The sequence below is a fragment of the Pygocentrus nattereri genome, chromosome 28 (assembly GCF_015220715.1).
Source record: "Pygocentrus nattereri isolate fPygNat1 chromosome 28, fPygNat1.pri, whole genome shotgun sequence".
NCBI classification, from domain to species: domain Eukaryota; kingdom Metazoa; phylum Chordata; class Actinopteri; order Characiformes; family Serrasalmidae; genus Pygocentrus; species Pygocentrus nattereri.
In genome coordinates, this window is record NC_051238.1 from 6,271,821 (window position 1) to 6,404,121 (window position 132,301).

Genomic DNA, 132,301 nt, shown 5'->3' on the forward strand with positions numbered 1-132,301 from the left:
ACTGTAAAACTACACACACTGCAGATTCATACTGGATTAAAATCACTCCACAATTATTACCGTCAGACTGTAAAACTACACACACTGCAGATTCATACTGGATTAAAATCACTCCACAATTATTACAGTCAGACTGTAAAACTACAAACGCTGCAGATTCATACTGGATTAAAATCACTCCACAATTATTACCGTCAGACTGTAAAACTACACACACTGCAGATTCATACTGGATTAAAATCACTCCACAATTATTACAGTCAGACTGTAAAACTACACACACTGCAGATTCATACTGGATTAAAATCACTCCACAATTATTACCGTCAGACTGTAAAACTACACACACTGCAGATTCATACTGGATTAAAATCACTCCACAATTATTACAGTCAGACTGTAAAACTACACACGCTGCAGATTCATACTGGATTAAAATCACTCCACAATTATTACCGTCAGACTGTAAAACTACACACGCTGCAGATTCATACTGGATTAAAATCACTCCACAATTATTACAGTCAGACTGTAAAACTACACACACTGCAGATTCATACTGGATTAAAATCACTCCACAATTATTACAGTCAGACTGTAAAACTACACACACTGCAGATTCATACTAGATTAAAATCACTCCACAATTATTACAGTCAGACTGTAAAACTACAAACGCTGCAGATTCATACTGGATTAAAATCACTCCACAATTATTACCGTCAGACTGTAAAACTACAAACGCTGCAGATTCATACTGGATTAAAATCACTCCACAATTATTACCGTCAGACTGTAAAACTACACACGCTGCAGATTCATACTGGATTAAAATCACTCCACAATTATTACCGTCAGACTGTAAAACTACACACGCTGCAGATTCATACTGGATTAAAATCACTCCACAATTATTACCGTCAGACTGTAAAACTACAAACGCTGCAGATTCATACTGGATTAAAATCACTCCACAATTATTACCGTCAGACTGTAAAACTACACACGCTGCAGATTCATACTGGATTAAAATCACTCCACAATTATTACCGTCAGACTGTAAAACTACACACGCTGCAGATTCATACTGGATTAAAATCACTCCACAATTATTACCGTCAGACTGTAAAACTACAAACGCTGCAGATTCATACTGGATTAAAATCACTCCACAATTATTACCGTCAGACTGTAAAACTACAAACGCTGCAGATTCATACTGGATTAAAATCACTCCACAATTATTACCGTCAGACTGTAAAACTACACACGCTGCAGATTCATACTGGATTAAAATCACTCCACAATTATTACCGTCAGACTGTAAAACTACACACGCTGCAGATTCATACTGGATTAAAATCACTCCACAATTATTACCGTCAGACTGTAAAACTACACACACTGCAGATTCATACTGGATTAAAATCACTCCACAATTATTACCGTCAGACTGTAAAACTACACACACTGCAGATTCATACTGGATTAAAATCACTCCACAATTATTACAGTCAGACTGTAAAACTACACACACTGCAGATTCATACTGGATTAAAATCACTCCACAATTATTACCATCAGACCGTAAAACTACATACACTGCAGATTCATACTGGATTAAAATCACTCCACAATTATTACAGTCAGACTGTAAAACTACACACGCTGCAGATTCATACTGGATTAAAATCACTATGTTTTACAGCAATAAACACAACATCAAATTGGCAACAGTTACCAAAGTGAATAATAATTAACAAAGGTCTTATTAAATTTAATCCTGTGTGACTGATTAGGGCTATAGAAGACTTCTCTGTTTTATGGGTCAGATGAGTCACCAGAAGACCTTATCTGGCTCCCAGGCTGTAGGTTGCACAGTCCTGGTTTAAAAACCTAACTAAAGTTTATCATGAACCTTTATGGTCCTTCTACAAATTCTGATAAACCTCAACTTTGCACTGCCCTTTCACATATAATTCCAAACTCCACCATTCATAGTTCTTTATCAAGTACACACTGAGCATGCACACGTGCTCAAAGACACACCTGCTGTAGGACACTGCGCTCTCTTAGTGCCATTAGCCTGCGATGGAGGTCCACTAACTCCTCTGTGTAGGCCTGAAACAACCAGACAGAAAGAAAGAAACAAAGAGAGATATTTAAGTGGAAAAAGGAAATATGAGACAGACAGAAAGAGAAAGGTAGATTAAAATGACCAAGAATGACCAGGAATGAAACGGTAAACTGAACAGGGTTTACATCAACATTAATGTGAGTCGACCAGATAAAATGTCTAACAGCATTTTTACTGTTCATCTACATTCACACAGGCACAAACGGGAAGTTAAGTGTCAGACGTCTAAAGTGAGGCGTGCGGCAGCCTTGTGGGCAAACCACTGCCTTTTCACGTATGTGACTCACTGCACCATTTGCAGTAGGGCTGCACAATGTAGACAAAACATACTGCCTATATGCTGATTATACTGCTATACACCGTCATAGAGACTCAAAGCAAAACAACTGAACAGTAAATTAGGATTTCTGAAAAGCAAATTAGTCTTTATTTTTTAAACATTTAAGAACTAATTCATCAATATCTTCCCAACTTTTTACTTAAGTGTGTTCTTAAGATAAGTTCTAAGAAAAAGTCTGTCAGACTCATGATGTGTTCTTAAGCACAGAATTTTTGGCACCTTTGTGCTAGAGTGTCATAAAAACTGCGTAAATGGGTTTTAAAAAGAAATTTCTTCTTAAGAACGGCTGGTGTACCAGGCCCTACAAGAAGTCTGTACTCTACGCCCAACCAAAGGACAACGAAGAGCCAGCATATTATGTTTTGGATGCATGTTCTAATCAAAAGAGGGACACAGCGCTGTGCAACAAGTACACCACATGGGAGGCATTGCAAATTTAACCCATTTGGTTTCAGCTAACTCAGTGTTTTTGAGCTCAAGGTCAAAAGTTATGAATAACCCACAACATGACTCGGCCAGTACATTAAAGACACTGTCAATATCAGTGTAAATTTCAAGCTACATGTGAACCACTTTTTAAATTAACACAGTAAAGGCAGTTATTCAACATATCGCTGCTGTCGGAACAAAACCTCATATCTAAATTTTTTCCGGTTTTTGACATAATTTGAAAATCCCTGTTGTCCTTTACACTAGCCAGGTTTACATGCAGCATAATAATCCATTAATAATCCAACTAATAGCTGAATCGGAACAGAATACGTCCATGTAAACACCTCCATCGGAATAGTCTAGTCCGATTGAGGTTATTCGGAAAACAATTTATATCCGATTGAACAAGTGTGTAACCCTGTAAATAATCTGTTATATAGAAGAATAATATCTGTGTAAACGCATGCATTTGATTTCCATTCGGAAAGTTTAAATCCGTCCTGCATGTGCGGCCTGTCATTGTCTGCAGAGGAGACGAGGTTTATACTCTGACCGTAAAAAGACGGCGGTGGGACGGACGTCCAAGCTTATGTTTCTCAGAGCACGACGTCTTCCTCTCACCGCTTCCTTTATAAGTACATGTAAAGGAGCCTTTTCTGAGCCTGACATATTAATAGCAATTCAAAACACAAGCACGCAGTCTGAAAACTCATCTCACTCGGATTGGACCTCACCTGATGTTTGCTGGTATGGTAACGTTTACTCTAAGTGGTTCTCCACACATGCGCATCATTTTGGATTGGATTACTTGTAATGTGTATGTAAACGAAGATTTTCCATCAGATTATTGCGTAGAGTGAGAATAAACACCTCAGCCTGAACCTGTAATCAGAATGTATTCAATTGGATTGGTAAAAATCTTTGCACGTAAACAGTCATTGTGTGTAAATTTCATGATGAATAGACCAAAAGAATACAGCCCAAAATGAATTGAACTGACTTACATTGAAAGTAAAGTATGTCTTTTGCTTCTTGTGTAAAGTTATCACTTTGGAGATATAAAGTTTTATTCCGACAGCAGCGATACTCAATGCATGAAAAAGGCACAAAAATTCTAAATATTCAGATGGGATTTTTTTCTTATCAGAACTACAAACATATACAGGGTGACTCAAAAGTCACAGGACAGGTTTTATTTCTTTCTTCTTTTTTTTTTTAAATCGACTTTTATCTCTCGGGTCATCTCAAATTGTGTGCTGCGAAAATCTGCAACAAACACCACCTTGAGCATCGCATCGTGGAGGCTTGTGACAGCATGAAAAATAAAATAAAATAAAACGGTGTCCTGTGACTTTTGACTAACCCTGTATACACATACTGTGTCACTTCTCTGGGGCAAAATATTTATCAAAAGATATATATAGTGGAAGAATATATATAATCAACCATATCAAAAATGGCACGGTGGCGTGGTGGGTAGCGCTGTCGCCTCACAGCAAGAAGGGCCTGGGTTCAATTCCCCTGCCAGGTGACTGGGGTCTCCTCTCTGTGTGGAGTTTGCATGTTCTCCCCGTGTCTGCGTGGGTTTCCTCCGGGTTCTCCGGTTTCCTCCCACAGTCCAAAGACATGCAGTCAGGCCAATTGGACATGCTAAATGCCCCTGGGTGTGAGTGTGTGTGTGAGAATGTGTATGTATGTCTGTCTCTCTGTCTGCCCTGAGATGGCCTGGCGACCTGTCCAGGGTGTATACTGCCTTCCGAAAACTGAAAACTACAAACCTGGAGATACGAGGTTTTTTTCTGACAGCTGTGAAATTGTGTGTTTGTGTTTGTGTGTGTGTGTGTATATATATATATATATATATATATATATATATATATATATATATAAATATAACACATTTACGGCATTTGGCAGACACTCTTATCCAGAGCGACTTGCAATTTGATCATTTTTATACAGGAGGCAGAGGTAGTGTCAGAAGTCTTGTCCAAGGACTCTTATTGGTATAGGGCAGTATGCTTGCCCAGGCAGGGATTGAAACCCAGTCTACAGCACAAAAGGCAGAGGTGTCTCCAAGGGGGGCACATAAGATTTTCACTCCCCTTTGCACCTGTGTAAATGTGATGTGACAAATTTGATTTGTGTCTCATACACCTGATACATCTAGTGTGCTTTAGAGCCGGCAGTGTATTTTAAATAACTGTACAAACTCAAAACACTGTGCATCGTTTTGGCAAAAAAAATGTTTGCTTTGAAAATGTTTTTGTTTGAGGTATTTATTTGTCCTTCTTTCAAAGTAATGCCTTAAAAACACTGAATAATGACAAATTCAAATATCAACTTTGACAGAGCAGAGCACCTTTGCTTTTTTGATTTTTGTTTTCCTGATCATGTGAACGTCGTGACTTGAAGCACCCAAATTTCCACATAAACTCACAGGTAAAGCTGTGGTTGGTCAGCATACTCACAGCAAACAATACAAAGAAATGTGTTAGAGCTTCATTTTAACACTGCAGCCTTGTGCAATATCACAACTGTAAAGGCCAATACTGAGACAATGATTAGCAAACATATTGCGCAGCCCTACCATAAAGCATGCTTGAGAGTCCACACAGCGTTCTGTGTTATTGGGGAGGGGCTTACAAAACGTTAACAAGTTCAAGTTGAGCAGGGTGTGAGGTGCCAAATGAAAAAAAAAGTTGATTTACCCTTCCTACCTTGTCGTAAACCTTCTTCAGGGCCTTCTCCTGCCTCAGGCAAGGATCTGGGCTTTTTCTGCCCGGCACCTGAGACAGAGAGGAACAGAAAGGTTAATTCTGAATTAATTCACTCTTGTATTTCCAGCACTTCCACTCCTGCAACATGTGTGCAGTTGTCACAGTTTGTCTTCAGATTACAGTGATCTAACCAGTAGCAGCCAGTTGTGCCACATTCCTCTGACTCACGATCTCATTACACCAACTCGTTTACAGTGACTCAGGAATGTAATCCAGTAAGGCCTCCAGCCACCTGTCAATCATTTCTCAACTTGACATACTAACAAGGAGAAAAAAGCACTTCAAATCTCTGAAAATGCTATGAAGCCTCTCTGACTCTGGGACTCTACTGTAATTAGCTGAAGGTCATACTGGTTAAAGGGGACGTGCAACATTTACTAACACTGTGATTAATCAATAAGTGTAAAACACTCAAACGACTGTGTGTCCTGAATTTCAAGATGTTTACAGACACAGATAAAAAAAAAAAGATACACACATAGATGATCCAATAGATATACACAGACACACAGAGAGACAGACCAATAATAGATACATAGATAGATATGCAAAGAGACAGAAAGAATAGACAGAGACAGAGATACAGATGGTTAGAGAGACAGACAGGTATGCACAGCCTGACAGAGAGACACACAAATTGATAGATAGACAGACAGAGACACAGATACATAACTGCAAAGAGACAGAAAGAAAGGCAGACAGACAGAGACACAGACAGACAGAGACACAGACAGACAGAGAAGACAAGACACAGACAGACAGACAGACAGACAGACAGACAGACAGACAGACAGACAGACAGACAGACAGACAGATTACAGGCTGCTAGACAGACAGGTAGATCTTCCTAGTCTAAACTGGTCTACTTAGTCTACGTCTTTTCAGGCTTACACCTAATCTGGGTATGGGAAACTGGCCCTTAGTGTTTAAGGGGTTAAACTGGGCACTGATTGTTCACTGATTGAATCCTGGGCTCACCTTGTTATTGGAGGTCGTGTGTTTCTGGGGCGGGGGTGGGGGGTCTCGGCTGGGCCGGTGTGGGCCATCGCTGCTGTCACTCTCACTGTCTAAACTCAGCCTAGGGAGGAAAAAGGTAAAGAATACAGAGCAAAGGTGAGACCCATACCCCTGAGCAGGAGACAGCACTGTTAAGGTAGTGAGACTGTATGGACTATAGATTTATATCTGATGGAGACTGCAGCAAAGGAAGGAGTCGCCTAGCTGGGCAAATATTTACATATTTACAAGCAAATAGTTTTTTTTTTTCCCTCTCCACTTGTGCTGAGAGAACAAATAAAGAACAACAAAAATAGAAAGAAGTAAAGAGGAGAGAGAAACTGGCAAAACAGGAAAAAGAAAGAGGGGAGATCGAAGGAGAGGCAGAAAGAGAAAGAAAGAAACTAACACACAGAGAAAGAGATGAGAGAGAGAGAGAGAGAGAGAGAGAGAGAGAGAGAGAGACAAAGACTAGCACATACTGCAAATACAGAGAAATGAAATGAAGAGAAACAGGAAGGGCCAGGGACCTGGAGTCGCGATTGGGTGGGTTGTTTTTGACTGGGGTCTCCTCGTCTGAGCTGCTGTCATCTTCATCAGACTCCTCAGACTGCAGGTCCTCCACCATAGAGCGCAGCGGCCCTGCAGGGACACGAAGATGGTCAAGATTACTTGACTGCACTGAATTACTCGATTAATGTTATTCTCTATGACCCATGCGTCAAACACAAGGCGCCACATCAGGTCCGCACTTTTCAGCCCGCAAAAGTATTTACATTTTCTATTATTACTAGCTTGTTTAACAAAGTGCTGCACTACAGTTCCCAGCATGCACTGCAACATGATGTGTACTGACTCTCCTACCCCAACAGCAGCAACCATCATAAACACTTAATGTTGGCTCAGCAGCTCAGAAACTGAGCCCAATTCTTAATGAGCAGTAAAGAAAGGATGCCAGGTGTCTAGTTCGGGTAGGTTTAAAAGACTGAGCTCCTGGGGACATTTACATTTTTAATATTTCAAGGGTCCTTCAAGGTCAACTACAAATGTCTGTATTTCACTGTTGAATTTGTTGCATGTTCTGAATTAACACTGGCCAGTTCGGGTTACAGCACAACATTAATTAAAAATGAAATAGACATTTTTTTCTTTCTGAATTTTTTTCTCTGGCTCACAGATTTGATGATACTTTTAATATGGCCCTTTTACTGGTGGAGTTTGACACCCCTGCTCTACAACAAGTAGAAGGATGAACAAACCTTTTAACAAAATAGGACCCACAAAGCACAACCACTAGAACTTCTAAGCAAATTCAGGAAAACGTTCTTCACTTGAACACGGGGGCACGCCCCCCTCCCACCCATTTCACTCTGCACCCAGGTGCAAACTTTATCACCGACAGCAGCATCCAGATTTGATAAATTTTAACAAACACAAAAATAATCCACATTAAGCAGGACAGCTACAAACTAAATGCGACTTACATTCCACAAGCAGCAGTAAATTCTGGCCATGCATGTTCTTTGTAAACAACACTGTTAAATCAATCAATCTGTGGAGGGTCTGTAACGGAGCAGACAGGGTCCTACCTTGACCTTGTTTCTGTTGCGGCGCAAAATCAGAGTCTGAACTGGACTCTGAACTGGAGCTGGAGTTTGAGGGACTAGAGGGGGCAGACTGCTGTAGACAGAGAGAGAAAAGAAAAGAGAAATGAAAGAGAAGTGATTCAGTGATGCTGTGCCCATTGTAGGTCAGTACTGAAGAGTATATACAGTCTACACAAAAACATTCACACAATCTCTATGCAAACAAACACTTTAAAAAGCAAAGCATCAGGAGAGCAACACTTCAATTCCAGTTCTGTAGGAAACCATTTCATGCATCTTGAAACACTAACTCAGCAAGTAAACAGAAACTGTGCTCTAAAAATGCATTTTAAGCTTGTTCCTTGTAGAGGATGTTATCTTCATTTAGAAAACCACTGAAAGCTGTAATTCAACTGTGGATTTTTTAAACTTTTGCACGTACTTGAAAAATGTAAGTTATTGGCATCAGCCTATAATTCACCTATTGGTGCGTCCCTAACTATAATCTAATCATAACATCCCAAAACATCCCAGATCGAGCATTTAAAGCTCATCCAACACAGTTGGTTGAGCTTCTAACCTCAGACTTGGATGAAACCTCATCATCTGAATTGGACTCGTCGGATTCCGGTGGTTTCTTAGGCTCTTTGACCTCTTGGGCATCCGGCTTGCCCTTTACCCAGCGTCCCTTGTCTTTGGAGCTCTTTTTCTCTCCGTACCCCGATGGTGCGGTGGAGGAGGAGACACGGGGGGAGGTGCTGGGGAAACTCCCACCACTAGAACTCTTTTGGCCTTCTGTTCCACCTTTTTTGGGCTTTTTGACACTGGGTTTGGGCGAGTCTGCATTGGAGGGCCGCTTGCTGGCTGATTTGCTGTCTGAAGAAGCCCCGCCCCCTCCTCCGGCTCCGGCTCCTGGCCCGCCTCCTTTAGGAGACATACCTTCCATTTTGGACTCCTTCAGTGTTAGCTTCGGCTCTTTGAAAGCAGCTTTGGGTGGAGCTTTGCTCTCCTCTTTCACTTTGATCTCCGGCTTCTTAGACGAGGACGATGAGGCAAATGACAAAGACTCTCGGCTGCTCTTGCTGCTGCCACCACCGTCTCTATCTCCGTCTCCTTTGGATGAGGCTTTGCTCTCGGAGTCTTTTCGGGGCCGCTCCCGATGCTCCTTGGCGGGTTTGTGAGGTTTTGGAGCTTTAGTGCTTCCACTGTTATCTTTAGTGAGCTCCTGCACAGTAAGAGAGAAAAAGAGAGAGAGAACGCAAGACAGAGAGAGAGAGAGAGAGAGAGAGAGAGAGAGAGAGAGAGAGAGAGAGAGAGAGAGCAAGAGCGAGAGAGAGCGAGCGAGCATTAACGGCTTTAATTCCATCCTTCACTGGTCAACGAATCCCGCAACGCACACTGCATTTATATTAGTGTCTTCAAAAACCAAGAAGAGCCAAACATCTTGCTTTAATTCGTTAGACGTATGAACTGCAATACAAGCACCTAACAAGGAATGGAAAACCTTCAAACTTCAAAAACAAAGCTAGTCTACTGATCTGAAGGAATGATGGATTAGTTCTGCAGTGGAAAGGGTCGAACAGTGGGGTTTGAGCACTAGCTGGTACTCAGAAAAGTAATTCTGGACTAAATTAGAAAAATAATTGATGTGGAGAGACACCAGCACAAATTTCTACAGTATACACAAGGACCTGTACCACTTAAAAGTTTGGAATTAAATTAATAATTATTATTCAATAAAAGCCTAAATCGCATATTATATTATACATTACATTATACTATAGATATGAAGTATACTCTACTATATATATATATATATATATATATATATATATATATATAATTATTATTACTATTTATCATTATTATCCAATGGGCCAGAGAACGAACAAGAAAAACTGCCTCCAATTACTATCTGATTACTTCTAGACTGTATAGTAAGCTTAAAAGACTTTTTTTTCCAGAGTTTAGCCAAAAAATAAAGACAGAAACCTCATATCTTAACAAATGCCACACCTGTGGGAGTGAGATATTTCACTTTCACATTAAGTCCACATGATGTAATGACATTTAGAGAAGATAAAGGCCGACAGATAAGAGATATGCAAAGAGCATGAACAGTTCTTTAAAGCTGGTTTTGCAGACCTTTGGGGCCTGAGAGCCTTTACTCTTTTTAGGGTCAGAGAAAGCAGACAGGGGGATGGTTGGAAGCATGGGGTAATCTGGGCTCGGCCTGGACACAACCTCTGCCCCCTCTGGCACCACAATGATCTGTTAACAGAAAGAAAGAAAGAATAAAATGTTAGAGAACAAAGAAGGGCATTTTAACCACTTCCGCAATTCAAATAGCATTTTTATAGTTTATGACTTTCCCAACTTATAAGTCTGCACCTTTTGTTCATAAGGTATGTCGTATATATACATACACACACACCCCAAAACGTGAATTCTGAAATTACATCAAATATGGTTATGCACACATTCAAGATGACGAGCTTGCCGATGCAGCGTGATGCAGTTTTGACAGCCCTCTGTCAACTCTAACCTTAACCATGGTCTTGACCTTAACAGTTCAGAAACAGCAGACTAACTGGGCACTGACATATTTAAAGAGGGCTAAATCTGCTGTCCCTCTTCATCATCACAGCTCTCAGAGGACGTAGTGCCAAACACATGACTTCCATTCTCACTACGCTATTGCTTTTTTTTTTTTTTTAATCTGTTTCTATCACAGTTTTCAGGGTGGAGCGTGAGCTAAACATAAACTGAAGAAGTGAATTTTACATACCAAACGTCCTGGCTGATAAACTACGTTTGATTTTTGAGCTTACTAAGCTTTCTACTCATGAACACACAAGATGCTGAGTTTACAGAAAGTCAGCTCAATACTCACAAACGTACCCCCCCCCAACAGTCTTTCACTCACCCCGCCAGCTTTGACCAGTTTGCGGCGAAAGTCTCGGGTCGGGTTGTTGAAGGTGAGTTTCTCACAGCGCAGGTGATTGACAGGAGGGTTTCCCTCCAGGTTCAGGAAAAGGTCATAGTTGAAGAGAACCTTCTTTGGCTCCTCCTGTATTGATTTATATTATGAGTTATACTGCAACTAAATTGAGCACCAAGTTCATTCTGGTATTCAACAAACTGACGACACTCGTACCCATAAGAAGTGCTGGACAATACATTATCCATACCTAGACTGATAAAGATCCCCCCGCCCCATGTTTAGTAATATCATTAGCAAAGTACTTGAGTGATCCGGGACAAAATTCCCATAAAACAGCTCTGTGTTTATTGGCAAGCAGTTTGTTTTTGAAATGCATAAAAATGGAATAAATAGTGGACTTCCCTTCCAGAACAAGCTTTCCGCCTGGTAAATATCAGTGGTTAAGGTTCCCTTTTGGTGTAATTTCAAGAGAAATATAATGGAACAAAACAGTCCAATCAAAACAAGCTATATCAGATTTGTAAATAATTTTATCCTAATTAATATTAACTTATTAACTTTACTGAAGCCTGGGTCAAAAACCTCCACTACAGCTAAAGTATTAACTTAACATTTTTTATTTTTGAATGAATGTTATGAATGCCAACAGAATAACTTTATTAAAAGTAATTAAAATGTATTAATGCTAACTTACTAAACTTATTAATGCAAATTTATTAGATTCATGAATATATGGCCTCATTAACATAATGCACAAGTTCAATAACATTATTAGTGCTAACTTATTAACAGGGTGACGTTTTAATATTATTAATGCATAATTAATTAATAATTATTACTGCAATAATGTTACTAATGCTTTACTTAAATGTATTAATGCTAATTTATTAGATTATTATTAGAACAGTAACTCTTTATACTAACTTAAATACCATCTGATACTGTGACACAGTGACATATTTGGAAAATATCAAAATATGGAGATTTATCAATATCGCTCAGCCATACATACAAAAGAATAAAAGGTTAAGATATTCTAGTTAAGACATTCAAAGATGAGGTAGGGAAAAGTAACGTCTGGAAGGAAGGAATGAAGGAAGGCAGGGATGAATGAATGAAGTCTATAGGCTGTCAAAAGCAGGTTGGGACACAGAAACTTTCTTTTCAAATGTAAGGTAACTGATATCGTCACATGGCAGATAAGGTCTGCTTGGGAAACAGCGCGGCATGTACCAACTGGCCAGAGGGCTTGTTTTAGACCACCCAATGTAGTTTATCAGCCAGTGTTATCTGTCTCCACAGACATGTGCCCTCCAGCTATGCAGAAAGAATGGATGTCTGTGTATTACTTCTATATAAGCCCTCTACATTCAGATCACTGGGTGGACTCATTTCAGTACGAGAGAAACAGAAAAAGACTGAGGCCCCTAGAAGAAACACAGAAAAATGCAGAATCAGATCATGCACTCTCACCTTGTTTTTAAAGTAGACCTCTATGGGCATTAGAAATCCTGCATAGCCCGACTCCTCAACCTTATACGGTGGCTCCTTACACACTACAATCCACAACAAAACAAAATTTTTAAAAATCAAATAATCATTAAATCTGTCAAGTAAGTCATTTTATTCCATTATTTTATTTCATTATTCATTATTAGTCATTAGCACAGTCAAGGCTTGTAGATAACGATCAAGCCCTACTCCCAAAAAACAACTACAATGTCGAACTGATCTGGTGACGATGTAACGATGCACTTATTTTGAAGTCAGAAATGATTTTGGATTCTGTCACAATTCGGTTTGAAGTCACAATTCGGTTCAAGTTAAATGAGATTAGATTTGAACTCCGTCTCAGAAGTTTTATTTGTAGTTTGAGGACAGGGCAACACTGCACAGCACTGACATATCCATGCCAGGGCAGATGTCATATGCCGTCATGAGTCGACACCGCAGAGTATGTTGAGTAATATAACACTGTTATGTCACGATTATGAACTGTCATGACAGAGGTTTGAGATCGCGGTGGATGACAGTGATGTTGGATGAGAAGGCCTGGCTCGCAGTCTCCGCTCTAATTCATCCCAAAGGTGTTCTATGGGATTGAGGTCTGCACTCTGAGGTCTGCAGACCAGTCAAGTTCTCAAGTTCTTCAGTTCTTCCACACCAAACTCACTCATCCATGTCTTTATGGACCTTGCTTTGGCTGTACCCAAACTGTTCCCACATAGTTGGGAGCATGAAATTGTTCAAATCTTTTGGTCTGCTGAAGCATTAAAAAGCCCCACACCATAATCCCCCCTCCACCAAACTTTACACTCGGCACAGTGCAGTCAGACAAGTACCGTCTCCTGGCAACTTCACACCACTGCATACCACGCTTTGCATAGTGCTTGGAGATGTAAGGCTTGGATGCAGCTGTTCGGCCATGGAAACTCATTCCATGAAGCTCTCTACGCTGTTCTTGAGCTGATCTGAAGGCCACATGAAGTTTGGAGGTCTGTAGTGATTGACTCTGCAGAAAGTCGGTGACCTCTGCTCACTATGCCCCTCAGCATCCGCTGACCCCGCTCTGTCATTTTATTTGGCCTACCATTTTGTTCCTGAGTTGCTGTCGTTCCCAATCACTTCCACTTTGTTATAATCCCACTGACAGTTGACTGGAATATTTAGTAGTGAGGAGATTTCACGACTGGACTTGTTGCACAGGTGGCGTCCGATCACGGTACCACGCTGGAATTCACTGAGCTCCTGAGAGCGACCCATTCTTTCACTAATGTCTGTAGAAGCAGTCTGCAGGCCTAGGGGCTCGGCTTTATACACCTGTGGCCATGGAAGTGACTGGAACACCTGAATTCAATGACTTGGATGGTTGAGTGAAAACCTTTAGCAATATAGTGTATTTAGTGAATCTAGTATGAGAGCTAATCCGTACTAGATCGTTTGGTTGATTTATTTAGTGTTATGTACAGTAGGGTATCGAATCATATCGATAGCAGCAGATATGTACATGAAAAATACCACTGGCCCACAGTTCCTATTACGCTTCTTCTACATTGTGTTTACAGTGCACACAGCCACATTCCAAATCATCTTCAAGATGGATCACAGTTTTGACTGGTTCAGAGTAGAAGCGCACCTCTCTTGGGCTTGGGGAAGCTGTCGTGCAGGCGGAAGATCACTTTATCCACAAAGTGCTGGATGTCGCTGTTCTCCGGCCCGCGCACGAACACCATCCAGTCGTGAGTGAAGCCCTCAGACGTGACCTTCTTCCGCAGCTGAGCACGGTGGCCCAGCTCCAACTTCACCTGCACCGTGCACTGAGGAGAGAGAGAAAAAAAGAAAATGAATGCTCAAACAGAGAAGTACATACTCAAGTACTCAGCAAACTGTCCAAGATGCCAGAAAGATAGACAAAAACGTTTAGGCCATCAATTCAGCTGAGCCAAATTTCTTTTCACTGAACTAAAATGTCAAAGTTTTATTCCATGGATGATGCTACTTTGCTATTGTCCAAAATGTGAGTGTCTATACATGAGCACTGGGTTCAAGCTCAAGGCAGGGAAGAAATTGTTGGGTTACTAATTCTACAGACTCACTAATCTAATTATGTTCATCCTGTTGTCACAGCTGTCAACGATGTATCACAATAACAATAAAAATACCATTTATTGTGAAGCCCCTAACACAGAGGTCAGCAACCCAAATGTAAAGAAGAGCCGTTTTGTCCTTTCAATAAAAATCTAACCACCTTGAGAGCCACAATGTTTTATGTCCATTTTACCATCTTGGCTATAAACAGGTCTCAGTATGTGCCGATGTACTAGCACAGGCTAACAAATATAAACAAAAATGCAGACTTCCTTTGCTCTGCTTTAAGCTTCAGCTCAGCTATAGCCACTTTTCTCACATCTCTAGCAGGAAACTTTTCCCCAAAAGAAGAACAGTTTCTCGTAAAACGTCTCTCAACTTTTGACTTTTTATGAGGCTAAAGTCGTTTCTCATTTGCCAGCTTCTTGTTCAAACTTTCCCGTTCCACCTTAAACGGTGCCTGAGGTGACAGAACGGAATTGCTTCATGACTTTTTAGTGTCTGACAGTTTCTCATTGCAGATTAAACGCATCAGGAAATGAGCTGGAGTGATTATAAAAGCAAGTCCATTCATCTCCAAATGAGCAATATTCTTCTTAAATCTTTCTCTTTGCTTTTCTTTAGCTACTAGCTGGGCAAGACTGTTGTCTGCGTTGCTACGCGACCAACAGTCTGCACACAGCTCTTCAGGGTCAAATGTTGGTGAATTAGCAGTTATATATTAACTGCAGCTTTTAAAATAATTTATTGTTAAACAGTGTTGAACAATCAGCAGAGCTTTAGTTTACTGCAAAGGAAGATCATTTTATTTTTTCCTAAAAAAAAAAAACCTAACTCTGCTGTGGAGCCGCAACAGGACACCAGAAGAGTCGCATGTTGCCAACCCCTGTCCTAACATATAGATAAAAGCCCATCCCCATAGCAGCAGTGGGCAATCTGGCAAACACATGTTTGCAACACACAATGTCCCACCTCTACCTGATACAGCACAAAAACACCTGTCTCGCTTAAAAGGCACATCAAAGGCACTTTCTTGCTGTAAAATCTGATAATTGCCATTGTTTTCTAAGGTCAATTTAATCATAATTTTTTCCCCATATCCTTCAGCCATAAGACTGGGCAGCACAACCAGCAGGAAAACTAAAGCCACAATTAAATGGGGAAACCGCTGAAAAGAGGCCAGAGGAGTGGAGGCAGGGAGAGGTCAGAAACGCTTGAGAGAAACCTCTCCACAGCTAGCAGTCTGGGCTCTGGCTCCTTTAGACCTGCTTTACTCCATGCAGACAGAGAGAGAGGAGATTGAACAAGAGGATTAATGGAGAGACAGAGCAACATAGAGCAAGAGAGAGGCCAATCCTCTCACTGGCGTCAGACCTAACCGTTCTGTCTCTGTAATGGCCTTAAAGCCCCAGACACTCACTGCCTCACACACATGCACAGTGCCACACTAGACAAGCCTACTCAATCCCATATACTACAGTACATTCATGTTCAGAGCATCCAGGATGAATACTATGGTACACCAGTAGATCAGTAGGGCTGAGCAATATGACTAACATAAAAAATAAAGATGTCTCAACATGCTCCTCTGTTTTCTACTGTGGATATCCTCAGTACTTAAGCACCCATATGCTATATTTTTCTAAGGTCGCCTCATAACATTTAAGTGGTTTAATGAACCAAAACCAATCACAATTCATATTTACGCATCTGTTTTCCAACCTCATAGAATTAAACTGGCTGTTTTTGTTATTGTGCACTTAAGATTGATATATACACAGGCTCTATTCTGATTGGCTGACCTGTATTGTGCCTCATTTAAACGGCACCCAGAACTGAAACACATAGTTTTAGTGTGAATGCTGCAGGCTGAATAGGTGGATGTATGTAATTCGTTCAAAATAGGCCGTTTTAGCAGCTTAGTTTCTGTATATGGACTGTATGGACTGGAAAGTGAAGTGCATGTTTTAAAACTTGAACAGTGTTTACACGCTACATCAAATTTCTTTATTTTAAAATAAGCAAGGGAAGTAGAATTTTCGATGATATGAGACCTTCAAAGAACACTAAACCACTGCATGTTTCAGTATAAAGAGAGCATAATTAGTGCTGTTTAACTGCAGTGTGTGAAACATTTTAAACACAACACTTCTAGGCGTTTTTGGCTGTTCCAACTTATTAAACCTTAGCAAAATGACACTGTTTATCACGAAGAAGTCTTAAAATATTGTGATTTTTTCCCCCAAATTGTCTCCCCAGTTTAGACGTATCCAATTACACCCACTAGTTAGGACTCCCCCGAGCACAATATTACCAGCGCTATCAGGGCGAAGACTAAGACAGGCTTCCTCTGAGACCTGTGAAGTGCCGCTGCATCATTTCCACATCATCGGATACCTGAACACGCTGAGAGGAAAGTGGCAACTGCCAGTGCTGGGGGAGGGGGATGGGGGACCACTGTACCCACCCAGACAGAGTGAAAGCTGTAGCATCACCAAGGATCCAACTCTCAATCTCCTGATGATAGGCCAACACGTAGACACCTGCACCACTCAAGAGCCCACTGGTCACACCACCCAGCCGTATCTGACAAAGTGATCTGACTGCAATCGATTCAACACTTCAGATCAAATACCATTTACACAGGATTTTGTTTGGAGAACATGAGACGTTGCTGCCACTTACATGCAATAAAATGCACTGTTACTGAGACATAAGATGCCGTGGTAATGGATGATATGCAGCGTTTAGAGAAGAATTTTCCTGTCAGAAAGGAGATGAAAGCGGCTATAATGTTAGCTAAAGCTTAAAGTAAACAAGTACACTCACCGGCCACTGAACTAACCTGTTCAGTTGCTTGTTAACACAAATAGCTAATCAGCCAATCACACGGCCACAACTCACTGCATTTAGGCATGTAGAGGTGGTCAAGACGACTTGCTGAAGTGCAGACTGAGCATCAGAACAGGGAAGAAAGGGGATTTAAGGGACTTTGAACGTGGCGTGGTTGTTGGTGCCAGACGGGCTGGTCTGAGTATTTCAGAAACTGCTGATCTACTGGGATTTTCACACACAACCATCTCTAGGGTTTACAGAGAACGGTCCGAAAAAGAGGAGATATCCAGTGAGCGGTCAGTTGTGTGGATGAAAATGCCTTGTTGATGTGAGAGGTCAGAGGAGAATGGGTAGACTGGTTCCAGATGATAGAAAGGCAGCAGGAACTCAAATAACCAACCAAAATCTCTGAGGAACGTTTCCAACACCTTGTTGAAAGTCTGACATGAAGATTTAAGGCAGTTCTGAAGGCAAAAGGGGGTCCAACCTTTTACTAGCAAGGTGTACCTAATAAAGTGGCCAGTGAGCGTATATCTGAGTTTTCGTTCATATTTTTAGTCTATATAAGGTGGTTTAATATTTGTTGAAAAGACAAATGGGCTTTTCTGAACATTTGTGTATGTTGCCGACTCCTGACCGAACCTGGCTTTAATGCAGAGGGTGCCGGTCGGATTTCTCGCTCATCCAGCTGTTTTTGTTATGCGTCACAGACTGTCCGGGCGCTGCACTTCTGCACTTGAAGTTCCACCTCTTGCGTTACGTCAACATTGTTATAAATAAAAATTTAGAAAATAAATTTTTGACATTAGTGAACTGATTCAAATCAATAAATCATGATGCATCTAAGAATCGACCCCCCCCTCAATATATAGGGTTGGTGTTGTCTGCATCCAATTTAATCATTATTAATTAATTTAATTATACACAACTAACTTCAACTTACTGCATGCTGTGCATCAACGAGAATAAAATGTCAAGCAGCACAAACCAGCTTAATGCAAGTTTGTTTTACACCAGCTAGTATGGCAGTAAAGCAGGTTTCTGCAATGGTTTTGTTTTCACGTTTATCGTAAGTGACATTGTTGTATACAAGCCCAGACATTTCAGTGTGGGTGCCACACCCACATTACTCCGATACACAGAGACCCCAGGTTTTGATCCCTGATAGTAGTTTCTATGAAAGACAGTAAATGAGGGAAGAGAAACGAGCGCGGGTCGTGTTGCTGATTCATTTCAATACAGCGTTATGAATGTTCTCTGTTTGATGCAGTACTGAAAGTGACGTGTCAACCACCAGTCAACACGCTACCATCACGGTGACGCAGTAATAACTGCAGGCCTAGGAAACGAGCCATATTATGGAGATTTTAAGCTTTAATGCACTTTTCTGGTCAGTTTCTAATTCGTTTCTGAATAGCGCCAAAGTTAATCATGACCCTGGAGAGAGGTGCCAGGTGTAACGTACAAACAACATCACCTAAAATAGCAACAAAACAGATCAATAGGATCCCATCACGTCCTCACGGCACCTGAACACACCTGCAGTGCTTACACAGAGATTACAAGACAGATCAAAAGTCTGCTGTGAAAAGGACAAGATTAAAAAGGAAGAGATCAAAACACATACCAAAGCCACCTGACCCCTTAAAACACCGTCACATCAGGCTAGACAAGGCAGACTTACACAAAAATGGCAAAAACAGAGCGAGAGGCCAGCCTGCATGACTCTAACTCACTTTACAGACCAGCAGGATTCAGTTCAATCCTACAGACAAATTTACCTTTATGCTCTGTGGAACTGCAGAACAGAAATCTCGCTCAATATTGATGACCCGGAACGTTATTTCAGTGTTTGATTCCAATCTTATATCAAATTACAGCATCAGTTCATAGACTACACGAATCAGAAACTGGCTGGCCAGCCTGGAATTCCTGTGTTTGCCACTTTCCAGTCAATCTCTGTCCCTCAGCTACACCCAGCAAAGAGACTGATGATGCATTCAGCTTCCTTATGTTGCTTCAACTCAAAGAAACAGACTGCTTCGTGAAATTGTAGCTGAAGAAAGTTATTAGGCTATTTATGCAGCCTTTAGCTATATGAGTACTAGGACTGGCACAAATGACTAATTTCTTGGTCGAAAAAAATCTATCGATTATTGAAACTAATAATCCGTTATTCGGATTTTAAATCGTGGTCCAAATAACTCTTATGTGGCCATCAGCTTTAAAATTTAGCTTGAGTCTGTTTCATGTATTTGCTAACTAACTATAAAGACAACAAGATGAGAAATTCACTGTTTATGAACTTTCCTGCTAATAGAAAAGATAAAGCAACATCTTTTTCCTGTCAAAATTTTAAACCAACCATGTGCAATAAAACATAAAACTAAATCAGTTTTCCCTTAACGTCTTCAACTCCTTCAGACCACCTGTGGGTCCAAAACGCACTCCGTCATGTTCTTCATAACGTTCATATTTCATCAGCTCCATTCAGAAGCTGGGCGTCGTGTGAGGCTGCAGCTCTTCTCTCCAGTCTAACAGACAGTGACGTCATTTTAAACCCTTAAAATAAAAGAAGCTGAACTTTGTTTTTCTAGTGATAGTCGACCCGTTTTTCCCCAAATCTGGGCTCTAAACTATAAACAGACGGCGTCTCTTCAGTGATCTGCTCTGGAAACATCACTTTTAGAAAATAACACAAAGAGCATCTGAGATTTTTGGCTCTCAGCAGTAAACTGTGAGCATGTAGTGATATGTGGAGATCATAAAACACACGTTCTGTTAATCTGAGGAGATATAATTTTAAATAAATTAATAAAATAAAAATGTCCATTTATTTCATGCAGTTACTGAATAATTTGCCTCAGGATCTGGTCGTGTGAATTCAGATGGTCAAACCAAAATATACCCATGAGCATAAAAGGTTAACCAAGTAAATAAAAAAAAAAATTCGATCTAAATTTAAACAGTGCATTCTGCTGTCTGTTTACACTCTGTTGCAATTAAATTCTACAATCATAAATCTTTATTAAAACGGAGGAAAGTCAGCATCTCTCCGTGCTCTTGTGAGAGTCTCACTCTCCTCTGAGAGCAGATGCTCCCCGCAGCAGAGAATGAAGCGCTCCGATGGAGAGGAGGGCACGTGGTGAACGTTTGTGGCAAACTTGTTCTTTATGACCAGTTAAGTTTGAACGATTCTGTATGAACATTTTGTTTCAGCGGTAACCGCCTGTCCAGCTGCCCTGTGGGTCCGTGTAGAACTACCTCCTGAAACTGTGAACCTTCACAAACATTCGCAGAAAACAGGAAACTGTGTACAAGCGTTTCCATGTCTTGGTGATTATCGTATTTATTGCTAAGAAATAAGGAGGAGCCTCATTAGTTAATGTCCCTATTCTTTACGTTAAGAAACTCTTATTTTAATTACGCAGGTGATGTCATTAGGACGCATCGTATACATTTTCATAGCTGTGCCGACGACACCCAGCTATACATTTCTACTCCTTCTGAAGATCAAGATCCTGTAGACAGACTAAGCAGCTGTGTGTCAGATATTACTCAGTAGAGGTCACAAAAATTTCTACAATCATGGAAAAACTTAAATATTGAACATTTGTACAGAAAAATAACTTGAGATACCAAACCTGAAGTACAAAACCTGGGTGTGACCTTAAGACTCTGAGCTGTTTAATCGTGCATGCAAACAGTCACTAAAGTAGCTTTTATCATTTGAGAAATATCACTAAACTTCGGCCTTTTCTCCCTCAGAGCAACGCAGAGAAACTTGTTCACGCATTTGTTACAGGCAGAGTTGACCACTGTAATGATCTTCTTACTGGACTTCCCAAGAAAACTACACATCCCTTACAACTCGTACGAAACGCAGCAGCGTCCTGACAAAAACAAATCAGATCACTCTTGTTTTAAATGAACTGCACTGGCTGCCTGTATCATTCAGAACTGATTTTAAAGGTTTGCTGCCAGTTTTTAAAGCTCAGAATGACCTTAAAGCACCACTTACATCACAGAGTGCCTGTCTAAGTTGCATCATGTGACCTTAGATTTGCAGATACTGGCCTTCTACAAAAACCCTCTGAAAAATACAGAGAGTGCTGGAGCCTATCCCAGCGGTCACCAGGCGGAAGGCAGGATACACCCTGGACAGGAAGGAGGAAACCCACGCAGACACGGGGAGAACATGCAAACTCCACACAGAGAGGAGACCCCGGTCACCCGGTCGGGGAATCGCACCCAGGTCCTCCTCGCTGCGAGGCGACAGCGCTACCCACCACGCGATCATCGAAAAGTGCTATTTAAATAAAAATTATTATTAATTACTATTATTATTATTATCATTATTTCAATACTGCACTTATATTTACTACCATTACGGTGTCCAACTCCCCAACTCCCCTTCAGGCTTGACCTGACAGCTCGGTGTTGATTTCTGTCCCTTGGTTAAAGAGGTGGGTCCTTTTGAGGAATCGTCATGTTTATCTGGTTCTACGATAAACCGTTTTGTGTTAACGGTGATCAGTAAAGCCTCCAACTCTGAATGTGGTCAGGAATCCACAACATTGTTCTCTGTTGGGGTCTAAAGAGTTAAGCTCGATTTGTTGTTGTAAGGGCACCCATGACTCAATCATTCTGACGAGTCACCTTCCCCAAAGCGTGACTAACAAACACCGCCTAGCCAGAAAACATCAACATATGATACAGTTCCTAAACATTCCAAATGCCAGCTGCACGCATGATGACCCCGAAACAAGATAACGGCGGTATTTTACTGACAGCGCGATTAGAGAAGTGGACCTTTTAAACACAATGGTATGACATTCTGCATTTTCCAGGAGGTCAGTGTGGGTACTTTGGCGATCTGGAACAGCCACAAAAGAGATAAAAATCAGTATCAGGCCGTGATTGAGAGAACAGTAAAGCAGTACTAGACGATATGGAGACAAAATTATTTCACAGTACACAGAAATAAAAGTACTAAACTGTCACTGGGGTGGTTCCCTCAAGCCTACATCTCAGTACCTTTAGTCAGGGAGCATAACTGTATTATAATCCACTGAAACTGTCTCGTGTCGTCTCCTGGCTGATTTTATTGTCCTATTTTAAAACACTGGGTTATGAAAAAAGGTACAAATATGTACTTTTTATGTGGAAAAAATGATTTAAGGTTCACAACTGGACCATAAAATCACTGTTGTACCTTTGAGGTTCCTTCACATTGTTTGTACCTTGATGAGTGAAAAATGTACCCGCACAGAACCTTCATTTCCAACAGCGTATAATTCAACAGGTTCTGGATTAACAGTAACTTATTACTCTGGAACATCGCTTTATTTTCTAATATTAAGCATATTTAACAACCAGAGTAAATCTGAAATATCTTTTGTTGTGCAAAACAGAAAAAACACATTACAGACACACTTAAAATAGATGGTTCTTCAAGGGTTCTTCAGTAAAGAAAATGGATCTGTATAGATACACGAACTGATGATTAAAGGGTTCTTTGCATCATGAAAGAGTTCTTAAAGGATCTTTAATTCAGTAAAGAAATGGTTCTATACAGATCCATGAAGACTCAATGAACCCTTTGCATGATTAACGGGTTCTTTGCATCATGAAAGGGTTCATCAGATTGATGAAGAGTGTGCTGTAGATGCTTCTGATGCCATGTAGAACTCTTCTTAAAAAGGGTTCTACATGGCAACAAAAATGGGTTTTCTTTTATTATAAGCTTGACATTGTAACAATAGAAAAATCCTTTTTGGTGCTATATAGAACCTTTTTCAAAAAGGTTTGATATAGAACCACACACAACATTCTCCATAAATCTGAAGAACCCATTCACGATGCAAAGAACCTGTTAATCATGCAAAGGGTTCTTCGGGTGTTCACGGTTCTTCTATTACTATAAGCTTCACATTGTAACAAATAAGAGAACCCTATTTTGTGCTACATAGAACACTTCAGTATAGAACCATATACAACATTCTCAATCAATCTGAAGGACCCTTTCACGATGCAAAGAACCTGTTAATCATGCAAAAGGTTCTTTGAGTCTTCATGGTTCTATATAGAACCATTTTCTTTACTAAAGAACCCTTAAAGAACCACCTCTTTTAAGAGTGTAGATAAAGTATGTCTATATTTCTTTCACTGGCAAAAATGGTGTTAAATGATATTTCATTTACCAATTTTTGCAAGACTGAAGTCGGCGTCTTATGTGGCAGAAAGTAACTGCTGAACTATTTAAGGTGGAACAGGAAAAGAAATTAAGATTATTTGAAATGATAATTATATTTCTCTGGTCACTGGTGTCATACATGATTCCCACACACTCTGACCGTCAGACACGGCTGGAATTGGGAAAACACTGCAGTCATTCGTGCTTCAGCATCAGCTGTTCCGGGGCTTTTTCAGAGAACGCCTACAGCGTCTGATGCAGCTGAGTCAGGCGGCTTTTCAGGGGCGGTACGAGAAGAAACAGAAGTGAAGCAATCACTTTGGCGGCTGCTCAGCTAAGACCAACCTCAAAAAAACTAGCCGAAGCACTACGTCACTATGTCCGTTACCTCGAAAACAATGTGCACTACTTTGGATGCAACGGACTAGACAGTGAGAGGCGGTGGAGGGGCCGCTGCGCTTGCATTTTCATTTTAAACGTAAGACTTAGTCACTCAGCAAAACTGGTAAATGTATGTGTGCTTTCAAAGTCCTTTAAGAAAAGTCCACTTGACAGCCTTTCGCCCCTCAGCAATGCTTAATATTCCAAAAGCATGTTTCATTTTCAAATCACTGAGAAAATCCGCGCCTCACAGCGAGGAGGGCCCGGGTTCGATTCCCCGGCCGGGTGACCGGGGGCCTCTCTGTGTGGAGTTTGCATGTTCTCCCCGTGTCTGCGTGGGTTTCCTCCGGGTTCTCCGGTTTCCTCCCACAGGCTAAAGACATGCAGTCAGGCCAACTGGTCATGCTAAATTGCTCCTAGGGGTGTGTGTGTGTGTGTGTGTGTGTCTGCCCTGCGATGGACTGGTGACCTGTCCAGGGTGTATCCTGCCTTCCACCCAATGACAGCTGGGATAGGCTCCAGCACCCCCCGCGACCCAAAAGGATAAGCAGCCTAGAAAAGTTGTGTGTGTGTGTGTGTGTGTGTGTGTGTGTGTGTGTGTGTGTGTGTGTGTGTGTGAGATAAAATCTGACAAAATAAACACAAACAGTCTTCAGTGTTTCGTTCAATAATGCACTAAACAGCTTGTTCTGGCTGCTGTGCATCCCGTCACAGTCCAAAAAAATATTTCTCCTTCTTTGATCATTTTTCTTTTTCTGCTTCATTTGAACGGCAGATTTTCTTTACGTTGTGTGAAAATTTCATGATAACTCAATATTTTATCTGGACAGCGATAATATATATGACGAGAAGGAGCTGCTCCGACTTGCAGCTTTACCAGCGAGCCAATTGGCTCATCTTATTGTAGGGCAGGACTCTCTCCATAAACAGACGCCACATTGAGCACTACAAGCGCCATACACAAGCGCTCACGTTCATGTTCTCACCAGTGGACTGTCTCTTCCTTTATAACATCTTTGGTGGTTTGCCTTGTTTGTAAATTGCAAAATAACAGTCATGATAAAACTCACACCTGATCAAGCAATTCAACCAGATGAACCTCCATACTGGCCACTACTACACCAAAGGGAGAAAAAAGGGAATGCGTGTGATCTGATCCTGTAACAACCGACCCTGAAACGGCACTTATTCACACTATGTGCTATGATATTGTGATCATTACACGTCTCCTCTGTGATAAAACGACAGATTATTGGATTATTGAGGCGCAAGTTTTGGGCTATAACTATGCACCTTGATGTTTACGTCACACATGGTCACATGATGATGCTCCATTCACTTGAAAAGGTGATACTGTACACATTAAAAATGCTCTGATGACACTGTGTAGCTCTGCACTCTTAAAAAAGATGGTTCTTCAAGGGTTCTTTAGTAAAGACAATGGCTCTGCATAGACCCATGAACACTCAAAGAACCAACTGCATAACGGTTCTTTGCATGGTGAAATGGTTCTCCAGGTTGATGGAGAATGTGCTGTATATGGTTCTATATAGAAGCTGTTTGAAAAAGGATCTTCTACAGTTACAAGCCTGACATCCTAACAATAGCACAACACTTTTGGGAGCAATCCATCCATCCATCCATTTTCTAAGCTGCTTCTCCCTCAGGGTCGCGGGGGGGTGCTGGAGCCTATCCCAGCAGTCTTCAGGCGGAAGGCAGGATACACCCTGGACAGGTCGCCAGTCCATTGCAGGGCAGACAGACACAGACAGTCACTCACACCCAGGGGCAATTTAGCACGTCCAATTGGCCTGACTGCATGTCATTAGCCTGTGGGAGGAAACCGGAGAACCCGGAAGAAACCCACGCAGACACGGGGAGAACATGCAAACTCTACACAGAGAGGCCCCCGGTCACCTGGCAGGGGAATCAAACCCAGGCCCTCCTCGCTGTGAGGCGACAGCCACTGTGCTGCCTTTTGGGAGCAATATAGAACCATATAGAACACTGTCAATCTAAAGAACCATTTCACCATGTAAATGGTTCCTTGAGGGTTCATGGTTCTATATAGAACCATTAACTTTACTTAAGAGCCCTTGAAGAATAATCTTTTTTAACAGTGTGTGTGAATATGAAGTGCTTTACACATACATGATGCATCATAATTGATTACGTTCTACCACAAGGATCAAGTAAATAGATCAGAGAGTTTCATGACTGGGAATGTGTTTGATGTGGATACGTGCACTACAAGACTAAATATGACGAATAGAAGCAGTTTAAAAAAAAAAAAACACACTATCCAACACAATGCAACGTCTGCCTGTAAAATCCACCAAAATCACAGATCTGCGATCTCTCCGGACGGAACTACGTTTTTCAGACGAATGCTAAGTTTGGTGACAAACAGCAGGTAATTCTCTCAGAGAAGGAGGGAGAAAAACACTGACATGGCTGATCCAGATGGAAATAAAATCACAGAGAAGCACCTGCAAAAGAGGAAATTACCCCAAGACCCCATGGAAATCTAATCCTGTCCAAGTAGGGCTACTTTCACATTACTGACCTAAGCGATTTTAAAAAACAGCTCATTTTAACGCTTAGCAGTTTTTCAAGAACAGATATCAATATCGGACGATGTTCAAAGGGAAACTTTGAATTTTTAAAAAAATTCTGCATAATTAAAAAATTAGGATGTAAACGAAGTCACTCAGAGTGATTTGGTGTGAAATGTTCCACTCTAGAGAAACTTAGAGTCACAGGTGATAGGAACCAGGCGTCTGAAGTGTTTAATGATGTCTGAGACATTGTTTTATGACCGTTTTGTGATGCAATTTTGGCCTAAAACTGATTTTAATCCATTCATGGTGGAGGGGTACACGCAGGGCACTGTCAAGCAAAGCAGACCCCAAAGAAACCCTATTTTTATGATTATTTTACCATCATCAACATTACATGTAAAATGTCAGAAGACATGTGGTGGTTCTGGAAACTCTCAGTCAGAGCCGTTCACAGTGGTGGTGATAGGAACCAGACGTCCACCTCTAAAAGCTCCTCACAGAAGGAGGGAAAACACTCCAAAAAGACGACATCTTTTCCAGATGTATTACTATATTACACACGTTCACTCTGAAGACGCTGTAGGTTCACCGGTAAATGTGTGTTGGAGACATTGTGACCCCTGGTTCCCATCATCATCACTGTAAAGGAATCAGGGCCTGCAGATAAAGTTTCTCAGCTATGAACCATTTAACATCAGTCCACTCAGGACGCCTTTGTTTACATCTAAGGAACTGAATTGTTTAGAATTTTTAAAAAATTGGTGGGATTGCCCTTTACGGTTTCAATATCGATATCGGGAGGAAAAGGGTGATATCGCGCCACCTCTGCACGCAGCGGTTCCACACAGAAGCGGATAAGAGGCATTCGCCCTGATTACTCGGCTCTGATGCGTTTCTGACTTCGGTCTCTTGTTATTCGTGTTGCAAAAAAATAAAAAAAATAATAAGCCATTTAATTGCCTTGTATGGAGACGGATTCCTGCTTAGGACCCCCACCCCTCTCCCCCCCTCCCCTCTCCGCTCGCAGACCTGCGCGTGCAACCCCTCAAATCGGCGCCTTTACAACCGCTCGTGCACGCCTGGTCAACAAACCCTGCACGGCTTGGCGTTTGTCCGTTACGCCGTTTGTCCGTTACGGCGGCCGAAACATAAACACCACACGAACACAACGACGAGGCTGAAGTTGGCTTCCCACTCGAATGTTCCCGTTCCACCTTAAATGGTGCAGAATGTAACTGCTGCACCATTTAAGGTGGAACGGGAAAATTCGAACAAGAAGCTGCCGAATAAGCTGACTTCAGCTTCGTAACATAACGTGAACATATAAAGGCTACGGCTGCTACCGTGCTGCGAAATGTCCGCGGCTCTGTCCGTTTAGGAGGCTGGACCAGAGCGGGTTAAATAAATAAACAAAAACAAAACTAATCCCCGCTCCTTTGTGTAACGTTAATGTGCGGAGCGTTAGCATTAGCATGAGCGTTAGCTCTCCGGAATGCCGACGTGGTTACACTGAGCCGCAGAGCCGCGGCCTGCTCGGAGGTGACTAGACGGGGAGAAAATGTGACTGGGTCGGTGGTACCTGGTCCTCCATGCTGCTCGGGTCCCCGGCGGCGCTCCGTCCGTTTACCGGCGAGTTTGTTTCGGACCTGCCCCGCCGCTCATTGTGTGGCAGTTTCGGCCGAGAAGCGGAAACCCGGCGCCGCCCCTCCCCTTCCAGAGCGGCTGGCACGAAACCGAGACGGACAGCGCGCTCGGCCAATCAGAGAGCGGCGAGAGGGAAACCCGTCTGCGGCTTGACCAATCGCATTGGCGCAGAGGTGGAGAGGCGGGACTTCCCACGGTTGGCGACTGCTGTGGGATCAGAGACACAGGCCTGTTCTGTAGTTCTGTAACTTTTGCTGTATTCGTATCGCTGCATGTTCACATCGTGTAATGTCTGATGTGCAGTGATACTGAATAGGTCTTATGAGTAAGGAAATAAGAATGATGTTTCATGACAGGACTTTGCATTTGATTTTTGATGTTATAACGATATACAGATTGTCAAAATGTTTGACATGTTATCTGCCTTGAAATTGAATTATTTAACTAAAGATAATATACGTTTTTTTATTACAGTTTCATTCAATTCTTTTCGGAACACGTGCTTTCAGTTTTTAAGAAAATCTGTAGGGATAGTTTTCCACACCTATGAAGTTTAGTCTTAGGAGTTGGTTGCATTTTTGCAAATTTTAGTGCACTCTTTCTATATTTGCTGAGTTTATTATATTGCATACATTTTATTATATTATATACATTTTATGCTTATTTTTTATCCAACATTTAAAATTCTGAAAACAAACAGTAGCTGTGCATTGTTTCTTCTCTGTATGTGTTAGCATTATCTTCCTGATTAAGTGGGGGGGGGGGGCGTATATGGGGAAACAAGTATTCAGGCTCTTTTGTTTTTGTTATTTAACATACACCAGGTGCATATTTCCACCTCAGATTTGCATATAGAAGCCATGTAGCATATAGCATTAGTGTGTAATTCATTATAATGGTTTAACTGTAGTGGTTAAAACAGGTTTGTTCTAAAGAGAAAAATGAAGCGTGTTGTTCAGTGTTAGCTGTAGGCTGCTATTGTTATTAAAATGCGTGTTGTTAGATGGGTGTAAAATTAGTGGAGCCACAGTCGGCTTTAGGCTGTAACAGATGGAGAACTGGACCCAAACTCTGACCCCTGGCACCGAAATCAAAGCTGTCTGAATGCACACAATGCATAGAGTCTCACAGGCGAGAAATCCGCTTAGGCCCTCGGCCTGCTCCCTGCAGACTGCCAGGACTGTAGCAGCAGGTTCAAGGAGGACGTCTCTGAGGTTTGTGTCACTGCTGGAGTCTGTGTGAACGGTGTTTATGTGTGTGCATTCTCCATGTGAAATATGGCGTGTGATTAGCAGACCTCCTCGGAGTGACAGGAGGAGAGGGAGGGTTGTTTTGGCGCTCTTTCTCTCTCTCTCTCTCTCTCTCTCTCTCTCTCTCTCTCTCTCTCTCTCTCTCTCCCACACACACACACCTCATGCTGGTTTGATTCCCACTGCTGTGTTTAATAACTGTCTTATTCCCAGCATGCCTGTCACATGTCTGGCATTAAGTTATACAACTGCCTATACTGATTAAGGACGTAACAATTTCTGTATCACAGATACATCCTCACTTTCTCTCACTATCTTTCCTTGAAAAAACTGCCAGTGATGAAAACCATAAGTCCAGAAAGGCCATGAGGTAGTTATAATGGATTGTTATTTTGAGATGACAAGTAAATGCTCCTGTTACACTTCACACGCATATGAACTTGAGTGACATCCCATTCTTAATCCACAGGGTTTAATATGATGTCGGCTCACCCTTTGCAGCTATAACAGCTTCAGCTCTTCTGGGAAGGCTTTCCACAAGGGTTAGGAGTGTGTTTATGGGAATTTCTGACCGTTCTTCCAGAAGCACATTTGTGAGGTCAGACGCTGATGTTGGACGAGAAGGCCTGGCTCACAGTCTCCACTCTAATTCATCCCAAAGGTGTTCTGTCAGGTTGAGGTCAGGACTCTGTGCAGGCCAGTCAAGTTCTTCCACAACAAACTGGCTCATCCGTGTCTTTATGGACCTGCTTTGTGCACTGGTGCGCAGTCATGTTGGAGCAGGAAGGGTGTAAATGTTAATGTCGGTTACAAAACTCAAATAAAACATGGACGCAATTACAAGATTTAAATGTCTTGGTTTATTCTAGAATGGATCCAAGGACAATGTGCACAGCCATTAGCTTAATGCTAACATACTACTAGAATCCCATAGGGGTGCTAACATACTGTAAGTGAAAACAGAGTGAACCTAACCATTTCCCCGCCTTCAGGTGCATGGTGATGTCACTAAAAATCAGAAGACATTTAGAGGCGGGGCAAAAGTCACTACATTTTGGTGGAAGACTGCAGTTCTTATCTTTTAAATGATCTGTCTTGATGAATAATGCTCTATATGATCAGAGGCGAAAAAAAAGAGCAAGTAAACAATGTCAGAGTATCAGCCTTATTCATTAAGACCAGTTTGTACCTCATATCTAATAGATGAAATAGGAATGCGGGGAAGATAAGAATTAAAATAAAAATTGAAAAGCTAGTTTAAAATAATAATGTGATCACATTAGGCAGAAACTTGCCTAAGCATGCAAATAAATATCCAGCTGCTGTTCCACAGATCCACACTGGGTGGTGCTGTTAGATCAAAACGGTTAGACAGTATATTGTCTAATATTACTTTAAAGTTGAATTGTAACAATTTTTCAAAATTTCTGTAAAAATGAATAGGTAAGATGTAAACAGGGTCATTCGGAGTGGTTTGGAATGAAATGCTTTGTTCCGGAGAATCTTTCAGAGATCTGTTCACAGTGATGGTGATAGGAACCAGACGTCTGAAGAGTTTAATGCCCCTGAACGCTTCCTCACAGAAAGTTATTACAGGAAATGGATAAATATGGTGCAGAGATATGTTGCCTGATGCCATATATATTGTTTTCTCATGGTTTGGAGATGAAGGTTTGGTCTAAATTGCATTTTTAAAGCTCGTCTAAGACAGCTAGGTTGCACGTAGGACAATGTGCCCTGTTGAAAAGGGACTATTAGGACTATATTACTATATAAAAATTAGGATTAAAGCCGTTTTGCTTTCTAATGGGAATCAAATCAATGATTTCCAGCAAAGGCCCCTAGTTTGCTGTAGAACACCTTTAGATCCCATTAGGAAACATAAAATGCCACCTGTTAAACCATTATAATCCTTTACACTGTGATATCAACCCCTTAAAAAAGCCGAAACACATTACAAAACTGTTAGGAACCAACATAAACGTTTAATGGTTTCTATGTGTGTTTTCAGCGGGCTAAGGCAAAATAGCTACACACTATTTTAACATCATCAACATTGCAAATAACATCACATGAAAAAGTGTAAAATGGTTAAATTTGGGACAGTAGACAGAATGGCTAGATATCATGACCCCAGTTCCAGTCATCACTGTAAAGAATCTCCCTTTAACTTTACGGCATTTGACAAACACTTTTATCCAGAGCGACTTACAATTGGATTATTTTACACAGGGAGGCCAAGGTGGTGTTAGGAGTCTTGCCTAAGGAGTCTTATTGGTATAGTGTGGGATGCTTGCCCACAAAAATGACAAAAATGGAAATGCGAGCTTATGTTGGCAAACCCTGGAATTAAAACCCTCCAGCTCCAAAAGTGAGGCTGAAACTAATTAGATGGCTCAGCTCCCTCAAAGTGGTTTGATGTGAATTGCACTGTTGCTGAGAAACTTGCTAAACCAGAATTGTTCACAGTGGTAGTGATAGGAACCAGACATATAAAGACGCCTCTAAAAGCTTCCTCGCAGGAAGTGGTTGCATGAAGCAATTATGAATGCACTGCCTGATGCCTGAGACATTGTTTCACGATAGTCTCGACACAACCTTTTCTTTTGACTTTCTTTCAGAATTAGCACTATTTTAGCATCAATGTTACACCTAAAACTCTGTAGGTTCACTGGTTCTTTCGGGTGCTAAATAAAATGAGTGGGCAGCGCTGTCGCCTCACAGCAAGAAGGACCTGGGTTCGATTCCCCAGCCGGGCAACCAGGGTCCTCTCTGTGTGCATGTTTGCATGTTCTCCACGTGTCTGTGTAGGTTTTCTCCAGGTTCTCTGGTTTCCTCCCACAGTCCAAAGACATGCAGCCAGGCCGATTGGATGTGCTAAATTGCCCCTAGGTTTGCCCTGACTGACTGTCTGTCTGCCCTGCGTTGGACTGGTGACCTGTCCAGGGTGTATCCTGCCTTTAGTCTGATGACAACTGGGATGGGATGCTCCAGCTACCCTACCACCACCCCTGGCGATGCTGAGGGAGAATCAGTTTAGAAAATGTGTGTGTATAAATAAAAGGACTACATTTGTGTTTTAGACATTGTGATCCCTGGTTTCTATCACCATGACCGACTTCGAGCCTCATTCTCCAGTATCTTCCCGTTTTTTGTTAAATTTGTTCTTGAGTAAAGTCCTAAGAAAAAGTTTACGTCAGAGCCGTGACGCGTTCTTAAAACGGAGAATTGTTCGCACCTTTGTGCCCTTGAGAGTGTGTAGATTCCCTTTTTAGAGGCTAGAGAACAAATCCCATGTAAGGATACATTGGTGAATGTGAGAATCTTCATAAAAACTGCATAAGACTGCATAAGTTTTAAGAAGAAAGTTCTTCTTCAGAACGGTTGGTAAATGAAGGCCTTTGTCTGCATCTTAAACACAGAATTAGGCAGAAATGTTGAAAAATGTGCAAGTCTCCTTTAATTTTGTCTGTTAAAATACAGAATGGTATTACATGTACATTCAAAAGTGGAATAACAGTGCAAATCCTTATTAGCACACACATGGTCAGACTATACAGGTCACCCATTCACTGTAATGAGTGTTATAGACATACAGACACACACAATCTTTCTATCTAGTGCTAAAACTGATATTAGTGAGTATATTGTAAACATCAAGTGTTTCAGGATTGAGTAGCATCAATATCAAACAGATGCAGCAAAAAAAAAAAAACAAAAATAAAACATCAGAGTCATTCAGGGGTCTGTCTCACGAGGCAGGGTTTCTTGCTTAGCCAGCTAACTATAACCTTAGTCTGACTTAGTCTGCCTAGCAGCAGTGAAACACTTTTTCTGGGATACATCACAACTTATACTGCATGACTAACCTGCATTTCAAGATCATTTCAGATCGTAAACATCTCATGGACCAACCAGAGTCAACTTCTGACTAGTCAGGGCCCAACATGATAAACCATTATCACCCCAATAAGCATCAATACAGTGGCCATGGAAACAGCATTTTTTTTACATGTTTAAATAGTTATTTAAATAGCTGTGATGGACTGGCGACCTGTCCAGGGTGTATCCTGCCTTCTGCCCAATGACCGCTGGGATATGCTCCAGCACCCCCCGCGACCCTGAGGGAGAAGCAGCTTAGAAAATGGATGGATGGATGAATGAATGAATGGTTTTCTTTTTTCATCTTTGACATAAGCCACTCAATCCCTCCTCATGTTTCCCCGCCACTGGCTGTTCGCCATAAACGTCATGCTTTCATGTTCATTCGCATGAGGATTCATCACAGCTTGAGTATCCTAAATAAACCTGGCTTAAGAGAAAAAGTTGTGTAAAAGTAATGAATTAACTGCAGTTACATTTGTCAGTATTCATAAAGCTTAAACTTACCAGGAACCCCATCTAAGTTCCAATTGCATTGAGAGACAGGACCCTTGAACTAGGGGCCATTGCACGAAGCAGAATTTCAGAGTAAGCCAGATGACTTAAGCCCAACATCGTGCCTGCACGATAGGAGAAGTGGCAAGGACCATTCCTATTGGGTGATCCTCACTTTAGATTTAAAGGGCCCATGTTTCACACATATTTTAGGTTTTATTTTATTTGAAGTCCACTTGTGTGGCTTTATGTACCAAGAGTCATAACGTATTTTAACACCACCATTTTCCAGCCTCACTTCAAGCCCCTTAGAAGAACCAGCCTGTTTTTGTTACTGTGCCTTTAGGACTGATGTATGTAAATAAGCTCTGTTCCATTTGGCTGCCTTGCATTGTGCCTCTTATGAAAAAAAAGCACTGCTTATATTTCATAATGGACTGTTTTTGCAATGGACTTGGAATTTTATCAGTGTTACATATTACCTGATATTACTTCACACTCCTTTATTTGAAAAAGTGAAGGAAATTTGTTTTTCCATGATAAGGGCCCTTTAAATGATCCAGCTTACTGAGAAATCCTGCTTAACCGTAAACCCACTGCTAGGCATATTTTAGTGATTTCACACCTGATCCAACTAAACAGCTCATTACTAAGCCCTTCCTTTAAGTCATTTTATCCCTTCATCCTCTTCTTCACTAGCATCGTTTCTGGGTCTTGGCGTTGCCCTTGAGGACGATGTAGGGCAGGCCCAGGGCCCAGTTGTCCCGAGGCCAGTACTGCAGGTCAGGAAGTGAGTAAGGAATCTCCAGGCTGGCGTCCAGGTAAGCGATCAGAGTGCTGCCGTAGGCCGTGGCAACCACGATCAGGATGTGCCTGCATAGAAGAAAGAGAGAAACAGGTCAGGAAAAGGGGAAATTTAACAATCATTAAACAGGGCTGGAGTGCCATTTAAAGGGGAATTCCACAGATTTTAAAAAATGTATGCCTTATTAAATTGCTGAGATGTAAAGTCACATCTCAACCTCTCAAAGTTTCATCCTCTTAAGGAGTTTTTCTTTCCATTGGTTCGCTCAGTTGGTGCTTGGACCCGGATTTCTATGAAGGTGCTTTGTTACAAGGTCTGCTGCAAAACATGCCATACAAAGACATTTGAACTGAATCTGTCCTGTGGGGTCCCAAGCACTGATGAACAGGTAAAGGGGTAGAAGCAGAGGGGGCTGGGTTATAAATTATGTAGAGAAACAATCAGACTACAGTCTGTAGTTGTAGAACTGCAACGTGCCTCTATATGGTAAGTGACGCTGATGAAATGGGCACTGACTGATGCAAGGTTGTTATACCTAATAAAGTGGTCACTGAGTATCTCTGTGGTCATGATCTAGTGTGGGTGGCAGGTCAGGAGTGGCTCATTAACATGATGATGGAGTACAGATGGGTCCCACAGCAGTGCTCACATTAACAACTGAATCACTTACATGCATTAAATGTTAACAGTAAAATGTTAGATGATGAGATCTGAGCAATAAGGCTTGTAATCTGAGTGGTGCCAGAGTGAAAAAGACCGTTTATGCAAGAAAAAACAGGTTTTTATACCCAGTCGTGTAATATCATGTAATAATAAATATATATCACTGCTGTCAGAACAAAACCCAATATCTCCAAAATGGTAACTGTACAGGAGAAGGAAAAAACTACTCTACTTTTAATGTAAGTCAATGGAACCAGAATTTTTTCCAAGTCATTTTGGCTCATCTCTTAGTCCATTCATAAGGAAATTTACACACAATGTAAAGAACAGGCATTTTCAGATTACGTCAAAAACTGAAAAACAACAAAAATAGAGATGAGGTTGTAATATATATATATATATATATATATATATATATATATATATATATATATATATATATATATATATATATATATATATATATATATATATATATATACACACACACACACACACACACACACATACATACATACACACACACACACACTTTCCAAAAGTATTCAGTTATCTGCCTTCACACACATATGAACTTGAGTGACATCCCATTCTTAATCCATAGGGTTTAATATGATGTCGGCCCACCCTTTGCAGCTATAACAGCTTCAGCTCTTCTGGGAAGGCTTTCCACAAGGGTTAGGACTGTGTTTACAGGAATTTTTGACCGTTCTTCCAGAAGTGCTTTTGTAAGGTCAGACACTGATGTTGGACAAGAAGGCCTGGCTCACAGTCTCCGCTCTAATTCATCCCAAAGGTGTTCTGTTGGGTTGAGGTCAGGACTCTGTGCAGGCCAGTTGAGTTCTTCCACACCAAACTCGCTCATCCGTGTCTTTATGGACCTGCTTTGTGCACTGGTGCGCAGTCATGTTGGAACAGGAAGGGGCCGTCCTCAGACTGTTCCCACAAAGTTGGGAGCATGAAATTGTCCAAAATCTCTTGGTGCTGAAGCATTAAGAGTTCCTTTCACTGGAACTAAGTGGCCGAGCCCAACTCCTGAAAAATAAACCCCACACCATGATCCCCCCTCCACCAAACTTTACACTTGGCACAATGCAGTGAGACAAGTACCGTCTCCTGGCAACCGTCAAACCCAGACTCGTCCATCAGATTTCCAGATGGAGAAGCGTGATTGGTCACTCCAGAGAACACGTCTCCACTGCTCTAGAGTCCAGTGGTGGCGCTTTACACCACTGCATTCCACGCTTTGCACTGCGCTTGGTGATGTAAGGCTTGGATGCAGCTGCTCGGCGATGGAAACCCATTCCATGAAGCTCTCTACGCTGTTCTTGAGCTGATCTGAAGGCTACATGAAGTTTGGAGCTCTGTAGTGATTGACTCTGCAGAAAGTTGGTGACCTCTGCGCACTATGCCCCTCAGCATCCGCTGACCCCGCTCTGTCATTTTACGTAGCCGACCACTTCGTGGCTGAGTTGCTGTCGTTCCCAATCGCTTCCACTTTGTTACAATTCCTCTGACAATTGACTGGAATATTTAATACTGAGGAAATTTCACGACTGGACTTGCTGCACAGGTGGCGTCCGATCACGGTACCACGCTGGAATTCACTGAGCTCCTGAGAGCGACCCATTCTTTCACTAATGTCTGTAGAAGCAGTCTGCAGGCCTAGGGGCTCGGCTTTATACACCTGAATTCAATGATTTGGATGGGTGATGTTTGTTATCTATCTATCTATCTATCTATCTATCTATCTATCTATCTATCTATCTATCTATCTATCTATCTATCTATCTATCTAATAAAATGCGTAGAAGTGTGTTCACTGTAAATAATATCCCACATAGAACAATAACAAGCATGTAATGTGACCAGTAGCACCCAGACATTTGATTTCAGCTGTATAATCTTTTGGGTTTGTTGTACAGCTGGAGTGTCTGATTACACAACTTGAAACATCTCAATTAGATAAGACCGAAAGAAAAGCCTCACTGAACCATATTTCGAACTGATCAAATGATGCCATCTGTATCTCAGTAGAGGCTCTTACCAGATGCCGTGCATATAGCAGAAGTTGAGCTTTTGCCAGAAGCTGCAGCCGAAGCGGTCACTGATCCAGCAGGAAATGGCCAGCACCCACAGGCCAATGGAGGCCCAAGCCAGACGCAGCACTCGCTGGTGCGTACAGCTGCGAAAGGAGGGAGCAGACAAAGTCATGCATAATCTCAGAAACTCACAATATTTCACACCAGAAACGTCAGCCCTCCAAAACACCACAAAGAAGACTGGAACTGCTGACAGACAGGACTGGACAGTCAATATTTATATTTTCCCCCCTAAGGTCTGCTTCTAACATTTGTGTGGGTACCAAAAACATTCATAATTCATTTTTCATGACCAACAATTAAAACAGACTGTTTACGTTACTGTGACATCAAGACTGATATGTAGAGAATCTCTGTTCTGATTGGCTGCCCTTTTGTGCCTTGTTCAGAAAGCAGTCCAGGCTGAAACACTCCTTATAACTTCAGTGTGAAGGGGCGGGGCTAAATTGATGTAGGCTGAATAGTTGAACATGTGCAAAAGATGCTGCAGAAACAAAGGATTCACTTTTGCAGCCTAGATTCCACATGTGGACTGTGTGGTAGGGAGGAGGACAGCATATTTTGACAATTTAATAGCTCAGACCATGCCTAATACCATAATACCTCAAAATACCAAAAAAAAAAAAAAAAAAAAAAAAAAAAAAAAAAAAAAAAAAAAAAAAAACAACCACACAACCATGATACATTAACAAAAAAAAGGCATCTCATCAAGTGAAATGATCTTATATCAAGTCAATATATCTGATATTTTCCATTTTGAGATCATTGTGTGCTTATTATAAAATTATCTAGCTCATTTCTGGACGATTTTCACTTGTTTTAAGTAATTAAATTAAATTAAATTTGCACTATACTGGCAGATAAATTTGCAGATTTCAAGCTTATTTCTTAAAACTAGTAAAATGATCAGCCAATATAGTGAGATAATTTTACTCAATAAAATGACTTTAAACAAGTTAAAAATGTCTACAATTAAGATGTATATTCCTACATTAAGCTTAGAACAATCTCAAAAGATTTTGTACTTGACAAGATACCATTTTTGCAGTGTATGGGCCCATGCAAAATACAATGTCAATTCATAATGATGCTACCAAGCATCACTGCTACATTTTTTCCACTGTAAGCTAAAAACTTCCTCAGATAGCTAGATTTCATGTATCAGTGTGTTGACTTGATAAAGTCAGCACCCTGCTGACTACATGCCAGTGTTGGTCCACTCTTAGCTAGAAAAGCAGGGGTCATTTAGAGTTGATGAATTTACAGCAGCTGTCATGCCCTCAAATTCCTCTGAAAATCCTTTGAGCAGGGACGCTACTGAAGAGCATCTTTGAAAGGAAAGGAAATATTCTTAAGAGGACAAAAAATTGTATACGAGTAAATGCATGTTCAGTTATGGGATTCCCAGAGGTGGATAAAGTACACATTTGTACAGTCTTTTAATAGAACGTCATTAATTAGTGACGCTGACGTCTATTAAAATGATCAGAAGCACAAAACACTGAAGGTAAACAGTTTCCATCAGGGAGAACCGAGTGGCTCTGAAATCACTTTTTACACACAAGCAAAGTTTCAGTTTCAGATTTATTTACAACTTAGTTCCAAGTTTAAGTTGAATAAAAACTGGCTTTAAACTCAGGATCACAGATGAGCTCCTTTACTATGTTGATCTGTAGGCGTCTGTTCATAAACATAAACCAGCCCAAACTCATTTACTATAAAATGAAATGGTGTTTGTAGAAATTCAGAAAAAAGCCGCGTCAGTCTCGACTGCATATGTGGACATATTTCTATATTGTGCTCTATTTACACAAAGTTAGGTTAGTTCATCATTTATGTTGAACAGACTCTCCCAAAGTTTTACGCTGCTGCGCTGACGTTGAACCGCGTGCTGCACTGGGTCGGTATGACCAACAGGTCAAAACCAGCTCTAAACAAAGTGACCGCTGGGCCCTGATTGGTGCTCTGGCTTTGCGCTTCTTTCATTTTGACATGTTACGTTTTTATACACACAGAAACCAAAAGGAACGACAGATTTCTCAGAATGCAAGAGGAAAAAGTCGGATATTAGACTCTGAAATGTAGTGGAGTGAAAGGAAAAAGTCGCCCAGAATAGAAAAACTACAGTAAAGTACAGATACACGAAAAAAGTATTTAAGTACAGTAACTAAGTAAATGTAATTACGTACTGTCCACCTCTGAGGATTACATTATTAGGCCAACAAATTAAAGAAATGAAGGGAAGGCGAGTCAGTTGGACTGTCAGTTCTCTAATGCCCTGCATGAACACTAGTGGACCGACCAGAAAACGCTGAGCAAAGAGCATGTGGGCCGCCAGCTTTTTCATCAGTGGGCTATTAGTGCCCTGATATCCTAAGTAACAACAGCAATATAAACGTGAACAGGTGAGAGAGCTGCTCTGTACCTCTTTAGCTCCCAATACAGAGAGTAGAGGATGTGCAGGGCAAAGCAGTTGAGAGCGTAGGCGTTGGCTGTGGGTTTGACGAATGAGGACATTGTGGTTATAACCGTGATGACCAGCACCATGCGAGAGAAAGAGCTCCTACAGGGGACAAGGAGAGAAATGTATTCACATAAGCTGAAGCAAGAATGCTTTAATGCACATTTCATGCTAAATCACCTCAATCTATGGTTTTCCTGTTCTAAAAGGTTTAGCTTACAGCTAACAGCATGGCAGACGACAAACCGTAACCCAGCAGAGGCATGAATAAATAGCTAAAAAGCAGAAGATCATATTGACACAGTTCTCCCACTTCTCAAGTGTAGTCAGTCAGCCAAGACATGTTTGCTGTATGAAGTATGAGGCCAATGTAGTTAAGCAAGACACGAAGGCTTAAAACCCCAGTTAGCATTGTCCTAATCGCACAACCTACATCAACTCTAGCTTGAAAACCATGTCGAGTGGTTAAGTCATCTCTAAGAAACTTCAATATGTGGTCTCTGATGCTGTAGAACACACCGTAATCCATAAAAATGATCTGGAGTGAAGCCAGATTCAGGCTCAACTTCATGTTTTTAGCTGTGCTACTGCCATTTTTGTAGATCACAGGAAACCAAAAGGGTGTAAATTAACGTTAGCTGGTTTAGGCCTGCGGTTAGCACACTGCTAACACGATTTTCATTACTTGTTGCCCATTGGTCTTGTGGCTGCAGTGCAAAACTAGGGAAACTGTTCAAAAACCGTTGCTTTAATCACTTAATACCACTAATTGTTGAATGTTCATGCAATTTTCCAGCAATAAAGGGCTAACTCTCCAGCATAAACCTTAATGCTAAAGGATTTGTAAGGTGATGTTTATGGACCACAATGTCCTGAAACATCTCATACACTGCACAACAGACAATGTTTAAAGAGTTTAAAGTTGCAGCAAAATCTGACGATCAGTCGACGTCTTAGTTTGTGCAGTCATTTCTATACATGAAAAGGTCAGAGCTACATGCAGATCTATGTCGCTGTATATCTTCATATCTTCTATATCTTCATTTTTGTTATTTTTCGGTTTTTGACATAATTTGAAAGTGCCTGTTGCCCTTCACATTGGGTGTAAATTTCATGATGAATGGACCAAAAGAAATGGCTCAAAATTACTTGGAAAAAAAGTCTGGTTCCACTGATTTACATTAAAAGCTAAGAAGGATTTTTTTCTTCTCATGTAAAAGTTACCATTTGGGAGATACAAGGTTTTGTTCTGATAACGGAGATATATTACATATTAATATCAAACTCAATGGCATTTACAGTACAGAATTAATACAAAACATGTTTTAAAAACTGTCATTTGATACCAAACTTCAGTAAGTAGTCCAAGTAGTCAGTCTTGGTGCCAGTGAGCCAAGACACATGCTTGTTCCAATTTCCAGACTGCTGATTGGCTGTCTAAACAGTTTGTGTTCGTGTTGTGCTTTTTGATACTACAGTGCGTAGTAATTAGTAAATATACCCACATTCATTTCCGGTTTAATGGTTTAAGCAAGACCTGCTTTCATGTTGTAATTACAAAGATGGAATCAAACTATCATTTCAGAACCGGTACTGAAAATAAGGCATCAGTATCGAAAAAGTTTTGATGCTGCTCACCTCTTATATTGAGTGGATCTATGTTGTGTGACGTGTTTAACGAAAACAGAAGTGATGCTGGCCAAACTTTCTCTAAATAAGCAAGGCTGGATCCGGCCTGCAGGGCCTTCTAAAACACCCCTGCTGTCTCTCTAAGACTTTGGTGCACATTTCTTCATGAATATTTCACACTTTCCCATCCCTCCCTTAAATATTAATGCAGTATCTGGTGAGGCCTCATTGAGAAAGACCCGGAGGTCTTCTCTCGCACCGTGGGGTGAAAACGATGCTCAACGATAAAGCAGGCTACTGTTACAAGCACTGCTAAAGGATCCTTTAACTTTCTATTTGCTGATTAATGTTCAGCAGACCTTTTCAGCTTGAGAGGCAAGGCAGTTTGTATCGGTCAATATGTAAAATGCTCATAGGCATGATGTTATGGGTATATTTCATGTTGATAATGATAAAATGGAAACATTTGAGGACTATTTTGCCCAAGCAAGCCCCGTCATGATTGGTTTTAAGAAATTTGTTTTGGTTCAAGCTTTTATCTCAACATTTTTGCAGAACACGTTTTAGGCATCAGGCAGTGCATTCATAAAGGACATATTTCATGTAACACTGTTCTCTGAGGGAGCTTTTAGAAGCATTACATGAGTCAGATGTCTGGTTCTAATCACCACCACAGTGAGCAACTCAGACTCTGTAAATTCCTCTCATACTGAGCATTTCACGTCAGACCACTCTAAATGAACTTGTTTACATTTTAATGATTTAATTATGCAGAAACAGGGAAAGTCTGTGGGTTTTCTTTTTTGTTTCAGTCTGTAAAGCTCAGCCTTAGTGTAAAAAGGCCTCAAGGCTTTGTCGCCTCTTTTTGTGCAAGTGGAAAGTGTTCTAGATATACTGAGTATGTATCTGCAGAATACTTGTGGTTTAACCTCTTCAACTCCTTTGGACCACCAGTGGTTCCAAAACGCACTTCATCATGTTCTTCACAACTTTCATATTTCATAAGCTCCATTCAGAAGCTGGGCGTCGTATGAGGCTGTAACTCTTCTCTCAGAAGAGTTTGTTTTTCTACTGAAAGTCGACCCGTTTTTCCCCAAATCTGGGCTCTAAACTATAAACAGACGGCGTCTCTTCAGTGATCTGCTCTGGAAACATCACTTTTAGAAAATAACACAAAGAGTGTCGGAGATTTTTGGCTTTCAGCAGTAAATTGTAAGCATATAGTGATATGTGGAGATCATAAAACACAAGTTCTCTTAATTTGAGGGGAGATTTTACCAAAAAAAAAAAAATTTAATTAAATTTTACATTCATTTCACACAGTTACTGAATAATTTGCCTTATGATTGTCATGTAAATTCAGAAGGACACACCAAAATATACCCTGGAGAGGAAGAGGTTAAAATAATGAGGAAAAAGTGTGGCGCACAAAAGAAAACAGACAGTAACAGAATTCAAAGAGCAAAAGTTTGGTCTGGTAGTAATTGGTAGTTTGTGCAGCAATACAGTAGCTAAGTTCACAGTACCAAGGCGCTAAATTCCACCGCAGTTCTATAGGGAACGCCCTATAGGACCTATAGTACCTTTTGTCTTTCTACTCTCAAACACCTACACACTTATCTCTCTTAAAGAGCCTTTCAACACTGACCAAATAACAGTATTTCAAAGCTGACAGGCGAGTTCAGAAGGACAAGAACTGATAAGCCAAATGAACCAGCACGAATGGGGGAGAGTGCTGCAAACACAGGGTGGTCCCCCAACGTGCGAGTTTGCTGTTTGACGGTGAACGTATACTTAATTTACGAGGGGCTCAGGAATGTCGTATGTTGCATAGTTACCTGTCTTTAACAAAAGAAGGAAAGTGTCTGCGTGGAAACCAGAGAGAGTAGCCGATGGCCAGCACCCACAGGATGGACAGCTCATCCAGCATCTGCCCCATGAAGCTGAGGGTCATATGGAAGTACAGGGAGAAGAGACCTGGTGTGGTGTAGAGAGATAGAGAGATAGAGAGATAGAGAGATAGAGAGATAGAGAGATAGAGAGATAGAGAGATAGAGAGATAGAGAGAGGACAATCGTCATTGCGCTCATGATGATATTAACGAGTCTCTGTGGCACATATACAGTAACTGTGACATATGAGCTGTGAAGGTATCAAGGAAAAATATGGATCCAAGAAATTCTTGTTACTTTTTATTGTTTTTCTGTTTATTTGAATTATGAATACGACTTTATTCTAATGTATATTGTGATAAACTCACTGCTGAGGGAAAGTGTTTAAAAATTTGTTTAGATGCCTAAAACGTTTGCACAGTGCTGTACAACATATAGAGAGAATATATATTTTAAATTGACTTGAGTGACTCAGTGTCACTGTTCTTTAAAGTGACAGTGTTAGAAGGACTTTTTGTTGAGTGAGTTTTTAGTATTTTGACGGTTATCGTTTGGTTTCTGCTGCTGACGGAAAAGGATTGCTGAAGCCAGAATTGAACGGATCCTAAAAACATAGTTCCAAGCCGCTGTGTGCCTGCTAGCACTTCGCAAACTGGGCTCATCTTTCATACCTGGTCTATGACACATCAGCATTTATGAAGTTAGCGGCTCCTTTAAAGCTGGCATGCCTGCGTCTGGCAGCGTGCCAACCCAAACCTTCATATTTAATAGATGAGAATGCAGCTTGAAGTCACTTCAGGCCTCGGCTCCCAGGCTGAGAGTCAGGGTGGGCGAGGACGACTGATGAAGGGGTCTCAGGTGTGAGAAGTGTAGGTTATAGAACTGCTACTGTGCAGGTGAGCACAGGGGGTGGGCGGGACTCACCCACAAAGATCATCATGAACCAGACCAGGTGGACTGCCAGGCTCCGCTCCTTGGCATACGGGTGCAGCAGGTACAGCATTATGGGTGCAACTACGAAGAAGACGAAACTGCTCATCTGAAGGAAAGAAAAGAGGAGGAACGCATTAGCAAAGTGTCAGTGAGAGAGAGAGAGAGAGAGAGAGAGAGAGAGAGAGAGAGAGAGAGAGAGAGAGAGAGAGAGAGAGAGAGAGAGAGACACAACGTTTGGCGCCTCCGGCCGTTTTGTGGATTTTCTTAATGAAAATAAGTGAACACGTCTCCTACAGAGAACACACTTACGCACATTTTAATGCACAGTTACTGTTTATTTGCTGAAATTTAACATAATGGGAAAAAAACTGGGAATAAAGCTGGTTCAGATTTTGATTTTATTCTCCAGTAGTTGTAGATAAACAGTGCTTTATTGACACATGACTGTACGGAATGGTTTTCCGCAATTATCAGGAGGTGTGGACAATCTACATGTTCACAGTTGATGTCATCAGCCAGCAGATGTAACAGTCAGCACTGACAGATAAAGCTGTGCTCATCCTTACCGTGTTGAAATACTCCACAACGTTCTCAGAGTGTTTATAGTTGTCCTCACACCAGTCCACTTCAGAACTCTCATAGGAAAAAACACCTGCCATCTTCTCAAATGACGGGATACCTGAGAGAGAGAGAGAGAGAGAGAGAGAGAGAGAGAGAGAGAGAGAGAGAGAGAGAGAGAGAGAGAGAGAGAGAGAGAGAGAGAGAGAGAGAGAGAGAGAGAGAGAGAGAGAGAGAGAGAGAGAGAGAGAGAGAGAGAGAGAGAGAGAGAGAGAGAGAGAGAGAGAGAGAGAGAGAGAGAGACTATAGCCTCTGTAGCTGAATATGACTGACTAGCGTTTTGTATTCATTCAGATGCCAATACGGAAATGAAAAATAATCATTTCCATCAGACTTAAATGAGAATTCCACCGATTTTTCTACACAATTAACTAGTTAAAATGTACCGAGTCATTCAAAGTGGAAGAATGAACACAATTAGAATTGTTGACAGTGGTGGTGATGGGAACCAGACGTCTGAAGAGTTTAATGCCTCCAGAAGCTACACAGAAAAAGTTGCCTGATGCTGAGATATTGTTTTGTACTAGATTTGAGATACAATTTGGAAATTATGTTCAGGTACATGCTGGACATTGTGAAGCAAAAAAAAAAAGTTTTTTTTTGTGATGTCACAATTTTACCACCACCATCACATATAAAACCTCACAAGGCACGAGTAGCTTTACTGGACGATTTGGACTGTAATTTATTTGGATAGTAATATATGTCTAAATTTGTGGTGTAGACATTGCGACATCTGGCTCCTTTCACCACTACTGTAATGAAATGTGAGTTGCTAAGTTTCTCTACAGTGAATCATGTCACATAAACCACTCTGAATGACTTTGTTTACATCTCAACGACTGAATTGTATAGAATCTTCTTTTAAACATTTAATGGAATTTCCCTTAAAGCCATCACAGATCTTCATGTATAGCTTGTGAGCACCTGCCTACAGTAACCTGGTGCCCATTCAATCCCTCAGACTCAGTACTTATAAGCAAAGGGTTCCAGAGCCTTAATCAGCAATTAATCCTTCTAACCTCCAAGCCTTGTCTGCTGGACAGTGAGAGTAAACTGAGCTAGGCTGGGTGCAGTAATGCAAAGGCTTCATTCAGCTCTCCACTTACCTTTCAGAAACAACTCCATGGTGACTGTGAGCGCAGTCAGTGCTGCAGGTGTGGAAGTTTCCTTGGCTTAAGTAGGAGAAATGTCCCCAAGCCTGTAGCACCAGTCCAGCCGTGACATCAGCCGGTGGAGCAGGTAGGCATCGTGGGTGTTGCGAGTCAGTGGAGGTGGGGCAGGTAACTAACTCCATTCATTCACTCTCAACACAGTTTGGATGGATGCGAACTCTTATTTTCCCAAGCTAATGACTAAGAAGTTCACCTGCAGTTCTGCAAGGAGCTTTTACTTCTGTTTCACTCTGAAGTCTTGATTCTTGGTTGTTCCACCCACCTCTGCTTATGTTTTCAAACCACCCCACCCTGCATGTCCTCAGCAGGACGAGGCTCCACAGCTCACCTGTCAGTGATACAACTCACCTGGACGTTCACAGCAGGTGCGTTACTGCATTGAACCCACTGACCAATCACATTTCTCTAAAACAATGATGTCAGAGCCAATCAGTTCCAACAGGTCTTTAACTGATCCTTTCTCTCAGGTCAGTCTGAATTCTTAATGTCTCTCTACTCCCTGTGTGCATTACATAAGACGTGAAATAATAGCTGCCCACTTTGTTAGAAAAACCTACTTTGATCTACCTGTCCACTAGCTGGCCACTTTATTAGAAACACTGACTGTGTATTTCCACTAACTGGCCACTTTATTATAAACACCTACCTTGTACTTCATCTCAACAGTCACTTTATTAGAAACACTGACCTTGTACTTCCACTAACTGGCCTCTTCATCAAAAATACACTATATGTCCATTTGCTGGCCACTTTATTAGAAACACCTACTTTGTACTTCTACAAACTGGCCACTTTATTAGAAACACTGACTGTGTACTTGCACTCACTGGCCACTTTATTAGAAACACTGACTGTGTATTTCCACTAACTGGCCACTTTAATATAAACACCTACCTTGTACTTCATCTCAACAGTCACTTTATTAGAAACACTGACCTTGTACTTCCACTTACTGGCCTCTTTGTTAGAAAAACCTACTTTGATCTTCTTCTAACTGGCCGGTTTATTACAAACATCTACCTTGTGCTTCCACTCACTGGCTCCTTTATTAAAAACACACTATATGTCCACTCGCTGGCCACTTTATTAGAAACACCTACCTTGTACTTCCACTCATTGGCCACTTTATTAGAAACACCTACTATGTACTTCCACTCGCTAGCCACTTTATTAGAAACACTTACGTTTTACTTCCACTCACTGGCCACTTTTTTAGAAATACTAACCTTTATGTCCACTCACTGGTCACTTTATTAGAAACACCTACATAACAGTTCTACTATATAGGTGTACAGTTACAGACCCATCTGTTGCTGCACAATAGATCAGCCCCCCTTCGCCCCGTTGATCAATGGTCACAGAGCACAATAAACACTATATAACCACAATACATACATTTCAAATTAACAACAGCAACATGAACATTAAAAGACTCTCCTTACCAGGAATGCAGCGCATGGCCACACCTCAGTGGCTGGATGCTGCAGTATGTTAATAAACTGAATGAATGGGGCTGCTTTGTTTGTTGATAAGTGTAAATTAGCAGTACACCTGGAAAAGGCACACTGTCTTTGGGGAGTGTTTTGCCTCTTTCTGCGAGGGAGCTTTTAGAGGTGGACGTCTGGTTCCTATCACCACCACTGTGAACGGTTCTGACTGAAAGTTTCTCTAGGAGCATTTCAAACTAAAACCACTCTGAATGCCTTTGTTTACATCTTAACAACTTAATTATTCAGAAATTTTGAAAAATCACTGGGATTCTCCTTTGTAACAACTTTGGCCCTGTGTTTAGATTAAAACCCCCCTTTTCTCTGAGCTCTTTGCTTACACCAGGAAAATTGGCCCTTACGCCTATAATGCAAATAGGCAGGTAAAACATTAAATCTCTAAGTGGTCTTTCTCACGCAGAGGGTTTTGGGCCATTTGCATCGTTGTGCATGTGTAAATGAATCTCTTTCTTTTTTTCTTTCTTTCTCTGTCTCTTTTTCCTGTTGGAGAATGCAGTTTCAGTTAGAGGTATTACACCTGCTGGACCTGTCCACCCTGTAGGGCTAAACAGTGGCAGGGCTGTGTGCTAGAAACTCACCTTTAGGGTATAAGCAAGCCATTTCTTACTTTGGGCTGACAATGCATGGGGAGTATTTACATGCCAGACAAACATCGGCTGGAAATACAAGATCATGACGAACACTTCAGTCACTTTCAGTCCACATTTTTCTTAATAAGGTTAACAAAGCGCTGTCAGCTGCTTGACAGAACCAGTTCACAGAGTTTCTTGATGTAGGTGATTCATTTTGGCTTTGATATAAACACAATAATGTCATTTGCTTGTTTACTTGCTGTTGCTGTAGTTACTGGTTTCTTCTGAAATGAAGGTTTTAGTAATGAGTTTGTCTTCCTTTGTTGCAGTACCAGCCTCTACTCCTCTGGAAAGGCTTTACACTAGATGTTGGAACATTGCTGTGCGGATCTGACTGCAGCCACAAGAGCATTAGTGAGGTCAGGTACTGATGTTGAATGATCAGTTCTTGATCACAAACATGGAGCTCCATCACTCCTCAGAATGCAATTCTATTGGTCCACAGCCCAATGCTGGGGGGCTTTACACCCCTCTTGCTGACACTTGGCATTGAGCATGGTGACCTGAAGCTCATGCAGCTGCTCCAGAGGGTGCCATTTCATTGCTCAGTGCATTTCTATGGAGATATACGAGCTGCACCTGAAGGCCTGTGTCAGCAATGGGTGCACTGTAAAGTAGCTTCACTCAATAGGAGACTTTCTGGATACATTTGGATATATAGGATATATTGTTAAAGGGGAAATCCACCGATTTGACAATGTTTCTACATGATTAGATCAATAAAGTGTCATTCAAAGTAGTTTAATGTGCAAGCTGTGTTCTAGAGACTCGTCCATAGTGGTGGTGATAGGAACCAGACGTCTGAAGAGAACGAATGTCTCTTAAGGCTGCCTCGCAGAAAGTCATGAAAACAAGTTTTGAGAAGGTTTTGACCCAAAACATAGTTTTAAAGTCCATTCATGGCAGAAAAGGTGTTCTAAGGCAAAGTAGTACCCCCCCAAGAAAACATGTTTGTTTAGATTTATCACTATTTTACTTAAACATTACATACAGTATAAAAACTCTGAAGACCCATAGGGACAGTGAATAAAGTGGCTATATTTGTGTTGTAGACATCGTGACCTCTGGTTCTTATCACCACCATTGTAAAGAAATCTGAGTCTCTACATTTCACATTTCACATCAAACCACTCTGAATGGCTTCACGGGGTATAAAAATTGTATATGTGTATATGCACCACCTGCATAGCCAATCATTTTGCCACAGGCTTTTAAAAGGCAAATTAATGCTTGTTAATGCAGGAAACAGTCTGGAAGCCTGAGGCCTAGTGATCTGGATATAGACACAGTGGCGAGTGTGTTTGCCTGGAGTTATTTTGTGGCCTACAACATGCTAAAATAACCTACATAAAATCTACATTGTGGCTCTGTATTAATGACTTAAACTGGACTTTGAAGTTGAAAATCAATTAGTCAAGCTTGTCTGAGGGAGAAAATCACTTTTATTCACATATTTACTCCAAACTACACCATGACCTTTATCATGAATGACTCCAGCCTGGAACAGATCCCTCCTCAAAGGGTGTAGCAGTCAAAAATGAGACATTTGCAGATATCATCCTCTGAAAAATGTTAGTACTTTGATATTAATACCATAAGCATGAAGTTAATTCAATTTTCAGGTTGGTGATTGCACACAATTGCACACCAATACACAAAGCAAAAGCTACATTAGATCAAAACCCTATCATATATGTGCCTTAAACACCATCACATAACTTAAGAAGTGGGATAAAAATAGATGCCCTGTTCACACATGGCTGTGCTGCTGCTTTGGTTGTACTGTGCAAAAGTCAGTGAAATCTAATGACCATAGCGCCATCATGTGGTTGTCCTGCAGTAGTGCAGGATATGTGCATAGTTTTGGCACTGTCTGCGAGGCTGTGCTACTGACACAGACAAACACTGGGTTTATTCCATTTAATTCTTAAGAAAAAAATAATAATACAAGAAATCATGTTACGCACTTTGCGTTAACTTGTTTAAATAACACTGTTAATGGTGAAAATGCTTCATATCCAAGCACCTGAGATTTTCTTTGTCCAGAAAATGATCATAAATCACAATTTTACAAGAAATGTTTCTTTCCTTTTGATTTTATATTGACTCTTTGACCCTGACCGATACGTTGACCCATCTGCCTCATCATTACAGACCGCCTGCATGTTCTGAGAGGCTCAGGGGCTGGACGGTCAGCAATCAGAGGTCACAGACAGAGTACCATTGAGTTCTACCCGGATGAGGAAGAGACGGTTTCTCAGATTTTCTCCACATAATTCCCTGGGAATAAGCCCTCTTTCCCACGCAGCCTGCCCGTCCACCAGCCAGACGGATCTACAGGAAAACAAACAGTTAGCTACACAAAGGAGAAGGATGTACGTATGCAGGAGAAATAAGAAACAAGCAGGTGAGTGGTAAACAGTGTCTGTACCTTATTCTTTATTATAGATGTTTCTTTTGTTTTTTGACCATATTACACACCTCACATATCACAGAGATGAAAAATACTGTCCACAACATGGACATTGGGCACAGTTTGTGAAGGTATATATATGCCTATGTAAATATACACCCTGAGTTTACATTTTTAATTTGTTTTCATTAATCCATTCATTTTGATCTAAAAGCTAGGCACAGATACAAGGTAACTGTTTCTAATAAAGTGGCCAGTTAATGGAAGTACAAGGTAGGTGTTTTTTAATAACGGGGCAAGGTAGATGAAGGGAGGCCAGGGTCTAAACAGCCAAACTTGCTAAAGTACTTCTGTAGTAACTTTATTATTTTATAGTTTTAATGACTTTATTATTATTATAATTATTATTATAAGCTGTGGAAAATTAAAAAGTAGGTGTGTGTGTGTGTGTGTGTGTGTGTGTGTGTGTGTGTCTACATGAGCCGAGTACACTCTTTTTTCTTAGGACTGTTCACAGACAGGCACAGATCCAATCTGTAGTATAAGTCTTATTCCAGAGTAACTGCTTAATTAAGGTGTATCTGAAAATGAAGGTCCATGTAAAAATGCATTTAGACACGTTCTTTTGTAGTTAATCCATATCTCACCTTCTTTAACCAGATCAATAACTTCATTGGCCTCAAAGCTGAGCTCATCCACATCCTGACCTACATATTGATAAAGTGACCGGCAGCGAGGGCCATGGGAGCGGGGCTGTACTTTAGGCCGGCTGGTGGGGGCCGGCGGAGGACGCTGGCTGATACTCCTCTTCCTCTGCATTCTGAGAAAGGAAAGTAACAGTATAAACAGCAGAGAAGATTTATTACACAGTAACCTTTAGACAAAGATCTGTTAAAATAGAACAGCTCGCTGTTGTCGGATGAAAACCTCGTATCTCCGAAATGGTGACTTTACAGGAGAAGGAAAAAAACATGCTTTACTTTTAATGGAAGTCAATGGAACCAGACAGAAAAGGTCATTTTGGGCCGTTTCTTTTGGTCTATTCTTCATGACATTTACACACAATGTGCAGGCCGACCGGCATTTTCACATTATAGCAAAAACAGAAAAACAAGAAAAATGGAGATATGAGGTTTTCCTTCCAAACAGCATATATATTAATATATTATTCTATGAGCCTGTATGGTGTTTATGTCTCACCCTGACATGCCCTGATCAGGGACGTTGAGGAAGTCAAGGTTAGCATTTTGTGTTTGGGCTGCTGGCGCCCGCCGGCCTTTCTGCGAGCCCAGTTTAGGCAGAGCGGCATTGGGTGGCCGGGATCGTTTGTCTGGGGTTGAGTACATCTGCTCCTGAGAGCGAGTGGAAGCACGGGAGAACTGGGCTGCACCGTTCTGGTAACCTTTAAATAAGCACTCAGTTGATCAGTATGAGGAGAAAAATATGTGCATTTCATTTTTTGCCAAACTAATTTCAGTCAGTTGAACAGGTTTTGGAAGAACAGATTAAAGCAGTCGTTTCTGAACTCACAAAGACTTTAGAAAGGAATAGGGCTGAGAGTGACTGATGAACATGTGGCATACCTCTGCTGGGGGGCTGCCTTCTGCCTCCTTGAGTGGGCTGCATGCTCTTTCTCGTTGGTTCTGAAGGAAGGGAGAGAATATTTTCTGAATTTTCAGCTATAATGCTGAACCAAAACACATGATAACCAGGGATGTAATTAGTCACCCGTGGCTTATTTGAGCTACTGTTTGAGTTTGGGACAATTTATAGAATCAACCTTTTTATTTTTAGACTTATCTCTAAAAACAAGCTGAATAAACTGGAGTGTAACTGGAGGAGCTGGTCAGACAGTAATAACACCACATCAAGCTTTGCTTTAGTTTGAAATTGGCCAATTAATTTTATTTTGTCCAACAAAATAAGTGTATGTGTTATTGAATATTATTCTATTCTATTGTGGTGAAGGGTAATATGACAAAAATACAGCATCACAATACTTTCCTCGATAAAACATTTTCCCTATACACAATAAGGGTCAGGATATTTTGTTTTGGAGGTTTGCAAACAGACAAAAAAGGCCCATCACATCTACAAAAAATACTCTTTATAAATATGACTGCAGTGATTTTGAACATTCCACACTTTGTGCTGCACTAAATTCAGTTCATCGGGACTCATTCTCTCTTTGTAATGAAACACACAGCTGGACAGCTGTTCTTTAAGGGGAATTCTACCAAATTTTGCACATTTCTCCGTAATTAAATGGTCAAGATGTAAAAAAAAAGGAATTCAGAGTGGTTTGGTGTGAAATCCTCAGAAAAAAAAATGAGTGAGAATTTTTCACAGTGGTGATGACAGGAACCAAATATTTAAAGGCCTTTAAAGGCTCCCCCACAAATTCATGAGTCATCATCTCATGCCTGAGATGTTGTTTTGCAATAGTTTGAAGATTTTTGTCTTGAAACGTATATTGGTTAAATATAAGTGTGGTGGAGAGGTACATATCGGGTGCCGTGGGCAAAATAATGCCTGAAGAAAAATTGTGTTTTCAGATATAAAAGCTCTGAAGACACAAATGGGTTGCTTGTTTGTTTTAGATAGTAAATAAAATGTCTATATTTCTATTGCAGACATTATGACCCTTGGTTCCTAACGCCACCACTGTAAAGACATCACAAAGTTTCTCTATAATGGAGCATTTTCCTTCAAACCGCTCTCAAACACATCTCAGCCACAGAATCAAGCAGAAACCTTGGTGAAATTTGGTGGAACTACCCTGTAAGTGCAGACAATGGTGGTACTATGCTCAGAAAAGTATATTTTGACATAATTTATCACGATAGTAACTAATATCATCTTAGTGTGGATAAAAACCTCCTAATGCAAGTATTGCATCTCAGATCACGACATCCCAAAACGTGACGCATATTAATAATTTAGGAATTGATTTATATATTTTATAGGTAATGTAGTCCTCAAACGCAGTTCCATATACTACAATCTAATCAAAACCAATCCACTCCCACTCTGTCACTCACTGGACGTCTTCGGTAGTCCATCTCCTACAGAGATATTGAGATTTTTTCCTGCGGGTTTGACCTGGGCTGTGTCTCCCTGCCCTCTCTGGAACACCAGTGAACGCGTGCCTCCTCCACCCCAGCCTTCCTTCTTCAGACGGAACTCTAGCCTGTATGGAGGACACATTGCATTTACATTTACAGCGTTTTGCTGACGCTCTTATCCAGAGCGACTTACAGTTTGATCATTTTTACACAGGTAGGCTAAGGTGGTGTTAGGAGTCTTGCCCAAGGACTCTTATTGGTATAGTGTAGGGTGCTTGCCCTGGTGGGGGATTGAACCCCAGCCTACAGCATAGAAGGCAAAGGTATTAACCACTACACTATCCAACCACGACATTGCGTTCAAATGCACTGTTTTACTAATAGCTTTAAAACTGCAATGTACGCGCAGCAGTAGGTCCTGGTTAAACCAGTAAAGATGACTGAAATGGAAAGCAGTGTGTGGATAATCCATCCAGTCAAACATCATTGGTTCCTCCACATTTCTGTGAGGGAGCATCCACCACTTAGCAGAGAGATATATATGTATACTCAGTGGCCATTTTATTAGAGACCTGTAGCCCTGATTTGTAACCTTACCTTGCTGGTGTGGAATAAAAGCCCATATACTGATGAAACTTTATGTTAGTCATCTCCTAGCCCTTGATCAATGGTCTGTTTCTGACCACACAGATCACACAAACAATATCTGGACAATAGTGGCCCTGTGGTTACAAACTGATCATTAATGAATGTGGTACAAAGGGCCTGTAAATTCAGCAGAAACAGAAGGGCTTGCAATTTGACCTGAACATTAGGCAGAGGTAATAAAGTGGCCAGTAAGTGGAAGCACAAGGTAAGTGTTTCTAATAAACTGGCAAGTGAGTGGAAGTGCAAGGTAGGTGTTTCTAATAAACTGGCCAGTTACTGGAAGTGCAAGGTAGGTGTTTCTAATAAACTGGCCGGTGAGTGGAAGTACAGGGCAGGTGTTTCTAATAAACTGGCCAGTTACTGGAAGTGCAAGGTAGGTGTTTCTAATAAACTGGCCAGTGAGTGGAAGTACAGGGCAGGTGTTTCTAATAAACTGGCCAGTGAGTGGAAGTACAGGGCAGGTGTTTCTAATAAAATGACTAATACAATTAGTGGAAGTACCTGTCATTGAAAGTCAGGCAGAGCTTGGCCTTGGTCTGCTCTTCATAGCGTTTACACAGCAAGCTCAGGAATTCAGTCTTGAACATGGACTCCAGCAGGCTGTCGTACTGAGCCTCGTGCAGGATGAAGAAGTCGTCCTGCCTCGTGCTGGAGTCAGAGGAGAGAGAGAGATGAGTCCAATCCTATGCCCATACGTGTGCGATAAACAATGTATGGCCAAAAGTTTGCAGACACCACCTTTGGTGCTTCTTCTAAACTGAAAAGTACTAATAGGCAGTTTGTCAGGCAGTAACAGCCTCTACTCTTCTGACTTTTCACTAGATGTTGGAACATTGCTGTGAGGATTTGATTGCATTCAGCCACAAGAGCATTAGTGGGGTCAGGTACAGATGATGAATGATTAGATCGGGATCACTCCAGCTCATCCCAAAGGATCTATCACTCCAGAGAACAATATTGGGGAGCTTTATACCCCTCTAGCCAACAAAGTCTGGATACATTTAGACATAGAGCACATATGTCAGGCTCTAGTCTAGGCCAAAACACTGCAGACTTCAGCACACTGCTTAATTAAACACACCTGATTCAGCTCTCATCAGCTAATTTATATATATTCTATATATATATTCTATAAATGTTGTTTATTTAAATATTAACAAATAAACACAAACTACACAAATAAATAGATTTTGCAAATGTGTCTTGGGTGCCTAAGACTTTTGCACAGTACTGTGTATATTATACGTATATATGTAATTTGTACTTACAGTTTTTGATTGATTATTGATTTTAGAATGGAGGTCTTTGTCCATTCCAACTTATCAGATGGCAGAAAAAAAATATTGAGACATATTGTGTATTGTGAAGTGGCACTGTCAGTTTTCTGTGGGAATTATAAAGGTTTATTTTAATTTATCTGTGCGTTATTATGCATTTACATATTCTTTTCTCACCCTGCTGTGGCTTGAGTATGTGCAAAACCACCGTTGACATGATGTTAGCATGCAGTGCTGCAGATCTTTTGACCAAGTTCCTGTTTCGTAAATTATATTTCCACGTACTGCAAAACCTCTCACACTCTTCCACCGGCTGTGAGCCCACTGAAGCACAGTGGCTGCCGCTACATGGCCTGCTCACATGGTGGTGGTGTGCAGAAATGAGTCATCATGCCATATTTCGACAAGGGTCCCTAACCTCAGTGAAACAGAGCGTATGCTTCCGATGTCCAGCTTTCTCTTCAGCACTTCCTTGATCTGGCCTTTCTCTGGTCCTTTCTTTACTTTCTCACGACCAATCAGGTAGATGCCCTTGGGCGTCAGGATCAGATCCCTCTTGATTGACTAGAAAAGAGGAGAGAAATATCACTATATTAAAATGACGAACAGTTGTTCTTCCTTATTCATGTTTTATTGATTTTATAACTATAAATGACCAAATGCACAAATAGTATTAGCAAATATAACTCAATAAGTTAAGATGGCAAACTGTTTTTTGTTATTCAACATTATTTCAAGGACCACAGTAGTCTTTTGATTGGATTTCATTGTGAAGGATTTTGCATGGTGTATTGTAGAAGGTCTATCTGTTGGTAATTGTTCAAATTACAGATTACAGGTTTGGAATGTATCGGAATACAATGATTGGGAACACATATTCATATATATATATATATATATATATATATATATATATATATATATATATATATTGGTACTTCCCTTGTTTATTAAATTTTAGAAACATTGCACAGCATGAAGCCAACAAGTTCGTTTCTTCTTTACAAACAGAAGCTCCGACTAAAGCCTGAGTAGACTGATAAATCAATGTGATCAGTTATTAATCTCAGTGTTACTGAGCTCTGCTAAAGCCTGAGTAGACTGATAAATCAATGTGATGATCAGTTATTAATCTCAGTGTTACTGAGCTCTGCTAAAGCCTGAGTAGACTGATAAATCAATGTGATCAGTTATTAATCTCAGTGTTACTGAGCTCTGCTAAAGCCTGAGTAGACTGATAAATCAATGTGATCAGTTATTAATCTCAGTGTTACTGAGCTCTGCTAAAGCCTGAGTAGACTGATAAATCAATGTGATCAGTTATTAATCTCAGTGTTACTGAGCTCTGCTAAAGCCTGAGTAGACTGATAAATCAATGTTACGATCAGTTATTAATCTCAGTGTTACTGAGCTCTGCTAAAGCCTGAGTAGACTGATAAATCAATGTTACGATCAGTTATTAATCTCAGTGTTACTGAGCTCTGCTAAAGCCTGAGTAGACTGATAAATCAATGTGATGATCAGTTATTAATCTCAGTGTTACTGAGCTCTGCTAAAGCCTGAGTAGACTGATAAATCAATGTGATCAGTTATTAATCTCAGTGTTACTGAGCTCTGCTAAAGCCTGAGTAGACTGATAAATCAATGTGATCAGTTATTAATCTCAGTGTTACTGAGCTCTGCTAAAGCCTGAGTAGACTGATAAATCAATGTTACGATCAGTTATTAATCTCAGTGTCACTGAGCTGTGCTAAAGCCTGAGTAGACTGATAAATCAATGTGATGATCAGTTATTAATCTCAGTGTTACTGAGCTCTGCTAAAGCCTGAGTAGACTGATAAATCAATGTGATCAGTTATTAATCTCAGTGTTACTGAGCTCTGCTAAAGCCTGAGTAGACTGATAAATCAATGTGATCAGTTATTAATCTCAGTGTTACTGAGCTCTGCTAAAGCCTGAGTAGACTGATAAATCAATGTGATGATCAGTTATTAATCTCAGTGTTACTGAGCTCTGCTAAAGCCTGAGTAGACTGATAAATCAATGTGATGATCAGTTATTAATCTCAGTGTTACTGAGCTCTGCTAAAGCCTGAGTAGACTGATAAATCAATGTGATCAGTTATTAATCTCAGTGTTACTGAGCTCTGCTAAAGCCTGAGTAGACTGATAAATCAATGTGATGATCAGTTATTAATCTCAGTGTTACTGAGCTCTGCTAAAGCCTGAGTAGACTGATAAACCAATGTGATGATCAGTTATTAATCTCAGTGTTACTGAGCTCTGCGAAAGCCTGAGTAGACTGATAAATCAATGTTACGATCAGTTATTAATCTCAGTGTCACTGAGCTGTGCTAAAGCCTGAGTAGACTGATAAATCAATGTGATGATCAGTTATTAATCTCAGTGTTACTGAGCTCTGCTAAAGCCTGAGTAGACTGATAAATCAATGTTACGATCAGTTATTAATCTCAGTGTTACTGAGCTCTGCTAAAGCCTGAGTAGACTGATAAATCAATGTGATCAGTTATTAATCTCAGTGTTACTGAGCTCTGCTAAAGCCTGAGTAGACTGATAAATCAATGTGATCAGTTATTAATCTCAGTGTTACTGAGCTCTGCTAAAGCCTGAGTAGACTGATAAATCAATGTTACGATCAGTTATTAATCTCAGTGTTACTGAGCTCTGCTAAAGCCTGAGTAGACTGATAAATCAATGTGATGATCAGTTATTAATCTCAGTGTTACTGAGCTCTGCTAAAGCCTGAGTAGACTGATAAATCAATGTGATGATCAGTTATTAATCTCAGTGTTACTGAGCTCTGCTAAAGCCTGAGTACCGTATTTTCCGGATTATAAATCGCACTTTTTTTCATAGTTTGGCCAGGGGTGCGACTTATACTCCGGAGCGACTTATAGTCCGGAAAATACGGACTTCACGGCAACCGGGAGAATGCGCCACGCTACGTTCTCGGAAGTCATTGAATGGATCAGCAAAGCATGGGCTTCCGTGAAAACCGAAAGCATCCTGCTGGGATTCAGAAAGGCTGGAATAATTGCAAATGTAACTGACGACGAGTCTGACAAAAGCGACGAAGAAGAGGAAGCGGCGCTTCGTCCACCTCCAGAGTTAGCGGAGTTGTTCATAAGTGACACTGAGGATGAAGAGTTCAATGGATTTGATGATTTGGAGTGATATAAACTTTGATAAAAATGGTTTGATAAACATGTTAGCATGTTCTTTGTTATAGTTTGTCATTGTTATCTGAATAACTGTTCATGTTACGTTAACTTGGATTTTATTAAATCCCCCCCCCCCCCAAAAATGCGACTTATACTCCGGTGCGACGTATATATGTTTTTTTTTCTTTACTGTGCTTTTTTTTGGCTGGTGCGACTTATACTCCGGAGCGACGTATAATCCGGAAAATACGGTAGACTGATAAATCAATGTGATGATCAGTTATTAATCTCAGTGTTACTGAGCTCTGCTAAAGCCTGAGTAGACTGATAAATCAATGTGATCAGTTATTAATCTCAGTGTTACTGAGCTCTGCTAAAGCCTGAGTAGACTGATAAATCAATGTGATCAGTTATTAATCTCAGTGTTACTGAGCTCTGCAAAAGCCTGAGTAGACTGATAAATCAATGTGATGATCAGTTATTAATCTCAGTGTTACTGAGCTCTGCTAAAGCCTGAGTAGACTGATAAATCAATGTGATCAGTTATTAATCTCAGTGTTACTGAGCTCTGCTAAAGCCTGAGTAGACTGATAAATCAATGTGATCAGTTATTAATCTCAGTGTTACTGAGCTCTGCTAAAGCCTGAGTAGACTGATAAATCAACGTGATGATCAGTTATTAATCTCAGTGTTACTGAGCTCTGCTAAAGCCTGAGTAGACTGATAAATCAATGTGATCAGTTATTAATCTCAGTGTTACTGAGCTCTGCTAAAGCCTGAGTAGACTGATAAACCAATGTGATGATCAGTTATTAATCTCAGTGTTACTGAGCTCTGCTAAAGCCTGAGTAGACTGATAAATCAATGTTACGATCAGTTATTAATCTCAGTGTCACTGAGCTGTGCTAAAGCCTGAGTAGACTGATAAATCAATGTGATGATCAGTTATTAATCTCAGTGTTACTGAGCTCTGCTAAAGCCTGAGTAGACTGATAAATCAATGTTACGATCAGTTATTAATCTCAGTGTTACTGAGCTCTGCTAAAGCCTGAGTAGACTGATAAATCAATGTGATCAGTTATTAATCTCAGTGTTACTGAGCTCTGCTAAAGCCTGAGTAGACTGATAAATCAATGTGATGATCAGTTATTAATCTCAGTGTTACTGAGCTCTGCTAAAGCCTGAGTAGACTGATAAACCAATGTGATGATCAGTTATTAATCTCAGTGTTACTGAGCTCTGCTAAAGCCTGAGTAGACTGATAAATCAATGTGATCAGTTATTAATCTCAGTGTTACTGAGCTCTGCGAAAGCCTGAGTAGACTGATAAATCAATGTTACGATCAGTTATTAATCTCAGTGTCACTGAGCTGTGCTAAAGCCTGAGTAGACTGATAAATCAATGTGATGATCAGTTATTAATCTCAGTGTTACTGAGCTCTGCTAAAGCCTGAGTAGACTGATAAATCAATGTTACGATCAGTTATTAATCTCAGTGTTACTGAGCTCTGCTAAAGCCTGAGTAGACTGATAAATCAATGTGATCAGTTATTAATCTCAGTGTTACTGAGCTCTGCTAAAGCCTGAGTAGACTGATAAATCAATGTGATCAGTTATTAATCTCAGTGTTACTGAGCTCTGCTAAAGCCCGAGTAGACTGATAAATCAATGTGATCAGTTATTAATCTCAGTGTTACTGAGCTCTGCTAAAGCCTGAGTAGACTGATAAATCAATGTGATGATCAGTTATTACTCTCAGTGTTACTGAGCTCTGCTAAAGCCTGAGTAGACTGATAAATCAATGTGATGATCAGTTATTAATCTCAGTGTTACTGAGCTCTGCTAAAGCCTGAGTAGACTGATAAATCAATGTGATGATCAGTTATTACTCTCAGTGTTACTGAGCTCTGCTAAAGCCTGAGTGGACTGATAAATCAATGTGATCAGTTATTAATCTCAGTGTTACTGAGCTCTGCTAAAGCCTGAGTAGACTGATAAATCAATGTGATGATCAGTTATTAATCTCAGTGTTACTGAGCTCTGCTAAAGCCTGAGTAGACTGATAAATCAATGTGATCAGTTATTAATCTCAGTGTTACTGAGCTCTGCTAAAGCCTGAGTAGACTGATAAATCAATGTGATCAGTTATTAATCTCAGTGTTACTGAGCTCTGCTAAAGCCTGAGTAGACTGATAAATCAATGTGATGATCAGTTATTAATCTCAGTGTTACTGAGCTCTGCTAAAGCCTGAGTAGACTGATAAATCAATGTGATCAGTTATTAATCTCAGTGTTACTGAGCTCTGCTAAAGCCTGAGTAGACTGATAAATCAATGTGATGATCAGTTATTAATCTCAGTGTTACTGAGCTCTGCTAAAGCCTGAGTAGACTGATAAATCAATGTTACGATCAGTTATTAATCTCAGTGTCACTGAGCTGTGCTAAAGCCTGAGTAGACTGATAAATCAATGTGATGATCAGTTATTAATCTCAGTGTTACTGAGCTCTGCTAAAGCCTGAGTAGACTGATAAATCAATGTGATGATCAGTTATTAATCTCAGTGTTACTGAGCTCTGCTAAAGCCTGAGTAGACTGATAAATCAATGTGATGATCAGTTATTAATCTCAGTGTTACTGAGCTCTGCTAAAGCCTGAGTAGACTGATAAATCAATGTGATGATCAGTTATTAATCTCAGTGTTACTGAGCTCTGCTAAAGCCTGAGTAGACTGATAAATCAATGTGATGATCAGTTATTAATCTCAGTGTTACTGAGCTCTGCTAAAGCCTGAGTACCGTATTTTCCGGATTATAAATCGCACTTTTTTTCATAGTTTGGCCAGGGGTGCGACTTATACTCCGGAGCGACTTATAGTCCGGAAAATACGGACTTCACGGCAACCGGGAGAATGCGCCACGCTACGTTCTCGGAAGTCATTGAATGGATCAGCAAAGCATGGGCTTCCGTGAAAACCGAAAGCATCCTGCTGGGATTCAGAAAGGCTGGAATAATTGCAAATGTAACTGACGACGAGTCTGACAAAAGCGACGAAGAAGAGGAAGCGGCGCTTCGTCCACCTCCAGAGTTAGCGGAGTTGTTCATAAGTGACACTGAGGATGAAGAGTTCAATGGATTTGATGATTTGGAGTGATATAAACTTTGATAAAAATGGTTTGATAAACATGTTAGCATGTTCTTTGTTATAGTTTGTCATTGTTATCTGAATAACTGTTCATGTTACGTTAACTTGGATTTTATTAAATCCCCCCCCCCAAAAATGCGACTTATACTCCGGTGCGACGTATATATGTTTTTTTTTCTTTACTGTGCTTTTTTTTGGCTGGTGCGACTTATACTCCGGAGCGACGTATAATCCGGAAAATACGGTAGACTGATAAATCAATGTGATGATCAGTTATTAATCTCAGTGTTACTGAGCTCTGCTAAAGCCTGAGTAGACTGATAAATCAATGTGATCAGTTATTAATCTCAGTGTTACTGAGCTCTGCTAAAGCCTGAGTAGACTGATAAATCAATGTGATCAGTTATTAATCTCAGTGTTACTGAGCTCTGCAAAAGCCTGAGTAGACTGATAAATCAATGTGATGATCAGTTATTAATCTCAGTGTTACTGAGCTCTGCTAAAGCCTGAGTAGACTGATAAATCAATGTGATCAGTTATTAATCTCAGTGTTACTGAGCTCTGCTAAAGCCTGAGTAGACTGATAAATCAATGTGATCAGTTATTAATCTCAGTGTTACTGAGCTCTGCTAAAGCCTGAGTAGACTGATAAATCAACGTGATGATCAGTTATTAATCTCAGTGTTACTGAGCTCTGCTAAAGCCTGAGTAGACTGATAAATCAATGTGATCAGTTATTAATCTCAGTGTTACTGAGCTCTGCTAAAGCCTGAGTAGACTGATAAATCAATGTGATCAGTTATTAATCTCAGTGTTACTGAGCTCTGCAAAAGCCTGAGTAGACTGATAAATCAATGTGATGATCAGTTATTAATCTCAGTGTTACTGAGCTCTGCTAAAGCCTGAGTAGACTGATAAATCAATGTGATCAGTTATTAATCTCAGTGTTACTGAGCTCTGCTAAAGCCTGAGTAGACTGATAAATCAATGTGATCAGTTATTAATCTCAGTGTTACTGAGCTCTGCTAAAGCCTGAGTAGACTGATAAATCAATGTGATCAGTTATTAATCTCAGTGTTACTGAGCTCTGCTAAAGCCTGAGTAGACTGATAAATCAATGTGATGATCAGTTATTAATCTCAGTGTTACTGAGCTCTGCTAAAGCCTGAGTAGACTGATAAATCAATGTGATGATCAGTTATTAATCTCAGTGTTACTGAGCTCTGCTAAAGCCTGAGTAGACTGATAAACCAATGTGATGATCAGTTATTAATCTCAGTGTTACTGAGCTCTGCGAAAGCCTGAGTAGACTGATAAATCAATGTTATGATCAGTTATTAATCTCAGTGTCACTGAGCTGTGCTAAAGCCTGAGTAGACTGATAAATCAATGTGATGATCAGTTATTAATCTCAGTGTTACTGAGCTCTGCTAAAGCCTGAGTAGACTGATAACTCAATGTTACGATCAGTTATTAATCTCAGTGTTACTGAGCTCTGCTAAAGCCTGAGTAGACTGATAAATCAATGTGATCAGTTATTAATCTCAGTGTTACTGAGCTCTGCTAAAGCCTGAGTAGACTGATAAATCAATGTGATCAGTTATTAATCTCAGTGTTACTGAGCTCTGCTAAAGCCTGAGTAGACTGATAAATCAATGTGATCAGTTATTAATCTCAGTGTTACTGAGCTCTGCTAAAGCCTGAGTAGACTGATAAATCAATGTGATGATCAGTTATTACTCTCAGTGTTACTGAGCTCTGCTAAAGCCTGAGTAGACTGATAAATCAATGTGATGATCAGTTATTAATCTCAGTGTTACTGAGCTCTGCTAAAGCCTGAGTAGACTGATAAATCAATGTGATGATCAGTTATTACTCTCAGTGTTACTGAGCTCTGCTAAAGCCTGAGTGGACTGATAAATCAATGTGATCAGTTATTAATCTCAGTGTTACTGAGCTCTGCTAAAGCCTGAGTAGACTGATAAATCAATGTGATGATCAGTTATTAATCTCAGTGTTACTGAGCTCTGCTAAAGCCTGAGTAGACTGATAAATCAATGTGATCAGTTATTAATCTCAGTGTTACTGAGCTCTGCTAAAGCCTGAGTAGACTGATAAATCAATGTGATCAGTTATTAATCTCAGTGTTACTGAGCTCTGCTAAAGCCTGAGTAGACTGATAAATCAATGTGATGATCAGTTATTAATCTCAGTGTTACTGAGCTCTGCTAAAGCCTGAGTAGACTGATAAATCAATGTGATCAGTTATTAATCTCAGTGTTACTGAGCTCTGCTAAAGCCTGAGTAGACTGATAAATCAATGTGATGATCAGTTATTAATCTCAGTGTTACTGAGCTCTGCTAAAGCCTGAGTAGACTGATAAATCAATGTTACGATCAGTTATTAATCTCAGTGTCACTGAGCTGTGCTAAAGCCTGAGTAGACTGATAAATCAATGTGATGATCAGTTATTAATCTCAGTGTTACTGAGCTCTGCTAAAGCCTGAGTAGACTGATAAATCAATGTGATGATCAGTTATTAATCTCAGTGTTACTGAGCTCTGCTAAAGCCTGAGTAGACTGATAAATCAATGTGATGATCAGTTATTAATCTCAGTGTTACTGAGCTCTGCTAAAGCCTGAGTAGACTGATAAATCAATGTGATGATCAGTTATTAATCTCAGTGTTACTGAGCTCTGCTAAAGCCTGAGTAGACTGATAAATCAATGTGATGATCAGTTATTAATCTCAGTGTTACTGAGCTCTGCTAAAGCCTGAGTACCGTATTTTCCGGATTATAAATCGCACTTTTTTTCATAGTTTGGCCAGGGGTGCGACTTATACTCCGGAGCGACTTATAGTCCGGAAAATACGGACTTCACGGCAACCGGGAGAATGCGCCACGCTACGTTCTCGGAAGTCATTGAATGGATCAGCAAAGCATGGGCTTCCGTGAAAACCGAAAGCATCCTGCTGGGATTCAGAAAGGCTGGAATAATTGCAAATGTAACTGACGACGAGTCTGACAAAAGCGACGAAGAAGAGGAAGCGGCGCTTCGTCCACCTCCAGAGTTAGCGGAGTTGTTCATAAGTGACACTGAGGATGAAGAGTTCAATGGATTTGATGATTTGGAGTGATATAAACTTTGATAAAAATGGTTTGATAAACATGTTAGCATGTTCTTTGTTATAGTTTGTCATTGTTATCTGAATAACTGTTCATGTTACGTTAACTTGGATTTTATTAAATCCCCCCCCCCAAAAATGCGACTTATACTCCGGTGCGACGTATATATGTTTTTTTTTCTTTACTGTGCTTTTTTTTGGCTGGTGCGACTTATACTCCGGAGCGACGTATAATCCGGAAAATACGGTAGACTGATAAATCAATGTGATGATCAGTTATTAATCTCAGTGTTACTGAGCTCTGCTAAAGCCTGAGTAGACTGATAAATCAATGTGATCAGTTATTAATCTCAGTGTTACTGAGCTCTGCTAAAGCCTGAGTAGACTGATAAATCAATGTGATCAGTTATTAATCTCAGTGTTACTGAGCTCTGCTAAAGCCTGAGTAGACTGATAAATCAATGTGATGATCAGTTATTAATCTCAGTGTTACTGAGCTCTGCTAAAGCCTGAGTAGACTGATAAATCAATGTGATCAGTTATTAATCTCAGTGTTACTGAGCTCTGCTAAAGCCTGAGTAGACTGATAAATCAATGTGATCAGTTATTAATCTCAGTGTTACTGAGCTCTGCTAAAGCCTGAGTAGACTGATAAATCAACGTGATGATCAGTTATTAATCTCAGTGTTACTGAGCTCTGCTAAAGCCTGAGTAGACTGATAAATCAATGTGATCAGTTATTAATCTCAGTGTTACTGAGCTCTGCTAAAGCCTGAGTAGACTGATAAACCAATGTGATGATCAGTTATTAATCTCAGTGTTACTGAGCTCTGCTAAAGCCTGAGTAGACTGATAAATCAATGTTACGATCAGTTATTAATCTCAGTGTCACTGAGCTCTGCTAAAGCCTGAGTAGACTGATAAATCAATGTGATGATCAGTTATTAATCTCAGTGTTACTGAGCTCTGCTAAAGCCTGAGTAGACTGATAAATCAATGTGATCAGTTATTAATCTCAGTGTTACTGAGCTCTGCTAAAGCCTGAGTAGACTGATAAATCAATGTGATGATCAGTTATTAATCTCAGTGTTACTGAGCTCTGCTAAAGCCTGAGTAGACTGATAAACCAATGTGATGATCAGTTATTAATCTCAGTGTTACTGAGCTCTGCGAAAGCCTGAGTAGACTGATAAATCAATGTTACGATCAGTTATTAATCTCAGTGTCACTGAGCTGTGCTAAAGCCTGAGTAGACTGATAAATCAATGTGATGATCAGTTATTAATCTCAGTGTTACTGAGCTCTGCTAAAGCCTGAGTAGACTGATAAATCAATGTTACGATCAGTTATTAATCTCAGTGTTACTGAGCTCTGCTAAAGCCTGAGTAGACTGATAAATCAATGTGATCAGTTATTAATCTCAGTGTTACTGAGCTCTGCTAAAGCCTGAGTAGACTGATAAATCAATGTGATCAGTTATTAATCTCAGTGTTACTGAGCTCTGCTAAAGCCTGAGTAGACTGATAAATCAATGTGATCAGTTATTAATCTCAGTGTTACTGAGCTCTGCTAAAGCCTGAGTAGACTGATAAATCAATGTGATGATCAGTTATTACTCTCAGTGTTACTGAGCTCTGCTAAAGCCTGAGTAGACTGATAAATCAATGTGATGATCAGTTATTAATCTCAGTGTTACTGAGCTCTGCTAAAGCCTGAGTAGACTGATAAATCAATGTGATGATCAGTTATTACTCTCAGTGTTACTGAGCTCTGCTAAAGCCTGAGTGGACTGATAAATCAATGTGATCAGTTATTAATCTCAGTGTTACTGAGCTCTGCTAAAGCCTGAGTAGACTGATAAATCAATGTGATGATCAGTTATTAATCTCAGTGTTACTGAGCTCTGCTAAAGCCTGAGTAGACTGATAAATCAATGTGATCAGTTATTAATCTCAGTGTTACTGAGCTCTGCTAAAGCCTGAGTAGACTGATAAATCAATGTGATCAGTTATTAATCTCAGTGTTACTGAGCTCTGCTAAAGCCTGAGTAGACTGATAAATCAATGTGTTCAGTTATTAATCTCAGTGTTACTGAGCTCTGCTAAAGCCTGAGTAGACTGATAAATCAATGTGATGATCAGTTATTAATCTCAGTGTTACTGAGCTCTGCTAAAGCCTGAGTAGACTGATAAATCAATGTGATCAGTTATTAATCTCAGTGTTACTGAGCTCTGCTTAAGCCTGAGTAGACTGATAAATCAATGTGATGATCAGTTATTAATCTCAGTGTTACTGAGCTCTGCTAAAGCCTGAGTAGACTGATAAATCAATGTGATGATCAGTTATTAATCTCAGTGTTACTGAGCTCTGCTAAAGCCTGAGTAGACTGATAAATCAATGTGATCAGTTATTAATCTCAGTGTTACTGAGCTCTGCTAAAGCCTGAGTAGACTGATAAATCAATATCATTGTGCAAGCAGCAGTGGACTGAAACAGGCAGTGAGAGAGAAAAAAGTTTGCAATTTGCAGAAATTCATTGAAACAGTAAGTGAATTTTTCATGAAACATATTACAATAAACAGAATAATTACAAGAGAAAACCTATCAACTCATGATAATGAGGACAAGGTGTAAATAAAAAGTAAAATTATTGCACTAAAACACTTTAGTGAATACTTTTAGGACAGTGTATTCAGTATGTAGCCCAAGTATTTTGCTCAAACTTGCACCTTTCAGATGATGATGATCAGGTAACCATACCTTAAACCTGCGGTCATACTTGGTAACAGAGTCAGCGAAGTCAATTCGTTCTCTCTTGGACAGGAATTGACGCAGTTCAGGCCTTTCCTCCATTCCCAGGTAATCACCAACGAAGTTCCTGTTAATACTGTTCCTGCGTCGCTCCTTAGAGTTGTAAAGAATATCTGAGGCTGCAGAAAGAATACAGAGAGAGAGAGAGATTAATATACCTTTACTTTGTAGTTCAACTTACTTGCTTTATACTTCTATTAACTGGACACTTTATTAGAAACACCTATTTTGTACTTCCACTCACTGGCCACTTTATTAGAAACACTTGCTTTATACTTCTATTAACTGGCCACTTTATTAGAAACACCTACTTTGTACTTCCAGGGGGCCCAACTTTTCTGTCAAAACAAATGATTCAAATCATGAAGATCTTTAGATAAAGGATAAAGAGTTGAATCAGACAGACCAGCACTGGACTCTGACCAGCCATGCCCCCTCTGTGCGCATGTAATCTGACTTTCTCTGTTTTTGTGTTTTCATCACCAGTCTGGCCACTCCTATGCATGTTAGTCCCTCCCCACGTTTTGTTTCGCCCTCCCCAGACAGTGACCATCCACACAATGTGGGCACCTTATGACCTCTGTGGTCAGAAACAGAGCATTTAAGAAGGGCTAGAGTGCACCTAACACAAAGTGTGCAGATGGTTGATGCTCTAACTGTGCAACAGAAAAGTGGAGCTACAAATTAGAGGTTTCTAGTTTGGCGGACATTGAATGTATAACGACACAGTTAACGTGGTGCTAGTAACGAGGGAAAGAGGTTAGCGGTTTACAAAGGGGGGCCCCAACTTTTCTGTCAAAACAAATGATTCAAATCATGAAGATCTGGGTAAAGAGTTGAATCAGACAGACCAACACAGGACTCTGACCAGCCAAGGCTGCACTTCTGCAGTATGTAAATGAGAACATTTCTGAGAAAGTTTATCAGCCCTGTTAGCATGCATGGTGAACTACTCCTGTAATGACTGTAAATGATATGTAGTATCTGTTTACTGGTGCCCTCTCAGATACGGAATTAAGCTCTCTTACCCTCCTCTCTCATCTGCTCATACTTCCTTCTGGCAATATACTTCCTCCAGGCTTTCTGGATGGCTCTAGCGAATGTGTCAAACTTTCTCTCCCTCATCTCCTCCAGCAAGAAGAGCTGTAAATGGAGGAGCAAGGAGACTAAGATCAGTTAAATAGCTGAGAAACCACAGATTATCTATAAACTGAAAAACCTTTTCAGGATCTAAAATCTAGTGTCTTCTTCTTAAAGTATGAAGACTAAATTATTGATTTTTGTGTCAAAATGTTTCCCTAACATCCACTTTTGACATTTGTATAATATATATTAATATATATATATTAATATAATTAATATAACATATATATATATATATATATATATATATATATATATATATATATATATATATATATATATACGGATGGATGGATGGATGGATATATATATATATATATATATATATATATATATATATATATATATATATATCCATCCATCCATCCATCCATCCATCCATTCATTATCTTCTGCTTCTCCGGGTATATATATATAAATTGTGACACTATATATACATATATATATATTTTATTTTTACATGTTTGTGTTAAGTGAAAATAAGTTAATATATCCTCTACAGAGAACATGCATATTTTAATGCATATATACTGTTTATTTGCTAAATTTAACATAAAAACGTCACCAGTGCAGAAGTTATGGCACAGTTTATATTTTACATATTTTTTTCCCAGCAATAATAAATTAGATAAATACATTTAGTGTGCTAAAACATGCTGCAATATGCAATATTATTTTCACTTGCATATGAGTTATACGTGTTATATATCGCTGGTGTCAGAAGAAAACCTTGTATCGCCATTGTTTTCAATTGGTTGAATGGTTTTTGCCATAATTTGAAAATGCCTGTTGCCCTTAATATTTTGTGTAAATTGCATAAAGAATGGATCAATAGAAATGACCCAAAATGACTTGGAAACAATTCTGGTTCCATTGACTTACATTAAAAGTAAAGTAGGTTTTGTCCTTCTCCTGTAAAGTTATTATTATGGAGATACAAGGTTTTGGTCTGACAACAGCAATATGTAAATGAGCTCTGAGTTCCTCTTTCAAAAAGCAGTGTGGGCTGCAGTCTTCAGTGTGAGTGGGCAGGGCTAAACGGCTATAGGCTGAAGATGTAAATGAATTTATGACTGTTTTTGCAGCTTAGTTCTACTGTATGGACTGTATGAGTGGTGAACAGTGACATTACAAATATTTATTTTACATTTTAAAAAAGGGAAATTCAGTTTTACATTATATGGGCCCTTAAAAAATACTGTTATGGTCTAATGCATGAATTCATTATGCAAATTATTTACACACAGCTAGTGTGAATTGGATCACACTAGCTGCCATTTATTATCCATCTAAATTAGTGTTTCCCGGTCCTGGTCCTGAATGTCCACTGTCCAGCACATTTAAGTGCTGCCACTTCTATAACACATCCATCTCACAGTAAGGGGTTGTTGATGAGCTGAGTGGATGGGCAGGGTGTGTCATAGAGAAATCATTCAAATGTGCAGGGCAGTGGGCCTCCAGGGCCTGCGGTGGGAAACACTGCCTTAAATAAACATCTTGTGATAAAGAATTCCTTTAAAAAAGTCTCAAGTCCATACCGACTCTGGGTTCTTGACAAAGATCTTGGTGCGGCCCATCTGGTACTGGTCTGTGTCCATGTTTACGGAGCGCAGGAGATGCAGGACCCCCTGCTTTTCCTCTCCACGCCAATACGGGTACGTTTCTGGAGTCAGGATGGAATACCTGAGAAAACACATTTCGTTACTTAGAATTATTTACTCTACGAGACAGTCTAAAGCTCAGTTATTCACTGCAGTCACATCACATTTATTGCTTACAAACAGACTAACATGAGTGAGCGGAAAAATGGTTACCTTTAAACACTTAAATATGATATAAATTATACATGTGACATTTTAAATATTAATGTAGCAGCAAACAACAATTGTCTATGTAAAGACATTAATGATGCAGTGAACCATTTAGTCGTCCAAAGGGTTCTTCGAGTGTTCATGGTTTTATATAGAACAATTTTCTTTACCATAGAACCCTTAAAGAGCCATTCAGATTCAGATTCAGATTCCTTTATTGATCCCAGGGGGAAATTGCAGTTGTTACAGTTGCAGCCATTTATATAAAAGAATAAACACTTTAATAATTTAAAACAATATAGAGAAATTTGCAGTATGTACACGAGATTTAAGTACTTATGAATACAGTAAAGTGGCGGTGATTGTGATAATAAATATGAAACATCTGGTATAAGCAGTTCAACTATTTAAATTATTTAAATTAAGTTAGTGTCCCTCTGAGTTATTGCACACACAATTGTTGTTATTGCACATATGAACAGTTTCGTATTGAGTTTTGTGAATCACACACTGAGGGAGGAGTTATAGAGTTTGATGGCCACAGGTAAGAATGACCTCCTGTGGCGCTCTGGTCATTTCGGTAGAGTGAGTCTTGCACTGAATGAGCTCCTGTGTCTCATCACTGTGTCGTAGAGTGGGTGGAAGCCATTGTCCATAATGTCCTGCAGCTTAGACAGCGTCCTCCTCTCAGACACGGCCGTCAGCGAGTCCAGCTCCACACCCACAACATCACCGGCCTTGCGGATCAGTTTGCTGAGTCTGTTGGCGTCTGCCACCTTCAGCCTGCCTCCCCAGCATGCAACAGCATAGAGGATAGCACTCGCCACCACAGACTCATAGAAGATCCTGAGCATAGTCCGGCAGATGTTGAAGGACCTCAGATGCCTCAGAAAATAGAGACGACTTTGACCCTTCCTGGAGAGGGCGCCAGTGTTCTTAGCCCAGTCCAGTTTATTGTAAATATTTACACCCAGTTATTTGTAATCCTCCACAGTGTCCACACTGACCCCGCTGATGGACACAGGGGTCACTGGTGCCTTGTCCCCCCCTCAGGTCCACCACCAGTTCCTTTGTCTTTGTCACATTAAGCTGCAGGTGGTTCTGCTCGCACCATGCGACAAAGTCCTTCACCGTTGCCCTGTACTCATCCTCAGCTCCCTTGCTGATAAATCCAACTATTGCAGAGTCATCAGAAAACTTCTGAAGGTGGCAAGTCTCTGTGCAGTAGCTGAAGTCTGTGGTGTAGAGCGTGAAGAGGAAGGGAGAGAGGACAGTTCCTTGAGGAATTCCAGTGTTGCTGACCACTCTGTCCGACACACAGTGCTGCAGGCGTACATACTGTGGTCTGCCAGTCAAGTAGTCAACAATCCAGGACACAAGGAGGGCATCTACTTGCATCACTGTTAGCTTATCACCCAGAAGAGCAGGCCAGATGGTGTTAAATGCACTGGAGAAGTCAAAAAACATGACCCTCACAGAGCTGGCTGGCTTATCCAGGTGAGCATATACACAGTTGAGCAGGTAGATGATGGTGTCTTCAACTCCCAGGCGGGGCTGATAGGCAAACTGGAGGGGATCTAGAAAAGGCAGGACTATGGGTCGGAGCTGATCCAAGATGAGCCTCTCCATGGTCTTCATGACATGGGACGTCAATGCCATTGGCTTATAGTCCTTGACATCAACGGGTCGTCGCGTCTTTGGAACAGGAACAATGCAGGATGTCTTCCACATCATGGGGACCCTCTGGAGACTCAGGCTCATGTTGAAGACATGTTGCAGTACTCCACAAAGCTGGGCGGCACAGGCTTTAAGCACCCTGGGTGGACCCCATCAGGGCCTGCAGCCTTGTTGGTGTGGAGTCTCTTCAGTTGTCTTCTCACCTGGTCAGCAGTGAGACACACTGTAGAGGTGATGGGTGGGGGAGGGATGGAGGTGTGAGATGGGCTGTCACGAGAGGGGGGCAGGCTATCAGGAGGGGGAGGGAGGGTGAGTGGTATGGTCTGCTGAGGACTGGCAGCAGAGGGGTCAGGCTGGGGGGGACAGAGCCTGCAGTGTCAAATCTGTTAAAGAACAGATTTAGCTTGTTGGCCCTGTCCACACAGACCTCTACTCTTCCATTGTTGCTGGACCTGAAGCTGGTGATGGTCCTCATTCCATTCCAGACCTCCCTCATGTTGTTCAAATTTCCATTCCAGCTTTCTCCTATATTTGTCCTTCGCCTCCTTGATAGCTGTCTTCAGTTCCCTCTGGATCGTTCTCACCTCCACTCTGTCTCCAGTTCTGAAGGCCCTCTTCTTCTTGTTGAGGAGAGCCTTAATGTCCTTTGTGACCAACGGCTTGTTGTTTAGGTAATATTTAACAGTCCTGGTTGGGACAGTGGAGTCCACACAGAAATTAATGTAGTCCGTGATGCACTCTGTGAGCCCGTCGATGTCCTCTCCGTGCGGCTCACAGAGTGCAGACCAATTAGTAGCCTCAAAGCAATTCTGCAGTGCCTCATAAGTCTCCCCAGACCATCTACTCACTGTTCGCTTTTGTCTCACAGGCTGACTCTTCACCAGCGGCACATAACAGGAGCTGAGGTGTACTAAGTTGTGGTCTGACCTACCCAGAGGGGGGAGGGGGGGAGCAGCTGTATGCGTCCTTAACATTAGCATAAAGCAGGTCCAGTGTTCTTTCCTCTCTGGTGGGACAGTCCACATATTGAATGAAGTGTGGTAGTGCCTTGGCCATAGCAACATGGTTAAAGTCACCTGATATGGTGATAAAGGCACTCAGGTGTTTGGAGACGTGCTGTAGTTGAGTAAATGATGTCACTTGCTGACATTGGGTTGGCAGAGGGGGGAATGTAGACAGAAATCATTTTTAAGTAGACCGATGTCTAACTAAGCACAGTCTGAGAGCAGCACAAGATCATTAGTAGTGCATTGTCGTCTCTTACGGCCAAAAGGCCAAAAGCACAATCAGGTATGCCCACTCAGTCTGGGGATTTGAACTCACAACCTTCTGGTTACTGGCTCACTTCTCCTACTATCTACGACCATTACTGGTCTTTGCTCCTTGCAACTAGAGCACTGTCTGACTTTAAAAAGACAAAAAAGTAAATTATAACAAACTTTATTATTCTAGCACATCTTCAAACTCCAAACTTTATAGCAAACCAGATGGCATGATCACCACTAGTTCTCAGCCATTCTGTTTCACTCACCTCTGTAGAAACTTCTTGAAAACTCTGCGGTAGGCGAAACCAGCACGACGCACTCTGATGTTCTCCTTCAAGCCCAGATATTCCACCTGATGTTTAACCCTGCAGGGAGACACTAATCTTACTCTTACAAAGAAACAATGCATGAGGAATTCAATTTAAAAAATAAAGTGCTTAATTAGTATCAGAATCTAATACAATCCATCTTGAAATATAATCAATACACAGCGTGATTGCTTCAGTTTGCAGTACTTCAACTGTGTATATATATATATATATATATATATATATATGTGTGTGTGTGTGTGTGTATAAGCAGTGACATGTAGAGAATGTGCCAAAATCTAATGTAAAAGATTTATTACATTGAATTAACATTGCTTGAAGCAATCTAGCTGTGCAATGTAGATTTCAAATTAAATTGTTTCCCAATTCTGACACCAATTCAGCATTTCAGTTCACATATTTAAATCCTTGTGTATTGTTTACAGTAAAGAGGTCAAGCAAAGTGGTAACATTGTACTAGAGGTTCTGCCTTTCATTATTCAATATGGTCACATAGAAGCCACATTAATAAAACCATTGTGCTGTTTATGTCCTAATCACACTATTCCTAGTTCTGGGACCTCACCCTGACTATGATTTTTTCTGAGACCTCCCTCTGACTGTGATTGGAGCTAACTAGTGTGTCATTAGTTCTGAGACTTCCTCTTGACTGTGATTGGTCTGAACTCAGTGTCATTAGTTCTGAGACTTCCTCTTGACTGTGATTGGTCTGAACTCAGTGTCATTAGTTCTGAGACTTCCTCCTGACTGTGATTGGTCTGAACTCAGTGTCATTAGTTCTGAGACTTCCTCCTGACTGTGATTGGTCTGAACACAGTGTCATTAGTTCTGAGACTTCCTCCTGACTGTGATTGGTCTGAACTCAGTGTCATTAGTTCTGAGACTTCCTCCTGACTGTGATTGGTCTGAACACAGTGTCATTAGTTCTGAGACTTCCTCCTGACTGTGATTGGTCTGAACACAGTGTCATTAGTTCTGAGACTTCCTCCTGACTGTGATTGGTCTGAACACAGTGTCATTAGTTCTGAGACTTCCTCCTGACTGTGATTGGTCTGAACACAGTGTCATTAGTTCTGAGACTTCCTCCTGACTGTGATTGGTCTGAACTCAGTGTCATTAGTTCTGAGACTTCCTCCTGACTGTGATTGGTCTGAACACAGTGTCATTAGTTCTGAGACTTCCTCCTGACTGTGATTGGTCTGAACACAGTGTCATTAGTTCTGAGACTTCCTCCTGACTGTGATTGGTCTGAACTCAGTGTCATTAGTTCTGAGACTTCCTCCTGACTGTGATTGGTCTGAACACAGTGTCATTAGTTCTGAGACTTCCTCCTGACTGTGATTGGTCTGAACTCAGTGTCATTAGTTCTGAGACTTCCTCCTGACTGTGATTGGTCTGAACTCAGTGTCATTAGTTCTGAGACTTCCTCCTGACTGTGATTGGTCTGAACACAGTGTCATTAGTTCTGAGACTTCCTCCTGACTGTGATTGGTCTGAACTCAGTGTCATTAGTTCTGAGACTTCCTCCTGACTGTGATTGGTCTGAACACAGTGTCATTAGTTCTGAGACTTCCTCCTGACTGTGATTGGTCTGAACACAGTGTCATTAGTTCTGAGACTTCCTCCTGACTGTGATTGGTCTGAACTCAGTGTCATTAGTTCTGAGACTTCCTCCTGACTGTGATTGGTCTGAACACAGTGTCATTAGTTCTGAGACTTCCTCCTGACTGTGATTGGTCTGAACTCAGTGTCATTAGTTCTGAGACTTCCTCCTGACTGTGATTGGTCTGAACATAGTGTCATTAGTTCTCACTGTAACATACAGCCATGAGTAGCTTAATTTAATACTAAAAAAAAAATGAAGACGTGAGCTGTACATATTGTTCAGTAATAGTAAATGTTGGTGAAACGGGACTGGCCTAGAGTCTGGACTCACCGGCTCTCCTCCCAGTCTCTGGGTCTCTTGGTCTCATTGGGTTTGATGCAGCGGATATAGTGTGGAGTGCATTTCATCAGCGTATCAACCAGCTCATTAGCCTGCCTCTGTGGACCAGAGTAACCCAGTCAGTAAAACTGCAAAATAACTGACCAAACTCCTTGGGAACAAAAAGGGCAAACAGGTCAGAGATATTTATATCTGGTATTAAAACCACAACAGATAAAAGTACAGATACACAGAAGTGAAGTGAAAGTATGAGTACTGTGTTAAAAGGAACTGAATTAAAAGTTTGAGTACTGAGACAGTGTCAAAGTTAAAAAGTGCCTAAACATCTTAAGTATATAAAAGTAAAAATATAAATGGTTTAACAGTTTGGTGGTGTGAGATGAGGTGACTAATCTGTGGTGCTAGTTCTCGCATTTTACGTTTGTATGAATTTGGTTAGATGTTTTAACATAAGGAATTGAAATGAAATTCTCCATTCAAGAGAAACGCAGCAACCATTCACAGCAGTTTTGATGGGAACCAGATGTGCCTCTGAAAGCTACAACACAAAAGTGCTGTCTGATGCCTGAGATGCTGTTTTATGAGTTTTGAGAGGGTTTTGGCTTAAAATGTGTGTTTTAAATGCATTGAGAGGTACATGGAGCGTGTTATAAGTACATCAATACTTTTATGAGTATACAAATATTTTATCTTTCCAGATTAGCACTATTTTACATTCACCAAGACCAGAAATAAAATGGCTCCTATCACCACCACTGTAAAGAAATCTGAGTTGGTCATTTTCTCCAAAGCAAACCATTTCACATCAAACCACTCTGAATAACTGGTAACATCTCAAAAACTGAATTATGCAAGAACAAAAAACATAACTTCTCCTCTAAAGTACAAGAATTCAACTATTACTGATGTAAAGTATAAAATCTTCCAAAATAAAGCATACATATAAAGTTCAGTTACTTAAGTCTTTACCACAATCAATAACTGACACAAAAGCCCCAGGAATAGTGGTATGATTATCAAACATACATGGCAGTCCATAAGTAATTGGACAGTGACATGTGTGGGTTTTTTTTGCTGTTTTGGCTCTGTAGTCCAGCAACTTTTATTTGAAATGAAATAATGCTGTACACAATGGCAGCTTTAACTCAGTGAGGTCAGGCGTCTCTTCTGCAATGGCATTTTTTATCCTAATTTACATTTTTTTTATTGATCCTAATTTCATTTCTAGTTTGTTTTTTTTTTATTTAAATCTATTGTTCTAATCATATTAAATTTTTTTTTTCATTTCTATTCTTTTTTGCTTTCCTTTAGAAATGACACTGTATTTTCTCATCTGTAAATCACTTTGAATGATGGCAGTGTACAAAAGGTGCTCTCTCTCTCTCTCTCTCTCTCTCTCTCTCTCTCTCTATATATATATATATATATATATATATATATATATACTTGCATTGCCTTGCCTAGACAGAGTGAATGATAAAGGTATCACAGGCCTTTTTATAGATGCTTGTGGTCTCCTCAATTCAAAAGACCTTAAGAAATTGTTCATTTGGCTCTTTTGTGTCCTTCATGTGCTATTAAAAAGGCCAGTTCTGGACATTAGGTGGCAGTAGGTGACATCCTACTTGGGCACCTCCAACCCCAGCCATATTATTTTCTACCAAATTATTCAAAACTGGTCAAAATTGTTTTGCTGGCTGCAATGACTCCTGATCAGGGCACTAAAAGTTCTTCTTCCTCACAATCACTCACAATCCTGATATTTATACAATTACATTTTTCAAATATTTCATTTTGGTCAAATCTATGTTTTGTGTCACAAACCAAGCACACTCAGCTTGGCTAGATGGCATTTACTTGTTGGATATTTAAGAAAACTTTTTCTTTATGTATTGTAAATATTTCACATTTAAAAATGATATAATTTGTAATAAGAACCATGTTTAACAATGTAATTAAGTGTAAAATATATTTATTGTACAAAACAGTTCAACCACGAACTGAACAGTGTACAGATAAACCTGTGGTGTTCACACATCACGACATGGCAGCTTCTCTGGCTCAAAAATGCTATTTCACATCCAGATTTTTCAAGTCGTTTGTCTTGTATGTGCGTCTTGTTCACTTGCGCTGCATCTCTGAGTGTCAGTTCCATAAATATCACTGCTCATGCTGTCAGTTTTAGCCACTTTCACTGTTTTTTTGGCTTTGTTGAAACAACGGTCAACGAGACCCCACTGCTGAGTGATACAGCTGCCTGTCGGAGGTGCACCGTAGGTGGGGCTAGTGGGTGCACAGGCTGCTATGCTAAAAGCTAAATCGAGGCTAAAGGCTATTATTATGCCAAGACTCTGGTGGTTCCTTCTTCTCTCTCAGTAACATTAGCTTAGTCTGTAAGTGACCGCACAGTGGCAGATGAGTGATTACTGAAAGAAGCAGGTAAGCGGCTCCGTTAGCGTGTTCTTAACACCAAATACTGCCTTTACAGATTCTGCCATGAACATTTTTACAGCTGCTTGTCATCCCACACCACTGATGTGTTGTTAAGTTCTGTCTACGGGTGCGCAAGTACACGTCAGAATTGCTTCGTGGTGTTGGTCCCATCACCGATACCGATACTGCATTTAAGTGCCAGTATCGGCGCACATGCTGCCATGACTGTATTGGTGCAACAGTAGCTATAATACAGAGATCTCTATTTGCCAATTGCTATATTATAAGGCAATGGGAACAATGTGGAAGACAACATATAACCCCACACCCACGTGGAATACCTATATACATTAAACAAGAAAGAAAAAAGTATAGGAGAGGAAACATAATTAACTAAAGATTCTTGGTCTTACTTTGATCTTTGATCCAGCTGTGGTGGGTCGGCCTTTCTTGTCAGTATTGAGGTTTTCGGGGAACAGGCTGCGGATGAAGGCACTGTAAAGAGGAAAGATGTGTTAGTGTCACTTTTATAGAGGTCTTGTAACTGTTGGGTTATTATACCTCAACAGGAGGGCAGAACGGAGAATACTCACTGCTCACTGCTCTGCATCAACTCAATGAGGTCAGGAAAAAGCACGTCTCTGTTTCTCTCACAGAAGCCGCTGATGTCGTATGAGACCTGATTTGGGTCAAGATGGAAAACTCAGTCTAATAAGTTGTGCAGCATTAGGGCTTAAAACCCATGCAACCGGATCTGGAGCAGGTGACCAATTACTGCAGATAACACACTGTAAGAATCTGGTTTCCACACCTTACTAAGCCGTTGCCACGCCTTAGTAAGTTGTGGCTGCACATTATTTTTATTTATACAGAACCTCACCAGCAGGGCTCTCCTAGAAATGATCTTAAATCTAGTCAATACGTCTAATATTTCCCATTTTGAGATGGTTCCACACTTATTATAAGATTATCTAGCTTATATACGGAACTTTTTTACTTGTTTTAGATCATTTCATTATCGACACTGGCAGAATATTTCTGCCAATACAGTGAGATAATTTTACTTGATTAAATTACTTAAGACTTAAGAAAAAAAAAAGTCTAGAAATAGTGAAATAATCTTACGTTAAGCTTAAATCAATCTCAACTGAAGAAATATTAGATTTCTTGACTATATTTAAGATACTTTTACTTGACAAGACACCATTTTATGCAGTGTAATTCCAATTTCTGTGTAATTGGCTGAAGCATCTCCCTATTGGCTTCTATTATATATGCGTTTCAAGTCAAAGTCCTTTTCTATACTTCTCCAAGTTCAAAGAAATGATTGTAATAATAGACTGTATTGTACAGATGTAGCAGATAGAAATGAAAGATGGTTCTTCAAGGGTTCTTTAGTAAAGAAAATGGTTCTATGAACACTCAAAGGACCCTTTGCATGATCAAATGGTTCTTTGCATCGTGAAATCGTTCTTCAGATCGATTTAGAATGTGCTTTGGATGGTTCTACATAGAAGCTTTTTCCGAAAATGGTTCTATATTGCACCAAAAAGGGTTCCTCTGTTGTTATGATGTCACGCTTGTTACAGTAGAAGAACCCTTTTTTGGTGCAATATAAAGCCATTTTCAAAAAACACATTCTCCGTCAATCCAAAGAATGCTTTCATCATGCACAGAACCATTTAATCAAGCATAGGGTTCTTTGAGTGTTCATAGAACCATTTTCTTTACTAAAGAATCCTTGAAGAACTGTCAGTTTTAAGGGTGTGTTTCACAGAAAGTTATTGCCTGGCCTAAATACGTATTTTATACAATGGTCCTTTTATTTTTTCATTAAATCCTGCCAGAGAGGTACATGCAGGGCGCTGGGAAAGTAGCACCACCCAAAAATGTATTTGTTTGGCTTTATGACTATTTAACTATCATCAACAGTACATATAAAAACTAAGAAGGCAGGTGAAGGTACCCTGTGGTTTTGGATAGTAAATAAAGTGGCTACATCTGTTTTGTAGATATAATGACAGTTGGTTCCAACTGGCACTGTACAGAAATTTGAGCTGGTGTTTCTCTACAATAAATCAGCTCAAAATACTCTGATTTACTTTATGTCTATTTAACCATTTAACTTTAATACCAGGTTTACATGCCCCACTACATACCTTGCCTGCATAGTGATGGATAACAAAGCCAGAGTTCCAGTTGTTAAAGTGGTCGTGTGTGCCCACTGCGGCCTGCAGCTTCTGCAGGAGAGTGCCGTCTGCCCCTTCACCCTTGGCATGCATGGTGGCACACACGTCATCAAGTACGCTCATTATACCCGGGGGGTTCTGGGGAGAGAGGCAAACGAATGGAAGTGATGTAAACAGACTGTATTCATTGTTGTTGTTGTTGTTGTGTTGATGTTGATGTTGAAAAAGTCCAAGAGGACGGAGGTACTGAAGGAGGGAAGTCAATAAGCCGGTGACCGGAAACAAAAGTTTAAATCTTGAAACGGCCAATGAAATCAATCCAACTTGTTAGGACTTCAGGATCTGATCCAAAGACCTAGCATGTTAGATTAATTACCAACATAATTAGGAACTGACAGTGAAATCAACCGATCACGTTCTAATCTACAATAGGACTGAATTAGTGATAAAAACCATCACTCTAGAACTTCTGGAAGTTCTGATGGTGAATACAAGCTGTAGTCTAACCAGGTTTCAGTGAAATGTTAGAGATGTAAAATAGTGGCAGCAGCTCTGACTCACTATATATATATATATATATATATACATGCATATGTGAAAGGGTTAACTCTGCTCTAACTCTGCTCTAAGCAGATTTTGCAGCAAGCATAACTGCTGTCCTTGGCAGTTTGCACAAACAACTTGCTCCTCTTGTCCAGAAAACATTCCGTCCAGAACCATTTGTTCCCTTTTGTAGGTAAGATTATTGTACACAGAGCAGAATCCCCCCTCCCTTGGGCAGTTCCTGTGGTCCGTGCGTGTTTCTGTCAGCTTAGCATTTTATGACTGTTAGACAACTTATTTGGGTCCACCCTGTTTGCTTGTAAGCAACTGGGCAGGGCGTGTTTGTATAAAAGAAGGAGTGCCCTTCTTTCTGTGTGCAGAAGACTTAATAAACTCTTTGATTGCTTATGAGAGTGGTTCTGTCTTCCTGCACCGAGCGCGCTCGCTGCTACTGAGAGATTCTACTGGGCAGGTGTTATCCGCTCTCTGGTTCCTCTTCCACGATCGGACCCAAATCGGTCGGTCCTTACAATATGTTAATGTCTTTTATAAGCTGTACATATAACATATGGAATGTTTTTACGAGTTTCAAACATCTGTGTTTAATTAGGAAGAGCCAAAAAATGTTCATGCACACCAGCATTAGCTTAGTGCTAACATACTACAAGAAATCCCATAGAGGTGCAAGTAGAAACTGGCATTTTTGTAGTGTTTTTTCCCCTCCTCTTTTTTCTGGGTTTTGAAATTGATGACCCAAATTGAAAGACTAGCTCTAAAAGGTCTGAAACTACAATTTCAATCGTAATCAACTTTAATCTATAAGGGTGTAATATATATATACACATAATATATCATATATTGTAAACAGTTTCTATATGTTGATCACATGAAGTTCAATCACCATAGATAAATGGCTACAGACTGATGATTTTGGGATTTTTTAATGTTTGTTGTGCTTACCAATTTATTTTCAATGAGGTCACACACTATTTTGTTGTTGAAGTATTCAATAGGCGTCCATTTGATCCCCTCCTGGACGTATTCTTCCTGTTGCAAACAGAAGGAACCATATAAAACAGACTTCAGCTCTGACCAACAATACGATTAAAACGCTCTCAAACATATTACATTGTTCATGGGAAATTCCACAGATTTTTCTAAATTTCCGCATAATCATGTGGTTGAGATGTAAACAAAGTCAGAGTGGTTTGGTGTAAAATGCTCTTTTATAGAGAAAATATCCAAGTTAGAATTGTTTAGAATGGTTGTGATAGGAACCAGACATCTGAAGAGTTTAATTTTTATTTAGTTTTTTTAGTTATTCTTCAATTTACCACTTTTTTACCATTAACAGCATTATAGGGGGCAGTCATAGGCTGGAGGTTAGGGCACCAGCCTCGTGACCGGAAGGTTGCCTGGTTCGATCCCCAGAGCCGACAGCGTCCTTGAACAAGACACCTAACCCCCACCTAACCTAACCTAACACCTAATCCGCGCTGCGGATTGGGCTGCCCACCGCTCCGCGCAAGTGTGCTCGCTGCCCCCTAGTGTGTGTGTGTGTGTGCTCACTAGAGTGTACGTGGTGTTTCACTTCACTGATGGGTTAAATGCGGAGGTGAAATTTCCCCGTTGTGGGACTAATAAGGGTGTCTTAATCTTAATATATACAACTATATACAAATTCATGTCAGAGAGTTCCTCTACATTTTATATCAAACCATAATGAAAAAATGACTTTTTACATTTCAATCACTGAATTATGTAGCAATTTTTAAAAATCTGCAGGATTTCCCTTAAGATCAAGGATGCATATGAACTCTTACTCTGATTTCTTTCAGATTTCTCAGTCTGCGTGTGGGTGAGAACAGATAGCAGTACCAGAAAAATGCGAGCAGCGTCACCACAGGACGCAGCAAAACACTTTTGGAGCAGCGCTGAAACCAAATACATGCTGGACGCAATTGAGGACGTCATTTTTCTCAATCCTCTAGATGATGTATGTGCATATTTTCAGGTAAAGTGGCACAGTTGGTTTTTTTAAAGCTGCATGAAGTTTGAGTTTTACATTATGTTTACGTCACGTCTTCAGCTGCGAGTTTATTGGCTGGTTACAAAGCAGAAATCTGATTACTGTGGAGTTTCACCTTATCTGATTACTCAATGGAAGTACGGACAAAATCTGATTTTCTGCAGTTATTGGATTATTAAGGGCATGTCAACCCGCTCAGTGTTAATGACAGGGTTTGTGTGTACCTGCTCTGCCTTCAGGGTCAGCTCAATAAAGATCTGCTGCAGTTTTTCATTCACAAAGTTTATACAGAACTGCTCAAAGCCGTTCCTCTGCAGGGAGACAGACAGACAGACAGACACATGCATGATATAAAATACCTCTACAAACTGCAGTTACTAGAACATTCACATATTGTTATATTAACAATGTAATAATGTAATATAATCCAGAAGACTGAAAGAGGGCTAAAAAAGCAAAGTGAACTCATCAGGTCACCTGAAAAATCTCAAATCCATAAATATCTAGAACTCCAACGCTGAACTCTTCAATGGGCTTCTGCATGGCTTTGTTTATGGCCTGGTCAGATTGGAAACAATAAAATCAGCCACCATTCAAAACTCCTATTAGAAATGCTCAGAGCCTGTAATCATGCTGCCTGACCTCCACCAAGTAGTCGAACAGACGGGCATACAGGGCCTTAGACAGGGCATCACGGGTGTAGCAGGCCTGCTCCTGGTTCAGGGTCACGTTGATGGACTCGGATTTACCCCCCCATTTGGAGTCCATCTTGCGGCTGGTCAACTTCTCCTGAAGCCAGTTCTGGTCGATGCCCAGCAGGTACGCAGGGAAGGCCAACACTGACCAGCACCAAGAGAACGAGAAAAAAAAATCACATTGAAGTTACATAAATTCTCAAAGTTAAAACCAGCATGCTAGACATTTAGTTCCAACTCAAAGAACAGCTAATTAAGCCCTTTGAGTGCATCTACACTTACTGAGCACTTTATTGCAAACAGATACCTTACACTTCCACTCACTGGCCACTTTATTGGAAACAGCCACTTTACGCTTCCACTCACTGGCCACTTTATTAAAAACTTCTTCCTTGTGCTTCCACTTTCTTTTGAAAAATATAGACTAAAGTCATATTTGAAAAATGATCTCTTTTTCTACCTTATAGGTCCACTGTTGTCTATCTGCTGCTCCGCAAACTATCAGCTGCCCTCTACTCCATTCTTTCAGGTTCAATTTCTGACCACAAGACTTTTGCTGACCTGATATTATTTAGGTGGTGGTCCATTCTTAGCACAGCAGTGACACTGATGTGTTTCAGGTACAGCTGGGGATTTTACACATTGTGTCAGTGTGTCAGGCGAAGTGTGCTCCACCACCAAGAAAGGCTCTTCTAGCCCTTCAGGCGTGGGCAGTAGCCATCCTCTCACTGCTCTCATGGGCAGTTTCCTCTTTCGGTCGTGGGCTTTGTGGACAAAAACAGCCCACGGATGAGGGGCCAGAGTGGTTAACACAATTTGTGCATCAGCAGCGAGCTGCAGTTTGTCACTGTGGAGTGAAAAGCGAGGGGTTTTCAATAAAGTGGCCACATGGTGTACATATTAGGGCCGGATGTATTGAATCAGGGCTGGAACTGTATAGTGTGAGACTGGTGTGAAGCACTGCGGCATTAAAGAGATATTTTACCCAAAAAGCTGATGCTGCTAAATGATGAAGGTTGATAGTAGCAGGTGAACCAGATGGAAATGACCTCATGCTGTTTGCTTATGTGGTTTTCACACATCAGCTAGACATGCATTTCCTGAAGGCAATGCCGGGTTTGCAAAGCAAGAAAATAAGATAAAAGAAAGAAATTGAGATATTGTGACAATGCTTCGCCAAACCCCGCGAGCAGACACCGGGTCAACGGGTAGGTTGTGACTGAATGGGTGTGTAAGGTTCAGATGTAGGCTGGACAACTCTTCTTGTTGTCGTGATTCTTTGCAAACCGTGAGTGATTTATTTCCAATGTGCAAAACATATAAAAGAAAAACTGTGCAAACCCAAAATAAATGGTGGTTAAAATGTTGACCCAACTTGATAGCAGTACAGGTAAGTATAATTAGGCCATAGAACTTTACTTTCAGCTTGGCTCTACTTGCTTTCCCTCAGCTTCCTCTCAATCTGAGGTCAGTATCTTCAAGCTAGCCTCTCTACTGAACCTTTCCCATACCTCTTATAGGCTTAGCCCCACCACTGCATTCTTCACTTTGCACTACGTTTTGTGATGCAAGTCTTGGATGCAGCTGCTCGGCCATGGAAACCCATGAAGCTCTCTACGCTGTTCTTGAGCTGATCTGAAGGCCACATGAAGTTTGGAGGTCTGTAGTGATTGACTCTGCAGAAAGTCGGCGACCTCTGCACACTATGCCCCTCAGCATCCGCTGACTCTGCCCTGTCATTTTACGTGGCCAACCACTTCGTGGTTGAGTTGCTGTCGTTCCCACTCGCTTCCACTTTGTTATAATCCCACTGACAGTCGACTGTGGAATATTTAGTAGTGAGGAAATTTCACGACTGGACTTGTTGCACAGGTGGCGTCCGATCACGGTACCACGCTGGAATTCTCTGAGCTCCTGAGAGCGACCCATTCTTTCACTAATGTCTGTAGAAGCAGTCTGCAGGCCTAGGGGCTTGGCTTTATACACCTGTGGCCATGGAAGTGATTGGAACACCTGAATTCAATGATTTGGATGAGTGAGTGAATACTTTTGGAAATATAGTGTACATTGTATGTACTTTGATGTAAATAAACAAAAAAAAAACATACTGGCTGTGTCATAATAAACCAGTAGTAAAGACACGTCTGGGAAACAGTGCTGGATCTTTCCACTCACAGTCTGGGCTCTCCACCTGGCCGTAGTTTCCAGCCTCAATGAAGCTGATGTTGCCCAGGTGTAAGATTCCCGCCACAATATGCAGGGCCTGCATCTGACAGTCTCCCGGGATGCCAATCACCTGCATGGCTTCCTGCAACACAATCATTACCAGCCGGTTCATGATCCGTGACATCATCAACAAAGAACACGCTTCATCAAAGAGGAACATGCATGTACTCAAATCTAATCTCTCTGCCTGTCTATATCTATATATAGGCTGTAGGTTGTGTCTCTAGACTGTATGTAGTGTTTATTTTGTTTATAGACACTATATAGATACATATATAATCACATACATATGAAACATAGTATAGAAGTAATTACTTATATATTTACATTTACGGCATTTGGCTGACGCTCTTATCCAGAGCGACTTACAATTTGATCATTTTACACAGGCAGGCCAAGGCGGTGTTAGGAGTCTTGCCCAAGGACCCTTATTGGTATAGTGTAGGGTGCTTGCCCTGGTGGGGGATTGAACCCCAGCACACTAGCCAACCACATATATTACAATGTATAATGTACAATTCCATTCTGTTGTTATATAATCTTGTTTCTTCTCACTGGTCACTTTAACAGAAATACCAAACTTGCATGTGCACTCACTGGCCACTTTATTAGAAACATCTACCTACTACATGTGTTCACATGCAACGTTATGCCCCGAACCAGCACAAGTGATCATGTTTTTTTTCATGTGATGCTTTTTTTTTTATTGAGTTTCTAAAAAACATTTTTGAACCATATTTTTCTGCCTTATAGGTCTACTATATAGGAGTTCAGTTACTGTACTGTAGTCCATCTGTCGCTGCATAACTTATCAATTGCCCTATAGCCCAGTACCTACAGGTCAGTTTCTGACCACAGGACTTTTGCTGACCGGATATTATTTATGCAGTGGTCCATTCTAGGCACATCAGTGACACTGATGTGTTTCAGGCACAGCTGGGGTTTTTACACACTTCACTATCAGTGACAGACTGAGTGTGGTCCACCACCAAGAGTGGCTCTTCTAACCTTTCATTTGTGGGGAGTAGCCCAGTAGCTTTCAGTCATGGGCTTCGTGGTCAGAAACACGATGAGGGGGATGAGGGGCCACGGGTTGGCTAACACAATTTGTCAATTTATATCACAATAACCAGGTGAGCTGCAGCTACAAGGGAGCGGTTTCTAATAAAGTGGCCACCGGGTGCACACATTAGAGCTGGGTGTGTTGGACCGGGGCTGGAACTAAACTCCATAGTGTGACTAAACTCCAAGACTTGTGTTGATATTTCATTCAAAAACTGATGCTGCTAAATGATGAAGGTTCATAGTAGCAAGTGATGCATTAAACGGCCAGTATGTTCACTAAGGCAACAAGTTAACCATCTAACCAGAACAATATTTGGAACCGTAAATCCAGAAATTCACAAGATATTTTAATATTTATTATTATTACCATCGTCTCCTGAAACTCTTTGCTGTCATTGGTGCCGTCCACTTTGTAGGTGCCAGACTGGTTCAAGTAGTTGTAGTAGTCTGGGGTCATGATACCCAAAGCTTCTTTCTGCTGTGCTGATGACCCCTCGATTAGCTGGAACCAAAAACAACCAGCTTCAATAAAGTTACAAACACCAATATCCCTAAACGTGTAGTAGGTGTACAGCAACTGTGAGTGACTGTTGGGGGATTCTAGAGCGTTTCCCTCATTCACACCATTCAAGAATGTCATCCCTTCACATTGCTCTAGAATGTCCTCCCAGTCATACTGTTCTAGTATGTTCTCCCAAGCATATTGTTCTAGTGTTGCCCTCTCAGTCATGCTGTTCCAGAATGATCTCCTCCATTCACACTGTTGTAGAACGTCTTCCGTGTCATGCTTTTCTAGTATGTTCTCCCAAGCATATTGTTCTAGAATGACTTCTCAGTCATACTGTTCTAGAATCAACTGCACAAGCATGGTGTTCTAGAATGTTCAAGGATGTCTTTAACGATTCAGACAGCTCTGGAACTGTATGATGAGGAGGACACTCTGGAACAGTATGAATGGAGAGAACATTCATTTTCTTCTCATTTACCTAATATACTGCTCTCAATCATTTGCAGTGTTCTAGAATGCTTTCCAGCATAAATGTCGGGTCAGCGTAAATGTAGGGGCAGTGTAAATGTAGGGGCAGTGTAAATGTTGGGTCAGCGTAAATGTTGGGTCAGCGTAAATGTAGGGGCAGTGTAAATGTTGGGGCAGTGTAAATGTAGGGGCAGTGTAAACGTTGCGTCAGCGTAAATGTAGGGGCAGTGTAAATGTCAGGTCAGTGTAAACGACGGGTCAGCACAAACGTCGGGGCAGCGTAAATGTAGGGGCAGTGTAAATGTTGGGGCAGTGTAAATGTTGGGGCAGTGTAAATGTCGGATCAGTGCAAACGTCGGGTCAGCGTAAATGTAGGGGCAGTGTAAATGTAGGGGCAATGTAAATGTCGGATCAGTGTAAACGTTGCGTCAGCGTAAATGTAGGGGCAGTGTAGATGTCGGGTCAGCATAAACGTCGGGTCAGCGTAAATGTCAGGTCAGAGAAAATGTAGGGGCAGTGTAAATGTCAGGTCAGCATAAACGTCGGGTCAGCGTAAATGTCAGGTCAGCGTAAATGTAGGGGCAGTGTAAACGTCGGGTCAGCGTAAATGTCAGGTCAGCGTAAATGTAGGGGCAGTGTAAACGTCGGGTCAGCGTAAATGTCAGGTCAGCGTAAATGTAGGGGCAGTGTAAACGTCGGGTCAGCGTAAATGTCGGGTCAGTGTAAATGTTGGGTCAGTGTAAACGTCAGGTCAGCGTAAATGTCAGGTCAGTGTAAATGTAGGGGCAGTGTAAACGTCGGGTCAGCGTAAATGTAGGGGCAGTGTAAATGTCGGGTCAGTGTAAATGTTGGGTCAGTGTAAACGTCGGGTCAGCGTAAATGTAAGGGCAGTGTAAATGTAGGGGCAGTGTAAACGTCGGGTCAGCGTAAATGTAGGGGCAGTGTAAATGTCAGGTCAGTGTAAACGACGGGTCAGCATAAACGTCGGGTCAGCGTAAATGTAGGGACAGTGTAAATGTCGGATCAGTGTAAACGTCGGGTCAGCGTAAATGTAGGGACAGTGTAAATGTCGGATCAGTGTAAACGTCGGGTCAGCGTAAATGTAGGGGCAGTGTAAATGTAGGGGCAGTGTAAATGTCGGGTCAGTATAAACGTCGGGTCAGCGTAAATGTAGGGGCAGTGTAAATGTCAGGTCAGCATAAACGTCGGGTCAGCGTAAATGTCAGGTCAGCGTAAATGTAGGGGCAGTGTAAACGTCGGGTCAGCGTAAATGTCAGGTCAGCGTAAATGTAGGGGCAGTGTAAACGTCGGGTCAGCGTAAATGTCAGGTCAGCGTAAATGTAGGGGCAGTGTAAACGTCGGGTCAGCGTAAATGTCGGGTCAGTGTAAATGTTGGGTCAGTGTAAACGTCAGGTCAGCGTAAATGTCAGGTCAGTGTAAATGTAGGGGCAGTGTAAACGTCGGGTCAGCGTAAATGTAGGGGCAGTGTAAATGTCGGGTCAGTGTAAATGTTGGGTCAGTGTAAACGTCGGGTCAGCGTAAATGTAAGGGCAGTGTAAATGTAGGGGCAGTGTAAACGTCGGGTCAGCGTAAATGTAGGGGCAGTGTAAATGTCAGGTCAGTGTAAACGACGGGTCAGCATAAACGTCGGGTCAGCGTAAATGTAGGGACAGTGTAAATGTCGGATCAGTGTAAACGTCGGGTCAGCGTAAATGTAGGGACAGTGTAAATGTCGGATCAGTGTAAACGTCGGGTCAGCGTAAATGTAGGGGCAGTGTAAATGTAGGGGCAGTGTAAATGTCGGGTCAGTATAAACGTCGGGTCAGCGTAAATGTAGGGGCAGTGTAAATGTCGGGTCATTGTAAACGTCGGATCAGAGTAAATGTAGGGGCAGTGTAAATGTCGGGTCAGCATAAACGTCGGGTCAGCGTAAATGTCAAGTCAGAGTAAATGTAGGGGCAGTGTAAATGTCGGGTCAGCGTAAACATCAGGTCAGCGTAAATGTAGGGGCAGTGTAAATGTCAGGTCAGCATAAACGTCGGGTCAGCATAAATGTCAGGTCAGAGTAAATGTAGGGGCAGTGTAAATGTAGGGCAGTGTAAATGTAGGTCAGAGTAAATGTAGGGTCAGAGTAAATGTAGGGTCAGCGTAAATGCTGGGCCAGTGTAAATGTAGGGTCAGAGTAAATGTAGGCTCAGCGTAAATGTAGGGTCAGCGTAAATGCTGGGCAAGTGTAAATGTAGGGTCAGCGTAAATGCAGGGCCAGTGTAAATGTAGGGTCAGAGTAAATGTAGGGTCAGCGTAAATGCTGGGCCAGTGTAAATGTAGGGTCAGAGTAAATGTAGGGTCAGCGTAAATGCTGGGCCAGTGTAAATGTAGGGTCAGAGAAAAGGTAGGGTCAGCGTAAATGCTTGGCCAGTGTAAATGTAGGGTCAGAGTAAATGCAGGGCCAGTGTAAATGTAGGGTCAGAGTAAAGGTAGGGTCAGCGTAAATGCTGGGCCAGTGTAAATGTAGGGTCAGAGTAAAGGTAGGGTCAGCGTAAATGCTGGGCCAGTGTAAATGTAGGGGCAGTGTAGATGTCGGGTCAGCATAAACGTCGGGTCAGCGTAAATGTCAGGTCAGAGAAAATGTAGGGGCAGTGTAAATGTCAGGTCAGCATAAACGTCGGGTCAGCGTAAATGTCAGGTCAGCGTAAATGTAGGGGCAGTGTAAACGTCGGGTCAGCGTAAATGTCAGGTCAGCGTAAATGTAGGGGCAGTGTAAACGTCGGGTCAGCGTAAATGTCAGGTCAGCGTAAATGTAGGGGCAGTGTAAACGTCGGGTCAGCGTAAATGTCGGGTCAGTGTAAATGTTGGGTCAGTGTAAACGTCAGGTCAGCGTAAATGTCAGGTCAGTGTAAATGTAGGGGCAGTGTAAACGTCGGGTCAGCGTAAATGTCGGGTCAGTGTAAATGTAGGTCAGAGTAAATGTAGGGTCAGAGTAAATGTAGGGTCAGCGTAAATGCTGGGCCAGTGTAAATGTAGGGTCAGAGTAAATGTAGGCTCAGCGTAAATGTAGGGTCAGCGTAAATGCTGGGCAAGTGTAAATGTAGGGTCAGCGTAAATGCAGGGCCAGTGTAAATGTAGGGTCAGAGTAAATGTAGGGTCAGCGTAAATGCTGGGCCAGTGTAAATGTAGGGTCAGAGTAAATGTAGGGTCAGCGTAAATGCTGGGCCAGTGTAAATGTAGGGTCAGAGTAAAGGTAGGGTCAGCGTAAATGCTTGGCCAGTGTAAATGTAGGGTCAGAGTAAATGCAGGGCCAGTGTAAATGTAGGGTCAGAGTACAGGTAGGGTCAGCGTAAATGCTGGGCCAGTGTAAATGTAGGGTCAGAGTAAAGGTAGGGTCAGCGTAAATGCTGGGCCAGTGTAAATGTAGGGTCAGAGTAAATGTAGGGTCAGCATAAATGTAGGGTCAGCGTAAATGCTGGGCCAGCGTAAATGCTGGGTCAGCGTAAATGTAGGGTCAGCGTAAATGCTGGGCCAGTGTAAATGTAGGGTCAGCATAAATGCTGGGCCAGTGTAAATGTAGGGTCAGAGTAAATGTAGGGTCAGCGTAAATGCTGGGCCAGTGTAAATGTAGGGTCAGAGTAAATGTAGGGTCAGCGTAAATGCTGGGCCTGTGTAAATGTTGGGTCAGTGTAAACGTCAGGTCAGGGTCAGAGTAAATGTAGGGTCAGCGTAAATGCTGGGACAGTGTAAATGTAGGGTCAGCGTAAATGTAGGGTCAGCGTAAAGGTAGGGTCAGCGTAAATGCTGGGGCAGTGTAAATGTAAGGGCCAGTGTAAATGTCGGGTCAGTGTAAACGTCGGGTCAGCGTAAATGTAGGGGCAGTGTAAATGTCGGGTCATTGTAAACGTCGGATCAGAGTAAATGTAGGGGCAGTGTAAATGTCGGGTCAGCATAAACGTCGGGTCAGCGTAAATGTCAAGTCAGAGTAAATGTAGGGGCAGTGTAAATGTCGGGTCAGCGTAAACATCAGGTCAGCGTAAATGTAAGGGCAGTGTAAATGTCAGGTCAGCATAAACGTCGGGTCAGCATAAATGTCAGGTCAGAGTAAATGTAGGGGCAGTGTAAATGTAGGGCAGTGTAAATGTAGGTCAGAGTAAATGTAGGGTCAGAGTAAATGTAGGGTCAGCGTAAATGCTGGGCCAGTGTAAATGTAGGGTCAGAGTAAATGTAGGCTCAGCGTAAATGTAGGGTCAGCGTAAATGCTGGGCAAGTGTAAATGTAGGGTCAGCGTAAATGCAGGGCCAGTGTAAATGTAGGGTCAGAGTAAATGTAGGGTCAGCGTAAATGCTGGGCCAGTGTAAATGTAGGGTCAGAGTAAATGTAGGGTCAGCGTAAATGCTGGGCCAGTGTAAATGTAGGGTCAGAGTAAAGGTAGGGTCAGCGTAAATGCTGGGCCAGTGTAAATGTAGGGTCAGAGTAAATGCAGGGCCAGTGTAAATGTAGGGTCAGAGTAAAGGTAGGGTCAGCGTAAATGCTGGGCCAGTGTAAATGTAGGGTCAGAGTAAAGGTAGGGTCAGCGTAAATGCTGGGCCAGTGTAAATGTAGGGTCAGAGTAAATGTAGGGTCAGCATAAATGTAGGGTCAGCGTAAATGCTGGGCAAGCGTAAATGCTGGGCCAGCGTAAATGTAGGGTCAGCGTAAATGCTGGGCCAGTGTAAATGTAGGGTCAGCGTAAATGCTGGGGCAGTGTAAATGTAGGGTCAGAGTAAATGTAGGGTCAGCGTAAATGCTGGGCCAGTGTAAATGTAGGTCAGAGTAAATGTAGGGTCAGCGTAAATGCTGGGCCTGTGTAAATGGAGGGTCAGAGTAAATGTAGGGTCAGCGTAAATGTAGGGTCAGAGTAAATGTAGGGTCAGCGTAAATGCTGGGCCAGTGTAAATGTAGGGTCAGAGTAAAGGTAGGGTCAGCGTAAATGCTGGGCCAGTGTAAATGTAGGGTCAGAGTAAAGGTAGGGTCAGAGTAAATGCAGGGCCAGTGTAAATGTAGGGTAAGAGTAAATGTAGGTTCAGCATAAATGCTGAGCCAGTGTAAATGTAGGGTCAGAGTAAATGTAGGGTCAGCGTAAATGCTGGGCCAGTGTAAATGTAGGTTCAGAGTAAATGTAGGGTCAGCGTAAATGCTGGGCCAGTGTAAATGTAGGGTCAGAGTAAATGTAGGGTCAGCGTAAATGCTGGGCCCGTGTAAATGTAGGGTCAGAGTAAATGTAGTGTCAGCGTAAATGCTGGGTCAGTGTAAATGTAGGGTCAGAGTAAATGTAGGGTCAGCATAAATGTAGGGTCAGCGTAAATGCTGGGCCAGTGTAAATGTAGGGTCCGAGTATATGTAGGGTCAGCGTAAATGCTGGGCCAGTGTAAATGTAGGGTCAGAGTAAATGTAGGGTCAGCGTAAATGCTGGGCCAGTGTAAATGTAGGTTCAGAGTAAATGTAGGGTCAGCGTAAATGCTGGGCCAGTGTAAATGTAGGGTCAGAGTAAATGTAGGGTCAGCGTAAATGCTGGGCCCGTGTAAATGTAGGGTCAGAGTAAATGTAGTGTCAGCGTAAATGCTGGGTCAGTGTAAATGTAGGGTCAGAGTAAATGTAGGGTCAGCGTAAATGTAGGGTCAGCGTAAATGCTGGGCCAGTATAAATGTAGGGTCACAGTATATGTAGGGTCAGCGTAAATGCTGGGCCAGTGTAAATGTAGGGTCAGAGTAAAGGTAGGGTCAGCGTAAATGCTGGGCCAGTGTAAATGCTGGGCCAGTGTAAATGTAGGGTCAGCGTATATGTAGGGTCAGCGTAAATGCTGGGCCAGTGTAAATGTAGGGTCAGAGTAAATGTAGGGTCAGAGTAAATGTAGGGTCAGCGTAAATGCTGGGCCAGTGTAAATGTAGGGTCAGAGTAAATGTAGGGTCAGCGTAAATGCTGGTCCAGTGTAAATGTAGGGTCAGAGTAAATGTAGGGTCAGAGTAAATGTAGGGTCAGCGTAAATGCTGGGCCAGTGTAAATGTAGGGTCAGAGTAAATGTAGGGTCAGCGTAAATGCTGGTCCAGTGTAAATGTAGGGTCAGAGTAAATGTAGGGTCAGTGTAAATGTAGGGTCAGCGTAAATGCTGGGCCAGTGTAAATGTAGGGTCAGAGTAAATGTAGGGTCAGCGTAAATGCTGGGCCAGTGTAAATGTAGGGTCAGATTTAATGTAGGGTCAGCGTAAATGTAGGGTCAGCGTAAATGCTAGGCCAGTGTAAATGTAGGGTCAGAGTAAATGTAGGGTCAGAGTAAATGTAGGGTCAGAGTAAATGTAAGAAAAGGTGAATGAAAACAGTTCTGAAAGAATGTGATCTGGTTGAAAAAGCTGTACTGAGAAAAACACGTGAGAAGAAGGAAAACATTGTAATATCACTGACAGTGGGAGAGACTGAAACCCAAACACCCCCACAAACACAGCAGCACGGCCTGGCACTCGCACGTTATCTCTGTACCTCCACCTCACTCTCTCACTTTCGCCCATGTTCTTCCTCTCTCTCTTCCTCTGTTTCTCTCTCAGTCCCTCTGCTAAACTGTGAGCCGCTGCTTGTCTCTACTGTCTGCTGGGCATTAGAGTGAAGAGCCGGTCAGCATCCATATAAACAGCTCACAACCGGTGGGTTCGATTTTGCATATAGTAAAAACCCCCTGAACTATTTTCTTCTCATTCTCTTCTTTTCTCATTCTCTCTCTCTCTCTCTCTCTCTCTCTCTCTCTCTCTCTCCCTCCCTCCCTCTCAATCTCTCTTTCTTTCTCCCTCTCCCTTTCAATCTTTTCTTTCTCCCTCTCTCTCTCTCTCTCTCTGTCCCCCACTCTCCCTCTCAATCTCTCTTTCTCTTTTTCTTTCTCCCTCTCCCTTTCAATCTCTTTTTCTTTCTCCCTCTCTCTCTCTCTCTCTGTCCCCCACTCTCCCTCTCAATCTCTCTTTCTCTTTTTCTTTCTCCTTCACTCTCTCCACTCTCTTGCTCCCCCTTTCAATTTCTCTCTCTCTCTTTCTCTCTCAAGCTCTCTCTTCCTTTCAATCTCTTTCTTTGTTTCTTTGCCTCTCTCTCTCTTTTCTCTCTCTCGCTCCCTGTCTCAATCACTCTCCCTCACTTTCTCTGTCTCAGTTTCTCTCCCTCTTTTTCTCTCTCTCTCTTTCTCCCTCTCAATCTCTCTCTTTCTGTCTCTCTCCCTTTCAATCTTTGACCACCCCCTCAACTGACCTGGTAGAAAATGTGGAAGTTCCTCTCGTTCTCGTTCTGGCTCACAACTCGAGACTTCTCCAGCAGGAAGTTGGAGATTTTGCCTCCGTCCGGCTCTCCTCCTCTGCTGAACTGGATCTCAAAGTATTTGCCCTGTTAATTAAAAAAGACTGAGTGATCATCAAAACGTGCAGCTGTGATGGAGCGAATACTGACGTTTCCCCTTTACACTGCACACAGGTCAGTCAGAGCACGCTGAGTAAAGACGTTTACCTCTTTACTTCTGCGCTGGAGTCACGAGTCTAATGTAATAATAAGTAACTGAAGCTGACGGGTAACCAGTTAGCACTTAGGAATCTTAGTACTTACATCATAACAGACTATGTGGAGTTGTTGAGTATCTCTAATAGACTTCCTTATGTGGCTTTCTATCACTGTGTGACACATTATATCTGTAAACATGGACCAAAAACACCAGCAGCTACCTCAAAGCTTGATCTCTGTCCATGACTGTGCACATGTTTCAAAATAAGTGCATCATACAGTGTTAGAAACCACATAAGCAAGTCTGGTGAAAATAACAACTTAAGACAGTTTGAGGCAAAAGTTTAGATAGCAAGAGTTGGCACCGCTGATGGCAAAGCTGGCAGCCGACTGGCTTCTTGATCAGCATTTACAGTGTGGCCTAACGGTGGTTGAACAGAGTGTTACCACATTTCTTCATTCATTTTCCACTCAAAGCCCTGTTCACCTCTTTTCCTGACATCTTTCGTCGTCTTTTGCACTCTAGTTTAGTAAATCATTTAAAGTTAGCACAGTATGAGCAACAAGATTTTCTATGAAATCATTTTCTATCAAGCCTAGTCATTCATTTTCTCCTCTCAGTTGGTTGCAATATTTCTCTTAGTGTATTTTCCAAGATAAAAGTCACGTTTAAAATCTGTTTGAGGGGATTAAAAACGACCCAGACAGTGGGCATATATCAGTCTGCTGGCTTGATAAAGTGGAAAACGTGAAGCAAAACAACAGTGGACCACCAGCTCTGCCATCAGCGGGCCAACATTGGTCTACTATCCTCTTGCTACCAAGGTAGTCAGACATTGTATGCAGGACAATAATCTGGGTAGACCAAGGGTGGACCAGCAGTGGCGTACAGTGAGCGGGGCATTAACCTAATCAAGTCCGTGGCCTGATATATGCTTGCTATTTGCATGATGAGCCAGGATGAGGCTCATGTCCCCTGTTTTCTGTGCGCCACTCCAGGCGCCCTAAGTTTGAGCATTTTTTCTGCGCTGACCAAGTGGATCAAAAGGATTTGAGTGACAGCTCCAGTCACTGAGTACCACAAACCACATGATTTCACAGAACATGACACAAATAAACACCAGCTGTGTAGCTTGTTTTCACCAACTTCATTCAAATACATAATTCAAATAAACAGAAAAACAATAAAAAGTAACAAGAATTTCTACCACAGAGACTCGTTAATATCATCAATTACATCATGAGCTCAATTTACTGAGCACTGATTGGTCAAACCAGGAGCTGCTTTTTAACTACATATAATACTGTAATACTGGGCTTCCTCGAGGAGAGGCTTGCAAATGGTTAAACAAACACACTAATGTCCAGAAAATCACTATTTATTATTTGTATCATTATTAATTAATATTCTATAAATTTTGTTTATTCAAATATTAACACATTTCTCAGCAAATAAACACAAACTACACAAATAAATCGATTTTGAAAGTGTCTTGAGACTTTTGCGCAGTACTGTACATTACTGTAATATATAACATCACAGTTACGGTGGCTCATTTTGCTAATTTTTGGCAAGAACTGAGTTGATGCGATGTGGTTTATTCACATGGAGGTGGTGTAAATCCAGTAAAGAAAGTGGTGTTGGTAATGAATCACTTTCTAAAAGAGGAAGAGCTTCCTGTCGCAGCTTTCTGACAGCACGCACTGAAACGACAGCTAGCTAGCGCAGCAGATTGGCAGTAATGACGCTACTGTTGATTAGTGAAAGGGAGATGTGCAACCAGAAGCAGCGTCCAAAGAACAAAAATGACTGTGCAGTTTGCTTGATGCTAATTGATGTGCAAGAGCTTGTTGCTGTTTTATTAGCTACATGAGCGCGTAGCTCCAGCGCAAAACTAAAGAAGCAAACTTCATGTCTTGGCTGATGGATTACAATTGGGGTAAAGGGGGGCAATGACATTTTTCACATCACTTTAAATGTGTGGAGGAGCCGTTATGAGCGGGAAACTTACAAAGCGACTGGAGTTGTTGTTACGGACAGTCTTAGCGTTGCCAAAGGCCTCCAGCAGAGGGTTAGACTGCAGGATAATGTCCTTCACATGCTGAGGAGCAACAAAAACACACATGTATCAAAGACCAGAGCTGTTCTTCTGTATGTGATGATTCTGTGATAATGAAAAGCATTTAAATGCCCAACTTGGCTCCCTGTAATCTACAGTTCTGACCTGAAACTCCCTGAAACATTTCTGATTGCTTAACCCCCCCCCCCCCCCCCCCCCCCATGACATCCGTGACATCCATGACATCACACCAGTGATTCAGCAAGACCTGCAATTCTTTAGGACAGTGGTCACCAACCCTGGTCCTGGAGATCTAACGCATTCCAGCAGATGAACTTCTTCGGAAGCCCTCGATTGGCTGGGTCATATACATTAGCGTTAGGTAAGTGTTAGCTGCAGGTTGGAACTAAGCTCTGCAGGAAAGTAGATCTCCAGGAGGAGAGCTGGTGACCAAAGTATCCAACTCATGAAATCTCAGATTTCACCACAATGTGATTTGATTCTATTATTTGGGTACAATTTAGAATCTTCTTGAAATATATATATATATATACACAGCACAGACAGTCCAGTTTTTGTTTTTTTGGCTCCCTGCATACCTGAACCAGGTTAGTCAGAGCTGTACAGCTCTTACGTTTGTTGTGAGCTGGAATAAACCAGAGCCAAACTTTAGAAAATTCTCTGTACCTGAACTTTGCCTCCACCACCAGACACTTTGGAGATGTAGCCCATGATGTATTTAGCAGCTACCGTCTTCCCTGCGCCGCTCTCTCCACTACAGACACACACACATACCCACAGGTTTGTTTTAGTAGAATGTCAGGACATGGGGTTATATGTCCCACATGCATAACACATGCATATATATGTATGCACACATATACACACAGGGCATTTTGTCCTAATAATATATGAAAACAAACACATGAAACACAGCAGGGCATTAAGGTCACAGGAAGTGGAACAGCTGACACACTTCAAAAATGCCTTTGGGTAGAAATTGGCTAGATTTTGCCTCTCTAATCTAAAAATGACTCGTCAGGCGTCGTCCTGGAGGCCGAGGGTCAGAGGTCAATGTCTGAAACCATTCTAAACCAAGCACTGGACTGACAGCACGGAGCTGTGGTGAGCAGAAGCCTTAGCAGTTCTGCTAATCAAGCAGGAAATGATGCTCAGTCTTAGTTCCTCAGCACTTCTGAGAAACCAAGAGAAAAGGCAGCAAAGTGGATGAGGCACCTCGTTTTAAAGGCAGCATCTATAATAATGAAAGTAAAACACTGAGTCAGTTCCAGCCTGTATTAATTCACTGCCACGCCTTATGGAGAATTTATATGAAGGCAGAGGTCAGCAGTGTTAATATGTTCATGCAGCAGTTCTCTGACTAGTCACGGCCCCCAGCCAGGCCACATTATTATTAGAACTTGGCTTGCAATGCACCTGTACCAGGTGTTCAGTATTCTCAGTTCAGGTGGGTAAGAGCAAAAGTATGGAACAGCTGGGGGTCCATCAGGACTGGCCTGAGAACCACTGCATTAAGATATCATGTACTTACTCTAAATCATTAAAAACTTTGATTAATTATACAGTTTTGTCTTTTTGAATATTCATACATTGCCACCCCCACCTATTTAACATGGGGGGGGGTCATCTGTTTGCTTTAGACAAATAAATGAAAATAAAGAAAACAGAAAATGCTTTTATTGAGTCACTACATAGGTTTTACTTCTGCCTGGTCCTATAACACATTTAGAGGGTGGCGGTGAGCAATGTTTGTTTATTTTATGTTTGTTAAAGCTGCACTATTTACGATTTTTGTGTTAAAATTGGAAACGGTAGCATTACTGAGTCAAGAGAACGCTAAAATACGGTGTGCATATACTGCTGCAAGTCGCCCTGTGAAGCCTATAATAATAATAATTTAAAGGCAGAGGTTCTGGGGTGAGTTTTTCGGTTGATGCCACACGCCTTTACAATTTAACGTCACATGCACAGACTCAGAAAGGAGGTCCGCTTTAATGTTATGTCTCAAATGCAAAATCAACTTTATACGGATGATGATACGATGACAATAGCAGATAATTCACTCACATTCTTGAAAGAAATGTCCTTTACCAAGTTTTGACTGAGTTTTCTTTGAACTCTCTCTTACTGCACTCACAATCACCAGGTTCATCCACTTCTGGGGTCCAAAGCACAATCTATGTTACAAAGTGTTTTGCGTGTTGGGTGCAGTAACACACTTCTACCAGAGAGGTCTCCAAATCCCCAAATGTTACTTAGCGCGGCTTAAACAACACCTTTAGGGGGCAGCAGTGAGTCCCAGGCTAATCACATACTCAGGCTCATTATTTAGTAACTACAGCGACTTCAGTGCAAACTGATTGAGGTATTCTAATGTTGTTGAAGTGTGTAATAAAACGTTGGGGCTGCTGACAGGCTATTGCCTGTATAAGGGGTGAAGCTTCAGCTGTTCCTGTCGTCAGCTGGGAGCTACGATGTATTAACTTCTAGGAGAGATCTTCTAAGAAGAGAGAGCTTTGTCTTCTAAGATAGCTAATTAGCCACTTTAAAAGGTCCAACATCAGGAAAAAGATGATTAAAGTAACTGCATTTATTAATATGATAATAAAATGTCAGCTAAAATGTTAGTGATAGGCCTTATTGTTGACATTGTTTGACATATAAACAAACCTAAAGAGTAAGAAGTGTGGACTCAGGTGGTACACAGTGAAAACTGAGTAAATATTCATTCATCACATGACTACATGGTACTGTAATTGTGTAATTACTTTAATGAACTGTGCGTTAATTGAATAACATAGCAAGACAACAGTGATAACTCTGGACTTCAAAGGGTTAATTGAATGCAAATGTACTGGAGCTCTTCTTGAGCCAAACTAATGGAAGCTGTTACTCTTGTAAGTAAGTAAGAAGGGTAAACACTTTTTTTTTTCAATGCTTAAGAACAGAACCAATCAATGGCTTATTAGATTGAAGTCACCTGATTATGACGCACTGATTCTCACTGTCAATCAACATGTTCCTGTACATGTTATCCGTTAAGGCGTAGATGTGTGGAGGATTCTCATACTGTGCCTGGGGTGGGGGAGAGAGAGAGAGAGAGATGCGGAGACAGACAAAACAAAGAAAGGCAGAGAGGTACAGTCAGACACAGAGGAGAGATCGTGTGAGACAAAGAGTGAATGATTGTGAGCGCCCACACTACCCATCAAATGTTTGGAGACATTGTGTTGTCTGAGTCATTTCCTGAGCGACGTCTGATTTTTGACTTTTCCCTCTTGGCTCTGAGGTGATTTTCTCGATTTGTGCATGTCTTCTTAAATTCACTCTTGCATGTAATGATCCTCATGTGTTTTGTATTTAAATGTTCTGTTATTCTTGTTGCTACTTTCCAAAACTGCTGTAGCAGCTTCAGCAGCTGTAAACTCTCCACGCCATTTCACACGAGTCTCCGGATGTGGGCTGAATGAAGAATGAAGGGTTTCTGGTGTGACGGTCAGTCCATAATGTTTTCCTGAATGTCCACAAATCCACCAGTTCCACACGGTGAGAGGCAGATGACGTGTACCTCAGCCCCTCTTCACAGGCTCATAACTCCGGGTGTGAGTCTTGTACGATCTTGTGATTAGATGGAATATAAAGAGAGACTACAGATTTTGTCAGGAATTGTTTGAACCGTATTTCTGCATTGGATTATCACAAAGATAGAAACAAATATAGAAACATCCAATTTGATGCTCATGTTCGTGGACCCCAGATGGTTAATACAGAAAAATCCTGAAAGCTTTAGTCAATGATAAAACAACATCATGCTAATATTTTGAGTATATTTATCTTCTTAGCTTCAGGTTCATCAGAGTGTCTTCCATGTTATGAAGAGCAGGTTTTAAATAATAATTGAATCGTTTTCTTTTCCAAGCTGTTGTTAGAAGCACATATTGAAAATGTTTGGTCCAAATCATCTGAATGGTTGGAGTGCTGATGAGTGCGGACATCAGACAAGGGGGGTGGACTTTAGTTTCATTTCCAAGGTTGAGCTTTTGTCAGATGTTCCTTCAGCTGAAACATTTTCCATTTAACATACATTTTTGCAAACTAATATAGAAAACATGCAAACAGGCTGCAGATCTTTGCCCCAGGACACACAGCAGACAATGTAATATTTTAGTCTGGTCATTGGAGCTTCATGGGGTAAAGCACCTTATTTTCATCATGTTTTTGTTAAGATTTCTTTAACCTTTTCTCTACCAGGCAAGATATTAAGAACAGAATTATTATTTACAATATCAGCCTATTTAAATAGGTGGGGGACTTTTCATCTAAGACCTGCAATAGTCTGCCCATATGTAAAAAAATTCTACTTATAATGCAAATTTGATCAATAGACAGTGTGAACTTCAGGTTAAAAAAACAAAAAGGGTAAATAAAATTGTCAATTTAAATAGTCAGTTTGCTAAGTTAAGTCAGCATCACAGTATTTTCATTTCCACACCTTACTCAATTGTGGCAATGACTGAATCATCTCATTCTCACGCTTTGGTAAGTTGAAACAACAACATAATTATTTCATTCCCATTTTTATTGAGTCATAGCCACGCATTAGGATCCCGAATCCACGCCTTAGTAAGTTGTGGCTGAGCATTATTTTTATGAAGAATTCCATCAACAGGGCTCTATAGTGATGAAATCATAATAAAACCTCCTGATTGGTGCATCTCTATGCTGTAGTCATGTGGTCAGTGAGTGACTTACAGCTCCCTGGTAAAGCTCAATCTCCCGGTCTGTAAAATAAGGCATCTGTTTGAACGGATTCACCGATATCAACACAGGCCCGATGTAGGTCTGCAGATGAGAGTTAAGGATTCATATTCAGCTCAGTTCAATGTTAAACTAAATCAGATAGTTAGCATTGACTCAGCCCAGTTCCTTTAAACCGGCTTCATTATTTGAGAAGACAGAAGCAGCATTTTGACACATTGGTTATTCTGATTTATGAGAAACCTCAGTCTTTGGAAATGCCCTGAAAGCTGTGTTTTCTCTGTGCCCAACTCCAGCAGATATCTGTAGTGAGAAACAGGGAAGTGTGTGTTGCTAAGCGCTGGATGTTGAGCCACGCCGCGGCTTGAAAAGAGGAACCACGTGCTCCTCCTGATCCCCACTGCGTCAGTGCTTGTCTGGGGTAGCATGAGACAAATAACACATTAGCCAAAATTAGGTCACTTACTTTTTCATAATAAGGGGGATACCAACATTTCAAATGTCATAAACTTAAGGCTCAGCTTCTCAGACAGGCATTAAGCCTAGTCCTGAACTACACGGCATTCTGAGAGGAGATTCTGCACCGAATGGAAAATAAAAAAATTTTTAGTTACGTGATGGTTATCTTCGAAATATGAGCTCCTTAACTTTAAATAAACTTCCATTTTTACACTGTACATTAAACATGATAGAAAAGCCACAGAACTTGTTCTGATTGGTATAAAACAGTGGAGAATCCTCAGGGCATTCTGTGCCACCAAAGAAGGCCTAATGCCTTTTCAGAAATCATTTAAAATCATTTACACTCTGTACGTATTGCAGTAATGATCTTATTTCATTGTTCAGTTTTGGTTGGTAACAGAAAGATTCAATTGTTGAAACAAAAAAAAAGTCCTGTCAGGATTGTTTTTCTCTGAGGTATACAGGTAGATACAGTCACGCAGCTCTCTTATTGGTTAGGCCTTCAGGAGCTGAACAGAAGGCCTAACACTGCAGATTAACTACCAACATATTTGTTAAGTAAAGCTGGAATTAACCAATACTATTTTAGTGGAACCAGTTTAGTGAGAAAACATCACTTTAGGCATTCTGGAAGTTCTAGATATGGCAATGACTAAATAAATAAATAATGTCATAGGTGCAGGGGTCCCTTTGAACTGTGTTGCCTTGAGGCAACATTGTGCAACTGTGGTGAATTTGACCTTATTAATTCTATAGTTTAATTTATTTATTATTATTTATTATTATTTATTATTATTATTTATTTTATTTATTAATCTATTCATTAATTTCTATTATATTGGTTATTAGACTGTGTAGATTCTGGTTGAGTTTATCCTGTGGGCCTCTGACTGAAATAGTAGTGGAGCTGATTCAGGAGGCAGCTGAACAGGATAGGGGCCCCCCTGAACGTCAACAAATGCTATATATGGGGGTTAGGCGACTGGGGCCATTTTGGAGAAGAACGTATGTTTATACCAAATTTAGCTGAAGAAGATCCATACATCGAAATTGAGGACAGAAACCAGATGTCCACACCGGTATAAAACCTGGAGTGGTAAACATATGTGTCAGAGAAACTCTTCTCTCCAAGCTGGTTCGCGAAGGCTTGTCTGTGACTTCGACCTCTCAATGCTAATAAACATCTTTATATGCAAGAGACGAGTGTCACCGAAGAGTTTGTTCCTACACCTTTACAGCATCGCAACTAAAGAAACCACAAGACGACAGTAAGAAGAAATGATGTAGATCCGTGTTCCCTGAAGTGGTGAGATCTGGCTTGTGACTGGCTAAATCCATTCCACTGTCGTACGATGTTGCTTCTAGGTAACAAACATATTTCTGCAAATTCTCATAATAAACGAAATGATACTGAATGTGACAAAAGAGGTTTAAATGTGCCCACTACGAGATTATTTATTGACTTAATTAAACTTTTCCCTTTATTTTTAACCCTTCCGTTGTCTTTAAATAAGTATAACGTTATTGTAAATTAAGGAAATTGAGTTTGTTGCCCTGAGGCAACATCGTGCAATAGAGGGTTAAGGCATCTTATGAAGCCATATATTATTTTGGAGCGCACTCTCTAACAGCTGACATTCAGCTACTCATCACAGGAAATGAGAATTTAAAGGGCAGTTTGGTCAGAAATGCTAAAGTGACCCACACTGAATGGAAGCCAGCAAGGAATGAAAGTCTGTCAAGGCCACAGATTTGAGGAAGAACCTTTAAATGAGTGTCACCTTGAGCAGCGTGCTTTCATTACAAGGCCATATTACCCATTAAACTTCAAATACCTGAATGTGCCCAATCTGCACATTTTCTGTTCAACCGCTATCCATTCTGAAATCAAAGATCCGAACGAGAAAACGATCAAAACAAACCCACATTTTTCTATATAAAACATGCTTTTAACTCAGCTTTTCTCATTTTTCCCATTTTCCATTAACAATTAAATGTAAATATGACAGATAAAAATCTAGAAAGTCCCCCTATTTTAAATTTGTTTCAGCAACACACACAAAGGGTTTGAACAAGGAAAGACCCAATAGTAAGATTTAAGATTAAACGGAAAAATAAGTCTGGAGTTTGAGGGTTAAACGGTCATCCACGGTCAGGTCATGGTTTGATGTGAAATGGTTCATTATAGAGAAACTTGCTGACTCTGATGTCTTTACAGTGGTGGTGATAGGAACCAGGGGTCGCCATGACTACAACACAAATATAGACATTTTATTTACTATCCAAAACCACTAGTGAACCTACACGTGTTTATATATAAATACGTGTTTATTATTTTAGCAATTCAATTATGCAGAAATTTCCCCCTGAACTGCAGTGTTATACTTATGGCTGCTTTTTGACGCCACTACAGTCTTGAAGTAAAAGGATACAAAGATGTAGTCGTCCATGAATCTCTTCTTGAGGTTCTCCACGATGGCGTCCTCGGTGATCTTGGACAGGAGCACCATGTCGTCCACTCCGCTCTGCTTGACATTCTGACTCTGCCAGTGGTACTTACTGGCCTGAAAGAGAAAGGACACAAGTTCAGGCTGCTTTCCAGATGTCCGTGCAAGTCTTGGAGTTCTCAGACTGGTGCAGATTTGAGGAAGAGAAGTGCTTGTGCAAGTACAAAGACCTGAGAACCACCTGGAGAGTTTCGAGGGGGAGTTTCAGTTTTTCAGTTTGTGACATAATTTGAAAATACCTGTTGTTCTTTAGATTGTGTGCAAATTTAATGATGAATGGATCAAAAGAAATGACCCAAAATGACTTTGAAAAAATTCTGGCTCCATTGACTTACATTAAAAGTAAACTGTGTTTATTCCTTCTCCTGTAAAGTTAATATTTCAGACATATAAAGTTTTGTTCCGACAACAGCGATATATATAGAGTTTTAGTAAGTGTTTTAGTTGAGTTTAACCTTTCCTTTTTATTTAATTTTATTATTATTTTTTTTTTTTTCACTTTTTTTTTCCCAATGCATTTACTTTATTACCTTTAATAATCCTTTTACTTGACTGTTTTAAATTTTACTTTGCCTATTTATTCTCTTATCTTATTAACTGGTTTATCTTCTTGATTTTATTCTATTTTTCTTTCTTAATCACATCTTAATTGTTCTTTTGCCATTCATCTTGCCCTTTTTCAGTTAATTTTATGTAGTTTTGTTCATTTTAGTTTAACCTGATTAAATTCCAATGTAATTTCTTCTTCAATCATTTTAATCTCTTATGCACGTGGGCATATTTTGGTTTTTCCATCTGAATTTACGTGACCAAACCATAAGGCAAATTATTCAGTAACTGCACGCAAAAATGCAAAAATGTATTTATTTATTTATTTATTTGTAAAATCTTCCCTCAAATGAACAGAACATGTGTTTTATGATCTCCACATATCACTACATGCTTACAGTTTACTGCTGAGAGCCAAAAATCTCAGATGCTCTTTGTGTTATTTTATAAAAGTGATGTTTCCAGAGCAGATCACTGAAGAGACGCCGTCTGTTTATAGTTTAGAGCCCAGATTTGGGGAAAAACGGGTCGACTTTCAGTAGAAAAACAAAGTTCAGCTTCTTTTATTATAAGGGTTTAAAATGACGTCACTGTCTGTTAGACTGGAGAGAAGAGCTGCAGCCTCACACGACGCCCAGCTTCTGAATGGAGCTGATGAAATATGAAAGTTATGAAGAACATGACGAAGTGTGTTTTGGACCCACCGGTGGTCCCGAGGAGTTGAAGAGGTTAATGTTGTAAACGCTCGTCTACATTGAAAATGAGGTCCCCCCTCAATGTTTTTACAAGTGTAAATAAAGACTGGTTGACTGATTGATTTGATATCATTCTGATTACATTGTATATTATGTTTATATATATTTGTGTGAGCACTGGCCAGAACAAATTCCTTATACATGAAACTGTGCTTAGCTATTAAATGACTACAGTTCTGATCACCGCAGATGACCTGCTCTTTGTGTTTGTACTTTATACTCTGGATTGGTGCCTTTAATACTGGACTAGGACAAGTGTGTTGCTTTGAATTTACTTGATTCAAATGTGTATTATATTGATTCAACGTGAACTAAATATATTACATCACAATTAATGTGGTTCATTTTACTTTGGGCAGGAATTATGCTGATGTAATGTCCTTTATTCATATGTATACAACCCCAATTCCAATGAAGTTGGGACGTGGTGTAAAACATAAATGAAAACAGAATACGATGATTTGCAAATCCTTTTCAACCTGTATTCAACTGAATACACTACAAAGACAAGATATTTAATGTTCAATCTCCACCGCTCTAGAGTCCAGTGGCGGCGCTTTACACCACTGCATTCCACACTTTGCATTGCGCTTGGTGATCTAAGTCTTGGATGCAGCTGCTCGGCCATGGAAACCCATTCCATGAAGCTCTCTACGCTGTTCTTGAGCTGATCTGAAGGCCACATGAAGTTTGAAGGTCTGTAGTGATTGACTCTGCAGAAAGTCGGTGACCTCTGCACACTATGCCCCTCAGCATCCGCTGACCGCTCTGTCATTTTACGTGGCCGACCACTTCGTGGCTGAGCTGCTGTCGTTCCCAATCACTTCCACTTTGTTATAATCCCACTGACAGTGGACTGTGGAATATTTAGTAGTGAGGAAATTTCACGACTGGATTTGCTGCACAGGTGACGTCCGATCACGGTACCACGCTGGAATTCACTGAGCTCCTGAGAGCGACCCATTCTTTCACTAATGTCTGTAGAAGCAGTCTGCAGGCCTAGGGGCTCGGCTTTATACACCTGTGGCCATGGAAGTGACTGGAACACCTGAATTCAATGATTTGGATGGGTGACTGAAAACTTTTGCAAATATAGTGTGTATCTCTTTACAGTAGTGGGAATAAGAACCAGGGGTCACCATGTCTTCAACAAAGCCATGTTATTTATTATTCAAAATCACCACTTAACCTACACAAGTCTTTTGAGTTTTTGTATATACTACTGATGAAGTGGATAGTTAAGTGGTTTCCACAATGTAAAATTCTGCTGATGCACACAGCCACAGTGTGCAGACAGTAGCAGTCAGCAGAATGTTTGGTTACGAGTTCAAGCCATGAAAACATTGGTATCGTGACTGTATCCAGCATTTTGTGTGAAAAAGCTTCCAATCATATTCAGTCAACTTAATGCAGCCCTGCGCAGTGATGACTTAATGTGAAGCTTGCAGCTTGGATGAAGTACACAAATCATGTTGAGTAAAAGTACCTTCAAATGTACTTAAGTATAAAGTAAAAGTACTAAAAGAGTAATTCTGGCTCTGATCTGGTCCTGTTATCATTTTTATAACCAGACTGGCTTCATGAACTCATTTCAGGTGAAAATCCTCCAGCGTCTCTCTTGGTAAACCAGTCTTTTAATAGAACGTCATTAATTAGTGACGCTGACGTCTATTAAAATGATCAGAAGCACAAAACACTGAAGGTAAACAGTTTCCATCAAGGAGAACCGAGTGGCTCTGAAATCACTTTTTACACACAAGCAAAGTTTCAGATTTATTTACAACTTAGTTCCAGGTTTAAGGCCACCACTGCCTCTGCACTTCACCTACATAATGCTAGAGACAAATGAAGGCTACAAATGGTTCATAATTCAAATGCATCACTCAGCAGCACATGAACAAAATGTCTTGTATCAACTCAGCTGCTGTCTTTTACCTCTTTTGGTCAGAACTGTGTTGCTGTAACACATTAAATCTCAAATCAATATTTTCGTTCTGTGTATTAAGACCTAGTTGGCAGCATACATATGAATCCATGTTAAATAGCCTCCGTTGGCCTCCCTGAGGAAGTACTTGAAAAAACTTTGTGTGTAAACCATCCATAGGAAGTGAGCCAGGCCTTGCGTTGCTAAACCAAAGAAGAAAATTTCAAAATGCTCAGTGATTGAGAATGCTCTGGCAGCAGTCTGAAGAAACGGACAGCGAGAAGCGGACAAAGACGAGATCCACGGCGATCGGTTCCTCTTTTATCACAGGCGGATGTATTTTCAGCCACAGCTAGCCACTAGTGTGTGCAAACAAAGAAGAGGCTGCAAAATACTGAGCTGAGACGTGCATGTGTGGCATGTGCATGTTTAAGCTTTTGTTTTTCACATGCTGTCACAACTCTACTTGAGCTGATGATTATTAATACTGACATTGATTAAATAAGGGAAATAAAATGGCTTTTTTCCCTCGTTTTTATGTTTTTACACGCATCAAATTCTGTTCTTGCCAATTTAATTGAGAGAACTGAACTTTTGATAATGTACAGTGCTGTGCAAAATCAGCGACCGACCTTTTTTTAAATTTCACATCCATTCAAAATTGTTATTACATGTAAGATATTAATTTTCCAGGTGATATTTCTGGGGAATTTTAAATATAAGATAATCCACTTGCATAAAGAAGGAGAAAGTCTGGAGTGAAAAATGAGCTACAGAGAAAATGGGCCTCCTAACAACCACCTGGAAGAGCTGGTAGACCCCAAAACTGCCCCATCAGATAAACAGTGCTTAAAGCTTTCGTCTCTGAGAGAGAGGAGAAGATCAAGCTGCTTCAGATCTGAAAACATCCACAGGTGTTTCTGTCCATCCTTCCACTGTGAGAAGACCACTCAGTGCTGTGGGTCTGAAAGGACGTGTAGCTGTTCAAGAAGAACCTCACTGAGAAAAGGAGACGGACACACCAAACAAAGAAGCTGAACGATGGACTGACCACCCCAGAGTCCAGACCTCAGCACCACTGAATGGGTTTGATTAGTTCAGAAAATCATCAACCAGCTTCTAAGACTGAACTTTGGAGGTGGGGAAAAGTATCCCTGTAGAAAAGAGTGACACATTTAATGCTGAAAAAAAGACAATTGTTGATGCTTCTGTGTCATTTTCTTAAACACAGATGGGTCCAAAAGTCTGAGAGCGCTACTGATAAGGCTTTTATTTTGCATTATTTTCCAATGTAACACAACCAAATGATTATCAGCCTAACAATCTGAGTGAAAATCAGTAGAATCTTTTACATGTTTACGCAAATATTAGAAGTTCTTAGTGTTTGTCCCCTGTTTTGCTTTGACGAGCTGCATCCACTCTGATCACGAACAGTGACAAAAGCCTCTGACCAGCAGATCAAAATCACCTGAGAGTCATCTGCACATGAACTTCAATAGAAGAGATAAGACTAAACAGACCTGCCTGACCAAGTTTGACGTTTATGTCCAAATGCCTCAATATGATCATTTCACAAATTTACTTACATTTGACCCATGACTGAGACTGAGACGTTCCATTTTCAGGATTAATTCTCAGATTCTGGGTTTTGTCTCAGACTTTTCTGCGTTTTTCTACGTGTATTCTAATAATTACTAAGAAGTGCATAACTTCAGAATAACCTTACTTAATGACTGCTGTGACTGGAAATTGAATAAATGAAGGGTCTTCATTATATAATGCTGAACTTATCCACACTGATGGGCTGAAACGTCTAAGGAGCAGTACCCTTTTTTGTCACTGTGGTGGTACATCTCAGTACCTTCAGTCAGGAATACTGCACCAGAATCCACTGAAATGACATGTTCTAAGCTGTACTGACTCCACACCCCCCGTCTCGCCCCCAGGCTTTTATTTTATTGTTCTGTTTTTGAACATTAGTTCATAAAAAGATACAAATATCTACTTTAACACTAGGAAAAACTTACTTAAGGTACACAGTTGGACCTTAAGCGGCCAGTGTTGCGCCTTCAGGGCACACTTACAGTGTATATGCCTTGATGAACAAATCATGTACCTGCATGGTACCTTTATTTTTAACCGTGTATAGTACCAGCTGTCCTTTCATCGCATGACAGGTTTATGATGAGTGGACCAGTAGAAATGGTGCAAAATAGCTTGAAATAAAATCCTGATAACTTACATTAATGAGTTTTTTTTTTTCCACAGCTCCCATTTGGAATTCCAGCAGTGACAACATATTAGAAGAGTGGCTGATTGTTAGATAAACATGCAGTTATATCGTCTTATATTGACATGTGAAGATTCTGTGATATCTGATTCAGAAATGTAACATCAGAGATGATGTAGACTAACAGTAACACTAACAGTAAAAAAGAGGTACTGCTGCTTCTCTATAAATGCACCTAAATGCGGCTGAATGTGGTCATCAGCACAGGAAACAGAAGCCAGTTACACAGCCAGCAGCCCTGCTGTCGGATGCTGCCAGTACAGCACTTCAGGCTGTTAATTACACTTGTGACTTTAAACAGGAGGACTAATCACACAGTTCCTGTGACATGAAATCGTATCTCATACCATGTAGAAACAGAAATGCATCGCAGTGTTTTGGCATTACATTCCATAATTGAAATCAAATTAGTGTAAGATGTTTATTTCATTGCCGTACATTAGAGATGTCAATAAAGTGTCAACAAAGAAGGGTCATTTTCCAGGAGAAGGCAAAAAATGTAACGTTTCATTTTAAGTGATTTTGGAGAATTTCCATTCACCCATTCGTCATGAAATTGTGAAATGTTCACACAACACTGCTGTGTTGAAATGACGTAGGGAAGCAAAATGTTGTTGTTGTTTGGACAGCGACTTCATGTGGATCATTCTACTGACTTTAAAGTCAGAGTTCAAAACACCGAGTTCAGACTTAAGTCTTTTTGCTTTGCGTGACTCTATACCTTAATTATGTTTATCAACAACAAATGATTGACTACAAATATTCCATTTTGTCTATACCTACATAATCATAACACTACTGAAGCCAATTGTGTCAGTAGTGACTGTTTCGGTGGTGAAAACTTTTTAAGTTAAGTCAAAAATGTTAGCCGGGCCATGACTGAACACAGATGTAAACAGCTGTACACACAAACATTCATATTATTGTTCAGTAAAACACAGAAAGTAACCTTAATTGCAAAATATGTGTTTCGTTAGTGGCAATTCTTAATGTTTCACACTGATTTTCAGACTTTTGGACACATTTACTTCAAAACAATGGGATCTAGCTGCTCTTCATGTGGCCATGAGGGACAGGGATGCAGTCTCAATTCCTGCTTTAAAATGCAGGGGCATGGCTAAAATAAGGCTTCACCCATGGACTAATGTGGGACAGCATTTTTTTAAATACTTGTTTTTTTTTTAATTTAGTAATTAAACACATGATGAATTTAAAGCGTTCAACTTTGTTTTTAAAAAGAAATCACAGCAGTCTTTTAAAAATAATTTATGTATCACTTCCACGCTTGTAAACATAGTGTTGAGGGTTTGGGATGGACACCTCTCAATAGAAACTACAGTATAAATGAGGATGTATATATTTAGCTTATTACTACCTCAATTAAAACCTTGAGTTTAAATCGATCATAAAAATCCTTATAAATATCTAAGCTCTAAATATTTAATTGTTTTTAAAAGAGTTATGAAATAGTGGCACCCCAATTTAAACTATTGCGGTGAGACGGTCCACTAGCCCAACAGAAAACCGCCATAATAGCCATACATTAGAGCAGGACTGCCTGCCGGATGTCTGATTTGGGTTTAAAATGTTGGGAAAAAATAAAAAATACAATATAAAATGTGCCATAACTTTTGCACAGGCCGCACCATCTGCGTCTGTGGAGGATAGTTTAACGTATTTTCACTTAGAAAGTTTAACACAACAGGGGGTGCCAAAACTTTTGCACGCTGCGGCATGCACCTTATTAAATGAATTGGATAGGTTCATTTGTTTTCTTTTAATGTTGCGTTCATAAAGTGTTTTACTACCAAAACCTAATGTAACATTATTAATGGCACCTTTTGAAACTGACCTGCACCGTTTATTTGTAGTTTGTTTGTCTTGTTTATTAGATTCAATGACATTGCACTTTGGCCCATAAGATAAAATGAATTGGCCACACCTGGTTTGAAATGTACAATTTCTTACTTTCTATCTACGATTAGAAAAAAATCACTTTATTAATAAAAAGATGAAATAATGCTGCGTAATGTAATGCAGGCAAAGCAGACAAGGACGCTGGATGCAACTACAAGCACGGTGTAATTTGACAGCGTGTAAAAAGACAAAGGCATAGAAGCATGTGGGGTATTAATAACTAAACACATGAGTCCAAACCAGGCAGGTGACAATAACGATCAGAACAGCCCAGAAAAGACAACAATCATAACTAATAGGAACGTGAGGGACGAGGGGGATGATATATGGACTACACATACAATGAACACTGAACTAGAAACACCTGCAAGCAACAATAAGCAGGGGCTGCAAACTAAACACAGGGGATGGAGATGATGAGGGGGCGGAGCTAAAGTAAAACTAAGGGATTGATGGTGAGAGAAGCCAGCTGTGGTTGGGGGAGAAGCAGGGAATAGAGCCATCAAGCTGTACAGTTTTACTGATCGCACCACACGTGAGCCGGCAGCTCTTGAATATGCAGTGTAACATTTCTTCGAAAAAAAATATAAATATAAGAGGAATTGCAGCGCCTGGCTCTGAAAACTGCAGCCCCTGCATGATACAGTGTCACTGGTCTGAATTCACTGGATTAAGCCAGGCACCAAAAAGTCTGTGCATTCTTGCATTAAAGGTGCTTAAGTTGATATATTTCTTTATTACTAGCACAAATAACCTGGAAACGATGTAATATACCATTTTAAAAAATCATAATAACAGTGGCATCAGCACGAGTGCATTATGTGCGTGGGAAACACTGTTTAGAAACCACAGGGTGGAGCAAAGGGCTTGTTTGTGTTTTCACCGACCTCCTGTCAGTCATTTTATAAGACACTCCTCTACACCACATAATGCCAACCCCATCTCTGTCTGCATGGCTAAGGAAACCATGTGGACCCCACAGTGACCAGGTTCTAGCACTGTGGGGAAAAAACACACTGCCAAAGCATGTAACAACAGCAAGCATGCTAAAACAAGAGCCCTTTCCAACAAGGGAGCTCATGCATATGAAGGGAATAAGGTGGATCTAGAGTTAGGAGATGTTCCTCCTAGACAGGCATGCAAACATGATACGTATGAAGAGTTGAAGAATCAAATTTGCATAAACAATGAAGCAGATTCAACTTTATCACTCAGTAAACTGGGTGAAGTAATGCTTTGGATGAATCACCTTCATAGAGATCAAACGCCTGAGCAGGCCTATAATTTTGCAGCCCTCCCAGACAAAAGAGACACGGGATTTCAACACCTGCTCTGACCAAAGGCCATCGCTACACTCACAGATGAATCACAGATGAATAGCATGATTAGACAAAAATCTAGGGGTGCACTTTGTGTTGGTGGGTAGGAACCGGAGGCGGATCTAAAGATAAAAAAAAAGAGTTCACCTATTTAACTGCTAGAAATTCAACTTTGACTCAAGCACCTTTAAGTCAAACAAGCCTAGACTCAAGGTAGTGGTGGACACTGGAGTGGGAGGAGCCTGACCAGGGTAATCATTAATGAATGAATGAGTGTGTTTGTGCATATTGCATCATAATTTCATGATCTACTTTAGCCGAAAGGAGGTCATTTAGGTTTTAGTTTGTTTTCTTGAAATGGCTTCTAATTTTGCTCACCATGTGTGGCTACTGTGCCATGGCAGAAGTCATATCCTGTCTGGATAGGACATGACACAACACGTCAAGTAAAATAACAGATACCATTCCTGTTAACTGTCGTTACACGTCATGGTCTTTGATGTGAGGCTGGTACACTGCAAAAATAATCATGACATAAGCTGACATAACATCAAACATTATGCCATCTGTCATGATAATTACCGGTAATGGCAACACGACACTCATATTACTAAACAAAATATGTCATGACAACTCATGGCAGTATATGGCATTGGCTAAAGCATGGTTATGGCATGGTTATGGCATGGTTATGGCATGGTTTTGGCATGGTTATGGCATGGTTATGGCATGGTTATGGCATGGTTATGGCATGGTTTTGGCATGGTTATGGCATGGTTATGGCATGGTTATGGCATGGTTATGGCATGGTTTTGGCATGGTTATGGCATGGTTTTGGCATGATTATGTCAGTGTAATACAGCAAGGTCTTTAGATTCTGTATTTCAGTCATTTAGACTTTAGCGTAGAAGTTGACGTTTAGAATGGGCTTTTAATTTGGATACTACATCTGGCTATTTTGCCTTCTTGCGAAAAAACGGTAATATGACTTGTCACAATAGTAGAATCTTTTTTGGTGCTGTAAAGAACCATTTTTAAAAGGTTCTATACTGTACATTTAACCATGCAAGGAACCTCTTAGGCACATTACATTGATCTTGGAGTCATAATTTGTTATATATACCCACTGTATGCAAAAGTTTGGACACTTCAGGTCAAATGACATGTTTTTAATGTTTTAATTTAAATCAAGCATTTCTCTGGGTGGGTAGGTCAGCCCCCTTCTTCCCATCACTGGTGATGGAAATCAGCACAGGCATCTCTGAGCTGGTGTAACAGAACTGGCGGTTAGTGTTCTCCTCCAAGCGTCTTCAGCTGTCCAATGATGTTGTATTAGTGTGAGTTTGAAAAGATGCAGTGTCTGGTTTTATATGACTTGGGGGATGGTTGTGATTGCCTTTACCCTCCTAGCACTATTTACCTTGTGACTGCGGGAGTCCTAACTAGTGGGTGAAATGGGATACGACTCAATTGGGAAGAAAATTGGAAAAAATCGCCCCAAAAAAGAAAATCATCAAAACGTGTAGTTTGACCAATTACAAGTTCAAAATTTGCACACATCTGTAACTTTTGCCATTCTAAAAAATACATGAATCAAACATGAATCAGCTCAATCATGTCAATTACTGACTGACCGGATCAAAGGTTTGGTCCCATATTGGCCTTATATGGATATGAATTGGTACATGAGTACAGTATATGTCCAGAACTTTGTAGACACTGCTTATCCAGCATTTCCACTGAAATCAAGGGTTTTTGTAGGAAATTTGCTATATTAACCACCCCTATTCTTCTGGGAAGACATTGCTGTGAGGGTTTGGCAGCCAGAAGAGCATCAGTGAGGACAGGTACTGATGCTGGATGATCAGTTCTGGATAATAAACACATCCCAAAGGTACTGGATGTAGCTCCGTCACTCCAGACAATGCAGATCCACTTCTCCAAGCTCAGTGCTGGGGGGCATTACACCCCTCTAGCCCATGCTCAGTATTGAGCATTGTGACCTTAAGCATCCCATTCGGTTAGCTATTAAACACCTGTGCCAACAGGATAAATTCCTTTAAGGGTGTCTACATTTGGACATATACTGGGGCAGTCTTAGGCTGGAAGTTAGGGAACCAACCTCATGACCAGAAGGTCGCCGGTTCGATCCCCAGAGCCGACAGCACATGACTGAGGTGTCCTTGAGCAAGACAGCTAACCCCCAACTGCTTTCCGGGCGCTGCGGATTGGGCTGCCCACCGCTCCGGGCAAGTGTGCTCACTGCCCCCTAGTGTGTGTGTATGTGTCTTCACTAGTATGTATGTGGTGTTTCACTTCATGGATGGGTTAAATGCGGAGGTGGAATTTCCCCATTGTGGGACTAATAAGGGTCACTTCATCTTAAATATATAAATAACAGTCATTTCTAGGTGAAACTGGGTCTAACTCATGTGACCAAGTGTCAAAGACCACTTTTGCGATATAAACAGGAAGATGCAGAAAAGATGACATCATATGTGTAAACAATATTAAGAGAAAAAAGTTCTGTGCAGAAGCTGCAGTGTGCCGTCCTCATACATGCAATCTAGCCTGCACACTCGCATCAACTCTTCACCCCTAAGCTCATCCATTATTGCTCATATTTGGCTGTGGACTGCATACATGTACTTGTGACAGAACATTAATGGATTTTGGCACAGTAGGCATGTATCCTTTAAGTCATCACTGCTGGTAGTGAAACTTGAAAATGATGACGGTGTGCATGGAAATAGTCACAGGATGAATAAAGACTTCTTTATATGTGCTTACATCATAAATTCACAGAGGGAAACCCAAAAATAGCCTGTTTGGGAAGGAGAATAGATGTCTGAGGATTACGAATGAATGACGTGATGTTCATCCACAACCTGATGATGCACATTAAAGCGAGCAAATGTCAATGTATGTACAGCACTGTGAACAAGTCACGGACCTTTTATTTATTTTATTTCCATTCAACATGACCATTAACTGCACATTTTCCTGTAATTTTTCATTAGGAAATTAGGGTCCCACTTTATATTAAGTGTCTCGAATAACTGTGTAGGTGTTATACATGAATAACATATGCAACAACATTGCAACTACTACTGATTTAGTCAGTGATACAGATGGATTACAGAAGCACAGCCAATTTAATTACACGTGTGTATCAACTTCAGGTTGGCCTCATGTAATTACACAAGTGTACACATGTAATTACACAGGAACTTTCCTGTAGTGCAGTGTTAAAGTTACACTATAATATAAGTGGACAGTTCCTGTGTAGTTGTTATGTAGGTACTGTGCAATAATGGAGAGGTAATATAGACGTTGCTTTGGGGGAAATGCAACATTTAATTAATGTCATAAAAGTTACATTTTAATATAAGGGGACGTCTGCTGTTCTGTCACATATACATAAAACATGGTTTACAGTTGAAACAGTTTATAATATCACAGCCCTAGCAAAATAAATGCTAGGAAAGCTGGCAGATACAGTGCAAGTAATGTCTTAATGTAAGTTTTTAGACTTTATATCTTTAACTGCTGGAAAAAACTTCTGAAAACAACCGCTGTTCTAGTCTGATTACGAATGTAATTACGTTCATATTACCCTCATGTAATCACATTAGAGAGAATAGGCTGTTAAGACCTGTTATGACTATTAACTATTAAGATACACTTGTGTATTTCTTCTGTAATCCATCTGTAACAGTGACTAAATAATTAGTAGTTACCTTGTTATTGCATATGTTGTTCACATGTAACTACACAGTCATTAGAGACTCTTCATATAAAGTGGGGCCGAAATTAGATATAAGATAATCCACATTAGGACGGAGGAAGTCAAAGAAAAATGGAGACCAACATGTGATTAAAAGCTACAGAGAAAGTGTGACATGTATAATTACCTGCTAGACCTGATAGACTGAAACTGTCCCCAATAGATAAACATCGCCTAAAGCTTTGATCTGAGACATCAAAAAGAAGCTGCTGGTGCGCTCAGAGCAATGCACTGGACATCCCCCCACCCCCATGCCAGACCTTAACATCGCTGAATATGTTTATGATTATATGGTTCGTGGGAAGCAGAAAGTGCAGCCGACTTCTAAGACTGAACTTTGGAGGTAAGAAAAGTGGGAAGAATTGAAGCTGCAATAAAGAGTGGACACACTAAATGCTGAAAACAGTAGTCCTCATTTTTTGATTAAATATGTTTCCTGCCTTTTCTCTGATGTTAGAAAATGAGCAACATGGACTTAATGGCCATTTTGACTCGAAATGAAATAAATGTGTGTAATAAAGCTTTGGGCCTACCGGTGGGCCCTGGTCATTTAAGGGGTTTATGTATTTGGTGCAGTAACTACAATTGTTCAGAGTGGGTTCGCAAAAAAAAAAAGCCCTAAATACTTTTTAGTACTTACTAAAAAGGCACAAGCAAATCCAAAACAAACACATACACCACTCAGCCTGTCGTTAACTGAATAATCTGATGTAGCTGTTGTACCATCACAGGTAACTGCTGAGTAAAGGAAGCCTAGAAAATCTGCAGTACCTGCATTTGAGAACAAGAATTAAGCTTGAATCTACCACATTGTCTTGACACATTATTGACTGAGATGCATCTGGTGGCACTTTTGGCTCTTTTGATTGTTTGTGTAGATGCTGAAGGTCATTGCTGGTGAGTGTATGGCTGCTAGTGCTGAGCAGGAGCTCCAGAAACACAGATGTGGTGAGGAAGTGTAGTGATACCACAGGCCCCTCTGACACACATCTTAACTTCCCCCTGCAACTACCAGGCCGCTGTTGCGAAAATCCCTCTTGAACCTTGAGGCTCCTCAAACGCAAGCATGCACACATCCTCTTCAGACAATGCCACACCTTTCTCTTCTCTCAGATACTGTGGCCAGACCTATCCAAAATCAGGGCAAACCCTGCTTTATCCTTAACCAGATGTGGCCCAAACTCAGGTCATACTCTGCAGTAACATCTAACCAAATCTGGCCCAAAGTCAGGACAAACTCTGCCACAATATCTCCTAACCAAAACTGGCCCAAACCCAGGGCAAAACCTGTTTTTACCTTAAGTTAAACAATCTTTAACATCCTCTAACTGAACCTGGCCTAACCCAGAGCAAATGCTGCCTTAACCTTAATTGATGGTTCAAACTCTGGTTCAAACTCTGCTGCCATATCCTCTAACCAAACCCAGAAAGCCTGCTTCAGCCTTAACCAAACCTGCTTTAACATCCTTTAACCAAGATTGGCCCAAAGTCAGTTTATCCTTTAACCAAGGTTAAAGCCCAAACCTTAACCATATCTAAACCTGGCCCAAACCCAGGACAAACTCTGTCTTAACATCATCTAACTAAACCCAGGACAGAACATACCTTAACTTGCAAAAATCGACCCAAGCCTGGGACAAACTTTGTCTTAAAATAGTCTAACTAAATCCAGGTCAAACTCAGCATACATACTGCCTTGACCTTAATGAAACTAAGGACAAACCCTACTCTAACCTTATTTAAACCTGGCCCAAATCCAGGACAACTTTAACCAAACTTGGCCAAATCCGAGGACAAACCATTACCGAACTTGGCCCAAACACCTGTCCCAACTCAAACCTAACCAGGCCCAAGTGAAGTTCAAACCCAGCCATTTGCAGGGTAAAGTCCTATTAAACACTGTCCATATCTTGTCCACCCTACGCCTGTCCAGTGTATGCCCTCCCTTTCGATAAGCCTTACCACATATCTGTGCAATGAGTCAGCTGACTAGTACAGAGTCTGATGGCACCACCTGCGAACTTCTTAAGCAACTCAGTGAGATCAGTACACAAAAGGGCATGAAACCATCTCTGTTGCTTGTCAAAAGCTATGAATAGAACTACAAACACAGGATGACCCTTTGGCAAATTGACAAAGTCGTTGAGCCGAATCACCGACCAACTAACATGTGCCCCTCTTCATCCACCTGCGCTAATGACCCATCAGCAATATCACTTCCTGTACAGAACCAATACAGAAGTTAAAACAGGAAAGAAATTATGTGTCTCTTCCATTTAAGGAATTGCAGTCAGGCCCCACCACCTCCACCGTCCAGAGGCTTAACACTTCTGTTTTTTTGAATTCCTTTCAGGGTGAGCAGTGTAAGCCTTGCTTTACATGCACTGAACTGTTCTGAGCCATATATAGGCTGACAATGAGTGGCTTTCAGATTGCCTTTAATATCATGGGTCTGCTGTTCCTAACACTGGCATCACACGTGTAATCTGCATCATATCTGCGGCTGAACTTAAGACCGCTCAAAGCTATCAGGTTGCTGAATTTCAGTTTTTCACTATAAGCCCGCAGATATACTGAGTATGCAATGTATAGATCTTTAGCTATTTAACCCCTCACTTAATATTGGCGACATCTTTGAATTATTCATTAAACGCTCTTAATTTTTCAGGAACTGCTAAGTTATTCAGTAACTGCTATGAATTACTGAGAATCTTCTACTGATTGTCCTTTAACTACTACGAATGATTCAGTAACTACTATGGAATTAACTCATGAGCTATGTAGCCTTGCAAGGGTTATTTAGATTCAGTGACTATTTCCTAAGAGTTCAGGGGATTAAATGAGCCTTTAAGACCACTTTCAGCATTAAAAAAGCAATAAAGAACAACCACACAACTACAAAAACTAAAAAAGGCCACAGTCCATCTTGAAACTGGGGAGCAGCGACAAAAGAAGCAAGATTCGGAGGTGCGCTTACCATACTGCCAGGACTGAGGTGGTCCTCTTTAGACTGTCCTCTTCTGCACCTTTATGGGTCCTCCCTTTGGATGTGTGCGTGTACCTGTGTGTGTTGGTGTATGTGCATGAGAGAAAATCCAACAGGGTCACTGTTAACACGTCGCCATAATGAGCAGACCCTTTAAACCAAACCGTGACTGCTTCAGTGAAGTGTATCAAACTCCGGCAAGACCTGAGTGCACCACTACTTCCTCAAACTCCCGCAGAGCAACAGCAACCACTCGTTCTTGCTCACTCACTCGCAAACAGACACCCACCCACAGGAACAAGTATGAGAACTCAATTATTGTTCACTCCAGAACGCAAACTTGTTCCTGAAGTCTGTTCAGTGAATTCAGATACTTTAAGGTGCACCTATTGCTGACAATACAGTCTCCATAGAAAAGCATTGAGCAATAGAGTGGGATGCTCTGGAGCAGCTGGACATCAGCCCAAGGGCACCTTGCTTAATGGTGTAGTCAGTTCTGTATAGGACCTTTTTGAAAAGAGTTCTATACCGCACCAAATGGGGTTCTCCTGTTGTTATGATGTCAAGCGTGTAACAGGAGAACTCTTCTGGGCGCTGTATATAACCCTTTTCAAAAAGGTTCCATAAAGAAACATACAAAAAACATTTGCCCATCAATCTGAACAACCACTTCAATATGCAAAGAACCCTTTAATCATGCAAAGGGTTCTCTGAGTGTTCATGGTTCTATATAGAATCATTTTCTGTCCTAAAGAACCACCTTTTTAAGCATGTATGTAAGCATTGTAACAGTTTCAGAATGCACCATTTACTCCTCAAGCCATATGCACAAGCTCAATTACAAAAAAAGGTTATTTTGAAGCAGCTGGGTTTGTGATGTCACAAAAACAGCTCATTTACATACAGTCTACCTGCATATTCGGCCTACGGCAATTTCGCCCTGCCCATTCATGTTTTGCTTATTCTGTAGTATTTTAGCCCAAACTGCTTTCTGAACAAGCTACAATCCAAAGATGCCAATCAGAACAGAGCTCATTTACATATATCAGTCTTAAAGGTGCAGCAACAAGAAAAGCTTGTTTAATTTTAAGGGATAAAGGGAAGTTGGAAAATGGTCACGGGAAAATGAAATATGAGTGTTTTTGTCCATTTTACCACAGGAGATGATAGAATAAAAGAGACAAAAAAAAAACGGTGAATGCGAATATGTAAATCTACAGGTGAACTGAGCGCAGGTAGAAACAGGTGAAATCTCATAGAGATTATTTTAATCAGCCTTTATTTCGGCTCGTAATCCCTGGAAGAAGATGAGCGAAGTGAGGAGGGCTAGAATACAGAAAGAGGAAGCAATAGCAGAAGCTGCGGCGTTCTTTTCAGGCGGGTCTACACAGAAAGGAAAAGCACACAGCTGACCTCGGATCAGTGTGCAACGGTCGGCGTATGAAGTCATGAGAGCGGAGGCCACAGCAGGTCCACTCCCACTGGCGGTTAGAACCACGACGGCCCCGCCCAGCGCTCCCCTATCTCACCACTTTCATCAAAACAATCATCTTCACACCTGCTGCTGAGGACCAGCTACGACAAACACGAGCCTAAATCTCTGAGATCAACGCCTCAGTATGACTGACCTGATTCTTCAGAAGGTTCTTCCTCTGAGAGACACTGTAGCAAAAACAAAAAGCAAACATAAATAAAGTCACTGTGGTGATGTAATACATTTTCTTTGTGTGCAACCACTCAAATAAAGTATTTTTTTGCTTGACTGTAAAGAATCTTTTTAAGGTTTAAAGAGCCTTAACAAGTCAAAGTTTATTTATATAGCTCTTTTTAAGATTATGTGACCCTTATTAGTCCCACAACGGGGAAATTTCACCTCCACATTTAACCCATTCATGAAGTGAAACACCACATACACACACAAGGGGGCAGTGAGCACACTTGCCTGGGGTGGTGGGCAGCCCTATCCACAGCGCCCAGGGAGCAGTTGGGGGTTAGGTGCCTTTCTTAGAGACACCTCAGTCATGTACTGTCGGCTCTGGGGACTGAACCAGCAACCTTCCAGTTGCAAGGCTGGTTCCCTAACCTCCAGCCCATGACTGCCCCCAGTAAACAGTTGGAAACGTGTTGTCACAAAGCAGCTTTAAAGAAAAATCCACGTCCGAGCTCCCATGAGCATCACCAATGGTGACAGTGGCAATGAAAAACTTCCTAAGAGCAAGAAGAAGAAACCTTGAGAGGAACCAAGACTCCAAAGGGGAACCCATCCTCCTCTGGGCGACACCGGACAGCAAACAGCAGTAGTATAAACTATTAGGATGGGGAAAAGCAGATGGATCAATGGTTAATTAGATAGTTTGAGTTTATGCAGCAGCAGCAGGGTCAGTTCAGGCAGGTGAGGTGCAGATCAGCCAACAGAGATGGAGCTCTGGTGACTCCAGCAGCTCTGGTGGCTCACATGTGGCGACTCAGGCAATCATCGCTCAGGGGCTCAAAAAACACAACAGAAAGGTTCTATACCAATTTACGGGCTTTTTCCCAGAACCTTTACATTGTGTAGAGGTTCTTCAAACTTTGAAACGGTTCATCATGCAACAAACATGTCCTTCAAAAAATGTTTCACTAAAGAACCATGCATTGAAAGATTTTTCGGGGAACCAAAGGTGGGGTTCCTTTGGGATGCGTTTGTGATCTAGAACTGACCATCCACCATCAGTACCTGACCTCACCTAAAAGATACTTAAAGCATTTCACTGCACATTAAAAGGGCCCATCATGGACAATTCAATATTTTTTTTGGAGTGAGAGTTTGATTTAGTGCACTCTTAAAAAGATGGTTCTTCAAGGCTCTTTAGTAAAGAAAATAACCATGAACACTCAATGTGCTGTAGACGTTTCTATATGGAACCCTTTTGAAAAGTGTTTTATGCATCACGCCAAAAAGGGGTCACCCATTATTAGGATGTAAAGCGTGTAAGAATAGAAGAACCCTTTTGGGTGCTGTATAGAACCTAAAAAGTTTCTATATAGAAAAACATAAGGCACATTCTCCATTAATCTGAATAACCACTTCACTATGCAAAGAACCCTTTAATCATGGATAGGGTTCTCTAAATGTTTAGGGTTCTATACAAAACCATTTTCTTTACTAATGAACCCTTGAAGAACCACCTTTTTGTGAGTGTATACAAGCACTGTAACAGTTTCAAAGCACACTATTTACTCCTCAGTCCATATATATAAACTACACTGCAAAAGCAGATCATTCTGCAGTCTCTGGTTTTGTGTATATGTGTATGTGCTATGAACATTTGCTGCACCAAATCATGAAAAATGTTTTTTTGTTGTTTTTACAGAAAATATGAGTAACTTGGTGTCCCAATTGGCCCCTCCCAGTCCTGTCCATGTGTTTGTGTTGTGTTTTGATCTTCCATGTGCATTTGTTTTGGTTTCCTAGTCCGGCCCCTTGTTTCATGACTCCACCCCTGATTGTCTCCACCTGTGTTTGCACCTGTCCCTCGTTATCCTTATGTATTTAAGCCCTGTGTTTTCCCCTGTCTGCTGGCTGGTCTTTGTTGCTTGAATCTCTGTCTGCATTGTTGTTTGCTTTGTTTATCTGCTGTGTTGGATGTTCTGTTGCATTCTGGTGTCTGTCCCGTCTGCCCCCCGCAAGGTCACTGGTTTGATCCCCTGAGCAAACAGTATGTGACTGGAGTTGAGCAAGGCACCTAACCCCCAACTGCTCCCTGGGTGCTGTGGATAGGGCTGCCCACCACTCCAGGCAGGTGTCCTCACTGGTGTGTATGTGGTGTTTCACAGCATGGATGGGTTAGAATGCGGAGGTGATATTTCCCTCTTGTGGGACAAATAAGGGTCACTTAACTAATCATACCCTTTACAGAGAACACACCAAATGTTTTGTGTACAATTTCTATTTATTTAGCATATTGAAGACACATCATTTTACCAGGGCTGCCCAAACTTTTTCCTACAACTGTATGTATGAAATATAGCCTGACCCCTTCCCCCCCTTTTTGTGTCCACTCTTATACACCCAATAGCCCGTCAGAAAAAGCTGTTCTGGTGGTGGGGCTGTCCTATATCCCCTCAGGGAACCTGAGGTGCAGGTTCTCATCCCTCACGATTGTGGCGCTCCATCGATTGCTGAGAACAGTTTGTACCAGTTTTAGATAAAAAAAAACAACATAAAAACCATTTCAGCTTTAAGAGGAAAAAAAACAAGCGCACACGTTTTTCCGTTCACAATGCACCGCTTTTTTATTCGTTGTATTATTTTCATTTTAGTTGGTCTAAATAAACTTCAGGGACGTATACTCCACCAGATGCACATTACAGTACACAATGTTATTTTCAATAGCACTTAAAAACAACAACAAAAACAGCTGTTAAACATAAACTGGTCTGGCCGTGTCTACCCAGATGAACCAACACACTTCAAGTGTAACATGTTAAGTAGAACAGAGATCATAGTTAATAATAATATCAATAATAATAATAATAATAATAATAATAATAATACGCTCACATCAAAAATAACAACACTCATGTTTCAGATCTACTCAGGCTTGATTACGTACTGTTTTTCCAAAAAAATATGTCTCAATAATTCAATAGATAACATAGAATTCTGTCATTTGTTTTTAGCTCTCATATTTCTTCTTACCTCAAGCAAGTTCCGATAAAAATAAACGTACTACATTTCGAGAGAGAAGGAAGAAATAGCACCATTCCAAAGCACCATAGACTGACCAACAGAGCTCCTCAGATCAAACATGTGTGCTGCCAAGCGTCAGAGGTGACCAAAGCTGACCAGATAAAGGCCTGTCACAGCTCGGCCGCTTTCCTGGACTGAACAGTCAATAGACAGAGACACAAATGGCGTTCAAGAACAAGGCAGCATTCCAATAAGATTTCCCACTGTAGTTTTCTCCCCAGCTCTCAGTGACCTAGTGACCTCATCAGACATGGCAGAAACAGCTCCACAAATGCCCCCAGACCTCATTAATAAAGAGAGGGACTTCTGATAAATGTAGGCCTGTTGTAAATTCTGTCCTTCAGTCATAAATCAGACTGTGGCTGACGAAAGCAGTTTTCGGACAAGATTCCCTTTACAGGACTAAGCCTTAGGCAGCCTTAAAGATTAAAACAGTTTGTGTTGGCTTTCGGTATGCTTTATTTATTATGAAGTTTAAAAATTACATTACCCAGCTATTTGACTGGAAAGAAGACAGTTAAAGCTCTCATACGACACCCACCTTTTGAATGTAGCTTATGAAATATGAAAGTTACGAAGAATATGCATTTTGGAAACACCGGTGGTTCCAAGGAGTTTCGGAGGTTAAGCCTTAGGCAGCCTTAGATATGCTTAAAATGATTTCTATTGGCATTTGGTACCGTCTCGTCAATAAAACACTGTATAACATTACAATAAATACAAATAAACACATAGTGGATGATAACTGTAACTACTGGACTTGAGCTGTGGAAATAATTCCGATAACATACATCAAATCACAAAGAACTGTGTATTTATTTGCTTTTATTCTAACGTTCTTGTGTTTTCCAACAAATCAGTGCTTACTAATGAGATACGTATCCTTACACCGCATGCGTCAGGCTCCAGTCCTAACGGGCCGAAACTGCGCGCTGTCTCGTTAAACACACCTGATTCAGTTCATCAGCTAATCAGCAAGGCCTTCCTGAAATGCTAACCTCCACAGAACTTTGGCCCAAAAGGTCCCCAGTTTCACATGCCTGATTTACACTAACACGGTTCAGAACTGTAATGCCCTTGTAAGCCGACAGTTGGTATTTAATGGTCTGCTTCTTAGTACATTTTTACATGACTACAGTAAAATAAGCTTTTCCTGAGCACTTATTATACAGTGCTGTGGTACTAGAGTCTCAATGCCTTTTAAACCAGAACCGTAAATCTATACATTATTTAATATACAAATAAAAACGCTTTGGAAAAAGCTTTAGTGACTCTTATTGCCAATCAAAAATGTTTACTTAGCAGCTTGTGACTTAGCAGCTACTGGCTTGATAAGGCTTAATAAGAGCATTACAAGTGCTTAATTTGCTGTAGTTACTGCTTAATAATGTCATAATAAGCAGCCAGTTCATTACTAGTTAATGGCTTGATAAGTTAGTTGAATTGATAGGCCTTAATACATACATAATGAAAAGGTTACTTAAAGTACTCTGGAAAAATGCTTAATTCAGCCTAGTCACTGATTAATAGTGTAATAATAAGCCACCAGTTAATTTCCGACTACTGGCTTATTAAGGCTTAATAAAAGCACCACGTGCCCTGAAATGCTTAGTTCTCCTTAGATATTGCTTATTGACGTTACTCACCAACCTACCAGCCTTTTAATTCGCCATGACTTGTTTATTAAGGCTTAATAAGGGCAAAAAAAGGGTATTTAGGCCAATGCATATCAGCTTGAACTACTCTTCTAGAGAATACAAGTAAATGCTTCGAGAAGTGCGTCTATATATACTCAGTAGGCCTCTATACAATATTCGCCAACAATTGACTGATATTACTTGGGGTTCTTTCTACTGTTCATTTTAAAGAAGGCAAACGCTTCCGTGATCTTTACAGACATGGGACTAAAGTAATTATCACACGTTAGACCATCGCATCTCCTTGTGTAAAGCCAATCCTGTCCGAAACGTCCTAAGGGCTCGTCCACATCTATCTGAATATTTTTGAAAACACATGGCTTCATTCTTCATTCTTGAGACTAAATTTCTCCGTGAAACCCACAAAGACTGTGACGTTCACCAGTGTTTTCTTATTTGGGATTTGCTCCCACACACACTCAAGAGCAAAAAGGTGCGAACAATTCTAAGGTTTAAGAAAACGTCATGAATCTGATGTAGACTCTTTCGTAGAATCCTTCTCAAGAATAGACTTAAGAAAAACTTTAAGATATTGGTAAATGAGGCTCATATTTTTTGTCTATTTTAAAAAATCCTCGCCAACACCCACAGCTTTTGAAAATCCGCACAGCTCAAAAAAGAAAAAAAAACAACTACTCAAAAGTGGTCAGTAGAGGGCGAACCCCTCATAAAATCTGACATTATATGCCTCAAGAGAGATTTTTCAACAAAGTTTTCCGAACACTGCAGGCTTTGACCTTCAGACCTCCATAATCCAGTATTTCACACATATTTAACACCCGATTCCTGCCAGAAAATAAAAGCTTAAAAAAAGAAAAAGGGCCTACACCTTGCTGCCGTGGGATTATTTATGCATGCTACTCTCTCTGAACCATCCACACAGTCCAGGCAGAGAAGCTGAGTTTCTCTAGCTTTCCACTCCATTTGACTTAAAGAGTTAAGCTTTTTTTCAAATCAGATTTGATTGAACAATCATCAAGTCATATACCATTAGATTCATGAGCGTTTTCAGAGAGCTGAGTTTTCAAACATATCCAGGCACATGTGGATGAGGCCTAAGACAATCCTTACTGATTAGTGCTTTAAAGGTTGACTGCTCATAATCTGCTACTAATGACATTTGATGGAGCTGGTGAGCAGCCTGCCTCGCTGATATAAAGTCACTGATCTGATAAACGAGCCAGGATACGGCAAGTCACAACAGACGCTTATGTCAGATAAGCTGATTCAATGCGAAAGCCTACACATCATTATGCGACTGAACAAAGGAAGATTGAACAGGATGGCGCGGCTGATTCACTGCTGTGTTGAATCTGTCCTCTTCACCCCAAAAGAGGTCGTGTTAACTTGTGCTGGCTAGATTTCACACAGTACAAACCACTTCATCATTTTTTGCCGAGTTCTTATTTTAAATTTAAACCGTCTTCTGGCTGTTGTTCATTGCTCTTATAAGGGGTGGACAGAGTGCCAAAACTGGCTGTACTTGATTAAAGTTGAAATATTCAAAATATTACTTGAGAGTGAAACTTAGCAGAGCTATGTACATTTTCTGTTTCCAGCTACAGGTCTCATTAATTTAAACTGTTTTTCAAAATAATGTAACACATTAAAGGAGAATTCCACCAATTTTTCAGAATATTTGGATAATTAAACAGCTAAGATGTAAACAAAGTCATTCAGAGTGGTTTAATTTGAAACAGTCCATTCGAGAGAAACTCACAGACGAAATTATTCACTGTGGTGGTGATAGGAACTAGACATCTGAAGAGTGTGAAGCCTCTAAAAGCACCCTCAAAGAATATTATTATATATATCGCTGCTGTCAGAAGAAAACTTCTTCAGTTTTTGATATAATCTGAAAATGCCTGTTACTCTTTACATTGTATGTAAATTTCATGATGATGGGACCAAAAGAAACGGCCCAGAATGACTTGGGAAAAATTCTGGTTCCACTGACTTACATTAAAAGTAAAGTATGTTTTTTTCGTCTCCTGTAAAGTTACTATTTTGGAGATATGAAATTTTCTTCCGACAACAGTGATATTATATATCACTATATGAAATTATTATATATTATATATCTATATAGTTTTGACAATTTTCTTTACATAACATATATTTTTTAAATCATTTCATGGTGGAGGGTACATGAAGGGTGTTATGAGGCAAAATTGCCCTCCAAAAAAAGACTTTTTAAAATGATTTTTACCATCACCCACATTACATATAAAAAACTAAAAAGACTCGTGTAGGTTTTCTGGTGGTTTTGGATCGTAAATAAAATGGTTGCATCTGTGTTGTAGTCATGGTGACCCCTGGTTCTGATCACCAACACTGTAAAGAATTGCCCTTTAATATCACACCTGTGAGCCAATAAGCATGTTTGCGTCAAAATCTAGGCTGCTGATTGGCTGCTTAATTTACACTCATGCATGCTATTAACATCAGGTTCAAGCCACGCCCACTCCCGCCTTTGCTTTGAAATTTAAAAGGACTGGGAAAATGTCAAGGTGTCTGTATTGACATCATCATCAATTTAAATGTAATATTTCTACTTGTACTCAAGTACAGAGGCTTTGTACTCCCACGTGAGTCTAAATAAAATAAAACGCTCTGAATGCTGACCACAGCCGAGGTCAAGTCTGGATGACTCATTATCATTGTCTCCAGCTGTACCAATCTCATTAGCGACATCAGTGGCGCTTACACTAACTACATCAACAGCATTGCCTCATTAACTTCCCTTCTATATCAACACCGGCCCAAAAGGCAAGATGATGGCAAGTAAACCACCCAGAACCACAGTATAGTCAGAAAAACAGATTATTCAGTATGAGAACTAACACAATTATGAAGCTTATGACACTGAACAATCCACAACATCTCCAAGGCTGTAATTAAAATGATAAGATTATAAAACGAAAGAACATGAATTAAATATTCGTCACTTGTCAGTTTCGACATGGTAAGAGGTGATCTTATCACAGACAGCAAAACAGCCTTTATGAGTTAGAACCAGGAACATTTCGGTGAGAAAAGAGAGTTCAACAGTGAACAGATGATGATAATCAGTGTGGTGTCCAGCCACGGACTCACGCAGCACCGCACACTTCAACAAAGCATCAACAACTACTCACCTAAGCAGTCCTTAAAGTGGGGCTCCACTAACTTTTCTAAATGTCCGCATAATTAAACGCTTTAGACGAAGTAAACAAAGTCATTCGGGGTGGTTTGATCTGAAATGGACCACTTTTGGGACACTTTCCAAGAATTGTACCCAGTGGTGGTGATAGGAACCAGACGTCTGACGAGTTTAATGCTTCTAAAAGCTCCCACACAGGCAGTTATCATATGAAGTGATTATGAATATGCTGTCTGGTGTCTGAGACATTGTTTTATGATAGTTTTGAGAAGGTTTTAGTCGGAAACGTAACTTTTATAAAGCCAATCATGGCAGAGGGGTACATGCAGGGTGTTGTAAGGCAAAAAGACCCCAAAGACAGTTTTTTTTTGTTGTTGTTGTTTTTTTTTTTTTTTTTAGATTTTTTCACTTTTTTACCTTTTTTATTTTACTAAACTACATATAAAAAAAATTTGCAGGTTCACTGCGAGGTTTATCTACAATGAACAATTTCACACCAAACTATGACTTTGTTTACATTCCAATAAGTCCATTACGCAGACATTTTGAAAAATTCATTGGGCTTTCCCTTAAATACGAGTCCCAGTACACTCAAAATTATGACCACAGTGACATCAGACATGCACATATGAATGTGGCTCAAAGCTGATTTGCACAGATCAGTGTCCACAAAATCTGATTTCTTATTCAGCCTTGTAATGTGAGCACAGCCTTAGGGCATGAGCAGCCTGATGAGTTGAATCAGGAGCGCTGGGCTTCGTTAACTCAAATCAGACTTGATCAAATCGGATTTTAGAGGGTTCACCAGAGGCAGGTGCTCAAGTAAAAGTATTGCGACTTCAGTGAAACAAAGCAGCTTTTTTTAAGGAGTAAAAGTACAAACATACGGGCTCAAAAACGACTTATAGCACTGCAGTGGAACTACTTAGCACGTCCAGTCTCTGTCAGCACAGAACTCAACTGGGAGTTTATTCTTCTCTATCTGGATCTTGTGTGGTCTGACAGAAAATGCTAAAGCTCCAATATAAAAGGTGACCAATCACAAACCAGTCCAGATGCTGTCACCGTGGTAACGGAATGAAATGAGTAACTAAACGTGAAAAAGAGTGGAAAAGTGCACTCTTAAAAATAAAGGAACAACGCCGTAGAAGAACCACGTCTGGACCTTAAAGAAACACTTTTAGTAAATAAGACGCGCTCTATAAAAGTTCTATAGACTCTTAGATAGACTTCTTGCACTATGTGGAGATTCTTCACATGCACACATCCTTTACATCTTTGTGTAATCAGTTCAAAGCTTCTTGTAGCTCTTTCATGGCATCACTCCATCTAGAGTTTTAAAAAAGAAGATTTTTGATCTTCTTCATGAATACAGTCATATGTAAAGGTATGAACACCCACGTTTTTCTGCTAATTTTAGTGCACAATTTCTGTTTGTTTA

General features: G+C 40.8%; 4 protein-coding genes across 9 annotated transcripts in view; all 4 read right to left on the bottom strand.

Moving 5' to 3' along the window:
- mllt1a (MLLT1 super elongation complex subunit a) overlaps window positions 1-28,545 on the bottom strand; it is a 33,281-nt gene extending 4,736 nt beyond the window's left edge. Inside the window, exons 1-11 of one of the 4 annotated variants that reach the window (XM_017686459.2) lie at window positions 28,356-28,545; window positions 14,352-14,532; window positions 12,689-12,771; window positions 11,198-11,341; window positions 10,417-10,542; window positions 8,852-9,496; window positions 8,275-8,362; window positions 7,216-7,327; window positions 6,668-6,767; window positions 5,621-5,698; window positions 2,050-2,121 (exon numbers count right to left, since the gene is read on the bottom strand). In XM_017686459.2, the coding sequence (XP_017541948.1) occupies window positions 2,050-2,121; window positions 5,621-5,698; window positions 6,668-6,767; window positions 7,216-7,327; window positions 8,275-8,362; window positions 8,852-9,496; window positions 10,417-10,542; window positions 11,198-11,341; window positions 12,689-12,771; window positions 14,352-14,532; window positions 28,356-28,367 (1,641 nt within the window). In that variant the 5' untranslated portion in view covers window positions 28,368-28,545. Of the gene's footprint in view, window positions 1-2,049; window positions 2,122-5,620; window positions 5,699-6,667; window positions 6,768-7,215; window positions 7,328-8,274; window positions 8,366-8,851; window positions 9,497-10,416; window positions 10,543-11,197; window positions 11,342-12,688; window positions 12,772-14,351; window positions 14,533-28,355 lie in introns of all 4 variants that reach the window. The other 3 variants (XM_017686461.2, XM_017686458.2, XM_017686460.2) reach the window with 3 other exon arrangements.
- Window positions 28,546-34,518: 5,973 nt separating this feature from the next.
- Window positions 34,519-46,605, bottom strand: acer1 (alkaline ceramidase 1). The gene is made up of 7 exons (XM_037535937.1): window positions 46,260-46,605; window positions 45,099-45,211; window positions 44,524-44,638; window positions 43,546-43,684; window positions 40,043-40,180; window positions 37,563-37,700; window positions 34,519-34,920 (listed from the first exon to the last, which is right to left on the bottom strand). Exons 1-7 carry the CDS (start codon window positions 46,276-46,278, stop codon window positions 34,743-34,745), a joined length of 840 nt encoding a protein of 279 aa, XP_037391834.1. The 5' UTR covers window positions 46,279-46,605; the 3' UTR covers window positions 34,519-34,742.
- A 3,282-nt stretch (window positions 46,606-49,887) lies between these two features.
- myo1f (myosin IF) lies at window positions 49,888-121,513 on the bottom strand. Its single transcript, XM_017686497.2, has 28 exons — window positions 121,281-121,513; window positions 105,688-105,819; window positions 102,788-102,877; window positions 101,016-101,110; window positions 98,702-98,789; window positions 97,967-98,056; window positions 95,712-95,843; window positions 87,850-87,984; window positions 86,367-86,499; window positions 84,139-84,335; window positions 83,974-84,054; window positions 83,721-83,807; window positions 82,428-82,514; window positions 80,895-81,062; window positions 79,329-79,414; window positions 79,149-79,230; window positions 76,294-76,400; window positions 74,295-74,393; window positions 70,814-70,958; window positions 69,161-69,275; window positions 68,082-68,251; window positions 56,287-56,432; window positions 55,093-55,239; window positions 53,920-54,068; window positions 52,462-52,521; window positions 52,079-52,280; window positions 51,526-51,698; window positions 49,888-50,799 (listed from the first exon to the last, which is right to left on the bottom strand). The coding sequence occupies exons 1-28, from the start codon at window positions 121,281-121,283 to the stop codon at window positions 50,723-50,725; spliced, it is 3,276 nt and encodes a 1,091-aa protein (XP_017541986.1). The 5' UTR covers window positions 121,284-121,513; the 3' UTR covers window positions 49,888-50,722.
- Window positions 121,514-129,812: 8,299 nt separating this feature from the next.
- adamts10 (ADAM metallopeptidase with thrombospondin type 1 motif, 10) overlaps window positions 129,813-132,301 on the bottom strand; it is a 136,609-nt gene continuing 134,120 nt past the window's right edge. For all 3 annotated transcript variants that reach the window (XM_037535924.1, XM_037535925.1, XM_037535923.1), the window contains exon 25: window positions 129,813-132,301. This exon is cut by the window's right edge and continues 1,635 nt beyond it. The gene's annotated coding sequence lies outside the window, so the exon portion shown is untranslated.

Bases quoted from the DNA above. Each gene is read 5' to 3' on its own strand.
- acer1 (XM_037535937.1), bottom strand. The intron at 44,639-45,098 runs GTAAGGATGAGC...TCTTTCCTTCAG, and splicing joins TTGTGGAGTATTTCAACACG to ATGAGCAGTTTCGTCTTCTT. The intron at 34,921-37,562 runs GTAAGAGCCTCT...TCTTCTATGCAG, and splicing joins TGCTATATGCACGGCATCTG to GCACATCCTGATCGTGGTTG.
- myo1f (XM_017686497.2), bottom strand. The intron at 86,500-87,849 runs GTAATAATAATA...ATTGTGTTGCAG, and splicing joins AAGAGTTTCAGGAGACGATG to GAAGCCATGCAGGTGATTGG. The intron at 82,515-83,720 runs GTACACACAAAC...TGTTTGCAACAG, and splicing joins TGACCCTGAAGGCAGAGCAG to GAAGAATACGTCCAGGAGGG.